Source organism: Scophthalmus maximus, chromosome 8 (assembly GCF_022379125.1).
Source record: "Scophthalmus maximus strain ysfricsl-2021 chromosome 8, ASM2237912v1, whole genome shotgun sequence".
In the NCBI taxonomy this organism is placed as follows: Eukaryota; Metazoa; Chordata; class Actinopteri; order Pleuronectiformes; family Scophthalmidae; genus Scophthalmus; species Scophthalmus maximus.
Genome location: NC_061522.1, coordinates 5,733,047 through 5,877,225, shown reverse-complemented (window position 1 = coordinate 5,877,225; position 144,179 = coordinate 5,733,047). Strand labels below are relative to the sequence as shown.

The following is a 144,179-nucleotide window of genomic DNA, read 5'->3' as shown; positions in this document are numbered from 1 at the left end:
CTATCGCAGGGCCACACACAGAGACGGACAACCATTCACTCTCACATTCACACCTACGGTCAATTTAGAGTCTCCAATGAACCTAACCCCATTCTGCATGTCTCTGGACTGTGGGAGGAAGCCGGATAACCCGGAGAGAACCCACGCATACACGGGGAGAAACATGCAAACTCCACACAGAAAGGCCCTGGTTGGTTTGAGCCGGGACTCGAACCCAGAACCTTCTTGCTCCCCGTGTATGCGTGGGTTCTCTCCAGGTTCTCCGGCTTCCTCCCACAGTCCAGAGACATGCAGAATGGGGTTAGGTTCATTGGAGACTCTAAATAGACCGTAGGTGTGAACGTGAGAGTGAATGGTTGTCCGTCTCTGTATGTGGCGACCTGTCCAGGGTGAACCCCGCCTCTCGCCCAATGTCAGCTGGGATTGGCTCCACCCCCCCCCCCCCCCCCCCCCCCCCCCCCCCGCGACCCTTAAGTGGATTAAGCGGTAGATGATGGATGGATGGATCCTTTGCGTGCTCCAGCCACCTCCGAGGATAGAGGGGGTCACATGTTTTTTTTCAGGGGGGTCAAGGAAAGGAAAGGAACCCCTGGACTGTGGGACACCGAGGACCCGTTTCACCAGTTGTGCGAAGTAAGCATTTCGGCATCTCCTGGTTGCCTTTGGAGGAACCTTTGAAATGGGACAGTCCTTGTCAACCTGTGATGTATTCCGTCTGGGAATTAAGCGTTATGGTGATCCGGCCTTTGAATTGGGACACAGCCTAAGCACATAAGGGAGGGAAAACTCCTGACTTTGCAGTCTCAAAGGAACCTGCCGCTCTTGACTGTGATTTAGCCCATTACCTGACTGCGAGGGCAATGAACATGAATTGATCTCTGCGCAATCATTTGGCACCGGCGGTGTCATGAGGGCTTAAGTGATTCTAAAGATACTTTTTCTTTCACTCGTCACCGGTGCGTTTTTTTTCTAATACTTGAAATGAGGCCAACGTTGAGGACATGGTGAGTTGTCGGTTTTTAATGCTGTGCCCTCATGTTCCCTTAACTGTCCTTCATGAACATTTGTAAACTGTGTGTTGTTAAAACTGTGCCTCTATTACACACACACACACACACACTTTGATTCTGAAAGCAATGTTTAGATTGTTACAGGACATTTATCATCCTGTTGGACTAGTTTAGTAGAAACAGTGAAATGTACCCTCTTATACCTCTATATATATTATATGCACAGGAGAAAAGAAAGCTACATGAGGTGTCTCAGTAATAATCAATTCGCCTACCTCAATCCCCCTCTACTTCTCTGGTTGTGGGTGTTGATTGGCACCGACGATGGGTCTGATCCAACGCTGCCTCCGGAACCCTGTAGGATCATGGGAAAAATATCAGCTAAGAAAGCCACATCAATAAAAACTGGCTTCATTTCATCATTATTATTATTTTTCATCTTCTTTTTGTTCCACTCCAGTCATGCATCCGTTTTGTTTTGCCTGATATTGATGTTGACCCCATTAACGGCATGTATGCAAGATCAGTTCCACACCATAAGGGGGATGACGGGATGAGAGATGAGTTAGTCTCCTCCTTTAACAGAGCATGGAGTCGTCCTTGCGTGCTACGGACGGAACTTGCTCATATGGGCTGCACATGAGCAGGTGTGCACATGGGCCCCGCTCGGAATGGATGTTTCTTTTAAATCTGTCTGGATTATGATCACGATGCCCACGTGTTGTGTGCAGGTTGCAGGTGTAGGTGGACGTGCAGTGGACCCGCCCACCGCTTCTCTCTCCCCGGGCTCCACCCGCTTCTCCCAAATATGGTCAATTATGGCTGGCACCTGCCTAAATGCCAAACTCCGCATTGTACCTCCGAACTCATGCTTTGTTGTTGCAGTATTGATCAGTATCAAGTAACCAAGGTAACAAGAACAACTATCCAGTGTAGTTCAGATGCACCGGACTGTTGAAAATATAGACCTTCTGATCTGAAGGTATCACCAAGCATTCAGTATTTACTTGGATTTTAGAAAACAGAAAACACTGACCACAATTTGACGCGTCAGTAATAGAGCTTGGTGTGAATCACAAAACTAATGACCACGGTAGTTTCAAGCGCCTGCTATCGCGCACGCTCACTCACTGCCACAGCTAATTGGGACATCTGAGCAGCCCGGAACCATCTTGAACGTAATTAGTAATATCTTTCGCTTTTTACCTGTGATGACAAGCCAAAAGAGTCAGTTAAGATGGAGCCTGCGTGGGCGCGCACGCCCGGGTCGGCGTTTTTTTCCGCGGCGGGCTAACGACATCGGCCGCAAATTGATTTTTAAATAAAACTCTAATTATCTCACAAAGTAAAAGTAGTATCGCGCTAATTAGGGCGCAGACATTTCACCTCAATCTATCTAAGACAGCCGCGTCGCGCTCCCCTCCGCGCCGTTCATCGGGAAAAAGAGAGTTCTTCACCGCAGACCGCGCACACGCCAGCGCCCTGTGCACGTGTCCCGCGCGGCATGTTTTCGAAATCTCAAAGTGATACAAAGGCCGATCAGGGCCAGGAACCAAACTGTGAGTGTTAATCTAGAAGCCGCCTGAGGCCCAGTTTCTGGCCGTGTCCTCTGATGAAATAATCCGGTGCTCACACACAGTGTTGCACACGCTCATATGAATAAAAATGATGATGCTCACTTAGTGTCAATGACTCCTACGCTAAGAGACTTATAATTTGATACCTGTCCTATCTCTCAGAGTCATTTTTCCTACCTAATCTCATTATCCGCGCGCGCATATTTACGGCGTCGAACTCCTAAATGTCACCGTCTCGCGGGGGAATTAAAGTGGGTTTAAACGTGTCGTCTGGGGGGTGAAATTGCTCGTCGCTGGGATTTTTTTTTCTCCCGCAGAACGTGTCCGCCGCCGCGCTTCCGTCAAAGGGACGTCACATTGACGTCATATTTGTTTCCAGATGAGGACTCTGCTGTGGTTTGAGATAACGAGGACAAAGAGATCCGCCATGCGATTCCCCGTCGCCTACTGTTGTTCCTGATAAGACAACGCCATTAGAATATGTCCCTCTGTGAAACTGGCCGGGGCCCATATATACTGTACAAACAGTATTTTTTTCCTCTTCTTCTTCTCATTGCAATTGACTTTGCTGGAGGAAATTGCTCATAAAATCAGCAAACACCATGAGTAAATGTTTGCCCTGTGATGGCATGTTATTATCGACACTGGTTGATGAAGTGACATGAAATATGAGCCGCGGTTCAAGGGTCCAGTGCATACGAGGGGGGGGGGGGGGGGGGGGGGCGGGGGGGCACTGAGGGAACCTTCCCTGAATGAAACAACCCGGACTAGATTCTGGGCCCGTCTTCTTGACAGGCCTCCAGGGTTTGACTTGACCACACAGGCCTCGCGTAAAGATTAGTTGTTGTTGTTGTTGGGGTTTTTTTTCAAAATCACATCTCTGCCTCTGAGCTAATTAGAACATGAATCCATAAATGAGGCAATAATAGGAGGCCCTGTAAGTTGAATGCCGGGTGGGAATCCGCACACGGACGCGGCTCGCATAAAACGCTACAGGGTGAACAACCAAAACAAAATAGGCGGTCGCATGAACGGGTCGGGCAAACAACGACTGAAGAGCGAAAGAAACCCGCTCCCCATACAGAGCACACTTCCGTTGGAACCACTTCACTGCGCCGCGGACGCGTACAGCCACAAAAGAGATATTGTCTGCTGAGGAGCATACGTGGACGCGTCCGTGCCATCGGGCTAAAATTAATATCCTTGTTTACATTTGCAAAGCTCCCATGTGGTGGTTTTTAATGGTCTTCATTAATTACACCGCCCTGCGTGGGACACGTGACAAACGAACCCTTGTCATTTCTCTCGCCTCCATTTTGTCTCCGTAGGTTGTTGGGTTTTTTTTTGCTCCTCGCGTATTCGCAACAGGTTCTCGTTGACATATGATGTATTGTCATACATGTTATACCTTGAGTTTCCGCGTTGTCTCAAACGTGAATCAGTTTGGAGCATTGTATCAGATTTGATGGGCACAACTGTTTCTTGCACGCCACCCAAATGAAATCGGTGATGTGCCAAAAACAGGAGACATGGGGGGGGGGGGACAATCCTGGTAATCATTATTTATTTTTCTTCTCATTTTCTTCTTGATTTGGGTTATTATTATCTGATGCAAACAAAAAAAATTCTTCTTATCCCTCTTGTATAATGGATTTTTTAGGATAGCCTCTTTAAAAAAAATTAAAAAACCCAAACCCTATTTTAATAAATAATTTTAATTTAAATCTTTAAAATAATCACGTCTAAAGAAGCATGAATCCACATTGAAATGTTTTTTCATCCAAGAACCGTTCATCTGTAGCATCGTACGTCCCCATCAACCAAAAGAAAAAGTGCTGTACCTATTAGTTGTAGTTCTTGCCCCAATGATTACATTTTACACTTCTTCTTGGTCACTCACCATATTCCACGTGCTTCCCCCCCCCCCCCCCCGGGGGGGGTTAAGAGGTCAGCAGCCAAACACTTCCTGCTTTTGATGTCATGGGTGATGTCACGGGCAATTCCAAGTGGGGCCGGGGTCATGGTGGGTTTGGATGTCATGCTGACAGGAATCATGTTGATGGTTTGTAGCAATTGTCTTTCCAAAAGTGGTGACGAATGTGGAGAGCGTGTTAAAGGCCGATCACGTTAACGGGCACAAGTGGAATCGTTTACTGGTTCTTTTTTACGAGGTGTGAGAAACGTGACATCACCCCCGAGTGAAATAATGGGTCAGCCTCAGGCGATCCTTCAGTAGATGGATGAGGCCTGTTTGAAGGTGTATTGAGTTGATAAGAATTTTAAAGCTCCCTCACTTTTGTCATTCACATAACAAGTCAGTGATTTAGTTGATTGCAGCACACCCGTGTGAAATTAATCTTTCGTTTATGACTTAGAAACTTATTTATGAACCCTAACCAATCACAAAACAACAAGAAACGCCGTCCTGCGCTGAAAGATCACGTTCAAGTACGTGTCCCCGTCCCGAGATGCTAACATTTTTCTTTTTTTTTTAGAACCAAAAATAAATTATTGTCGTTATTATAACGCCAATTGTAATGAGTACGAAATGGGCTTAGGGCGATTTGAGGCGCTGACAGACGTGTCACGTGTGGCCGCATTTTTTTGCCACATTTTCCTTTCCGCCGACATGTCAAGAAAACTGTAAACCTTTGTGAGGCCCGACTCCGAGGAGTTTGAGGGGAAGCGTGCGACAGATTCCCCGAGGGTTTGCAGTGGCGGCCAAAGAGTGCACAATGCTCGTAGTCTTTTTTTCTTCTTACGGCTGAAAGAAACCGGAAAGCCTCCGTCTACTCTATCCTTTATGTTCCCATTCCCTTTTGAATGATCGCCAAAGATCCGGGCGCCCTCTTCTTTCGCCGCGCCTTCCTCTCCCCTCACGTCCGTCTCTGTGCGTCCGAAGAGGTCCGCGTGTATCCCTCGTGTGCGGTCGGGCGGAGGCCGGAGGCGACGCCCATCTTCCGGGGCGACGGGGTAAGGTATAAGGAGATATTTTACACCGTGCCCGGGTGGCAGCGGCGATTCCTCTTTGGAGTCGGTCTCGGCGAGAGACGCGATGGGAGGACGGAGAGGCGTCACATCCAGCCATCTCTCGGCGAGGCTCGGGGCCGATCGCCGGCAAAAACAAAAAGGCCACTGGGCGAGAGGCGACGGGGCCCCCGCCTCTCTTTGCGGCGTGTCCATTTGCAGCGTCACACAGATGTACGGGTAACCGGGCGAGAAAGAGGTGACAAGGGTCAAACTAAAGTGTTTTATTTTACAATGGGTGAGCGCATGGCGGCTATTGTTTTCACCTTGTGAGTCAGTGTGTGATTGTCATCTTGGCTAAATGTGACCCGGGGGGGGGGGGGGGGGGGGGGGGGGTGAATCTACTGTCGCAGCGACCACCAGGTTTTTGAGTCCTTTGGCTGGTGTCTAGTATATTTTCTGTCTGCGCGGCACCGGAGCCGTTTTACATGAAACATGAATTTCGGAAGATGCTTTGGGACAAAAATTGCGTCCGGGACGTTTTAGTTTTTTTTCTCCCAAAGTTTGCGAACAGGCAACATCTTCGGCCGGATCACGGTTGAGCATGCAGGAGGCAGGCAGAGTTGCGGAAAAAAGAATTCCCGCTGTGGAACGCGAACGTTGCCGCCCGCGGCCGCGAAACCCTTTGGAGGGCTGTTGCTCACACGCGTCTTCGGGGGGCGAGCTGAGCCCGCGTGAGATCATTTGTCTCGCCGCGACTCCAGGCCAGCGAACGGACGTTGTTCAGGCGCGGCCGGTGAATTTCTCTCCCGCCAGCGATGGCATTCCTCACAGATCTTCCGTGTCGACGTTGACACAGATTGCGGAGGTTTAGCGAAAGCCGGCTCGGCCTTTTGTCGGAAGCTTTTGATCTACGGGCCTTTTTTTTTTCTCCCTTTCATGGAATGAAATCGTCGGCGGAAGACGCGACTAAATCAGTGCCATTGGTCATGTAACACCTGACTTTCCTCCTCCATTTCGTTTGTGCACCCTGAGCTATATATATATATAAAAAAAAAATATCTTTGCGCCCAGATTACAGTGTAACTCTGTTTGGAGGGGCCAGAGTAAATCCCTGGGATTTTTTTTTTAAACATTTGCTCATCGCCCAAACCCATTCGGTCGTTGCCCCGACCACACAGAGCTCTCGGGATTAAACGGATAGAGAAGGGGGGGGGCAGGGAGTCTGCCGGGAGCCGGCACTTTCGGCTCTTCGCTCCGAGCATGATGGTCAGCAGCTCTTATGTAAGCCAAGTGGATTTCAAATGCACAAGTCGAGCCGCCCTCTCTCCTCCGTGATGCACGGTGCCTTTGTCCGCGCTCCACCGGGAAGTAAACAAAGCAGTGTGATTTCCGTCGGCCGTGCTCCACTTTGGATAGAATGACACTGCTCGGGCAGATTTGTGGCAGAGCTGTCGCGGTTGAGCCGTCGCAAACATGACGAACAGGGCGGCGGGCCAAGTTGGGTGATTTAAGCGGTGCCCTCTGCCGAAGTACGAGGAACAATTCAAAAATACGCTCAGGTCATTTGGTACAATTGTGCTGATTTATTGATGATCAGTATTTTCTGGGATTGTAGCACCACGTACTGCAGAAGATATCATCAGCTTTTTTTTAATAGTATATAGCTTTTTTTTTTCAATTTTTTACTATATATTTCTGCTATATTTCTACCTCTTTCCTATAGCTTGACTCTTGCCGTTGCAAAGTGAATTTCCCCAGTGTGTGGGATTAATAAAGTCCCATCTCATCTCATCTCATATCAATGAGAGACCGAATGCTAGAAACACCAGCACAGGGCTGCAAAAAAAAAAAAAAAAAAAGAATTAGCATCAGCTTTGCTTATAATTTGCTAATAAAATATTTATATACTGTGGTATTTGTTTAAAATACTGATCACAGTTTATGAAAAAAAAACCACACCACGTGGATTTGAGGTGAATTACAGGCTAATTGAACAATGGGCCCTGTTTTACCATCATTCTTCTCAGTTAACTTCCAACTTGTTCCTTTGTAACATTGTAAAATTACTACTCGATCTGTCGGTTGGAAACATCCATGCCATGCCCACGTGCACTTTCACATCCACATCCAGTGGTTTTTTTCGATAATCTGGTTAAAATGCCAGTTTGTCAACGACCTTGGAAGTTTTCTAAAACTGGAACTCCACAATGCATTTACTGAACTCCAGAATCAACATGTGCAGGTGAGTAAACTGAACACGGGACCGGAGCGCATCCTCCATCAATATCAGATTTTTATTTTGCATATGAACAATTCCTGATATCCATGCATACAGTATAATGAGCTCACAAATTGGCAAAGATAGAGAGAGAGAGAGAAAGAGAGAGATTTCTTTCTTATGAAAATATATATTCCACCTAATGAAAGGGACAGTATTTCAGGGGATAATTATAATAATAATATTACAGCAGCAGCCCACATTGCTTGCGCTCAATTAGTGTTACAGTGTCACAAATGAGGTTATTAAAATCGTTTTTTTACTTCGTTTATAAACTTGTCGTTATATTTTCAACCATGTTTTGTAGAATTTTTTTCCCCATTGACCTTAAAACTCTGTCTTCATTTAACTGGAACCTGATATATTGTACTGTATATGTATATATATAGTTATGTATATATCTACATGACACTTCATACAAAATAAATACTTGTATAATGCATGATACATGTATATCATCACTGTAAACATGAAAACAAAACCAAAACATCATATACTGTATATTTACTGTACTACAGATACTGCAGAGTCAAACCAAAGTGCTTGGTAAAAGACAAAGATAATATGCACCCCTGGAGTTACTGTGATTGTTCAGAGGTCAGATAGCACCGTATGACAGTCCGTGAACAGCCCGGAGGACAGAAGCTGCTTGATAATTATTTTTGGTATTTTATCTCTCTCATCTTTTATTTATTTTAATTTTTTTTTAATTGTAAGTCACATCATATGTGTTTGTGTCCTCTCAGTGTTCCTCGAGTTCCCAGTCAGACGGAGTCCACCTTGACCTGGTTATTGTTGGTCATGAGTGGCGACGGTTTACTCTTGAGCCTCTCCACCGCGTCGTTCGAGCTCTCCTGTAAGAAGATGCGAGCCGTGCACACGGACACCACAATGCGCTTGTACTCTCGCCGGAAGTTCTGGTTCAGCACGCCGTACACGATGGCGTTAAGGCAGCTGTTGAAGTAGGCCATGAAGTAGCTGGCCACAAACAACCACTCGGGGATGAGGGGAATCACCACCTCCGGCTTGATCGCCACGGCCAGGCCGATGAAGTTGAGCGGCGCCCAGCAGACGGCGAAGAGCACAAACACCACGAACATGGTGACAAAGTTCCTGACGTCGTGCGGCGTCAGCTTGGGCCGATTGTCGGGTTTGACCCGCCGCCTCACCTGTATGACCAGAATCCAGATGCGCAGGTAGCAGTAGGTGACAATCATGATAGGTAAGATGAAGTGAAAGAAAACCACGGCGATGGTGTACGCCGAGCTGGCCGACTGCGCGAAGGTGCAGGAGTAAACTCGCGGGTCATACTGCAGCGAACCCACAAAGAGGTTGGGCACGATGGCCACCACAGTCAGGGCCCAGATCAGCATCACATAGCAGACAGAGTTCTTGTCACTGTACAGTTTATCATATTTGAGGCTGTGGCAGATGTAACAGTATCTGTTGATGGCAATGCCGGTGATGTTGAAGATGGAGCCGATGACGCTGACGCCCATGAGGAAGCCGCTGATTTGGCAGTGGACGTAACCCAGGTTCCAGCCATTGTGGAAGATGGAGGTGAGGACCAGCGGGTACGGGTAGATGGCCACCACGAGGTCCGCCACCGCCAGACTCACCACAAAGATGTTCCCTGCAGAAAGATAACACAGATGGGAGTCACTGACAAGCAAACGCAGAGCAATCTCGTCGTCCGAATGACTGAGAATGACCGAAATTTTGGATTTTCGATAATTACTGAACCAATGTTTTCTGGTATTTACTTTGTTACACCTGTCAAATTTCGACTAAGAGGACAAAACGTCAAAATCGCAGAACAAAAAACATATATATATATATATATACATTCTGTGTTTTAATCAAAATCAAAGTTCAAGGCTCTTCGTGTTCACACTGAACTGGCATTCGAAAAAAAGAAAAAAAAAAGAAAAAAAGAAAAATCAGCCAGCAGGAAGGACTCTCCCATCTGAGAATCCAAAATGCTTCATGGTAGGTTTTGGAAGAAAAAAAAAAATGGTCGGCAGCAATTCCAGTGCACATAATTTGTAAATATGCTAAAACATGCAAAAACCCCCCCAAAACACCAGCCAAGTACTTTGGAGACATCCATTTGTTTTTGTTGCTGCTTTGTTACATAAGCCACAGGAAAAAAAAGGGGGCCTCGAGGCTGGATGTTGAGAGGGGAATGCATCTGCACATTTTTCTGCTTGTGTGTAGAACATAAAAACAATTTCCGCTTGGTGAATTAATGTTTACATGCGTGAGTGCAATTTGCATTCAATCGTCACCTTTTGGTGGCGGTGAATAATGAAAGGGAGGGAGTCACTGTAACCGAATAGTGCGTTTTTTTCTAATTGCGGCAAGGAACTCGTGATTGTGCCTGTCGCGCGAATGCGATCTGCAGGGAGGCTCGGCAATCGATGGCACGCAAGTGTATTCTTTGTCGCCGAACTGGTGGAAACGTGTACACGTGGCACTGTTGGAGAACACGCTGACGGACTGTGATCTTCAGCCTCCGTCAAGTGAAATACATGACATGAACTTTGAGGAGACAAAAGAGCCAATGTCTCATTATGCTCCGTGCCTGAGGGTTAGGGGTTTTTTTTGTTACGGCCGAGTGGCCTTTCATTGGGATATTGAAGGATGCTAACACGCAGCCACGCGGCATTTGCACAGCTGTCACTTGTACAGTACATCAGTGGAATGTGTTGCGTGAACAGTACCAAGCTCCCATGTTACGAGTGCTAATGACAAGTCCGCATTCAGTTTTTCTCCCGTATGACAACACCCTGTCACGGGTGATGTGATGCATTGACTGCGTGTCGGCAGGGAACTAAGCACGTCGCAAATCTCCACAATCGCGAGAGGCGGATTGATTTCGCCGCTGACGTTTGGTCCGTCAATAACAGGCGACCACCCCCCCCATCCATCCACAACCTTCAGGCAGATCTGTCAGTCTCACCTGAGCGTTAGACGCACGCGACTGTTCAGCCCGTTCAGCCTCCTATGTGTCGTTAAACATACCGAGCCCTCGAACGCCAGGGATCACGTGCGGATATTAATTAAGTTGTCATTCAGCTGCCCTCTATAGGGAATTAAGTGCACCCGCTGTTGTCACACGATCCTGTGGCTGTTTCAGGGCTTTACTATATAGATGTGTGTGTGAGTGTGTGTGTGTGGGTATGTGGGATTATACTTCTATCTTTGTGAGGACTAAGGGGGTGAGGATATATGGGGCATTCGTCTTTTGTTCACCTGGGCACATTACAGGCGCCTACCAATTTTTACAGAAACAATCGTATGGGTGTGTGTGTGTGGGGGGGTGGGGGGGGTGGGGGTAGTATCGTGATGGCTTCATACTGCCACATGAGAACAAGTTCTTCACTGTACCAACCCTTTTAGAGGATTTCAAATCCAAACCACTCACGTTTTAACCACCCCACCCTTTCAAGGTCATGTTGTGAAAGGCCTACAGGCAGCTGGTTCTTTTAAGCTGTCTCGCATTCGCTGTCACTGTGACCAGGCTTGTGATTGACGCATCGCTCCAGAGTTTTCATTTGGCTCGAGGACAGATATGGCCTGGTGCTGTGTCCCTTTTTTTTTTCTTCTTTCAACCAATTCCTGTTAGGATTTAGGTGCAAATGAAGCCCGTCGGAGCATGTTGCCACTGTAGCTTCCGAGCTACTGATGCAATCAATGTCAATACTTTGAAAATGTATTTTTTTTGCAGTGAGGACATCTTTGGGTCTCTATCAGCACGAAGCATTTAGGAATACATTTTACACGGTGGAGTTTTCTCTGGCTTAGTCGGGCTGGAAGTGAAGCATCTTTAGCAGCCACACTGAGGTCTGTCCACAGATTTTCCAAAGGGATTAAAGACCAGGTTTTTACTGGGTCATACGAGGACCGTCACTTTCTTGTCCTGCAGCCGTTGCTGTGACACGGGAGGGGGCTGTGACTTGAAACGGAGCTTGTCGTAAGTGCAGTCGGGGAGACCGTTTTATTCTTAAATCTCTTGCTGCTTCGTGTTCATTGACTACTTTCATTTAATCATTTAAGCCCCACCTCTTCTTGGCTCCTCTCCATTCACAGATGTCCCCCCATTCTTTTGAATCAAATCAGGTAAAAAGGATTAAAACTTTCCATTTGCCATCTTCACTCACTAATCAGTGTGTTTTATTTACTCCCGTCAGCTCCTCCTGCACTTTTGTCTTGCAGCGCTGACCTCCCCTCCCTCCCTCCCCAGACATCAACATACGGCAACACTGGCCAAGCCAGAGGGCGCACCAATTATATGGTTATTCCCCGTAATTGGGCATTAGCCCAAATTAAGTCCAAGCCAAAACCTGATCTACATTTAATCAGTACGACCCTGAATTCACAGTCTCCTGCGACTGAGTTCGCCGAACATCCCCTCCTGTGGGAATACAGACTGCCCATAACATAAGGCTTCAACATTAGGCCGCATTTATTATTCCCTGTTCCCCGTTCGCTCTGTGCTGAAAAAGAGCACGAGACTGCTGCCACGTTCACGCTGTACAGCAGGGATGTTCTTAGACTAGTGCTGAGCCGAGAGTCACATTTTTTTTTAATCGTTTCTTTGGAGTCATGCTGGATTTCGAGCTGTGACGTCTCCCGGTATTTTTGACACGTTGCCCGGCGAGCGATGCGCTGAGTGCTGCCATTCAAAATGCGCCGCCTCAGCAGAACTTTCTGTCAGTGGTCCTTGGAAATGTTGTCACCTTTATGTCTGACGGCCAAACTGCACAGTTTGTAAGGACAGCTCCCTGTCATATCGAGACTGTAACTGATTTCATGGGTTTTCTTCACAGACATTTTAGTGCATTGTTGAACTACGGTCTATTTTCCTGTGAAACCCAAATAATCTCAAGTTGTTTTGTATCCTCCCCTGGATTTATACCACTTCAATCGTCCATCTCTGCATTTTTCTCACTGCATATGCCAGACTATCATTAATAATGCAATTCAGGAGCTGTATTGAAAAAAAAGAAGAATAAGAAAACTGCTCAGAACTTGAACTTTGAATCTTTAACCTACTGAATAAAACTGTCTTTGAGCTGGATTAGATTTAAAGATATTCTTCAAAGACGTCAACCTACAGACAGTCTGTGCCGACAGCCGTCTACCAACTGTTAGGCTCAGGAAATCTTATGATGCTTAAAAATGGTTCTGATGATAGTTGAAGAGCAGAAAGAGTGGGTGTTCGGTTTAACTCCAGATTGTGAGCGGTTGGTAGACTAGACAGAATCGTGTATACAGCAAAATCGGAGGATCCATGTGCACGTGCTGAAGGTTTGCAGCAGGTGGAGCACCTCTGAATAAGACGTCTTGGACTCTCCGGCCCCTTTGTCCTCGCTACACTAATGAACTAGGCATTTCATTACCCGCGGTCACAAGTCAGGTCCGACTGCATACCTTGTCGGGGGGAAGTTAGCGGGGTCAGAATGAATGTGCAGGGAAAAAAACATGTAAGCCTCTTGAGTGTGGCACCCTCCGGCATCACATGCTGCAGAATGTTCATTTTAATGTATGATAATGTGTGAGAAACCACCCCAGGAACATGAATTCATTTCAATATGTCAAGGGTATGTACATCTTTATTATAATTACATTCCATATACTGTGTAGTCAAACGCATTTCTCATACTATGAATTGAAATTACAAAGGGCTCCATTCTCACGGCGGCACGGCGGTTTTCCTGACCTTGAAATTTACTTTTTGGGATTTTCACACAGTGATTATACACTATGGAAGAGGTATACCACGGAGAGGTGGCACAAGACAAGGTGTTTATAGTTGCCAGAAATATGGGTCTTCTATACTGAAAACCCGATCCGTTTTTAAGTGCAACCACAGTTAGCTTTCAATTTGGCGGTTCCCCCAGTGGGTGGATGCAAAAGCTATGATGACAAGTTTAAATGGAAGGACACCTTGAGAGAACCCCAATGAAAAAAAGTTGAATGCATCAATCCCAATATCCTTCAGGCAACATGAAAGACTTTCCCTAAACTGATCGAATCTCCTCGACCATTACGAGGCAACAGCGGAGACGTGTTTTGTCTGTGACCTCTAATTTGGAAAGTGCCAAGCCGAAGTGCGGTGCCAGATCTAAATGCACAAATGCCCAGATCAAAAAAAAAATAAAAAAAATCTAAAAATGATAAAAGGGGTGGGGGGAAGCATTAAAACTATCCCCATGAACATAAATTCAACTTTCTCAAACACTTATTTGTGATGCTACATATCCTCAGACAATGTTACAGAGGGAAAATAAATCACCACACCCCTCCGACTTTAATTCCACCTTTGTTGGAACATTTTGCACAGAAACCTTGGATACATATTCAGTCACCAGGCCGCCATGACCTTGTACTTCGTGATGGTCTCGGCCACTGTGACTTAAAAACAGAGGCTGCGATGTATTTACCCCTCGGAAAAAAAAAAAAACTTCTCGTGGATTTTCTTTCATCATTAATGCGATGTGGCTGCCCATACATGATTCAGCAATCAGTAACTGTGCCAAAGATGAGCCCTTGATGAAAGGACTCATCTTTATGAAAGCATATGATGGGTTTAAATGTGTGTTTGTGTGTGTGTGTGTGTGTGTGTCAGAGTCTTGTGGATTTCACTCAAAATATCTCTCAAAAAAAAACTCCCCAAAACAAATCGGATTATCATGGCAATCCATCCGGCAGAAATAGGGTGGCAGCTCCCGGGTGTGCACACAGAAATGTGACAAAAGCACACACAAAACAACAACTGTGACGGTGGAACTTAACTTGAACTGTATTTATAATAATCCAAAGAGAAAGAGACACAGAGGCAGAAAAGAGAGGCAAAGGAAACCGGAGAGGAGTAACAACAGAATGAGAGAGAGAGAGTTGAAGGCAGCCCTGTGAAGAAGCAGAGTGATCATGTCCCTGGGTCACTATTGGATTTGCGGATATTGTGTTTATGAATGAAGCCAGCGACAGGCTCGGATGAGGAGACTCTAGGCCTGCTTAATCTCCTCACTTCTCTGACAGAACCTATTTCAAGATGAGTGCACAAACACACGGAACACACAGTACATCAAAAACAAAAACAGGGAAGGCAAAATCTATCAATAGCCTTCTTTAATACAGGATGGGTTTTTTTCTAGCTGTTGAAAGGACGGTGAAAAAGGGAGGAAGCACTTTTCGATATGGATTAAAGGCAGGAGTGGTTTATTCCTACCCCTGGTGTGCGAAGGAAAGGACGGATTTACAAACTGACCTTAAGTGCCCCCTCTCTGCGAGGGAAACAGAAACAGTAAAGTGGAGAGCAGCATTATGCACCGATAGCCTGATTCTAGTTCACGCCGAGCGCGAAGGCCGTTTTCAAAAAAGCAGCTGGCCCCGAGCAGCCTGCAGGATATTTAAATGTCACAATCAAGTGTTAATCACCACCGTTAACACTCACACAGGCAAACCCCCCCCACCCCCCTTCAGAATGACCGTGACGACACAGCATTTCTCTTTGTGGGCTGTAATTTAATGCAAGACTATTTGTCACTACCTTAGAAATGGATGTTATTCTTTAAATCCGTCACAGAAACTTCTCCCAGTGGACACGAGATTCCTTTGGAGATATTCTCCAAGTCAACACACACACCGGCCTTTATCCAGCTTTTTTTCCAAACAGTGGTGCATTTTCAGACATTTTGCCAAAGGCATAATGTCCAGATCTTGAGTCAAGACTTTTTAACCTCTGCTTCATGCAAGGAAAATAAACGAGCTTTTGTTCTGCTTGACACTGTTTTGGTGTGTTTCCTGCATTTCGAGGGAACTTTAACAACGTCACAGATCCAGGGAGGTCAATCAGAGAGCCAACCACTTACAAAAATAAAAAAAATAAGGTAAGCACGCTCAATCTCAAATTGCTGGGCTTCTTTCTTACAGCCACCGCTGCAATTTTGAGGATCATGTGTTGTGAAAATACCTGTCCGCCGCACTTACTTCCTCTGGTCAGGGAGCAGAGATGACAAAACACCACGGGTGGTGTCACACTGGATGTCAGCCAGGCCCCCACAGCTGGTGGCCTGACACAGCCTGACAGGACCAGTCACGTCTTCCAGATAAAGCCCCCTAGACAAGTTGTCCAATGTCATGTTGTCAATCTGATTACACAGGCTTCGTGTGTCATGAACTAGTGGCATAACAGGGTACGAAAAAAATGTACCCGTTAGGCCACGCGTGAAATTCAACAATATCCGCATCTCTAATGTCTCGTTTAAACACCAGTATTGTCATCTTTAGTCATAGATGCGCAAGGCTTTGTCTTTCCATCACACTTGACGGACATTGGGTCACTGTGTGTGTGTGTGTGGGGGGGGAGATACAGTGCTGCAGACCCCCTCAGGAGCTGTGTGTTGGGTGAACCATGTGGCCACAGCTCTAGCTGCTGGTGCTGCGACGATTTACAGTACTCCAGCTGCTCCCCAGTGAGCTGCACTCGGTGGTTCAGCTGCAGCGTCTGTTATAAACGCCAGAAAAAACTCGATATTGTCTATACAGTTCAATGCACAGAAAGCATATTCTTCCTTTTACCATTCAAGTGTAAACTAAAGGACATGAAGAAGTAGGACAACGCCAATCTGAGGCTGAGGGCAGTTTGAAAGACTGCTAGTAGAGTGCCTGTAAACACGTCAATGTCCTTCCTACATTATAGAGACAATTCAGGCTGCTGTTGGAGATTAATTTCTACAAAAAAACTGTAAATGTTGAATACTATACTGTGTTTTGTGAAGCTTAGTGTCACCAACCACAAAGGGCACACTTTCTGAACCAAACTGGAACATCCGAGTTCACAAGAACTTTACGAACACACACTGAGAATGCACACAACATTACAATCGCCAAAAATAAGGGCCAGAATTTCAGAATGAACTACTTTATTTCCTGAGTGAAAGTCTGCACGGCATGTTCAAACCCACTTCAGACAAATGGTCTGCTGAAAACAGATTTTGGACGTGGTCCCTTTTAACCCCCCTTCCATCCTGCCTCACTATTTCACAGGTGACTCCAGTCTGAGTAAGTGTCTGAAAGGCAGAGCCTGGCCGGGGGCTGATGGGTTGACCCAGATAGGGGGAGACAGACTTGAAGGTCAACCAGGACACATGGGATAAGTTTGAGTACAGTGTCATGGTGACCACTGCTTCGCTCTTTCTGTAACTCTCAAAACACCCACCCACATACAAAGCCCAAAACCCTGGGGGTGCTTCACCTATGTCCCAGTTGTAAGGCAGCAACAACAACAACAACAACAACAACAACAACAACAACAACAAAATTGATCATCTGCCTGATTGCCATGGTTATTGTTTTCCTAAATGTGTGCTTCAGCAGATTTGATCATCAACTCAACCCGGAACAGAAGACGGAACACAAACCACGTCTCTATCTTCATTTGCCGATATTGCTTCATTTCCCTAAGACAAAGTTCAAATCGGTAAGAAGGACAACAAAAGTCACACCAGTTACGCAAGAGCGTACACACATGCAGCACTGCAGACAGAGAGCTCTTGTATAGATGAAAAGAGGGACTGTCTGCGGATGGTCACAAGGAGGCTGTTCAAATGCCCAATTCCGCTCCTAGTTGTGCTCCAGCAGGTTCGCGGATGACAACGCTCAAGGCTTTTAGAAATTTACATGGCACCGAGGCATGATAGCTAAAATGATAAGCTGAAGTCTGACAGTCTAACGTTTGTGCCCACGGGACCTTAAATCCTGCAGTGAGTGTTTAAGAAATGAACCGACTAGTTAAGAAATGGAACAGCAACAAATGTGGTGTATGCCATAAAATGGTCTAGGCAAAATTCATATGCAAGCCTTTGTGAAAGAGGCAGTTCTCAGGGGTTGGTGACAAAAGCTGCATTTCCAACTCATGAACTTTCCCAAGGAAGTAGGAACCTTTGGAGTAACTGTGTGCTCCCCCCCCAGTGGCCAGGGTCTAAATGAAGTTCTGGGGAAATCATTTTACCCCCCCCCCCCCACTCAACGGGGGAACTCAACGAAAGTCACCGACCTTTGATTGAGCCTAATCTCACCACAGTGGAAACACAGGTGAACAATGGCCTGCCGGAAAACCATTAGTTCTTTGAAGAAAGATCCAGGGACAAAGAGGTCCAGGTGCCTTTGGTTGAGATGTGGCTAAAACGTTGAATGCATCGCGATTTGACTCTAATCCTTCTCTCCATTATCTGCCATTATAAAAGACGTGTCGGTACAACTGGAGGTGCCAGGACGCCTCCAAAGGCAAACAAGGTGAACAGAGCCCAGAAAAAGCTATTTGTACTTGTGACATCATCCCTATGCAAAGTCTGTGGGCGCAAGAGGGCTGGCTAAAAGGAGTGACAGTGATGCAGTTAGGTCAGATACAACGAAAGTAAACCCTGAGGCTAGAATGTTTTTGTTTTTTTAGCTTATGTGCTTGATGATCAATTTCCGTTCAAAGAAATGCGCTTCATCCTTTGCATTTGATATCCAGGTTATGTTTTACTCACAGGATTCGGTGGTAAACTGTCATTTCAATTCATTATTTTAGCATTTTAACACTTTTTTGGCTCTGACCTTACCATTTTAATCATTTGTTTTATAGTGTTTTTACTCTTCTCATTTGTAACATTTTACTTTTATATTTCTACCCTAATGTTGACTAATGTCCTCTTGGCCCCCTTTGCCTTCAATTCCTCATTTTTAACTCGCAAAGGACGTTGTAACTGTGTTTCGGTAGGTGCTACATGAATTACGTTTATTAACATTATAAACATGGATGTCTCCATCACACTGACAATCCTACAGTGATGGTGCTTGGACCTAAAGACAATTTGATTAAATACTATCAAATTTATTTAACAAAATGTAAATAATAATACCAATAATCAAATATTATAAAAATATTTTTAACAATAGATGAGGTCTCCTCCAAGCACTCATATATCTCACACACACACACACACACACACACACACACACACACACACACACACACACACACACACACACACACACACACACACACACACACACACACACACACACACACACACACACACACACACACACACACACACACACACACACACACACACACACACACACACACACACACACACACACACAGGTGCTTGGATTCCCATTTGCAATTACCAAGCAGCTTGATCCTGTCAGAATTGAATTGAGCCCATTTATGTCATTTAGGTCCCTGTAAAGCAAGTATTTAATGAGGAGTTATTGCCACCCGTTATGAAATTAGCACCCTCATCATGCTTCAAGGTCATCAAGGTTACTGTACAATAAGAACCGCAGCTTCAGTAAAATCCAGAATATTCCGGTTAAAAATTACAACTTTGAGAACTTTGAACACGCATACACATTCCGTCCTCTGGATTTCAATGGTTTTAACACATCTTAATTTAAATGCTGAACACGTCTTTGACTCTAGTGTTCACAGAAATAATAATCAAACCTTCAGTAGTATGCCAAATCAATACCATCTCCAAACCCCTTGATTTTCTTTCCAAATTTGCAAAAAAAAAATGGGGCTTGGCACCTCTTTGGTCGGGACGGAGGCCTCAAAGTATCTCGTTCGTGGGAGGTTCGTGAGGGAGGTTAGAACGGAGCGGGAGATTGACAAAAAGATTGGGGAAACATTGGGGAGAAGAGAAGGAAGGCAAAGCTCTCGATTCAACAGTGGAACTCAAAACTGGTCATGAGCTTTTGGCAGTGACTGAAGGAACGAGATTGCAGACACAAGCAGCTGAAAAGAGGCTCTGCCTTACAGATAGGGCAGAGAACGCTCCGCGGGGAGCTCGGAGTAGAGTCGCTTCTCTGTCACATTGAAAGGAGTCAGTTGAGGTGGTTCAGGCATTTGATTAGGATGCCTCCTAGGCGCCTCCCGTTGGAGGCATTCTGGGCACGTCCAATTGATAGGACGCCCCAGGGTAGACCCAAAACGTGCTGGGGAGATTACATATCTCATCTGGCCTGGGAAAGCCTCGGGATCCCCCAGGAGGAGATGGAAAATGTTGCTGGGGAGAGGGACATCTGGACTATTTTGTTTGACCTGCTGCCACCGCAATCTGAACCCGGATAAGCGTCAGAAAATGGATGTATGAATACAATATAATTTAGATACAGGAAATGCATTTTGTATACTAAAGAAATACAATTAATCACCATATGTATTTTTTTTTTTACTCATAATTGAAAATAAAATGTAATTTACATACAGTACAAGCAAAAGTAAATATTTATGCCTGGAGCTGAGGTTATTTTCAATTAACTATTAATATACTTTACGGTTGTGCAGGCAGTTTCATACATGGTGGGACTTAAAAGAGCTTATCACACACAGCACAGCTGATGCCGGGTGTGAATGTGTGTGTGTGTGTGTGTGTGTGTGTGTGTTTGAGTGCTATGTGTGTGCTATGAGTGCTGTTTGCTCCACTTTTTCATGACAGCTGCTACAACTTCAGGATCTTGTTTTGGTTGAAATATTTGCAGTGTCACTCTTGCCGATCCGCTAAACCCTTCGGGCCACTCCGGACATCATCGTCTATCTGGAAACCAGTTCACCTTCAACTCCCAGACCGCAGGTAGATGTGCACCTTGAACACACGTGTAAATGCAGTTGTGTTGTGAGTCAACATACAAATACCTAGGTGTATTTTATTAATAGCATATAATAACTGACGGTCTTGTGTTGACCTATTAGTGACATTGCCTCTGTTAATAGCTTTACTGGTTAGCATTCAGTGAGCTGTGCTAATGTTCACATTTAAATTTCAAGTGACAATTCCAATCCATAGTACATATAACTATTGTGATGGTTATTAAAATAATATGCAAGATGCAGGATCTTATGACAAGTTCTCCATGAAAAAAAGAGAGCAATGTTATGTAACTATCTTAAAACAAGCAAACCTTTGTATTTTTTGATATATTATGGCAGTTCCCAAGAAAATTGAGGTCAGACCAGAGCTTCAGCATCTGTTGAGCTTTATTATATATGATGAGTTTGTGCAGCAGTTATTTCCATCATCCTATCTGACCCCAATTGATCTGAAAGAGCTCACTGTAATCTCCTTATACCATAGCTGGGATTCTTTCTGCATTTTTTTTTTATGTCGTCTTTTCAAATTTGTGGGCTTTGAACAGATGAGCCGTATTTTATTGCTGTCGTTAAAGGGCTTATCTTACCACTTTATTATGAGTGTCACTAAGCATAAGCTTTGGACACATCCTCCAATTTCCTATTTACTGCATGTAGCAGCTCTGTTTCAAAGTCACATACCGAGCAGCCATAATGTCATACTCTCGCTAATCCCTATATTAAAAATCCAATATCGGTTTTTTTTTGCATCACCAGTATTTTCTACATTCATGTGTCTCTCAAACTCTCATCGCTTCCTGTGCAGCCTTTCCCATCATAATTATGATGACAAGATCAAAAGTTCATTTAAACACTGTGTGTGTGTGTGTGTGTGTGTGTGTGTGTGTGTGTGTGTAAAGAAGTTTTGACAACTTACAGTAAATACAAAGGGAAATAAGCATCATGTCTAAACACACAAAGCAGCTAGGAGACAGACATCAATCATCAACCCACGCTTGTCATGCAACCAGTCTCTGTTCCAGTCTGTGTCTCACACACACTCACAAACAGACGTAATATTCTGCAACAATGACACCGACAAGCTGGTGGCATATATATATATATTTATTTATTTTTCATTAAATTCCCAGTCTATTTTCCAGGCCTGGAACAAATGGACACTGATGTATCTGTGTTGAGCTCGTGTTCAATGTAGTTTGTAGTGTTACACCTGAAGGATTTGAGGAAATATGAAAACAAACCAAATTCAATCTTGCACGCATAACTAGAGCTGCAAATAACAAATATTTCCCAATATAACGTAGTCTCTCTAGAATTGTTTAGTCTTGAATCTTAACACTTCATTTGTCCGACCAATTTCAACACACAAATTCAACTCCACTGTTTTTGGTTCACTCTTACCAATCTCATCAACCTCATTTTTAGCCATTGACAAATTTTTTAACCACTACTACACAACATAACAGCATGCAGTCCTTCGCTCCTTGTCATTCCCCCTTAAAATATTCTACCTTTAACCCCAAACAACTAAAAGTTCACTCCCAAAACTAGTCACCGTTTAACGTAAATCCATTTCTAATGCTTGTTTTATCAGTCTAACCTCAACTCTAAAGAAGTGGGGATCGGGTAAAAATAAGCATTTTGCACAAATGTCCTCAGTCTGAACACTTAAATTGGTCCAAACAGACACACGCACGCACATGCGCGGTAACCTGGTCTAAAATTACGGCACAGGGTGGTAATTTGAACTCTTGACAGGATGATTCATTGTGGAATTAATGGACATGGGTGATGAATGAATGATCAGTTTCTTGATTTGGATCATTAAGGGTAGTGTGCGGCTGCTACGTTCGCCGATAAGTTTTTTTGGGAGGGCAGATCCGGTCGCCTATCGGGCCCGGCCCCGCTCTCTCCGGAACCATTTCGGAGGGGGGGGGGGGGGGGGGGGGGGGGCTGGGGGTTGCGTTGCCAACGGACGGGCGCGTCCGTCGGTACCTCCATCAACACATCACATTCCACCATTAGCTCTCAAAAGCACTAATCTATTTTAATGGCATGCACAGTCACCAAAGGTCAAAGCGTAACAATGGTACGGCTATTAATATAGGGAACACATTTTCCTGTTGTTGTCCAGCCCATTAAAATGTACCCAAAGGCTTGAATATCCTTGTCTTTCCTCCCATGGCTGAAGTCCCCGTTCTTGACATTAAAGCTCCATTAGGAGATATGACATGAACAATGAACCGCACTGCCACTGAACACTGTGTATAAGGTTGCGAGTGCTGCCCGCCACTGTAAAATCACACTATAAATCAACACAGATTTAATCAGATTTGAGTCCCAGTTATCTCGTCGTTTTGGTTATTGGGTTAGTGCGGCTGCATTCCAGCGGTTCTCCTGTCAGAGAGCTCGAGTAAACAGAAGACGGTGAATGCTGAGCTTTGATGTAAAGAGAAGCCACGGACAAGACTCCGATTAGATGAAATTATACTGTTGCTCTATGTCTGCAGTTGTCTTCGAACAGCATCATTTCAGGAACTGTGCTTTTTTTTTGTTCTGCTTGTGTTGTTGCCTCCGCCAAGGGGCTCATGCTTTCACCGCAGTTTGTCTGTCTCCCGGCAGGATTACTCAAAAACTACTTGTTCAATTTTGGAGCAGGTCCGGATAAACGGGCAGATCCAGATATTTTTGTATTTCACTTTCTCTCACATGCTGAAATAAGCCTCGGGGTGTGATGTGCTCTTCGAGCGTCCTTCTAGTTTTGAGAGTTTTTGAGGCAACTCAAACAGCAGGATCGAGTATCAGTGACAGAAGGGGCGATCTATGCAAATCTATTATGTGTTATTCTATATTTACCTGTACATGCACATGCTCCTGTGCCTCATACATTGGCAGTGCGCATGCATTTTTCATGAGGGAAGGCAAGTTATCTTGGGGGGAGCTGAAAACAAGCTGCATTTCCTTGTTACAGTTATTTTTGCAAAGTTATGAAAGTAATGTCTTAGTCTAGCTCGATGTGGCTTTACACATAAAAGGACGATCTCAGTCTCCTACACATAGTCAGGCACACAGCTTAGTAATCAAACACCGGTAATGGAGCTGTACTCTGTATCGGCCAACCCAAAGCCCAGGTATCAGTTTGTTTGTTTATTTGGATCCCCATTAGCTTGAGCATAAGCTAGAAGCTATTCTTCCTGGGTTCCTGCAGTTTGTTTTGTGATATTACAATTTACACAATGACATAAAATGAAATACACAAACATTAGACATTACATCACATTTACACAAACACTACACAAAATACAACTCAAAAAGTTAAAAAAATTACGGCTGACGCAATTAAACAGAAGCCAAAAAAATGGACATTACACTACTCCGAATCAATCTACATATGAAGAATAGGTGACAACAAAAAGCCCATTTAACCGACTTCCTACAAGAATTAATATTAAAGTGATTTTTTAAAAACTTTTGTTGTTTAATATTATTTCGGAGTAAGTTCCATTCATACATTGCTCTATATGTGAATGAACGTTTAATTGATTTGGTTTTTACTTTAGGTAAAATAATCTGTATCTGTGTATCTGCACTAAAGGATAATTTTTTGTACCAAGTAAAAGGTGTTTTTGATGTCCTGATATTCTGTAGAAAAAAAAAAGTGAATAGAGAAATCTATTTTTAACTTTAAACCAGGAGAGGCTTTCATGCATTTTACTGATATTTGACCTTCAGCCACATGAGAGAGCTACACGTGCAGCTTTATTCTGTATCAGTTGTAGTTTTTTAATTTGAAATTCTGGACCAAACCACAGAGCAGTGATCCATCGTTATTGGGACTTAAAAAGTTGGGTCGGTGCATTCCTATTCTCTGAACTAATAATGATGATACAAGGTGCAGTCTGCATAATATGATGGACAGAAAACAGGTGCATCTCAATATGTGAAACAACCATTCGGTCCACTAAATATCATCCCTTATTGTCTGTCTGTCTGTCTGTCTGTCTGTCTGTCTGTCTGTCTGTCTGTCTGTCTGTCTGTCTGTCTGTCTGTCTGTCTGTCTGTCTGTCTGTCTGTCTGTCTGTCTGTCTGTCTGTCTGTCTCTCACACACACACACACACACACACACACACACACACACACACACACACACACACACACACACACACACACACACACACACACACACACACACACACACACACACACACACACACACACACACACACACACACACACACACACACACACACAGAAAGCATGGGTTGCTCTGTGTAATATGTAATCTTACCTGAGCCATGTAACTGACCATTTTGATGTTACCAATGAAAATCTTCCTCTACTTTTACTTTAATCATTGAACAGCAACCAGATGGAAACAATCTTCTCGCTAAAATTAGAATTTGCAAGATAGTGGGTCAACTGTCGCAGCAGTCAGCAAACAGGGATTTAATTAATGTCCCAAAGCAGCATTGATATCGTTAAGATCCACTCACATTACCCCTTTTTATAACAGTCCAATATTTCCCATGGAATATATATTTATTTCTGTATAATACTACACGCCACTTTGGGTTTATTCTCATATTCCCAGAGAAACCAGGGCTTAGGTTAGGTCACTGAGCACTGAACAGCATGAGCATCAAACTTCCTACTGCATAATTTTCTATTGCTTTTGGATGGCACCCAAAGAACGCTGGAATGAACCCAGCCGATGTGTGAATGTGCCTGAATTTGTGACAAAATACACTCATTTAGACAATAATCACGGGGGGGGGGGGGGGGGGGGGGGGGGCATGTTTATGGGTCATTGAAGGAAAGCATACTGTGAAAGGGAAATCTCACACGCTAAGCTCCCACTCATTAGAGAGATGTGTAGGACTCAAACTGATTATTTTACAAACGTGGCCGGCCACGAAGAATGTGTCTTAATCTGCGGCTTGAGAATTACCGAAGCTGTGCCTCTGCTCAGTAAACTCGTCTTGGCCCTTAGCAAAGGGCTCCTAGGTCATAATCACTGTACGCTCATAGCTTTGCAGATGGTCACTGATACTCAAACTATGTCCACGATAACAACACTATATGACATCATTTTTACTTCATAAGGGACGTCTTGGTGATGTCTACCATGTGATCATGAATTTGTTTTCGATCTACATAAGCTCCAGGTTGTGTGTATTGTCCTATAAAATGCAGGGATGCATTTTTCATGCATGACGTGACATTCTGACTCTTTCGTGACGTCACAAATCTAATGAAATCATATGATGGAGATACAATGCTCTGATCAATACAAGCTTTAGACTGTCTCTATCATTTACAGAGATATCTTGGAAAATGTGTTTTTTTTTGTTTTTGTTGACCCATCACCTTGACCTTTGACTGATCAGCTCCAAAGGAAAAATCCCACCAAGTTTGACGGGAGTTGCTATTTGTATCGTGACCGCGGCGAAGAAGGAAAGGGCTTGGCAGAAAGTGAGCAAGGAAGAACACCAGCTTTACCCCCGAGTGAGCAGGGTGTGTGTGTGTGTGTGTGTGTGTGTGTGTGTGTGCGTGTGCGTGTGCGTGTGTGTGTGCGTGTTCAGAGGAGGTTTGTCAGTGAAAGTGGAAGAAAGAACTGGCGAATGTTCGCCGGTTGTGCTTATTCACGTCGTTCGTGAAACGTGAATGAGCACCAATGATCTTGCAAATGATATTTCTCTGTCGATTTGTCATTAGAAGTGTCTCCAGTCACGTTGCACAGGTTATGAAAGATGCTTTGAAGCAATATTTGTATAGTAGCGGTGGAGCAAATTATTAATTTATGAGGTCCCTATAAAATGCTCATGATTTCAACTCCAGAGTCAGCGGTGATGTACACGCCTCGGTTAATTTAACTTCAAAAAAGGAAAGCTTTCGAAGCTAAATATTGGGAAACAAACCCAAATCAGAGGTTGTTAAGGATATTGAATGTATGAATAATATTATACCAATTTTCCAGCATGAAAAAAAGAAAGACTTTAACTTTTTAAGGCGATGAGGCACGTTGCTCCTTACATCCCTATGATTTACAGGAACACAAACAAGACTGTGTACCTTACAGTTTGTGGCCTGATTCCCCTTCTCATAAACATCAGCACTGATTCAGTCTGTTCCACGGCGAAGCCGGCAGAGAACATTTCTAGCTACTGGCTATTGCATAACACAAAAAGTTTACAGAGGACTTCTGAGGAGACTCAGGATGAATCTCGTCTTGTGCGCACTGAAAGAAAAAATGTGCTTCTCCATGAAATACAGATTTTCATGGCCAGGCTGTTCTTTTTTCCCCCTGCGTCTCTGGATAAACAAAAACCCTTATGTTACTGTTTTGTCATCTGCTGAGATATATCCACGTGCTCCGTTTTCTGGCAGAGGTTTGCACGCCGCTTCCTCAATCCTGACAGCTGTACTCCAAAATTAGTTGGCATTATCAAACAAAAAGACCTGGCATGGTTTGAACGGCGTTGCTAAACTTCACACAGAGAAACCAGTCTTACCTCTGGATACTTTTTAGTACGGAGTGCCCTCCCTTCTCTTTTGTAGTGACTTAAAATGGTTATTTCTGTAACGGTGCAGTCATCTGGAGTGAGCGCGCAGGACAGTGCAGTGTACGAGTGATGAACCGCCGTGCTGGAGACGGAGGGTCCGACGAGGGCCGAATGGGACAGTGTTTCACACAGCTACATCAAATGGCATTCATGTGTCTGCCAAAATAATCATTGTTACATGCCAGTCAACTCAATCAGCCCTCTGGCTCATAAAGAGTGACTGCACAGTGAGTGCCGTTTGCGTATTAGTCCGCCGGCTGAACCGCACTCTTGCTTCTTTTTTTTTTTTTTTTTAGAGCCGTTGGTGATAAAACAACGAAAAAAGTGCAGGGAGGAGAAATTTGAAAGATAACGAGGTCGGTTTGCGTGTTTGTCTTTTTTATTTTCCATTCTGTCTGAGAAGGACTGACTGAGCCTGCATATTTTTTCTGTTATGAGTGCTGCTTCAACAGTCATCTAATCTGACGCGTTCACAGCTGGAAGCTGCTGAGTCCAGCCGCAGTCTTCCACTGTTGGACGCCCGGGTAGAAATGGTGGACTAAGTGCTTCATTCAAGGGCACCTTGAACGGTTCCCGCTCCCTCATTACGATTCTCCCCAGCTGGGATTCAAACCGACATCCTTCTGAACACCAGCCAGCGTCTGTAACCTCTGAGTTTTTGCTGCCAAGCCTGTGTGTGTGTGTGTGTGTGTGTGTGTGTGTGTGTGTGTGTGTGTGTGTGTGCGCGGTCGCACGTAATCAAATAGTTGCCGCTCTACAGTAGGAACTCTACAGTATGCATGTGTTCTGCATAGTTCCAGTTGGATGAGCATTAGGTTTTACTTGATCTCACTGCCCTAAGCTTTCCGTGTGCGTCATCCCCAGCTCCCATCAAGCAGAAAGATGTTTCACTGTATAATATTGTAAAAGATTAAAAATAGCACAGGGAAAGCATGGAAAGGGGAAGGGAGGGTAGCTGGAGCGGGTGGAATCTTAAATGGCTGCTAATATGCTCTCCTGTATGTTTATAAGTATTTATAGACGTTATATTTGTCCTTTTGAAGTTAAATCCTCCTCAATGTGCGTGAGACGGAGAGGAGGACGCAGACAGAATGGGAGCAGGTGAAAGGAAACACGGGGGGTCGTGACGGAGAGGAGCAAATGTCAGACGCCCGTTCTTGTTAAACTCGACCAGGTCGGACTGGTCATTGTTTGAACACTTATCAAAAATAACTGGCTTGAATCACTTTTGCCCACTTGGCCATTATGTAATCCGGAATCCACGGGGCTCGTGTGATAACCGCCTTTACTGCCCGACCGTCTTGACGCAAAGCACTATTGGCAGAATTCCTCTGCAGGTATGCGGTCTGACAACATAGCGTCCTCAGAGAACGGTGGGGGTGTTGGATCAGAGTGATAGAAACAGACAGGGTGTCATGGAATATGAAGCCTGGAAGGTCGAATTTAAGTGAAAAGGGGGAAGCGGAAAAAAAAAAAAATGAGCGTGCGTGTCTGAGGGTGAGTAAACTAGGGGAGGAGGAGGAGTAGTACAAAGAAGGTTCGGAGGCTGAGATGAAGCACAAACCTTGGTGAGAGGAACCGACGCGACGCGCAATGTGGAGCAGAGAGAAATGAGCAGAGAGGTGTTTACTCAGAGGAGAGAGAAAAAAACAACACGGCCTCTATTTCTTATCATATAGAGCAGATGCAAATCATGTTTAACGAAGGGATTACTGCAGGCGCCCTCCCGTGTACAGATAATCCTTCCATTCCTGAAATCATCTACAAACGGGGGGGGACCATGTCAAGTCAAATGAGCACTTGCTGGGGTCAACCTCTCCGTCTCAGGTGACCCTGGGAAGAGGCGTGAAGCCGGCGGGACAATGTGGCACCTGCCAAGCCTGAAATAGTCGGGTTGGCGTTGAGAGAAACGGGACCGTTTTTGGCGGCGCGCTTTTCCCATCATTGTCGCCAGTAATGTCACAAAAATATAAATCCAGTCGCCAGCGAAAAAAAAACAAAACCTGGAACCTGAAATGCCGATTCAGTGTCGTGCGTGACAGACCAATCCGCTGCCTCCTTTCACTCGGTCTCTATCTCCACCATCGCATCCCGTTGTGAACCTTTCCCCCCTTTGCCGAACGCGAAAGCGAACAAAGTTGGACAAAGTGGGCAACGCGAGCGGCGATGACGTCATGCGCACAATCCCAGCAGCGGAGCCACAGCCGCTCATAAATCTGCCATCTAATTAGATTGCGTGTGTGATCTAATGTTTGAGTTTTTTTTTTTAATCCTTATGAGAACCAGAGGGCCCCTCTGTAAGGAGGTAGAATCTGCGAGCCGGGGCTGTAATTAATGAAAATGCATGAAGTCGTTCGCATGCGTCGGGACGCACAGGAGCAGCCAAAAGAAGCAGTGCAATGCTGACTGTAAGTTATCAGGTGCCAAGCAGCCTCGGGGGGAAGGCCAGCAGTCGCTCCTTTTCCCCCCATTTTTTTTCTCTCCTTTCGTGTCCTGGCTGACAGACGGGGCATTAACTAATCTATAGCTGGGAGTTAAGTGCCTCATGAGTAAAAGACGGAGATCCTTATCCTCTCCCACTCAATGTTCATTTATTCAGCTCGGGCAAACTATGAATTAATTGCAAAGTCATGACCTGCTGGCTGTTGTGGCTCCCCAATTAGCCTGGTTTTCACCCACTGAGCCCTCCTCCTTGCAGTTCCTCTGCTGTTGAGCACTCCGCCGCACGTGCGCCGCCCCGACACTTGTCACTGCGATCACCGCGGAAAATAACAGAACTCGGTGAGCAGCTATGACTTCTGCGGCGTCACGAATCTGTGCGAGAGCAAGTCAGTCACGTGACGGCGGCGGCGGCGGCGGCGGCCTAATATGGGTAGTTTGTAGCTGCAGTGTTTGCATTACCCACTGTAATGCTTCTCCTTCAAAATTGTTATGATCCGTGGGATAATAAATTCCAAACTGTTATTTTTTACGATGTGGAACGGCACAATTACGCGACCGCTCCGAGGGTGCGTTTATTTTATCAGGCACACAATCTGGCAATGTCATGCCAGAAGACTTACAGTGGGCACATTGCTCTGCCTCTTATGTCAACCTCAGCTCTCTAACCTTGTGGCCCCTTCAGTTAATAAGGGGCCCCTTTAAAAAAAATAATAATTAAGCTTTGAGGCCAACTTGAACCCAAGCTAAATATTTGACCTCCGCTCTCGTCTTACGCGGTCTTGTTTGGGGGCGTGCCAGACTAGCTGCTCGCTGTGTCTTGAGCACTTTCTGAACCGTCAGCCGGACTAACTGACCAGGCGTTTTGGAAGCTTCGGTATCTGTGTTTTCTGTCGGGAAGGGGAGCTCCCTTTACCGCGGACTTGGTGCTATTTAACTTTGCAGACCTTTTACGTACACAACGAAAAGCCTGTATATAGCACACTAGAGAAAAGGGAAAACTGAAAAAGCACAATAGGTCTCCTTTAAGACCGCTTCCATACACGCTTGAAACGTGAAGTTACTGTGCTTTGTATAATAATGGTCTACGTGCATTAAGCTTCGTGACGTACTTCCGTTTCCCGCTGCCGTGTTTACTCACTACTTCATTCAGAGTTTTGCCGCGAGCTGTCCAAACCGGGACATTTTCAAAACAGATGAAAAAGAACTCGGAGCACTGCTGTGTCCCCCACTTTTTTCGGCGTCATCGAAATTTAAAGGCGTACTAAGTTTTCACGGGGTTTCCGACCTGAGAAGTACTAAGTAGAACCTGGAGATGACTGTGCAAGTAGCCCATTGCTTTCTGGTGTGGTTGTTCCTTGAAAAATGCTTCTATCACCTCGTCCACTGGAGGTTTTGGACACATTCATATTGGACTGAATTGAAACTACAGTACACGTGAGGTCACGCAACCCTGCCTGTACGTACACGTCTCAACATAATCAGTAAGTACCTCTCTATTTAACTAACTTCAGTTATCTTGTATAAGGATCTGAGTCCTGCCAAAAGCTCAGGGTTCTGAGTTGCAGTGACAACATATTCACTGCTGTGCCTAAACGCATCCCGTGTAGACACACACGCGGGGCGCTGCTGCAGTTGCCCTGCTAACACGCTGCCCATACTACGCCTCCTGTGCAGACAACAGATTCAGCCTCCCTGATTAATGGCCCCGCTCTTTACACTGAGTCGTAATAGGTTCCCGCTAAAGCAAACTGATCGTCCGACAGCAGCCGCTTCGCATGACAGGCTTCCAGCTGGCGCCGAATCAGCCGGAGCAGAAATCTCAATGGTTGAAAGGTTGAAGGAAAACTTTGCTCTTTCACATTCACAGCGCGCTTTGACCAGTACACTTGATTATCCATGCAATTATCCAATGAGGCTGCAGTAGAATCCAACACACTATGCAGATACAGATTGGAAGCTTAAGTTATATTAAATTAAATATTCACATCAGACGGAGGAATAAAGGAGATCTTGGCGTCTCTATTTCTGAAACTGCTGATCTCCTCCGACCTCTTTTCACACACAACAGCCTCTAGAGTTTGCTCAGAACGGTGTAAAAAACAAAAAACCTCCGCTGAGCTGCAGTTCTGTGGGCGGAATGGCCCTATTGATGAAGGGAGGGTCAGCGGAGAGGGGGTCAGGCTGGTTTGAGCTGACAGAAAGGCCACAGCTCACCACAGCCTTAACACCTGTGGTGAGCAGAAAAAGCAACATGAACAAAATGTCGAACCTCGAGGCAGAGGGGCGACGACGAAACAAGAACAAGTCAGGTTCCTGGCTCCTGTAAAGAACAGATATCTGAGGCTGCAGTCGACACCGAAACTTTGGCTGCTTGGGCGAGCGCGTCATAATTTGGCCTCGACAGCATGAAGCAATGGACCCAACCTGCCTTGTGTCGACAGTCCAGGCTGGCAATTTTGAGGAGAATTTTTTCTTGGCACAATCTGGGCTCCTTTTGGTGTTCCTATTAAAGTGTGTGTGTGTGTGTGTGTGTGTGTGTGTGTGTGTGTGTGTGTGTGTGTGTTGTGAAACTCTTCACAGTCTGCACAGTGAACGCAACAAACCAGAGGAATAACAAGCAAAGATCATTTTTGTGTGAAGAGGGACTATTACTTGCCCTATACAACACATTTCACCTACTTCATTTGATTATGATTCGGCAAATTTAGCCAAACAACATGAGAACAGTTAGGCTACATCCATACTGCTACATTTTTGTTTTAAAATCAGCGTTTTAAGACTAAAACGTTCCACTGCGACGTCAACCATTGGTCTGTGAGTTATGTATTTTGACTAGCGCCATCTTGCTTTTTTTATAACCAGACATAGGAGCGGGGGGATGGGTCTGACTGAGAGCTCGTCCACTGCGCGCCCACCTACACTTGCAACCAGGAACCAATTGGATGGTACCAGCTGTCAATCAAGCTCCAACACAGTGCTTCTATTTTACTCTAAACGAGACCACAATTTACAACATTAACGCCACGCTGTATTAAAGAAGGCTTGAAACATGGCGATTGAGACCATAAACTTCTCAGGAAAATGTTAACTGTCGTTAGAAATCATGTGAGAAGTAGAGTAATTTTCTCATAGACTTCTACACACGCTGACTTCTTTTTGCAACCAGTGGAGTCGCCCTCTGCTGGTGATTCCAGAGAATACAGGCTACAGGCGCTTCCGCATTGGCTTCATTTTTCCGACCCGTTGACTACGTCCATTTTTATATACAGTCTATGGTTTAAGGTCCGTATCAGAAGTAATCTCAGTTTATACTTACGACGGTGGAACTGTAACTGACCATAAAGCGCTTTTCAGACATAAAAAAGTCAGGAAAATTGGGTCCTGCTGTGTACTCTCACGTTTTCAAACTTCTCTGTTAAACTCCAGAGCAGCGCGGACAGCAGGCCTTGGCAGCAGTGAAGCGTTTTTAAACATTAAAACTCATCAGTGTGGATGTAGCCTTTAACTACTTTGGCACAGTTGGAAGTTATTCACAGCTTCTGTCCCAGACAGTTTTCTGGACCCGGTCCCCCGGACAGTGTCCCCAGCTCACAGGGGGGGGAAACTGCTTTTGTCTCTGTTGGTGAAACTGTAGAGAGTGTGAGCCAAAGGGGGCCCAGCCGGGTTCACAGCGAGGCAGCGTTGTCATCAGAGGTGGGAACACCACAACATGATACAGCCGCCCGATACTGATACTGCTGGCAGAGGATTCATTATTCAGCGTGGCGTGACACAATTTTCAAAGACACCTGTTTTTCTCAGTGTCACTAAACTGTACGTCTAGTCTTTACAATTAACGTTTTGGGTTTTTTTGAGGTGGTGTGAAGCCACGCCGGGAATTAACACAGTTTGAGCGAGCGAACGTTCAGGCGGGAAAAAGAGACGACACAGTGGAGGAAAGGAGAAAACGGATGGCATTGAACGTTCAGGTGAAGTGAATGGAAATAAAGAAGACTTGCTACCTTCTTTCAACAACTTTTGAACATAAATAGAGACCAGTATTCATTCCGACAGAACAAATTAAGCCCAAGAAACTTAATTGAATCTTTTGTTGATCCTTAGTTGTGCAACCTTGATGGAGAAATGTGAGGCCTAGATAAAGCCCCGGTCTAAAGGATTACAGTTTCTCAAAAAATGGCTTTCCTCGTGATGAAAATAAAACAGGATGCTGCGCAATCAACGTCTACTGTACAACATCCACAGAAGGGGGATTTCTTTTTCTTTTTTCCATACTTTATTGAGCGCCACAGTTCTGAGCTAATTTCCGTTTAGAATCTCTCGACAAAGCCAATGGATATTATTGTGAGAGCTGAGATGTTAATTTTAATGGAAGGCAAATGCCACTAAATTCCGCATTAATGCCATCAAAATATTCATTACACTGAGAGCAATATTACTGCGGCAGACACTGGACGTGTAATGAACGATCGCAAATGACATTCGTGCCGACACGCAGCCAAGTCACGCAACACTGGGAAAGGGATCAACTCGGTGTCACAGTCAAAGACAGACTGTGGAGCGCTTTGGTGGGTTTTGCAGCAGCCAAAAACTTGGGCGCACAGAAAAAGGTGTCGGTACACTATAGCTCGTCTTCTTCCTGACATTTCCCCGACTGCGAACGGTACAGTAGGCGAGTTGCTGTTTAAAAACGTCCGGTGCTTTCGAAACCCACAACGTTTCCTGCTTTGAGAACGAACAGGGCAAAGAAAAACGGGGACGAATAAGTGTTCGGACATTCTAAAGAGGGTCTGACTCTCGACTGCTCTCATTCACTTATTCGTGCTGACAACACACGAGTGGGAGAAAAAATAAAATGATTATATGCCAACGAAGACATCTGACATCCAACCAAGGTGTGTCGCTTCACCGGACAACAATGACAGATTGTCCACTTCTTTGCCAATCTGCTTAAAAATTTAAAAGATGTCGAATTGATTCATAGTCGTCTGCCAGGTACAAAAACAACATGGAGGAGAAGCTTAGAGTGAGCGATTCTGACAATTCCTTGTTAGGATCTTTTGTTGGGGCTTTTTTTTTTTCTTCCTTTCTTCGCTTTATCTCCAAGAAAACAGAGACACTGGAGTGGATTTATCGGCGCCGCGCTGAGTTCACAGCACTGACTCTGTACCCAGCCATGCAGCTCAAACTGCTCACCATGTGTTGCTGGCTTCATGCTCGTTCGATCACTGGCCATTTTGTGCACCGACGGACGCCTTGGCCGTGCAGCGACGGCAGAGCTGCTGCTGCTGCTGCCTGCCTGCCTGCAATATGCGACAGCGAACGCCTGCTGGGTTTTCCCACTGAGTATTTTTTCATCGCTCATTATTTAATTTATCCCCTTGCTGTTGGGACCGCTGTGCACTCCCTAACGACATCAATTTTGCGCATTCAAAGGTATATATATATGCCCTTTCTGTTCTACCGCAGAGGAGATTTGATCCAGTCAATAACAGGAAATTGAAAATGTGAAGGCTGACAAACCCCACTCCCGAATGTTTAGACTGGCGGTCGGTCCGAGTCGAATCATTGAAAATAACCCTCTCTGGCATCAGGTTCCCACAGATAAGGTCTAGAGGAAATGAACGGTTAACAGGCCGCCCCGCGCCATCAAAACTTTCCAACAGTGATGAAAGTGTGAATGGAAAGGGTTTTGTTTTTTTTACACCAAATCAATGTCTGCCAATTTGCGGACATAAAACATTGTAAGAGCCTCGAGTTGGGCACGTGCGTCTTCCGAAACCTTGGATGGAAAGTAGAGAATGGGGTTCGAAGACATGGATTTGAGTAAAGCACGTCATCGGCCGACGTCGACCTGATTAGGATTCATGGACAGTCACGGACACAATTGAGCTGAGGTTTCTTCTTCTTCCTCCCCTTCCCTTTTGATCATCAGATATTGGACTTCTCTTCAACATGCTCGATTGGACTTTGATGTGTCAAATAGAGAAAATTGAACTGTCCCATTGAAGTGGTCAAAAACATGGCTCATCCGATAGCTGGTAATGCACAAGCACATACAACGTCTGAGTGGAGATAATGGAAAGTTAACGGCTGCGCTTGATTAAATTTTCCTGCTGCGGCTGCATTATGTCCTCCTTACATGCAATTAGCCGTAATTAATGGAACGCCTTCAAAAACACGTGGCTCTCTAAATTTATCGCTCCTCTCGTCTCGTTCCATTGACGATTTAACATGCAACGCCGCGTTGTGCAAAGTCACACCGATGTATTTTGTCACTCTCAGGGACAAAACCTATTTCCAGATAGCTCGGTTAGCAACACTGGATGTCGCTTTCGTCAAACGCTGACTATCACAAAAACAGCGGCAGCGTGCAAAGCATCTCAGTGAGAGCAAAATCAGTTTCTCATCGTGCATCCTTTGGATAACACACTACTCCCCCTCGCAGGGAGCTCTGCCGCTCGCCGTCCGCATGACGGAAATCTATTCTGACCCCCGACATTTCTTGTTGCGCTGAGTGAAACGGTAATGTCAGGTGTGTATTTAACAAATCAGCCCGCCGCAGCCTCCCCGAACGATGACAGCCGGGATAAGTGTAGCTGCCAGTTAGGGTTGTGCGGACCTGAGCGTGACAGAAGCCTCCTGGGTTTTCTCGGCAAAGCGCTTCTCTCCGGTCCCCGTCCGCTATTAAATCATGAGCGGGTTTTACCACCTTCGCTCGAGCAAGATAAACACTTGGCTTCGTCAGTCTTGTCCAAACTCAGGGGAGGGGGTTCACAATTTAATCCAACGGCCCATATCCCTAATGAAATTCACTGTCAAAGAAACCACACACACACACAGACACACACACTGCAGGGGGTTGATGAATTAAATAAACAACAACGACAGAAAACGAAGAAAAAAACAGTGTCTGGCCCCATTCATGTCAAATAATCAGTTCCTGTACTGCAATGTGTTTGTGCGCGCGCGCACACACACACACACACACACACACACACACACACACACACACACACACACACACACACACACACACACACACACACACACACACACACACACACACACACACACACACACACACACACACACACACACACACACACACACGTGTGGCACAAGTGCTGTTGTTATCATCATTATTAGATCATATCTCCAGGCTGGAGTATAGCATCGACAAGAGGAAAAGCCTGGGAAGCATCAGCGTGAGCAGGGCGGGCGCCGGGGCTTTCCCTGTGGCTTCGGCCTGTGTCAATAATTACTATAGTGTCCCTCTTCAGCTCCGCTCTCGTCTGGAGCCGTGTCACCGCTGCTCCGTGGACTCGGTGTGGGTCGGTGAAATTATATCCGCCTCACGGAGCGGCTTGGAAATAGCTATTGACAAGGTCGATCTACAACGGTCCATTACAGTAAAAGCCCCGGTGTGACGATGAAGCTTTGACAATAACCTTGTAGATAAAAAGAAAATATATTTGTGTTCCTGTAAATATATTATACAATAAAGAAGGGGGGAAAAAAACCAAAAAAAAAACAAGTGTGTAAGCTTAATGGGAGATGTGTTGACAAGGTTGTATTATATCAGGAGAACTTCCTTCTTCTTTTTTTTAGTGCTGGGGTTTAAGATTACAACACAAAAATATTTTTTTTCCCAAAAACCTATGCAAAAGAAGGCGTTCCCATGGAAACGCTCATTATTTCATAAAAAGTGTTTCAACAAACACACTAACACACATGTGGTTGTTGTCACTTAAAATTTCAAAAAAACAAACATTCGACACTACCGAGTTTTTGTTTTGTTGTTGTTTTTCCCGCACTTTTTTTCGTTTGTTTCCGGACTTTTTCGACACGTCCGGTCCGTCCACTCGACCCGACCCGACCCGACTCGACTCACCTGCGTTCCGGAGCTTCTTGTTCCGGTAGACGGAGAAGATGACCAGCAGGTTGCCCAGGATGTCGACGACGATGGTGAAGATGAGGAAGCAGCCCAGAGTCGTGGTGACCCACGGCGGGCGGCTCAGGACGGCGGCGGCGTCGGCGTCGGCGTCGGGGTCTGGCGCGGAGCTGCTGTTCAGGTGAGACCCATTTATCACCATTGTACACAGTCGCGGAACTTTTCTTTGCCCCTCCACGGAGCCGAATTCAACTACCCCACCTACACACACACACACACACACGCGCGCACACCCGAGTCCCCGGGCGTCCTCCTCCTCCTCCTGCTAACCACTGGTTGTGGGAGACGCCGGTGGTGGGACACTACTACCACAGCCTCCCGCCGCTTTCATCTTCATCTTCTCCCCACCACGTGCGCGCGCGCGCTCGCTTCTCACCATCCTCATCCTCCTCCTCCTCCTACTCCTACTTCTTCTTCTTCTTCTTCTTCGCGTCTCCAGGCAGCTGCCGCGGCTCCGGCTCCACTCGTGTCGCCTCGCCGGTGTCACTTCTGCACCCGTGTGCCATTCACTTTGTCGGCGCGCGTGCGCGTGACACGGACGCCTGCAACTTCCAACCTTTCGCGGCATGTGACCAATTAAAATCTATGCATGTGACCGAGAGGAGGGAGAAACACTGCCACCTGGTGGCCGCGAGGAGGAAGAGGAGGAGGGGGGCAAAAAGCACCTGTCCCACTTCTTCTTCTTCTTCTTCTTCTTCTTCTTCTTCTTCTTCTTCTTCTTCTTTTTCTTTTCTCCCTCTCTCCATTTACCAGGCGCGTGCTCATCCATGGCTCCTGCGATGCTTTATTTCAGCCCATTCATTCAATTAAATTTTTTTTTTCTGATTCATTCGTACTTTGTCTGTTTCAGGATCTTGTTGTCCCATCTTGTTTTTACTGTTCGGTCTTTAAATGAATCCAGAAAAATCCACAACTTCTCCGTCACGTTGCCATTTTTGAAAATGCTTTTTTTCCCCCTGAAGTTTGATGCAGCGAGACATTTATTCTCTATATGAAAGTCCATATTTACTCTGCCACAACTGAAGACTATTATATAATACAGTGTGATGCTACTAAATTACAGGTTATGTACAACTATTTATTCTTATAAAACAATGGCTTTGTGTGTGAGCATCCCTGACAGTGGATAATGGAGTTTCTATACAGCGCGTGAATATCCATTATGTTATTGTTCATATTGTTGGTTATTGATGTTCACAATAAATGGGTCACCCCCCCCCCCGCCCCCCCCCCCCACAAACACTCACACGCACTCGCACACATGTACAGTACGCTCCCACGCAGCCTTTTCATGAGCTGTTTTGGAAAAAATTACAGTTTGTCATAATAAGAGTTTGTCATAATGAAACCTTCTGGGTTGAAGTTTTTATTTTTCGTCTGCAAATTTGAGGATCCCTGAAGATAATTAGATATTTAGCAAAAGACGACAGACTGTCAGTCATTCTGTCAGATCCCATTCCCCCGTTATGATACGCACACACATCTGAGGCAGTAAGTAGACTGTTGTTCAAAATAATCTGTTTAAACTCGATTCATCGTTAAAAAGTAACTTTTTCAAGAGAAAATGTTCAACTGTGGAGATTTCCCACTTTTATAATCACTGAATGTCTGACTTAAACAATAATAAATAAATTGAGAAGATAATCACCAGATTAACTGATATTAACTGGTACCACAGGGTCCTCAACTCTTTAAGCTTGTGACTGTGTGAAATGAAGCAGTGGCTTCTTAAAAAGTTTGCGTATGGCTGTGGATCATTACCAAGGGAGGCAATAAAGTGATAGTTTGAATATCTTTTTTAGATGAATGAATAGGGGAAACTCTACAGTGTGGTCATGACGCGAGAGTCGACGAACGACACGGATTCAAGAAGCTTATTTCAATAAAGTCCGTCACCCTACAGCTGATCATGTTAGGATGTCGTCGAGACGGACATGCAACTTCTTGAAAAAAAAGAAAAGCTCCCGCTTTTTTGGTTTTAACTAAATCAAACCTAGAAATAAACAAAGAGCACTCAGGGCGCAGTCCTCCGCCACGGCTGAGCAATCGTCCTCGCACTGGTGCAGAATCCTTCCGATATTTAATCTCTTGTCACCCTGCCCAAAACAAATCAAGAAACAACTGTTTTTTCCACAACAATCACATAAGTTTTAGCATTTTTTTTACAACCATCCCTGATTGGTCAGTCAAGCTGTATCCACGCTCCAATGCATATACCGTGCTTTATTGTCTTATTTTCTCTGAATGAGACCACAATTTAGCCACTGATGAAGCCCTGGTTGTGTTCTGCTCTTGTCTTTTCTCTCCCCTGCATAACGTTATGTCACGACTCAATGTCCCAAGATTATGAGTCATAATAATCCACGTGCTTGCCTTTGGAACTGCCTCCATTTCATGGCCTTTTGTCTCCATAAAGGGCCATATCATTTAAAAAATGCGAGCGGCTCATAATTATAATGTATCCGCAACACGATCATTACCACAACTACCCCCTCCCCCCCCCATTCATCTCTCGATTTTACATTTTAGGTTTGTCTGTTCATCACACCGGACTCTGCCGCTATCAGACGGTGGTCTGCAAACTCACTAATCTGTGGCGTATTCAACATCACAAGCCTAAAGGATGCGGAAAGGCTCGATTTTCAATAATTACAGTTGGTGAGACAGTGCAGCACACATACTGCGAGGGGGGGGTCTGAATCCTTCCGCGTCGTCGAATCATTTTCCTGCTTCGCTGATAAAAGAATCTGAGGCAGCATCGGCAGAACAAGTGGAGCATTATGAGCCACTTCATCTGAGCCGCAAATCATCTCCTTATCAACCACCTGTAATTCAACAGTTGAACAACAGTGGAGTATTGATTTTTCTCCTTCTTTTTCACAAATTAACAAAATATGAGGATTTGACAGGATATGATATAAGTGAATGACTGGATTTTTCTCATTTACTGAGCAATCATTCACTTACTAACACAAACACAAATAATAATGATGATAATAATAACCGAACAAAGGCTTTGTCATAGTTCAAAACCCACCCACCACATCGAGGTGCAGGTCGAGAGGGAACACAAGGCCAGACAAGCAACACGATTATTTAAGAGCGCAAACATAACTAACATCAGACACTTGAACCTTGATTTTAGGATTTATGCTTCATTGTTCCATCACAAAAGAACAACTTGAAAAGTCTGATCGGATAAACGATCACAAAAACAGCAACTTTCTTTTGTTCTGCCTGAACTGTTGGTGTTTTTATATGTTAAAAATGTCTTTGCATAAACTTAAATAGTCAAGTATTTTCTATCAGAAACTGGCATCAAACAAGTCTCAAATAAACCAAGTGAGTTTTTTAAACATTGTTATTCACTTTATTACAAAAATTGAGAATCGCAAGTTTTTTGTCAGCCCATATATTTTTTTAAACAATGGATTTTATGATAATTGATCAAACATATTAACCTGACTTCAAAAGATCAGCATTTGATATTGACGACACTGAGCTTTTCAAAAGTATTTCTTTCAGCAACAACGATTCCACTTGACTCCCACCCAAAATATTTGACTCCCGTACATCATCGTCTGAGGCTTCGATTGTTTCTCCTGTTCGATCCTCTGTTTTACCTCCCGTGGCTTTTTTTAATCACCCGGAGCAGTGCGACTTTAATCTAATGGATGATTGAAGCGTTTTTATATGAATCAGCCAGTTTCAGTGGCGAAAGGGGCGGAAAGCAGAGAACCGTGTAGCCCGGCCCCGAGACAAGCAATAAAACAGGCATCTGAGAGAGAGGGAGACATGTCTGCGGGCGGGTACGGCGTTTTCGTTTGGACTCTCATGCTTCTAGGAGAAAGCACACTGTCGCTACGAGGGTCCACTTTTATTAAAATGGTCTTAAAGGGCAGCGCGGATAATGCTCTGGCACAGGACGCTCCTGCGAACACTCGCTTTGTGCCACATTTGAAAGAGGGACCGCAGAAGCACATTTTGTTCAAATTCAAAGTGAATTTAAGTGACGGAAAATACGTTTATCTGCTTAAGAAATATCTTCAAAGGTGCTTCTTCCCTTTTATTTGCAAAGCGTTAATAAATAAAAAAAAGAGGGGTACAATTAAAAGGAGGGAGAGACAGAGAGAGTGGGAGGGAAGATGCACAGTGTGGTTTCATCATATCAAACAGAGAAACGGGTTATGAGTTTTGTGAGGGATGAACGGGGGAAGGGGGGGGTGTTATGTGTGTGTGGGGGGGAAAGGACGGGAGGTTGCCAACAGGACCCCCCCCAAACACACACACACACGCACACACTCCTGCTCACGTCTCTCAGCGGAATGAAGGAGAGGAGACAGAAGTAATGTAATGAGTGGGGCCTCGACGCAGCCCCGGCATGTCTCTGCCGCTTCACCGCTCATCACTACATCCCACAGAGAAACAAGAGTGTTTGCTTTTATCTGCTGTTGCACCACCCCCCCCCCCCCCCCCCCCCCCCCCCCCACCCACCCGCCCACCTCCCCCCATCCTCCTCCTCCTCCTCCTCCTCCTCCTCCTCCACCACCAGTGGGCTGGTTGCTATGACGACAGTGGAGCTCCACCCAGGAAAAGAGATGTGAATGTTGGGAGAAAGAGGATTATTGGGGTCAGTGGTCTCTCTGCGTGTGTGTGTGTGTGTGTGTGTGTGTGTGTGTGTGTGTGTGTGTGTGTGTGTGTGTGTGTGTGTGTGTGTGTGTGTGTGTGTGTGTGTGTGTGTGTGTGTGTGTGTGTGTGTGTGTGAGACTCTCTTTCGCGCACACGCGCACACATGTTTTCTCACAGCTTGTGATCGTGCACAAACACATTGCAGTACAGGAACTGATTATTTGACATGAATGGGGCCAGACACACTGTTTTTTTCTTCTTCTTCTGTCGTTGTTGTTTATTTAATTCATCAACCCCCGCAGAGTTAAACTAAAGCGTTCACGTGTCAACGATCACTAACATTCTAAAATACTGTGTGTTTTATTGATGTGCCCTCAAGTGTTTGTGGTTATTATTCAAAAATATTTGAGTTATCTCTTTTTTCTCACATTCTAGTCTGTGAGTTCCCTTATAAAACGCTTCACAAGTGATTTGCCATTTCACTTCCATAAAGGTTAAAGCTTAAGGGATTAAATTAAATATATAAATACAAGTCTGTCATCATTATTAATATGGCCAGAGTCCAATGTACTGCCTGTGTACTATACTCTGTGTCTCTGTTTTCATGTTTGTAAGATCATGTTTGTAAGATGTGCCAACAGCAAATGATTGATGAAGAACTAATCTTCCTGTCAAACGCTCTACACTCACTTTCTGCACGGACAATTTGTTTCCCAGTGCATGAATCACATGCATATAAAACAAATTGAACTTTTTTTTTCTCCTCCTTCTTCTTACAGACGTGGCTTTTTGGCTTCAAGGGTCAAACAGAGACTGTTAAACATGGAGGGCAGAGCTGCGTTGGGGGGGGGGGGGGGGGGGGGGGGGGGATCATGCAGAGTTTATAATCTCTGTGGAAGTCCAGCCGGAAGCGTGGACTGAGTTTAATCACGTGATGAAACTGCACATCTTCTGGCTGGGTCGTTCCGCTGCGTCGGCTCAGTCCTGCTCTCCCCTTCAGCTTTCATGAGCTGCCATTTGCAGCCATCTTGTGGTCGTCATGTTGTACTATGTCACAGGGGTTTGTATGGTTGGACGTAGGGGCTGGGCGATATGGCTGAAAACTGTATCGCGATATAAGTGTTTCATATCTGTCGATATCGATAATTATTGATAAATTGTATGACCTAAGAAAAACAAACACGGGCCAACGAGATGGCGCAACCAAACGTGATACTGTTACATGATTGGCTATGAGGCGTGTCACTCCATACGTTGCTAGGTACCAGAGGAAAAGTGCCGGCGTATATATCCGCCGGCGTATCTATACTCTTTGCTCCGTTTTCTTCCAACGAGGAAAAAAAATTGAGGTGGGTCGATGTTAATAACAGCCCTGAGTCTCTCTTTATAGATGAGACGTTTCTGGGTCTGACGAGGCGGCGGCGGCCAATTTCTCATGAATGACTGGGCAGATTTTCAAGCCCGGGAGGTCGATCTTTCTTCTTCCGCTTCTTCCCCTCTTCTTCTTCTTCTTCTTTTCCCCCACTTAGACATTCAGTAACTGTGTAGACTTATTTAAACAACACGTTATAGCTTCTAGTTAATCACATCCTTCCGCCCCCTCTGCATTTCTCTTCAGACCCTTGTGTTTGATTTGATTTAGACGATTGAGGTGCTATTTTAATATTTGCATATTGTCAGGGGGACCGCAGGCTCGAAGTTCTGTGCACACATCGAATCATAGCTCGACACGCGTTTGATGAAAAAGAAAAAGTAACCCTGCCGACAAAAGATTTACACACTGACTGTTTGAAACTTTCGGCGAAGAAAGAAAGTCCAAGTTTTGAAATATGGGCAACATTTTTATCTTGCCAATGTGGCTATTTGGTTCCGGGGGTCAAACAGAGGTAGACATGCAGGGTTTGTATTCACTGTGCGGGTTTTTCATACCGACAGATCTGTGAATTGGCTGATTCGTGTCTCTTCATCCAAGTTGTAATGATCTGATGAAACTGCACTTCTCTCTCTCTCTCTGGATTCTTCTCCGCTGTTTTGTGTTTTTTGGCTGCGGTACAACCATCCCTCTCCCTGTTCTTCCTCTCGGCTCATTGAGCTGCCGCACGGCGCCATCATGTGGTCGTCCCGTTGCACTGCAGCCTCCCAGCCTCAAAGCTAATATAACCACGGGGCCCTTGAAGCAGAACACCCCTCTCCTCTTCCCACACACACAAACTGCACTCGCGATTCCATAATATGAATAATGCATTAGTAGGAATAGAAAAAGCCTTAACTTATTCAATGGAAAAACACCTGGTGCCGTTGCCAGAGTTAATTGGAACCATCGAGCATGACATTAGGCGGCACATGAGCGGTCGCAGTTAGCGGCGGTTCCATCATCACCCCCCCCCCCACTCCTCTGCTACGACCCTCCATATTATAACTCAGAGACACGAGCGCTGTTTCTGGGGAAATGCCTCTTTTTTTTACTGTGCTGAGGAAGACTTGTCCACTCACCACCTCTCTGAGACTAATGGGTTTCTGCAAAGAGCCTCCTCTCAGGGTGAGAAATGTTCGGAGGATAGAGGCGTAGGTGGAGTCTGGAGTCTCACAGCACAGGAATGTATTCGTCTGCACTTTGAGGACTGACGTCAAAAGGGGGGGGGGGGGGGGGGGGCCAGAGGAATGAATGGGCATATTTAATGAAGGATTCATACACTGTAACTTCTAAAAACTTTATCAAAATGATGAATTATCATCTTATGGGGCGGCTACGTGCCAAAAATAATCCTCGAGCCGGACCAGTTGCCAATAGCACATGGCCGTTTGTGGATATTGCCAAGTTTCCAGTCTTCACATGTAAAAATCTTCTCACCTCACGATGGGAAGCAAAGTGAACAACCATGTTTCTAGAGCTGCAACTGTTAATCGATTGATCGATTAGTAACGATTATTAAATTATTCGCCAAGTAGTTTTTATGGGATAAAGTCACAATTCTCTGATTTCAGCTTCTTAAATGTGAATATTTTCTGGTTTCTTCGCTCCTCTGTGACAGTAAACTAAATATCTTTGCTAAGTGTAACTAAACAAAACATCATCTTGGAGTCTCGGGAAACGCGATCGAGATTTTTCACCATTTTATGAACCAAACAACTAATCGAATAATCGAGAGAATAAAATAATGGTTAGTTGCAGCCCTACATGTTTCCCAAAATGTGGAATTGTTCCCTTTAACAATTTGAACCGCATTATCCGTCAATCCATCCATTATCTACACCGCTTATCCTTTGTGCCGACATAAAGACGCTTGTCTTTGGACTGCGGGAGGACGCCGGAGTAGACGCAGAGGGAACACGTATAAACTCCGTGCTAACCACTGTACCACCCCGCCTCTCTGTCTGAAATCTGTGTCGCTTCACAACTGACGTCTCTAACTGCGGGCTGATGTCTCATCGTAACGAAAAGAGCGTTCCGTCTCTCTCTCTCTCTCTCGATGAAAACATATCGGCTCTGCAGTCGTAAAAATGTTACAACGGTTTCTTCCACCAGCAGGAAAACAAGAAAGTCTTGCAGCTCTTATCTTATTAATTTAACTCCTGTATGTGAACAGTTTGAACAGAGGAGTGCACTCACACTCACGTGCCTGCAGTGAATGAAAGCCTTAGTACAGCCCCGCGGTACAGTTCGTCACCGGCGCCGCGCACAGTAGTCCGTCTCATTATGGCTCATTAGGAGGAGGTTGAGGAGAGATGCGTCCTGACATCTGTCGGCAGATTGAGGGTGACTCTCAATGTCCCGCGTGGGGGTCAAAAGGTCGTTCGTCCCCGACGGAGCCCAGGAGGAGGAACGGCCCGTCCTGCGTGGAGCCACGACCACCGGGGCCCCGGGCGTAACGTCGGTTCATCGGCCTCTTGTGAGACGACGGCGGCGGCGGTTCATGGACACAAGCGACCGCAAGGGAGGTGATGTGAAAGTGTCCGACTTTCGCGGAGGCGAAATCGGTTTCTACTCGATAGTGTCCTTTCTTCGGGGGGTTTCCATGTTCCCCTTAAGTACTGAGGCTTCACGCCCGTTTAGTCGCGTAATGTGACACGACCACCGCGATTGTAGAGTCCGGGAACTTGGGAGTGAGGAAGAGTTTTGGCTGTAGGCGCTAAAACGCTATGGAGCGTTGCTGTAACTGCGGCTCTAAGAGAAGACATGTTTGACTCGGGAGCGGCGACGTGTGGATAAAGGAACACGGGGCTGAGTGCCCTCCGTTGTTTTTAATATTGAACGCATCGAATGCGACGCTGAACTTTCGTGGGCCCTTCGCAACACACGTGCCAAGTGTGAAGCCGATGAGATGAGCGGTTCTTGAGATATTTGAACAGTTTATAGTTAGATGATATGTTAAGTGAGTAAAATATTAAAACTAAATTTCACATGCAGTTTACTGGAGCACTGTTCAAGTCAGTCTGCCATTCATTTTCTCATATAGTCTATAAAACATCTGATTATGATCTATAAATGCGTTTATGACTATATCAGTTGGACCCAGATCAAAGTTGAGAGAATGAAAAACCTGTTAAAAAGTTTGCAAAATTGCAAAAACGTTCAGACCGTCCAGGGTCGTGTTCCCCCCCCGTCCTCCAGCTTCCTCCCACATTCCATGTGAGTGAACATAGATGACGGATGGATGTTCAGGACAAACAATACACTTCACCTTTCTTCTATCCATAAACAGAGCTTGGGAAATAAAGTGCACGCGAAGACAGCGGACGTATTTTTTTTTTAGGAATAATTTATTGCCAGTAGGAAAGCGTGAGCTCGTGGCAGTATTCAATAAAAACCTTAACAAGACCATAGCGTTTGCTCACACACACACGGACACCTGAAAAAGTCACGTGTCCATGGATAAGTCTGCAACTATAAATATATTGGGTCCCGTTTTCTTGGTGGAAAAATAAAGAAGGTTCCGAAGTCAAAATGTACAAACAAACATGAAAAATAAAAACAACATCAACAACAACAACACGAGAATATGCAGTCGTTCACTGAAGACCCTTTTTTTGAAATGAGCAGGAGATGATACACTTGACGGGTACACCGCGTGCGGGGGAAAGCCACGCTCTTCTCTCTCTTTTTTTCCAACATTTCTTTTTTCTCTTCTAGTGAATGTTAAGCACAGTAAGGCTGATAATGTCACACCATTTAACTCTTCTTTTGTTTTTTCTCGAAAATAAAAGCATAGAATATCTACAAAACCTAGTAAACTTTGAAATCAAAACTGTACACTGAAATTTACATTGAATATGAGGACTTGTATAAAAAACATCTTGCTTGGTTTTATTTATGGAAACAGAAAGATTTTGCGGTGAAATATTCTTTTCTTTTTTTCTCTTTTTTCATGATGATTTTTTTTTTTCCTGTTGTACATTGAAATGTGTTGATTCTTCGGACGATCGACTTCCTGTGTGAGATGACGGCTACTTAAAGCGAAAGCACCGCCGGACAAAGAGGGGGTGGGGGGGGGGGGGGGAATGGTCGGGCTGAGCAAGACGCGAAAAGACGCTGCAGAGTTTCTTCTGCAGCTTCTCCGGGTTTTCTCAGCCGACTGGCGGCCAATCTCAACGACGCACTGTGTTGTCACTCAATTCACTGTGTGTGTGCATACGTGTGTGTGTGTGTTGTGTGAAGTCAGTGTGTGGGTGGTGTGTGTGTGTGTGTGTGTGTGTGTGTGAGGGGGGGGGGGGCTGACATTAGGTGTAAGCTGTGGGTTCAGGCACTTTTGTTTGGATCCAGTGTCAGACTTCAGTGTGCTGTTGGGAGTCCAGCGCCGGGATGGCCAGCCGCTCAAAGTGGCCCTCGTCGCCGCTTTCGTAGTCGCTGATCATCGCCTCGGACTCCTCGCAGCACGCCGACATGTCCGAGCAGGAGGCTGTGGACGTGTACAGGGACAGGGACATGTTGTCCAGAGCCGACGAGTCAAAGTCCAGACCGCAGCCCAGAGCGTAGCCGCCTCGGTAGCCGCCGGTGCCCAAGGTGGAGGCAGGCGTGGTGTTGGCCGAGGTGGAGGTGGCCCCCTGGCCCTCGGCGTCGCCCCCGTCGCCCGGGTAGGAGTGCTGCGGCAGGTACTGGTTGAGGCTGTAGAGCTGGGGCATGGCCGGGCGCTGGCGGACCCCGCCCGAGCCGCCTGTGCCAGACGGGTCCAAGTCTCTGCCCGGGGGCCGCAGCGTGTCGCAGCGGTCGGCGAACTCCGGCAGGGGCGGCGGCGGCAGGTCGTCGTTGGCGTGGAAGTCCTCCGGCGGCGGGGGGAAGTCGCTCTCAATGTCGAAGCCGCCGGGATAGTAGTCGGTGTCGATGGCACTCTGGTCGCTGTACAGAGGGGCGGGCGCCTCCACAACCTCATACTGTGGAAACTCCTGGATTCCAGGAAGTTGAACACTTGGCATCCAATCAGACGTGTCCCAGTGGTATCCTGTCAGGGAACGAAGAGCAAGCGTCAGTGTCCGGTACCAACCAACGCATCACACCCGGTTATTAACGCTCATGTTAATGTTAAAATCCCACACCATGCAACAGGAACACAACAGGTACAACGTCACACCAAACACAAAGACTTCATTAATACACAACTGACTTCACACCACTTTGTGAGAGCAACTGCACACATTCACAAACTTTAAGACAGTGTTGGGTTGGGGGGGGGGAAACTATTCTGAATTCAATTGCCTTGATGCATTCCTTCAGTTATTTCTCGGAAATACGAACTATGTCGGAAATATGTGTACGTGTAATGACTAATGCTGAACTCAGGGATGTGACCAATTCTAAATAAGTTGGCGGCGACGCGCTGACCCCGTCCCCACAGCGATGTCACGGGTCTCCTGTCGTGGGAGTTTATTTTTCTTACATTTTTCAAACGGGCATGCTTCCATCGAGAGGTGTGGGTGACTCAGGGGCTGGGCGATTAAACAATAACAATAATTACAGCGACATAATTTTTATCAATAGCAATATTCTAAAAGTTCAATATGTACCTATATATTGCGTATGCAAGCTCAGTGAGGAGTTATATGACATTCTTCAACAGGCCTCCATTTTTAGAAAAAAATACTGAAGATTAAACAAAACCGGTTGATCAAACAGTAAATTTCGGGGGTCTGGAGTCTTTTGAAGATACTTACTGCAGTTACACACAAGACACACGAACGACTGAGGATAACTCCAGTTAGTTACCGAGAACCTTTTTAATCACACAACACTCGGATTAACATTTTTTTCCTCTGCTGTTGTCACCACATCAAAGCCATGCATGGGAATGTTGTTTTTTTTTTTTGGGGGGGGGGGGGGATAAATAATCTGACGGAGGAGAGCCGGGGACACCTCATGAGACCCACCGGTGCAGAAAGAGCTCAGTGTCACAGCGGCTTTTTGTCTCTGCGAGGGGGTTTACCTCGCTCCTCATTACGCTCTGAGGTTAGTGGTTAGGAGTTAAGAGGGGTGGGGGGGTCGGGGTCACGGGTAACACCAGAGTACAGCAGGCAAACAAAGACGAAGGGGAGAGAGAGAGAGAGAGAGAGAGAGAGAGAGAAATAAAAAAGAGAGTCACCTCTTGGGTTCTTGAGATCATGAGCCAGAAAAGACTCTTTATGTGAGGCGAGGAGGAGGAGAAAGAACAAGTCACGTTAGAAGCTGAGAGGAAGGACCACTCGGCTGAGAACACAAAATGAAATGAGGACGATGAACACGCTGAAAGACAAAATGGTGATGGTGGTGATGAGGAGGAGGAGGAGGAGGAGGAGGAGGAGGGACGGATTCGTTTCCTGAACAGCTTTGCCATTTTCTTAAACAAGACGCCTCGAGTCGCGTAAATCGGAGGCCGGCGGAGATCAATGCGGGCGACACTTCTGCGCCCGTTTAATTGAAATTAGCGTTTTGTACGTGTTTAATTAGCAGCTCGGTTATTAAACAAAAAAGAGAGGCCTGGGCGGAGGCTCGTCAGTGTAAGATAATGGCAGCGCTTACAACCCCACACCAAATACAAAACGAGAGGCAGACGGGAAAAAAAGTAAAAAAAAAAATGAGTGAGTACCTTCTCCTCCCACCGTGTCAACGGCAGAGTTGACATGGTGGATCACTGTCACTACGGAGGCTTGTGAGGGGTGAGGGGAGGGGGGGGGAGAGAGCTCACATTAATACGAATGATTTCCTAATGAATACGACGACAAACACACATGGAGAGGGTGGCACGGCGGACGGGGGAGTTGCCGACACAAGCGACACTTCCCACAAACGTCGCCGTCCGTGTTGCCGGACACTTTTCAATTTCTGAGTCTGAATGTTGGGATGGGGGGGGGGGTTCATGGCTGGGCGCGAAACAATGGTGGAAGGCGACACAGTGAGTGTGCGGGGGGAAGGGGGGAGTCTGGTTTTGTTCGTGCGAGGTAACACAACAACAACAACAACAACAACAACATACTGAATGCTACTGGGCGCCATCGGCAGTACAGATGGAAGAATCAGTGAAATTCCCTGGAGACATGGACGCATTCACAAACCCCGAACACAGATCAAAAGCCTCCGTGTGTGTGTGTGTGTGTGTGTGTGTGTGTGTGATGACTTATGAGCAGCACGATCCTCATCGTGACGATGACGACACACTGGGTAAATAAGTATGACATGAGGAGGAGCTGGCAGAACACGTGACATGTACCTTGGTGTTCGCTTTAAACGTCCGTTTGTGGCTTTGTTTTGAAGAAAAAGAAACGGAAAGACAAAACAAAAAGGAAAAAGATAAAAAGAAAAGACATGCTTGTGAATAAAATGAAAATAAATCAACGAGAACGCGGTGGTGACGCGCGGGACGCTCAGACACAACGGCACCGCTGTATGAGCAAGTCATCGAACTCCTGATGACGCACGGGTTGGAATGAGACGAGCTCAATGGAAGACGGTATCGGAATGATTAAAAATGGAAGAAAACAAAATATATATATATATATATATAAAATATATATAAACCCAGGAGAATTACACAGTACAAGTTGTTGTGATTGCTTCCGTCTGTACCGTTCGTGACTAAAGGACTTACAGGCTGGACCTCCCCTATCTTAAAACCTTGTTCTGGACCTGTGGACTGATTTGATCCATATGGGAGCTGATGCCCCGCAGCAAAGAGAGAGAAGAAGAAGAACAAGAGGAAGAAGATTGTGACCGCCCAGAGCAAACACTTTGGGGCCTGAGCATGCAGAGAAAGAGTCAACACTGCTGGTCAACACAATAACTCATCCCAACTGACAAAAGTGACATTTTTTTTTCATACATGTACGACTTGTGTCAAATCAAACGACTGTGTGTCTGGACACAGTAGATGCTGGACGGCAGCTTTACCGTTGTCGTCGCAGGACTCGGACTGGAAGGAGCTGAGGGACTGGACCTCGGACATGCTGCCCCTGGTGTTGTAGGGGTGACACGCGCTCTCCTCCACGGGCTTCTTGGTCAGGCAGGGATCCAGGTCCACCACTTTGGCTAGTGGAGGGAAGCACAGGACAGTTTGAGTGTAAAGCTACTGATTATAGTTGATTATAGGGTTTTAACAAGTCTGTGTAAATGTATGTGATGAACTGGGCCTCGTAGCAACGCAGAGAGTGGGGCAGAGAGCAACGGACGCAAAACCACCATGGATGTTCTTCAGTTGGGGATTAACTCGGGCAACACCACTTTATTTTAATTTTCCTGCAGGTTTCCTGGAGGGAGCTGCATGATTTTGATTCAAAATTCTGTTATTTCAGTTATTTAAAATAAACTTGAGTTTGTTGTGTGGAGTTTATGAGCAGTTGTTTACCTCCAGAGGAATGTACCTCAAAGATCTGCCCCTTTTAAAACCAAGTAAATATTCACTCATTATTTATTTAACGTCCATACAGTGTGTATATGCTGTTTGCCTGGAGAAAACATTTTAACTAAATAACTGTAACTGGACACGTACCAATTTAATACCTACATCGGCCTTCTCCAAAAAGATCATAAGAGAAAATGATTACCCAGAATTGCATTAATTATTATCACAACCCCATTCCACAGAAAGTCATGACTTTAAATCATCCTCTATTCGGGGGCAGGTTTACATTAATAATATGTGCACCAACATTAAAAGAACATACTACCAACGGAGGTAAATGCAAATAATGTCATTGCAGGAGAAATAAGAAAAAAAAAAAAACACGCTTTAATAAAGCTGCGGCCTCACAGAAGCAAACTTACTGTCGTAGTCATAATCCCAGTTGGGCTTCTGGATGGAGTCGCTGTCGGAGACCGAGTTGGAGGGCGGGGGCGGGGGGAGATTGGGCGCCACGCTGCAGACGGCCACGGTCTTGCGGTGGCCGTGCACAGAGTCGGGGTTGAAGGTGCTGAACTCCGGGTGCTCCGGGATGGCCGAGCCCTCGAACGAGTTCCTGTCCAGGTTGTTGCGCGAGTCGCTCGGAATGCTGGGCGTGTAGGAGATGGGCCGCACGGGCACCTGGGGCGGGATGTCGGAGTAGATGTTCTTGTTGAGCTTGGCGTCAAAGTACGGCCTCTGCAGGAAGGAGTGGGGCACGCCGGAGCCCCCGAGGCGCTTGTCGTCGCCGCCGCCGCCCTTCGACCTGCGGCGGCACGCCCTCTTGCGGACGATGATGAAGAGGAGGACCAGGATGAAGATGCTGGAGACAAACACCACGATGCCGATCACCTCCTCCAGGCCGATGTTCCACGAGGTGGAGACGAACTCGTTGCGCACCTCGGCGCGCAGCTCGCACGTCGGCCCGCTGAAGCCCAGCGAGCAGTTGCACTTGTAGGAGCCGTACGTGTTCTGGCAGAGGCCGCTGTTGGCGCAGGGGTTCTTGATGCACTCGTCGACGTCGCTCAGACACCTGCACAAGACACGGGATGGCATACTGTCTTTTTACAAACTCATCTTTCCAGACTGATCAGATTGGAAAATATTAAATCAACACGATTGGTGAGTTCGAGAATTTGAATTTAAAAGTCAGACAAACCTGTCCCCCTGGAAACCTGCGTCGCACTCGCACACGGGACCATCCAGACTGTCGATACACTTCCCACTGTTCTTACAGGGGTTGTCTCTGCAGTACGGCCCCAACTGGCACCTGATTTCAAAGACGAGGTCACGTCAGAGAAAGAAGCACCACTGCTGAGACGTGAAAGACTCAGGCAGCGAATTTGTTAAAATTCCAAATGCAGGTTTTATTTTGATGCAGGAAAGACTGTTGTGAAAGTTTATCGGTAAGACGGTGAGTGTAAACATTTTAAATTAGAGGCATTGAAGTGCGTCAGACATCGTCAACTGCTGGTCGGGTTTGGACTAAAAATCGGATCATTACTAAACAATAAATATCACTATTCAGTATCAAAACAATTTAATCTTTCCTCATTGCGTCGTCTTTGTGACAAACGTCCTTCAATGTTGCACGTTTTGTGGATATTTGTGGTTCACCTTTTTTTTCTATTTACACCTGCGACCAAAGAGATAAAAAGTTGTCCTACCTCTGTCCTGAGTACTGCCCTCGGCACTGGCAGTAGAAGTCGCCGGCCCGGGGGACGCAGGTGCCTCCGTACAGGCAGGGGTTGGAGGCACAGGGGCTCATGCCGATCTCACAGTGGGTGCCCACGAAAGAGGCAGCGCACTTGCAGAAGTAGCCTGTGGGGTCGGAGAAAAGCAAAGAGCGGAGCGGAGCAACGTGTCCCGTTTCAGAAAAAAAAACTAGAACAAAAGTTCTCACAGCCGCTGTGGCCGCGTTCGTCTGTCTGAACAAGTGAAAGGTCGGCGACACACTGAGGTCACGGCAAGAAAATTAAAAGAATACTGGCACCTTCACTTTCATGGCTCGCCTGGTAAACGTGCATAATTTAACATTTTCTTAGCATAAACGTCAACAACACAGCTTGTATGTGCTCGTTACTACTTTTTGGACTTGACTGTAATTAATCTGATGGCTCTGAAACTCAACACAGAACTGGAGATACTGGAAACAAAACAGCAAGGAGAAAAACACACTGTAAATCAACAGCTGAAAAGCCTGATGCACCTCTTCAAATATGGCAAATGTGAGAATTTATGCTCCTGGTTGCGAGCAACAGAAAAGACGCTGTGACTGATTTACGGCTGCCACTAATGATTATTTTCATAATCGATTAATCTGTCGATTATTTTCTCGATTAATCGATTAGTTGTTTTATGAGATGATGTTTGGTTTCGTCCACACACCAAAGATGTGAGGAGAGGAACCAGACAATCTTCATATTTAAGAAGCTGAAATCAGAGAATTTTGACTCATTTTCTTCATAAAAACTACTTGAACCGATTATCAAAACAGTTTGCGATTAATTGAGTAATGGATTAACTGTTGTAGCTCGAGACTGATTTGCAGGCGGCTGTAGACGCTCAAATCAATAATTCAGGGTTGAAAACTCCTTGACCTCCTCCAGAATTATGAAACTGTGCATGTGCTGAACAAAAGGAGAACTGGAAATTCAAATAGAGCAGCGCCGACGCAAGTATCTGAGTGGGCGTGAAAATGAGCTCGAGCGGGACATTGTGTACCTCCGTTAGGCAGCGAGATGCAGCTCCCGCCGTTGGTGCAGGGGTTGCTGGAGCAACTCTCGGCGGGCGCGAGTGCGCAGCCCGGCGCCACGTCCACGATGTCCTCCAGCACGGCGTGGGCCCGGTGGGCTTTGGTGTTGAGCGGCAGCTCCTGGCCGTTGAGGGCCATGGCCTCCATGCAGCCGCGGAGCCCGTTGGTGACGGGCAGGCTGCGTCCGTGGCGGGAGGAGGAGGAGGAGGACGAGGAGGCGAGCTGCCGCACGTGGCCGCCGAAGTAGATGCTGTTGTCGAGGTTGAGGGTGCGCAGGGTGCCCGGCGCCGTGCCCGAGGCGGCGTGCACCCGGTCCAGCACCAGCTTGGCGTAGTTGCCGTCCACCTCCAGCGAGACGGTGTGCCACTCGCCGTCGTTGACCTGCGCGCTGTGGACCGACACCAGGCCGGGGCCGCTGCCGCAGTCGAACTTGTACTGCAGGCGGCCGTTCACGATCTGTTTTAGAGACATGGTATACAGATATGTAAGAGTTGATTCAAACTCCACAAGATAAAATGATGGTGATGGTGGAGAAATTCTGATCAAACGATGAAGTTAATGTCAGAAATGATAAATCACTCCCTCTCCGAGGGGGCAGCGGTTTTTTATTTTTTATGTAATAACAATACCCCAATATAACTTCTGTTCACACGTGTAAAATTAACGTACCACGCTGTGGATATATTGAAGCCTTACATGGACGTCTGATGGACAACACAACATTTCAGTTTTCAGTTCTGGCCGCGCAGACTGCCGTGCCAGACAAGACTCTGAAAGGAATGTGTGGAAAACTGCTCTCTGCTTCCCTCCCAGTACGGAAATAGCTCGTGTGTGTGTGTGTGTTTTCGTCAACCCACCACCACCACCACCGCATTCCCATAGTCCCTCATGTGAGGAGCTCTTTTTAAAAGTGGCTTTTTGAACCCGTCAGTAATAGTTGGGCTGCTGCACACGAGGATCGAGGGAGGAGGGGGGGGGGGGGGGGGGGGAGTCGCCTGTGTTTGTTAAGCCCTGCTGATATGGAAACGCTGGGTGGTCAGTCGCTCTATACTATTATGATAGGCAAGGTTATGGTGTCGGTGATAAATGTATGGTTATGACAGATACACCCGCCCACACACAAACATTTACCTCCAGGATGCTGTAGTCCGTCCCTTTGGCGTACATGACGGTGGCGTGGCTGGAGAAGGTCCGGAGCCTCAGGGACAGTTTCATCAGCTCCTTGTTCTCGTTCTCCATCAGATGGTATTTCACGTAGCCGCTGCCGCTGAACGTCAGTGAGTGGCCATCTGATAGGAAGCGACGGGAGGTTCATTTGAGATAAGCGAGGACAAAGATACAGAGAGAGAGAGAGAGAGAGACGCAGATAAGAGAGGTGCGAGCGGTCTTACCGGAGCATTTGCCCTTTTTGCCTTCCGGACACACACAGCTGTACACGGTGGCTCTGGGGTCGGCCACACACTCCATGCCCTCGGGGCAGGGGCTGTTCTCGCACAGGTTGTTCAGCACAGGACAGCTGCCGCCTACGAACCAGAGCAGACCCGGTGGTCAGAATGCGAGACGGCGCGCGCGAAAAAGACAAACGCGTACGCTGGTGTGATCGGTTTACCGTCACACTGGCAGGTCGCGGTCCTCTGGTGCCGCGGCGTGACGAAGCTGAGGCGCGCCGTGCTGTAGGTGGACATGGCCGCCCTGTCCAGGGAGACGAGCTCGTCGCAGAAGGGCAGCGGGCAGTCCAGCCCGGCGCACAGCTTCTGCACCACCCGGACGATCCGGACGCCCGTCATCTCCTCGATGACGGCGGCGGAGGAGTTCAGCTTGCGGAAGACGACCTGTGGAGGAGACGGACAAAAACCGAGAGGCGGCGGCGACGTCGATGACTGATTAATTGGCTGAAGTCGTTTGTAAAGCAAACATGCCAAACAATCACGGAGGAGCTGAAACAATCCACCAAGGCACAAGCCCATTTGGATTTAAAAGGGGGTGGGAGATGGCAACATATGCGCGTATCTCCACGTGACGTCTGTGTGCTTCTCTCGTTTTACACAATGTCGTCTTCTTTTGTCGTCCTACTCATCAAACCCATCAAAACATGTTTAGAGCCGAAACCATCAGCCGACCGCTCAACTATTTGAGTGGATGAATTAGATTGAAGCAGTTGATCAATTAGTAATCGATTACTAAATCACTAAACTATTTTGATCATCGATAACTCGATTCAAGTAGTGTTCAGGGGTGGAAAAGTCCAAAATCTAGGAATTCAGCTTCTTAAATGTGAATATCCTCTCGTCTCGTCGCTCCTCTGTGAAATATCTTTTGTTTTTGGACAATACAGAACATCATCCTGGGGTTTCGGTAAACACGATCGACATTTTTCACAATTTTATGACATTTTATGGACCAAACAACTAATCGGATTGATCAAGAAAATAATGGAAAGATGAATCGAAAATGAAAATAATCGTTAGTTGCAGCCCTAGGATGAATTATAATACAGATGTTCCGTAAATCGTTTCGGTGATTCTGTTTTAAACAGTCTGTCGTTCGAGCTTTCCAGACGTGAAGACTTTCTTTCGTGTTTTACTCAAAATCATGTTAATAAAATCTGCCTCAACATACTGTAGAATGGAAACAGCAACAAATAAACATTCAAGCTCATTCCGGTCGCTCTCACCTCCTGAGACTGATAGGGGCTGCCAGACCTCTCCAGCGTCAGCAGCACATCCAGGTCGCCTTGCTCCGAGGGCTGCAGGCTCACCAGCTGCACCTCGCTCCTCCTCACCCCGGCGATGTTCCGCAGCGCCCGCTGGAAGTTGCGCCAGTAGTCCCCGATGAACTCCTCGGGGGCGATGTTGGCGAAGCGCACGGCGACGGAGTTGTCCAGCGCCTGGCGGGCCGCCTGCCGGACGTGCACGGTGACGTCAGCGGCCGTGGTGAAGCGCCCGTCGGTCACCGTCACGTTGAGGGGGTAGTGGCCCACGTCGAGCGGCCGCAGGGCGATCACTTTGCCGTCGGAGGCGGAGACCGAGAACAGGGCGCCGCCCTCGTCCGCGGAGGCGGCGGCGGCGGGAGGCGAGGAGGGGGCGAGGCTGTAGGTGAGCGTGTCGTAGACGTCCTGGTCCGTGGCGTGGATCTTGCCCAGGACGCCTCCGGCGTATTCGTCGCCGGCGGTGGAGATGAAAATGTCCAGGGGAAGAATGGCAGGAGGGTAAACGCTCTCCTCGATAATGCGAACGCTGACGAAGGCGGTGGAAAGGAGCGGCGGTTTGCCGCTGTCCGACACCTAAGAGAAGAAAAAAAAGGGGCCACTTTAATATTTATAATTGCTTTTTTCCAACAGCAGAGGGCAGTCAAGCTCTCTCCCCCCCCCTGCTGACATCCCGGAGTCGACGGCTCGTCCAACATCTACAGATCACGCACTTTAACTTTCACACTGTCACATGTGCCAGAAAAAAAGTATGAGTCTGCATCACACTTACGTCCCATATCCCATCTGCTCATTTCAGTTTTTATCTCCAAGACGACACGTCAACACCCAGCGACGACTCAAAGCAAATGGGTTTTATTTTAGCTTCTAGTATGAAGCTGTTGTTTTTTAGCCTTTTTTCTGTGCACTTTTATGTTTAGAACATATAATTAGAGGGACGAAAGGATGGATACGCAGAAACAGAGGAAAGAAAGGGAGTAAGAGACGGCGAGTCAGTGGGGAAGACTCCGAGAGGGAGAAGAGGGAGAAGACAAATAGATCGGGGCTCGACAGTTAAATCAATGCGACCTCTCCACTCGCGCTTTCTGCTCGCCGCCGTGACTCACCTGTGCTTGAAGTAGGTAGTGTTCTTTACTCTTCCTGCTCAGCGCCCCCGCAGCGACCAGAGCTCCCTGCTGATCGATGTGGAACGCGTCGCCCTCGTTCCCGTCCACGATGGCGAAGGTGAAGGGCGGGCCGTTGTGGGACGCGTCGCGGTCGGTTACGGTGAGCTGAAGCACACTCGTGCCTTTCGGCCGGTGCTCCTGTGGGATGCGAGAGGGGGGGAGGAGAGAGAGTTGAACGTCTGCGGGTGGTTTGTCATGACGATGTTCGCTTCCGTGGTGTTTAACTATGAAATGTTATAAATTTGCAACCCACATAACTGGAGGAGGGAGATGGAATAGTCTTCAAATATCTGCCAGGACTTGTAATTTTTATAAAATCTTTAGCTCTAAGTTTTCACTTATCCTATGAAATATCTCAAGGTCGGACTAAATTGATTGGCACAAAATCTTGCACTTGGACTTTTTCCTCTGGCACCAACAAGAGGTCGATATATACGGGTTTAGAGCAGTGATTCTCAACTGGTGGGTCGCGACCCAAAAGTGGGTCGCAGGGCCATTTTGAGTGGGTTGCGGATTTATGCCTGGGGAAAAAAATTATAATTTTACAAGACAACAAAAAAAAACCCCCATCATAATTGATACGAGCCACAAAAATCTACGGAATAACATTAACGTTTTTTTTGTTTTTTTTAATGCGCCGCTATTATTTTGAAGGACACATTTCCCAGCGAGTGGGCATGCGTCAGAGTAACGCGCGCATCTCAAGCATTTGCAAAACATGGCTAAACGCAAATATGATTATATTAATATGATTGACTACGGATTTTGTGGCGAGTATTCCTTTTTCTGAAATTTGGGTCGCGGCTTCATGTCCAGGGCAGAAGGTGGTGGGGGGTCTTGAGGCCGGACCAGATGTCTCCACAGCCACATACTCATGCTCTTGTCTAGCGGATCGACTCCATTTCAACTAAAATCCGGATGCGATCTTTTTGACTTTGCCTTTTGCCGTCACTACAAAATCCCGCCTCTGTCGACTAGCAGCTTCCGTAATTGAGCCCCTTCAAACGGTTTGGGTTCAGTTAAAGAGGAGTTAATGTTCCCCTGCCGGTATGTTGGTGTTGTGCCAGTTGTCCTCGTCCAGCAGCCGGCCCCACCGGCGCGGTGGCCAGGCCTCTGATGAGATACAGGTGAAAGGGACCATATGTCAGTTTCGCAGTTGAGAGTCTTGTTGTTTTCTCCTGTCTCGGCATGAATGGGCTTCAGATCTGTCCCTTCTGTCGATTTATACCAAGTCATCCCTCTCCTGATATCCCTGCTGGTGTGTACAGTTTGCGTGGGATTCGTTTGTACCCACGTTTGTTCGTTCCTTGTTTTTCCGGTTCGGTGCGATTTTGCGCTTCACCTTGATCCGCGGCTCCAACGTGTTAAATGAAGCCAGTGTGTGGACTTTCTCCGGGGGCCAAGCGATGTTTCATTCTGCAGTGTTTGAGCTGTCTGCAACACGCACTGTGCCCCACCCCCACACTGTGTCTCTTAAATTACTTTTTCTCTTAAATCGACTCGAAAATTGGAAATGAATCCCCCCCCCCCTCGGACTTTTGCAGTCATTCCTTTTTTTGGATGTCCCAAACAGGGATACAGATGCGTCTCCCTCCTTCTCATCCTTTCACATATTTCCCTTCAACTCCACTCAGCCATCCACCGTCAGCATCAACTGTTCCCATAAACCCTCCATCTGCATTCGTATGCATTGGATGCAGCCTGTGTCTTTTCAACCCCCCTCGCCCTTCTCCTTACCTCTGTTTTCGCTCCTTCCTCCCACTCGCTTCTTGACATTCTGGTCGCACACTCTCCCATTATGCCTCCTTGTTAATCCCTCTCTCTCTCTCTCTCTGTGTCCACTCCAATCCCGCCCCTGCACCTCCCCCCTCGCTCTTTCTTCCTTCCCGTCTCATACCTCATTCTCACCCTCTCCGCACAGACACGCCCCCAACCCTCCGCTCACCTGGATGATGAGGCTGTAGTTGGCCTGGGAGAAAAGGGGCGGGTTGTCGTTGACGTCCGAGATGTCGATGTTGATCATGGCGCTGCTGGAAAGAGGGAGCGCCCCGTTGTCTGAGGCCACCACCGTCAGAGTGTACCCTGAAGTCTGGGAGAAAGAGACGGGGGGGGGTCAGGACACGCGGGCAAAAGCTGCTTTTGCGAGCGATAAGTGCAGCGGCGGTCGGTAAACAAGCACTTCCTATCAGGGCCCGACTTGACTCCGACTGGATTCTGCACAGACTGCAATCAGTTCCTCGGGTGGATTTAAGTCAGAGTGTACGGTCAGCGTTGCATCTGCGGGTTTTCTCTTACTCGCTCTCGGTCCAGCTGGCGAGCGACTCTGAGCTCTCCCCGGAGCGGGTCGATGGTGAAGGGGCTGCCTTGGTTTCCCTCCACGATGGAGAACCGCACGTGGTCGTAGGAGGGTCCGTCGAGGTCCTCGGCCATCACCTTTGGAATCGATCAAAAAACAATAATCAATCAACAAACCTTTGCTGTCGAGGGGCTTCGATTGACAATTTCCCACCTCTGCAGATAGGCCTTATGTTAGAAATTCAAACGTACAGATACCCAGATCAGATGGTTCTGATCTGGGGATTTTGCCGGCGAGTTGTTAGTGAGAGGAACATGTAGCGCGCACTGGGCTTTAGCTGACTTAGTTCGTAAATACAGTTAACGCCTCCTCTGATTCCCAGAGGTAAGTTATGACGAAGCCATATGGAAAACCTCACCATGCAAGTTGACGGGGCCGATTCCTTGGGTGCGTGGCATACGGAACACCCGTATCATTGGCGCACTGCACTTTCAAGGTGGTAGACAGTCAGACGCGGCGTCGGCTGTTTATTTCCCTCATGGTATATCTCGTTTCATATAAAAAAAGCACGCCATGTTGACGAAATCCTAAGCCCCACCAACCGTCGCATATTGAAAGGAATCCTTCGGGAAATCAGTGAGGATTCCCATGTATGAGAGAATGAGAGGTATCACATTTTATGAAAATGTCGGCGGAATGGTACATTGGACGGCAGATAAAGTGCCATACGAAGAGGGTTTTTTTTTTTATTATTATGGGAAAGTAGGAGAGGTTGGAATAGATGGAGTGAAAATTTGAACATGCAAAAAGGTGGAAAGTGTCTAATTTCTGAATCGGGGCCTAACGAGTCGAACGTCTTTTAATTAAACCGTTTGGGCGCGCGTGTCAGATCACGCAGGAGAACAGCGGGCGCAGGGAGCATGAAGAGCATCGCTGCTAATGTCGCCGTGCCACCAGATGGTGATTTGCCACAGGTGCAGATATGTGATAAAGTGTGTCCTGGTAAATGAACAACAGAGTGAAAAGGTGAACAAACAGACAGATTGAGTTGGGGGGGGGGGGGGGGGGGTTAAGAGACAAAGAGATTTAAAATGTCTCCCAACCCTGAATGCAGTTTTATCACAATTACGGGCTATCTTCCCCACGACGAGCTCTCGCCGGAACGTGACCACGACGTCCCGAAGGGCGGCGCGCGCCGGTACGCTTACCGCCATCACGGTCTTCCCCAGCTCCGTGTCCTCGCTGACGACGGCCGTGTAGACGTCCTGGCTGAAGACGGGCCGGTTGTCGTTGACGTCGGTCAGGTTAATGTTCACGGTGGCCATGTCGCTGAGCGGCGGCGAGCCGCCGTCTGTGGCCTCGATGGTGATGTAGTATTCGTGGGAGACCTCGTAGTCGAGCGGCTCGATCACAAAGACGTCGCCTGGGGACGGAGAGGCGGGAGGACGTCAGGGAGGGGGGAGGGAGTGTGTGTATGTGTGTGTGTGTGTGTGTGTGTGTGTGTGTGTGTGCGCACGCTGGTGTCATAATTACAGGAAGTCTTACTTCAGTATCAGCACTTTGTCCATGAGTTTATCACATTCATACAACATGGGGTCTGTACGTCTACACAGGAACATTTTCAGCTGAAAGGAAAATTCCATATCCCTCATCGACCCTCATTTGAAATACAAAAGATGAGCTCTGTTCTGCTGCTCTAATTTTGCATCACAGTTTGCAGCGAGACACCAGAACGGTGAAATAATCCCAGTTCCCGTCTGAAACAGAACGGGGTTCATCTCTTGATAATTCAGGCGACTGTCAGTGAGGGTCCAGTTTTTATTTGCGGTTGTTGTTTTCTTTAAAGTCTCAACGCGGACTGCTCACTGACACTGGCCTTTTAATCCCCATTGGCCGTTTGGCACGATGCCATGATCTGTGTTGAGACGGGAATGCAGGCTGTAGACTCAACAACAGCGCGACTGGTGTGGAGATGCAACTCTAGATATTCCACTGCATTTTTAAAGCTCCGTGGCGATGACGGAAGAGCAGAATTTGTTAACTCCACAGAGCTCATTTTAAATTCATTTGGTACTGTGCGATGCTCTTTTTTCTCGCTCTCTGTGAATCTTTCGGAGATTTCCCTGGGTCACTCTCACACGGGCTCACTCGGACATTCTCGCAATGCGGCGCCTCTGGGAAACGTCTGGACTTGGGTGCATGTCTGAAAGCGACCTCACTATTACAAGCACACTGTGTCGTAATCTATTTCCCGCCACCACGTACCAGTATGCGGGTCCACGCTGAACATGCCGTGCTCGTTTCCGCTGATGATGCCGTAGGAGATCTCCCCGGTGGCCTCCGCGTCGCGGCTGGCCGCCTGCACCCGGAGCACCTGCGTGCCCGCGGCCACGTCCTCGGACACGGTGGCCGTGTACTCGCGGTGCTCGAACACCGGCGGGTTGTCGTTGATGTCCAGGACGGAGATCACCACGTGGCACAGCGACGAGAGGCGCGGCGAGCCCTGGTCGCTGGCGCGGGCCCGCAGCTCGTGCACCAGCTGCACCTCGCGGTCCAGGGGACGCTCCAGGATGATCACGCCCGAGCTCTCGTCGATGGAGAAGTAACCGTCGGCGGAATCGACCAGTGAGTAGTGGATGTCGCTATTGAGACCTGGAAGGAAATTTTTAAATTTTTAAAAAAAACAGAACAACATGAATCTTTTCATTTCATTTTGGCAAATGTTCCTATGAGTGATGGTGTGATACCTCTCGGGGTGTCTGGACTCTCCCCTTGTTTAACCCACCGCCCACATCCAAGCAATTAAGCTGGCGGATGAAATGTTATCATCACCAATAAGACTGATCGCCGCATCAACAGAAACACTCCTTTAAGTACGGGGCGTAAACGAGCATATTGATTCTCATATTGATGTATCGATTCTTGACTTCTACCCTTTTATTCTCATCCCAAAACATCCGTCTTTCACACACCGCCCGCTTATAAACGGGAGGCGTAAAAGTCTAATCCCTGCCGTCCTCATAACTCATGTCCTCCCACCGGCAGGGCGCTCGCAGCAACGAGGCAGAGACGGATCGCAATAATAATCATAATGCCTTTCTGCAGGTGGCACCCATTTGAAATGCGCCACAATATTTCCATTTGTCAGGTAAGTCGTCCGTCCCCCCTCCCTCCGTGGCTCTCACTATCGTGCCGGAGAGAGGCGACTGGCGGCAGCTCTTCTTCTATGGCCTTCCCGTCACTTTAATCTGCTTTGATCATCCTTTAACAGACTTGAGTTTAATTATGATTGGCTATGTTGCTTTCTACACATAAATTCATAACTGCATGCTCATTTAAGTCCCCACGCCTGGAACATTTAATATTAAAGTGGAGCTGGGATGGTTATTTGATTGACAGAAGATTGAATATATTTGGGTTTTGCTGTTAAACATTAAGATGGGCTTTTTGTTATTGTTGTTTTCTAAACAAAATGAACGTGATAATCAAGATCGTTATCAGGAGATTAATCAATATAAAGATTTTCTTTTGGTTGCAGCTCAAAGACAGTGTTGTACAGAAATTCAAATGTGCCAGCTAGAGCTGCAACAGTTGATCGATTAGTCATCGACTACTAAATTAATCGCCAACTATTTTGATAATCGATTGACAAGTAGTTTTAAGGAAAGACTTCAATTCTCAGATTTCAGCCATTTAAATGTGAATATGTTCCGGTTTCTTTGCTTCTCTGAGACGGTGGACTAAATATCTTATGTGGGCGGACAAAACTAAACATCATCTTTGAGTTTTGGGGAAACACGATCGACATTTTTGAAAAAAATTTGGACCAAACAACTTGACGATTGATCGAGAAAGTAATCGACAGATTAATCGATTATGAAAATAATCGTGAGTTGCCGCCCTGGTGCCAACTTCAATCTTATCTTTGGGGCAACACTGGCAGGTTTCAATTTGTGGACGGCTGGTGCGTCTAAGACTTGTTCCAATAGTTGTGGAGGGAAGATTGTCGTGCACTAAAGTAGACGCAGGCAGTAAAATGATTAAATTCCTCTACAACGGAGCGACACGAAAAAAAATCATATGGAGACGGGCGGTGCAGAGGGCAAAGGGAGACACTCGGATGCGCGAGGAGCGATAAGGGCCAAAAGCACAATCAAAGAAGGAATGTGCGCTCGCATAACTTTCGTTTATCACAGATCAAGGGCAACGGTCTGGGTCTGTCTGGTTCATAACTGTTCCACACCGATGAAGCGCTGCTGCTGCTCAGACGCGGCAGCAGGCTGAACCGAGGAGCGGCGGTGTGGCCGAGCATCAGAGGCGTCTCGCAGCCAATGTGGCAACGCGGCTACCGCTGCCAAAGAATGAGTCAAATATCAATGGAAGATAAAGCAACTATTTTTCTCCCAGGAGGAGGGGTTGCGTCGGGCTTTGCATGCTGACGGTGGGGCTTGCGCGACGGTGTGCGCGGGGGCCCGGGGGCGAACTGGGTCAAAGCCGCGACGCCTATTTCTTTTCTCGTACCCTCTCTGTCTGGGACGTGGCCAAATGGAGTTCAGAAGAAGCAGCGTGACTACACTGACACACAGCGACAAGAAAATAAAAACAGATCCCTCAATGTGCGTGACATGAATACTGACCGAACCCCCATTTGTGCTTTCACTCAGAGTAACTCGAAATAATTATTGCTCCTGGCTAAACTGCGGGGAGCACCTTTTTTTTTTTCTTCTCCGCCCTTCCTCCGGGTCTCCTTCTCCTTGATATTCAAAATGTGAATTTTGCCAGCAAAGCTTCGGGGAAGAAATGTCTTAATACCGGCACTTTCCTTCTTTTTTTTACCATTTAATGCTTCTCTCTCGATTTTAATTCTGGCATCCCCTTTCATTCTGTCAAGCTGTGGGTAGAATGAGAGGGCATCAATTCTCAAATGACCTAAATGACTAAGATGACCTGCTCCACTAAACTAAAGGTGTTATCTGGAGCGGCAGGTTCAATGGCTCGCCGGTTAAAGTCTCCAGGAGTTGAAGAGAATTTATTAAAACGGCAGAATTGGAAGTTCTCAGTCTTATCCACGTGTTTAAAAGAAAAAGAAAAAAACACTCTGGTCGGCTGGACGACGCTCGGCGGAAGGCCGGGGACGCCCGAGACGGATACGAGGCCCCCTGGCTTTGCGCCGGGCGAGTAGGAAATTTGCACTCGCCCCTTTTGAGAATTCAGCTCGAGGAGAGAAGAATTTCATTAGAGTGTAATGGAGCTTTTAATTTGAGGGGTTTATCATTCATGAAATTCCACATTTGTTATCCCTCCCTGGTGCCACTTAGTATAATGCATAATGGAAATATAATAACCTGCGCAATGTAAGTCAGCGCTGAGCCCAGATGCATATGCATGGTGTATATACCATGATGCGAATGAACCCTGTTTGAAAGATTCCTTAAATATGTAAGTACAGGCTACTTTATTGTGACTTTTTAATTGCATTTTGAGCATATTGACTCATAATTAACTCTCCAAACGGATTAGCAGAATCTACAACTGGATTTGGGAACAGATTCACCTCAGAGTCCACAAGGTCTCTAAAGTTCATCTAAATTTTACTTCAGGGGGAAAAAAAATATGATATTTTAAAATTTCAATGACCACATCGTGATGATTTAATAACGAGGACATCGTTTTTACCAAACTGCACGTCTTTGCATTCACTTTCTAAAATCCTTTTTAGAAATAATGAGCGAATTCTTGTGTGCGATTCCAAGGCAAGGGTTTTTTCTTGTTGAGCAAAATGTTTCATTCTTAATTGTTCAAAACGTTCTATTTATTTATATGCCCGTCATAACCCAAGCCTTGGAGCCTTCTCCACATGTCGAATCGGTTTGAAACCAAAGTCACAAGAGCCGATGCCGACTGTGAGAAATGTGGCACGTTTAACAACCCCCTTTTTTTCCTTTTTTTTACAGGGTTGGCGTTTTTTAAAACGCGCCAGCTGCGAACTCGGAAATTGAGCCGAAAAAACAAAGTCACGGAGCGAACTTCAGCTGAATTAGGTCGTTAGCTACAGTCGTTAAAGTCCGGTAGTGACAGTGGGACACGGAAAAACAAAAGCCTCCTCTTTCTCCGTCACTCCCTGAAATCAAACTGTGTCAATGTGCCGCGAGAAGAACATAGACCCATGTTACACAAAGTAATACTGTGAATACTGAGATTTGAATTTGCTCACCGGTGTCGATATCGCTCGCCTGCAGTTTCGCCACGTACGTGCCCGCCTCTGTGTTCTCGAACACCGTGACGGCGTAGGGGTCGGCCGAGAACTGCGGCGGGTTGTCGTTGACGTCCTCCACGGCGATGTGGACGTCGGCCTCACAGTACCGCCCGCCTCCGTCGACCGCCCGCACTTTGAACCGGTGCTCGTCTCGCTCCTCTCGGTCCAGGGGCCGCGACGTCTTCAGCTCCCCTGCAGGCCGACAGAACAGAGCGGGGGTATTGTACGAAACACACAGAGACATGCACACGCATATCTGGGGATCAGAGGGATGCCATCTGACATTAGAAAATAAATAAATCCGAAAGCCGCTCACTTTCCAAACAAATATTGAATCTGCGTAAGAAATGAATCAAGAGACCGAGTTTGGGTTTAAGAGAGCGAACCGCGGACACGCTGAAGCACTGTAGCCCTCGTGTCTCCTTTCTACTAACCAAGTGGCAAGCGTCTAAACAACTAATGGCTTTCAAGAGAGAGCGAAGAGGGACATAAATAAGTAATTGAAGCACAACAGGAGAGAGAGGGAGAGAGAGAGAGAGAGAGAGAGAGAGAGAGAGAGAGAGAAGCCAAAGACAGAAAAGGCTCATGAAGGAAAAACATCAGCGCCTGGCAGCTACGATCGTCTTGGAAGTGAGGCAGCCAACTTCACCACAGCCGCGCTGGAAGAAGTCCCGAGCCTCTTGGCGGTCCTCGTCTGCAATAATCCCACTAGTCTGCACTGGGGGAAAATTACAGCCCTCCGAGTAAAAGTAGCCCTGCTGCTAGAAACTCAGCGTTGATGGTCAAATAATGGCAAATCACGGCCGAACCTGAGCCGTTACTTGGGGATTTTTATGCAACGGCAGACGTGGTGTGTAGCTGTTTATATTCACGGGCTTGAGTTTGTTTTGTCCTTTTTAATGATTTCTACTTTGCATGTATTTTTGCATTGTTTTTCTTTCCTTCTTTTTCTTCTTCTTTCTCTCTCTCCGTTCCCAGGATGCTGGCTGCGGTGTCTGATTTAGAAAGGTCTCCCAGAAGAAATTATGTGCGGGGCCAAAAAGTATAGCGGCCATAAATTCAATTTAAGTGTAACTCTGTAATATTATTACGAGTGCCACCATGGGCCTTTCAGTGGGCCCGCGGGGGGGAATGTTCTTCAGCTCCTCAAGAGATGAATAAGTAAATAACAACTGGGCAAAAAGAAAAACCACATTGCCTCCTTCATGGCTGATAATGATTGAATGAATGAACAATAAAAAAACTAACATTTTTCCAAGTCCTAAATCGGACGCATGGCTTCGGGAAGCGAGCAAAGTGTTTCAGATCATGGTCTTTCATTGGCCGCAGAGCATCACACTGAACTGCGACAACGCACCTGTGTCGGAGTCGACGGCGAACAATTCCGACCCGTCTCCCTGGAGCTCGTACGAGATCTGGGCGTTGGAGCGGATGTCTGCGTCGGTGGCAGAAACCTGCAAGATGAGCCTGCCAGCGGCCGAGTCCTCCGGGACGCTCTCGCTGTACAGAGACTGAGAGGGGCACGGGTGCAGGGAGGAGGAGAGCGGAAGAGGGGAAGAAAATTCGAGGGATGAACAAGGCACGGGAGCTGAAATCGACTGCCGGGATCGCGACACGGGCGGGAGGAGAGTGGCTACCTTTTCGCACGCGGGGCTGTTGTCGTTGGCATCCAGCACCTTGACCTCCACGACGGCTTTGGCGGTGAAGACGCCGTCACTGGCAGTGATGTCGAGGAGATAATTGTCCCTCTCTTCGCGGTCCAGGGGCTTCCGGACGGCGACCTTCCACTCGTTCTGAGCGTGCTCGATGGAAAATTGGCCAAGTGGGTCCCCTCCTAGTTTTTCGGCGTTGGAAAAGATAGCACCACTTTAGAATGATCAACAACTCGGGAGGCGAGGAATAACCAGCCCGAGCCATTGAACACACACACACACAAGGATAAGGCTGTGACGTCAATTTTAAACTCCGTTCCTCTAAATATTGATTTATATTCCCTGAAATAATCATTTCAGTGCTCGGCACTGCACGAAAACTGCAAATCCTCACTTTTGAATCAAATGTTTTGTACACTAGGCAACCCCTTCAAACCAGAAGCAGGCCGAATGCTGAGAAACGTAAATGAACAAATAAACAGCGCCGCTTTTCTGATTCCTCTTCATATTTCCAAAACTTGGCATAGTTATTCACACTTGCTAATGAGCACCAGAGGAAGGAATATTTCCCCCCGCCTATTTCAAAGCATTATTCAGATAATTATACATTTCTGTATTATGATGACCTAAATATTTGCCTGGAGCTCGGGCAGATCAGGCAATAACTCCTAACAGATAATAAGCTGTGTAATGTTTCAAAGATGAGATATTATCATCATATTAAGTAGCATAAACGGATAATCCCCCACACCCCGAGCTCTGTTTATGAAAATCAGTTACACAAAAGGGAGTTGGGGGGGAAATTCTCCGGGCTTACTAATTATCTCTCTTGCGAAAACAATAAAATGCCCACCTGTGATGAAGTAGTTCACGTGTTTATTGATGTCCTCGGAATCGTCATCCGTGGTGCTGAGGATGGCAATCACCCCGCTGGGGGGGTCATCTTCGCTCACGGTGCCTTTGTAGATCTCCGCGGTGAAGCGGGGCGCGTTGTCGTTCACGTCGGCGACCGTCACCTCCACGCTGGCGCCGGTGGTGTGTTGGACCTTGTCCCCCTGGTCCGTGGCCAGGACGGCGACCGTGTACTTGTTCGTGTCCTCGCGGTCCAGCTCTTTCAAGGTGGTCACCCATCCGGTTTCACCGTTGACGGCAAACAGCTCGGGGATCTCCTGCGAGTTCTGCTTGGGGTCGAGGCTGTACACGACGTGGCCGTTGGTTCCAGAGTCTTGGTCGGTGGCTTTGACCTGGATGACTCGAGTCCCGCTCGGAAGGTTTTCCACGACGACGGCCTCGTACGGGTCCGACTCGAAGGCGGGCTTGTTGTCGTTCAGGTCCTTCACTTGGATGTTTATGGTCACGGACGCGACGATCTCGTAGGTCTCGTGTCTGGTCTGGGCGAGCAACGTGAGCTGGTACCACTTGGTGGTCTCGTGGTCGAGGCTCTTCTGAAGTTTCAAGGCGCCGCTGTCTCTGTCCACAACAAACACCTCGTCTCCGTTGCTCTCGGGAGTGTTTCCCTTCAAGAGGCTGTAGACGACCGGTTGCTCACCCTCTGCCTGAATCACATCTATTTCTGTGCCAATGGGAAGGTCTTCGGCAATGGTGTAACGGTAATGCGGCTCGGCGAATTTGGGAATCGGGGTCTCCGGCGCGACAATCCTGATGTAAACCTGCACCACTGAGTGTTTGGAGGGATTCCCCGTGTCCTTTGCCCTCACAAAGAACGCATAGAATTCACTTTCGAGCCCAATGAGACTCTCTTTGGTGACAATGACCCCGGAGGTCGGGTGGATTTCAAAGTTCTCCTCCACGTTTTCGACATCTGCCTCGATTGAATACTGAATGTCAGCATTGCTTCCCTCATCCATGTCTGAGGCAGCGATTTTAACCACAGAGGTTCCCCTCGGGACATCCGACGCAATGGTGGCTTTGTACTCAGCTGCTCTGAATTGGGGGGCATTGTCATTGACGTCCGTGAGAATGACATTGACGATGCAAAAACCAACTTTTCCGCCGCCGTCTTTAGCAATGAGAGAAATGGGAATAACCTTCTCCACGGCGTTCTCGCGATCGAGGCTCTCCAGGGTGAAAATTTCGCCATTGTCGTTGACAGAGAACTTGTCTTTTGCGACGTCGTTGACAATCTGGTATGTTATCAGCCCATAGATGCCTTCGTCGTCGTCAGTCGCCTTCGCCTCTGCGACCAACGTGCCAGCCGGTGAGTTTTCAACAAGCTCTACCACGTAGTCCACCTGGGGGAAGGTGGGGTTGTTTAAGTTGGCGCCGATAATTGTGACCACGACGAGGCATGAGCTTCTGAACACGCCGTCGGACACGGACACGTTGAGTTTGTAGAGAGGCTGCATGTGTGGCCTGCGGTGGTTGGAAATGATGACGGTGCCCGTGTGCTTGTCAATGGCGAAGTTCTGCTCTTCGTTTCCAGATATAATCGAGAATTCCAAATTATTTGCGTCTGAACTGTCGGCGTCCGATGCCTGGACCTGGGCGATGAAGTGTCCCCGCGGGGCCAATTCGCTGATCGCAGTTTTGTACGCGTGCTCTGTAAATGCCGGAGCGTTGTCATTGAGGTCAGTGACATCTATCGTCGCGGTGACGTCGCTGGAAAGGGCTGGAACGCCTCCGTCCACCACGCGGACTCTCAACTTGTGCTGCCGGATCTCCTCGTGATCAAGTATTTGAGCGACGGAGATTATTCCCGTGTCACGATCGACGGTGAACAACTCTGAGCTCTTCCCCTTTTCCTCGACCAGCAGGAAGAACACTTCCCGGTTGTTCCCAGTATCGGCATCTTTGGCGTCGACTTGCAAAACCGATGTGCCGATGACGGAGGCCTCGGAAATATTGGCATAGTAGGCCTTTGAGAGGAACACGGGGGCATTGTCGTTCACGTCCTCCAGTATGACGTCGACAAACACGTCCGACTGTGCTCCGGTCAGAGAGTCAGTGGCTCTCACATTTAACTTATAAGCAGGATGTGTCTCAAAGTCCAAAGGCTGAATCACATGAATAACACCTGTGTTGAAATCAATGGAGAACTGTTTGAAAGGATCTCCTTCGGAGATGGTGTACACAATACGAGGGCTCTCTGAATCATTGGCCTGCACGTGGAGCACGGGCGTGTGTAACGGAATGTTTTCGGGGATCTCAATGCTGTAAAAGGGCTTCTCAAATATAGGCATCGCTTTGTTCACCACCGTTATCGGCACGTCTACTTCGGCCGAGAGCGCCGTCCCTCCGTTATCTTTCGCCATGACGGCGATGACGAAGTCTTTGTTGAGTGACTCCCTGTCGAATTTGCTTTTGAGGGAAATCTCCCCCGAGGGGCTGATTTGAAAGTGCCCCTGATGCTCCTTCAGGTAGTAACTGATTTCCGCATTCGCGCCCACGTCCTTGTCCACTGCCGTGACCTGTCGGATGACCTGGCCTACCTCTGCGTCCATCTGAACCAGGGCGTGGTAGGGAAGGTTCACGAACATAGGTTTGTTGTCATTCACGTCCTCCACCGTCACGGTCACCACAACGTGGGCCGCGTCCTCAGATTTGTCCTCTCTGGTGACCTCGACGATGATATTAAACGTGTCCTGTGCCTCGCGATCAAACGGAATCCCAGTGGTTGAGATGACTCCGGATGTGCGGCTGATTTCGAACCTGCTGTCGGGGTTTAAAATCTTGAAGAACAAAGGCTCGTTCAGCTGGTTCCCGACGACGGCGATGACCGCTAGTGATTTCCTCTCAGGCGAGTTCTCTTGAACGTAGGCCCTGTAGGAGTCCCTGGTGAACTTCAGCTTGCTCTCCTTGTTTTCTTTCACATTTATCTTCACTGCAGTGACGGCGGCAAATCTACCATCCGACACCCTGACCTTTAATTCATATCGGCTCCTCAACTGCGTGACATTCTGAATGGAGATTGTGCCCGTGGTCGGATCGATCTTAAATTTATCACCAATATTACCCTCAGAGATGGAGAAGAGGAGTTTGGAGTTCGGCCCAGAGTCGGAGTCTGAAGCGTTGATTTTAATGACTTCCACCCCTTTGTATGTCGGCACTATGACAGTAGTCTCATACAGCTCTTGACTAAAAACTGGCGAACAGTCATTAACATCAATTACTTCAACGGTCACGTTGGCTGCTGTCTCAGCAAACAGGCGTGGCATTCCTAGATCATGGACCTGCACTGTGAAGCGGAAAACACTCTTCTGTTCATAATCCAAAGCTGCCGTGATCCTGATGGCGCCGGTGCTCGAGTCAATTGCAAAATAGTTGTGCGCAAAGGGTTCGACGATTTCATAGATGAGCATGGCATTCTGGTCGCCATCAGCGTCAGAGGCGCGGATGACGAAGGGAGTGTTTTCATGGGTGAGAACGACGCTGTTGACGGGAGCGGACTCGCTGATTAAACCTTTGAACTCCCTCTGGAGGAAGATGGGAGCGTTGTCATTTTCGTCCTTCAAGTGAATCTGAAGCGTCGCGTTGCTGCCAACTCCAGCCATGTTGGTGCCCTGTACGATGAGCCTGTACTGAGAGGTGGTCTCGTAATCTAGAGCTCCCTGGGTCACAACCACCCCAGAGTTTGGATTGATGTCAAATGCGTCGCCGATGTTGCCGCCTTTTATTTGATAGAAGACAGACGACTGGCTGACGGCCGTGACCAAGCTCACAAAACTTCCCGGGTGGGCGGATTCGCTGACTTCTGCGGAGAACTCCTTTTCGGTGAATCTGGGAGCGGCGTTGTCAGAAACTGTCACCACGATGTGTACGGTGGCTGTAGTCGACAGTGGAGGTGCTCCGTTATCGGACGCCTTGACGGTGAGTTCAAACTGGTTTTTGCTGCGCCGGTCGAGCTCCTTGGCCACGGTGACCGTCCCCAGAACAGGGTCGATGGCGAATGAGTTTGCAACATTTCCTGCAAGACAGAGAAGACAAAGGAATCCTTTTTATGTGGCTCAACTCAAGATCAAATGCATCATGACCCTTGTTGGCAAGTACTGCCATACAAAAAAGAAAAAAAAATGTTTTTAATCAGCATTTGAAACAACATCATCGTTACAGTGCTAACTTCAATTTTAAGCCCCTCAAAGCAAACTACCGTTCATTTAGAATAAATCATCTAACCTCTTTCAAATATGCATGTGTTCAAACAAGAAGCTAATCAGCACATGTTTCTTGTTCTCATATAACTGCTTACTGTAGCAGAAAACCACTGTGGGAATGTCTAAAGGGGGGAGATCCGCTCACCTCCCACACAAGAACTTCAAAACAAAGTCTTCAATATTCTAGTTTTTGTTAAGTATTCCATTCATGATCAAGATACAGTGGGCAGCCGGACTCGACATGACTCATACATTTTTTACCAGCCGATTCAATTTGCATTATTCAACAAGGAAAGCTTTCTGCTGTGAGGGGAATACGGGAGGGGGGGGGGGCAGTGGCTCAACAGTGTCACAGCGACTTTGTGGATGTTTACCTGATTCGATGCTGTAGACGATCTCCGCGTTGTGGCCCTTGTCTTTGTCGATAGCCGTGACCTGAAGCACGGCCGAGCCCACGGCGGCCGATTCAAACACGCGGCCCGAGTACGGTGTTCCAATAAACCAGGGCGCGTTGTCGTTGGAGTCATCCACATTGACAATGACACGCACCAGGTTCCTCTTCACTGGGATGTCCTGGTCTCGGACCTGCCGGAGGGAAATTTAGAATGGGGGGCAGGGGGAGGGAGGGAGGAAGAATAGAAGGAAAATCAGGAAAATGCGTTAGAGCCCCGAAGGGATAATTATTTCCAGAGTGAACAAACATCATAATACAACAAAGGATTCATATTTTGAGAGCCACAGAAACGTACTTGATTTCATGGATGGTGACTATTGTGAAACTGTCGTCTGTTCATTGATTGTTCACGTACCATGACAGTGAGGATGTGATAATGCATCGTCTCGTGGTCCAGTCGCTCTGCGGTGTAGAGGGTCCCCGATCCCGGGTCCAGTCGGAACTTCCTCAGGCTCACTGGATCGGTGCTGCTCAGCAGCGTGAAGGTCAGCTTGTTCTTCTCGTCTCTGTCCGCGGCGCTGATCTGCATGACCTCGCTCCCCGCCGGTTTGTCTTCGGGGACGTTCACCACGTACATCTGCTGGGTGAACTGCGGCCGGTGGTTGTTGGTGTCGATGACGCGGATGAGCACCTAGAGGAAGAACAGGTACAGAAGAGGAGAGGATGCTTTAGGTACGAGGATTACGAGGAGAACGGGGTGGATACATTTGGTAAAATAAAGCTTTCACAGGTTAATATTGATCATTTGTTTCATGAAAAAAAGCCTGAAGATGGTAAATATACAGCAGTGAAGTTTAACTTAAAGGGTTATGGTTAGGTTTACATGTGCAAACACATGAATTACACAATCAAACAACCCAATAATTACCTGAATACTAGTAGGAATTTAAAATATACTTTACAAATATTCCAGTAAATTGTTTAAAGTATGATAACTTGAGGACATGCTTCAAAAAAACTAAGCTCCTTTTCTTTCTTATTTTCAGTCTCTCACTCCCCGAAGTTCGTCTGCACGCACACATTATTCATTTTCAAAACCCTTCTCCTGCACTCGTGTGGTTGTGCAGATATTGACGAGTTCAGTACACAGAATGCGATGCTTTAACTGAACGACCACTTGATGTTGCCAACAGTTGAAAAAAGAAATCAATGCCGATTAACCACAGTGCATCTAAGCAAAGGCACATCGGGAGTTCACGTGTCGTGAGCCAAATAGCGGAGTTGTTGGCTGTGGAAACTTTGGAGTTTGTTTAGGTATGTGTTCACACAACAAACTACTCAAACTGTAATCCATGACACGACAAGTGCGTCACACGTTTGTGCGTCTTTGCTTTGGGCAGCACAAAAAAAAAGTGCAGCTCACACACACACACACACACACACACACACACACAACACACAACACACACGCACACGCACACGCACACGCACACACACACACACACACACACACACACACACACACACACACACACACACACACGCGCGAACTTGAACATCCCCAAACTGTAAAATTCCACTGGGAGCATGTTTTATCAACACCAGCCACTCGTCTACTGGACTTCCGACAGAGGATTATGGAGAGCTGCTGGAATGCCATCTCTGCTTCCCAGGGCCAGCGAGGGGGCTTCTGCCGTTGCCAAACATGGGGAACAAAGGGATCAGCCCAGATTAGACACCTGCATACCAGACACCAGGGGGTGATGTCCCGCAAGGAGACGGCCACGGCCGAGCTGTTTGGTGCGGGACGAGTGAAGGGGGCCGTGGGTCACGGACGCTCCCAACCGGTTACCAGCGCCACAGCCAACCAGGATTTTGTCAGATCTCCGGTCAACACAACTGCCTGCACATTATTATTTTTGTTGTTGCCATAATACGGTTTGTTGAGCACTTGCGAGCCTACATCAGAGACAAATATAGACTCAAAGCGACAGCACTGATAACATGTGCAATCTGCTGTGTGCTGCGATGTTGGCAACGCCGCTGAGGCTCACAGATGTCTTCTTGCAGGGGGAGCGCTGGTGCCGCGTGCGGCCTGTCAGCGCCGCGAACTGGCTGTTTGCCGCGCGCGGCAAGTCGCGTGTCCCGCGCCCGCTAATCAGGACGTGCGATGTACGATACATACGCTCTCTCAAATGAGACATTCACCCTGAGAAGAAGAAGAGAAGAAGAAAAAAACGATCCCTGCTGTATCGCCGTCCGCGTTTTCTTTGTTGATTTTTTTTTTTTTTTGCACACACAGATGCACACGCGTGCACCCAGACATGCGTATGCAGACAACGCGTCTCGTGAGTAGCGGGGTCAAGGGGGCTGGGGGTTGATAGAGCTGCTGAGAGGCACCTGGTAAACAGTATCCACGTCTATTCGTAATATACTATTTCATATGGGTTACAAAGCGCACACAAGGCCCCCACGTGCACACAAACTTGCCTTTCCCTTTGCAGGGAAGCTCCACAACACTTCGAAAGGAACCTTGTCCCTAAACATCACAAAGCACACGACACAGCCCGACAAGCAGAGAGGTTTCCGGTGAAGAAGACAACTCTTTGTATAAGGCTTCCTCTGGGAACGGCGGCGAGGAGCAAGATTGGGACTGAGACGCACAGACGTGACAGATGGAGATTACTTAAGAATGAAATGGTGAGACACCAAAGAAAGCTGAACGGGAAATGGTCAAATTCAGCAAACACAGGCTGTGGGTGAAAATGGAAGTATTTGTATTATTCACAAATGAAAAAATGTGGCTGAGAATAAAATGCAAGAAGATAGAGTCTGCTACCATTATTTTCATTATCAATTAATCTGTCGAGTATGAGTTGTTTGGTCCATAAAGCGTCATATTCACAGTCACATTCACCCAAACCCCAAGATATTTAGTTGACTGTCACGGAGGAGCAAAGAAACCAGAAAAATATTCACATTTCATAAGCTGAAATCGTCAAATTTTGCCCCTTTTTTTTTTTATGAAAACTACTTGAACCGATTAATCGATCATCACAATAGTTGGCGATTCGTTTGGTAGTCCATTGATCGGCCAACTGGTTCGGCTCTAAAAGAGTCCATGAAGTCCAGGAGGGGGAAAGATACAACACAATAGTCACCTTTGATCCCCAAGGAGAGAAAAACACGCGAGCGACCGAGGTGAACTTCTGAGTGAGACATAAAGAGAGTCTTTGTGACGAGGGCACGAGATAACGGGAGAGAAAACAGGAGACCAGGAACAGATTGTGCACGGGACAGCTTGAAGTGCTTCTGAGCGGCCAAGGGAGGATGTCGTATAGGTGGAGATGGGGGGGGGGGGCGGCGTCTGGGCCTGCATGATGAGGCTGCCTTCTTGGCGCGGTTCCTAGCTATGAGGTGCCCCGGCAGGAATGCGCCGGCGCCCCTTGTCTCCATCAGCTGATCCTTCCGAGACGCCTTCGCCAGGGCCACAATGGTCGAATGGAAAAGCTCAGAACAGACCGGCCGACTGTTTCCCCAACCCAGACCTCCCACGGAACTGGGTCCCGCAGCCTGATATCACCACCGGAGTCCCAGGAAGGCCGGATTTAAAAGGACCAGAGTGTTGGACTTATGAGGCTCTATTGGCAACAACAACAAAAAATAAAAAAAATGGAAAGCAATGTGTTTTTCTTGCCAGTTTAGAATGAGCCTTTCATATCTGCATGAGGGAAGTGGGTCCTCTTTCATTTCCATGCTGCAGTAGCCCAGAAGAGGGAGGGGAGGGGGGAGCGGGGTATTCACTCCATCTGCAACCTGCAAGCTCGCCTCTAGATGTCACTGTAGCGGCTTTCGGACATGCACTGCAATCAGGACAAATTTACATTAACATTTTCCCGGAAGGGCTTGCATGAGAGAACGCAAATGTTACTCGGGATCATTTTTTCTTCTCCCGCCGGACTGCGGGAAAAAACTTCGAGAAAGCGTGAGAATGCAGCAGGACAATGTGCTGCCCGGTGCCACCCCTCGCCTGAATGTTTGGGAAATTGTCCTTGCTGCTGTCGGACAGTCTCCTGCGGCAAAGAGGTCACCCGCCTAATTCCTGCTAATCAATTCAGATGTTTTTCTTTCACCGCAATTAGAAAATTAAAGATATTAAAAAGTAGGAAAAAGAAAACCAGCTCGAGAGAGAGGTCAAATAGAGCGGCAACTTCTGGACGGCGACAGAGGCTCTTGTGTGCCGTCCCGAGCGGGGACACACGGGAGCTCTCCTTGTCCTCCTGTGCCGAAGCGTAGGAGAGGAAGCCTCGCCTGCCAAGTGGCAGGTTCTGGGCACTGGCACCGGAGCGCTCGAGCGCGTTCCCAAAACAGGATTTACACGGCCCACTGCCCACAGAGGTCCGGCGCTCTTGTTTGCACTTTATTCCACCCAAATATAATCATCGTTGTCATCATCATCATTGTCGTCGTCATCATCCCTGCGCGCCTGGCAGATACACGTGGAGATATCAGACAGCCGGAGGGAGGGAGGGAGTAATCAGAAAGACAGACAAAGAGAAGAGGAAATAGGCGAGCGTGTCGGGCATCAAAGGAACAGACGGGTCCATCTTTGAGCTCTTCGCGAGGCGCCGTGCAGGCGTGTGACCGGGGAGATCTAGTTCGCAGCGCGACTCTGTAGGACACACACACGCGCACACGCGGTCCCAAGAGGCAGCAGATCCACGCTGAATAATGCACGATTCACATTGGACATTCCCTCTTTGTCGTCGCCATGGTGCACGGAGGAGCGTGTGTCGTGGTCACAACGCTCTCGGGTGGAGAAGTTGCCTTGAACAGCAAAAGAAAAAGAGCCAAGTCGGTACATTTCCTTGCGGTTTAAAACAAACCTCTTCCGAACCTCCGCCCCGGCGAGTTACATACCAATGTGACACGTGTTTCACGTCGCAGCGAGTGGTTGTGTTTACACTTTGTTAACCCCCCCCCCCGCGCGCGCGCTAACAGAGCGCATGCTGACAATGCCGGACTATGTTATCGCATAAACAATTCGGTGGCCAAAGCACTCAGACGGCTTTCCTGAAACAACTGTACTCTGTATCCCGGGTCCTCGGGACAGTTGGGGTTTTTCCGGAGCCGACCCACTGGTGGCCGTACGCGGGGCACCAACAATTGCAGGTAATGTGAATGTAAGCGTTAATGTGGGTTTTGTGTTTCTCGTGGAAAAATAATCTGCGATAACAATCACTTCTTCAGCGATGTGCTCATTGCTGGCCAACAAAATGAAGGTAATTGCTATAAACTCCGCGAGGTCCCAGTCGGGCTCTCGGCGTATCCCGGCCAGCTGGCCTACATCACTAGATGTGGTTTATGGAGCATACAAATTCAGTAAATCCCTTCCCCTGACAGAAAACAGCTGACCCACAGTGGTCAGCTGGGTATATAATATCTCACACTCGAGCACCCCCCTCTGTAAGAGAGCCCATCAGTCGCAGCACTAATAATAAATACAAAAAAGGATGTGCACGGTGGAGGTCTGCGAGCCACGAGGAAGGACTCGGCGGTTGTGAGCGACGAGCCCAGTCGCTCTTTGACCTGCTTCTTGTGTGAAAACTCAAGGTTCTACTGTGCGGCGGCGACCCGTCGATCGCACAGCTGAGCTTCCTCTTGCGGTCACAGTTGTCGTCGTTGTCTCATCCTCTGGGAATCCGCAATAAACAATTTGCGGGAACGGTAAAGTTCGAAGGCCGAAAAAATCCACCGGATAATCTCGGTACCTTCGCGGTGAAGGTTGAGTTCCTGCTCGGGTACCGAGGTTATCCGGTTCTATCGCAGGCTGCGAAACAACTCGCGCACCGATGTCCGCACATTTCCCTGAACTTTTTGTGTGTGAGAACTGAAATGTCCAACTCAAACTTTTCCTGAGTCAAAATTTTTTGTTTGTCAACAGGATTGTGAAAATAGTACTAAGCCGATTTGCCTCAACTATTCAATATTGGACCCAGGAATTTTTTCTTTGATCACTTTTACCAAAATGAACATTGTGAGTGAGCCAACCACGACCTACTATCTCACAAACTTGTGTCTGGTGTATTTCAACCTTTAAAACTGGGATATGGAAGAATAATCATTTAGCAGCCGGAATTTCAGGGGGTCAGGGGGTCTGGGCCCCCCATGGACGCTCACCAGATGAACTTACTGACGATCCACAGAAGTAGGAAATTAAGAAAAACTCAATTCTGCCAAATTGTAATATTTTCATATTTATATTTCATCATTCTCAGCGCCCTAGTGAAATGTCCAAGTGAGCCCGTGGGAGAATACAGCAGGAAAGCTCACGGCCGGCGAGTTGCCGGAACATTCAGGTGAAATGTTTTTGTGAACCCATCCGACTCGGACGGTCTCCTGCAGCTCTTCTTCGTATGTCAACGGCCTAACTACAGTTTCATGTCTGAGAACAGCTTAGATCCAATGTCAAGACATCCCTGCATGTGATAACAATTCCAGATGTTTGTCCCTGGAGCGGCCTGCCATGCCAGCCGAGTCATGCAGAAAGCAAACAAACTAAAACTTGTAGTAGTACTTGTGAATTCATTTGGAAAAATCCATTAGGTGATTTAATTTTTATATATATATATATAAATAAATAAGCACTTAATGAAATCGTTGCCTTTAACGTGAGAGGGCTGCTCGTACAGCAGCTCCCACTGAGAATCAAGCCCCACCGATAATTAACCTTTGAATGTGATTAATTTGAGTGAAAATGTCACTGCGTGCTGTACCGCTGAGAGGCTTTTGAAATTGTCTCTTTCCGCGGCCTGGGGAGGACAGAGAGAGAGAGAGAGAGAGAGAGAGAGAGAGTGGGAAAATCGTGGCGGAAAAAAAAAGCAGGTACGCTGCGGTCGTTTTTTAAGGTTCTGCACTAAACTGAAGTACTCGCTGCTTCTGCGGATGAGCTGCGGAAAGAAAGACGCCAGCGCAGGCGGCGGCTTCATCCGAGGCTCAGTGGAGCACAGCAGCCAGATGATGAAAGGCTTTATTCATACAGAGCGACAACAAATAGATTCCTTTCCCCGGCGACAGTTCTCTGAAGCCCCCCCCCCCTTTCGAGGACAAAGGACGGAACATTTTCAACGGCCCTCATGGCCGATATGACCCGAAAACTACCGCGCGCGAATGTTTCGAAAATCCACCCGGACAGGGCGTGAACGTGTTGACGGGAGCTGGGGGGCTTTTAAAAAAGGCAGTTGGGCTTTGGATTCAAAATATATATGCACATGGGATTCATTTTGAGGATTAAATGCATTTTTGGTAGGTATGATATCATATTTGAATGAAGAGAAAAACAGAAACTTCCTGTCAATAAATGGGATTTGCATAAATCCCACTTAATACGTATTCATTGTCGATGGCCTTGTCCAGGCCATCGGGGGCCCATGTGTCTTTTGGATCCATAATCTCTCTGCCTTCTGGGGTTTTTTTTAGAAGGTTTTTAGAAGTAGCTTTCTAATCTTCATCAAAACGGCTCACAAAAGGGGATCATATGGTTTACAGGACTCAAAGCTTTCTGCTGCATTCGGGTTACGGTCGATCTGTCGCACAGTTGACTTCCGTTTGTCCGTTCAGAAAAGACGGACAGAAAATCCGTTCCCCTCTCGGAGAAAGAAACAAAGGAAGAGGAGGCTCGCAGGTTCAGCGAGAGACACACAGCGGCGGAGGGAGGAGCGGAGGGAGCTCAAGAATGCACACTTGAAAAAAAAAAAAAAGGAAAAGAAAAGAGAAAAAAAGACAGACTGGCTAGACGGCACCATCATCAAAGCGGCCTCGCATCAGGAATGAGACAATGGAAGATTCCTGGAGCTCAACGCTGAACGGAGATGGGGGAGAACGGACGAGGTGGAACTCTAACTAATTTATCTTAGTTTGAAAATTAAAAAAAAAATGAAAAATTCTTTCTTTCTTCAGTGTATATACTAATCTGTTTTTTGTGTTTTTTAGAAACCTCTTTCATGTCTGGAACAATCTATAGCCAGGACGTGAGCTAAGCATGAAGCGTAAAAAAAGACCAACACCTGTACAGGCTGGTTGTTGCCTGTAAGGTTGCCCGGCAACCGGAGGCCACTCCAGGAAGTCACCGCACCGCGCCCCAAAAACCCCTAGCACATAACTTGTAACTTTTATACTTTAGAATTGAACAGGTGAAATAAACATGATGATCGAATGGTTGATTTCACCACATTGGGAGCAAAAGCTAGGCTAGCCGTTTCCGCCCGTTTCCGGTCGTTATGCTAAGCTAAACTAGCTGGTCGTAGCCTTCGGGGGTCTTCTCATCAAACTCTCGCAGAGAAAGCAAACAAACATATTTTCCAAAATACAAAACTACATTTTTTCAATCAAAATTAGCCGTCTCCCTATCTGGTTGATTTAAACGTGGCGATAAAACAGCAACATTTTTTGGGGGTAAAACACGCCGTAAAATCACAACCCACAGGCAGCACCAGACAAAGGCACTGTCACTGTCATACCATATGCCATATTATTGCATTATCTATTTCTTTATTTCAAGAGTTTATTTTATAGTTAGAAGTCAGGTCATGTAAGAGTGTAATGACACTCAGACCTAGACGGGGGCCATTTCTCTTGGCCGGTCGAGAGCAATGATGGCTTCGCAAACGTAAATACATCCCGGCGACACTACGGCAGTCTGGACACCGCTTCACTCGTTACTCTTCCATCCCCCCCCCCCCCCCCCCGCCCCCGCCCCCGCCCCGGATATTTTCCTCACACGGAGGAAAACAGAGCCATGGCAACTGCCTCATCAGCTTCCAACCGCTTCATTAGCGTTTCAATTACCTGAGTGCTGACAGTTCGTGTCCCGTCCGTGGCTTCCACCGTCAGGTTGTAATTTGATTTCTGCTCGGCGTCCAGGGGCCGCGCCACAATCAGGGTGCCGCTGGCCTTGCCCACGTCAAAGCGGCTGTCATAATTACCACCTGCGGGGGGGGGGGGAAATTGTGTTCAAACAACAGGGAAGGACAAAAGATTAGTGACAATTTTTGGCGTTTAGTTGCGAGTAACCAAGCCATCTTCATGTGTACAGCACCTTTCACATACATACGGCGGAGAATTAGGGCATAAGAGAAAAATTAAGAAGAAAGTCGAAATGTGGAGGATAAAGTTGAAACACTACTCGGAGAATCAAGTCCAAAGTTGGGACCCGGAAGCACTTTTCAGCAGCACCAGACAACAGGATGTTGATGTTTTGCTGGCTGCCAACCGAGTTGTAAAAGTTGCGATATTATTATTGACAGCTGAATCTGGAACGACGGGTGTTTGCACATGAACGTCAACGTGTGTCCCGACACGATAACGTTCTATTGCAAAAAAACAACCCTTACTGAAGTTTGAGAGGCGCGCGGTTACCGGAGCTAGCGTAGCTCCGCTAACGAACTGGTACCACAACACGGTCGATTAGGGCTATTTCGGAATTTCATCTCGATTTTTCACGACATTTCCACTTTATTCTCGACTTTTCCACTTTATTTTCAACATTTCCACTTTACTCTCGACATATCGACTTCAGTCTCGTCATTTCCACTTTAATCTCGACATTTCCAATACGTTCTCAAAATGCCAAATGAATTTAAAATATCTTGCCCCTCATTGTTATTTTTCTCGTGCCTGGCCCTTAATACTCTTCCGTAAGTCACAAAGTACATCACAAGGATAAAATAAAACAATGCCCTTGTGAAGCAAGTTGCGCGCATGTACCAGGCAAGGTTACTAAACAGCAGTGCTGAGGTGGACACACACAAACATCTATTTGTCTGCTGTGCTGACGTTTTAGATAATAATGAACACATACATTCATGTTGATGTCAACTATCATCATAGATTTGCTCTTTATATAAAAATGATACACACATAATAGCTATTTACACAATTAACCCTAACAGCAACAGGGTGTGTACATAAATGCAAGGAGGTGAATGCATAACAACATAATGTACACTGTATGACGTTATTCTAAACTCGAAAAGATAAAACATACGAGAGAGAGAGAGAGAGAGAGAGAGAGAGAGAGGATGTAAAACAGAGCTGTGATTCACACAAGGTAAGGAGAGGAGGATTTTCCTGGGCACTCAAGAATCAGGTTAATCTGAATCAGGTCACGGGGCTTTACAGGGGGAACAATGTCGCACAACAATGGTGACACAACATCAATGCGGGTGACACGACACCATTCGACCACGGCCAACACAAGGCAGCGCCGACAGACACACAGTGGGTGGATCTCTTAATACGGCGCAGCACTATTAGGAGATCCCAGCAGCTACCTTCTGCTGTACAGTTGTGGTCACAAGCCATCTGAAGGATGTAAAACATCTCAGTATCCTCTATGCCGTCTTTCCAACAATCCGACCAAACAGAACATTCCAGAGAAAGGGGGAAAGCGGTAGCGGAGCGCAGGGCGGAGACAAGAGAAGAAAAAGAGAGCGCGTCAGTCAAGACATTGATTAGGGGGGAAGGACGGGCTGGGGCGAGGGGAGAAGAGGCAAGCACTTATTTTGTTTTTCGTCAATTCAAGTCAATTCAAGTCTCCTCATGCACATTTCGCCTAGAACGACTAAAAGAACACATTCACTGTCACCACTGCTTTGCACTGGCAAGCTGGGATAATATTTCACTGTGTTTGACCTATTGATCCACGATACAATTCGGTCTAAATCTCAACCACACAGGCAAACTTAATGCAGAAGTAGGAACATTTTCAGACCGGTCAGTAAAACAGAGCTTGTAGTGTCTTCATTTTATTTGTGTTTAGCAAAATTAAGAACTTGAGGTTGCCAAAAAAAAAAAACCTACGTAAGACTAAGACTTAATAAATGTAAATACATTCAACCACATGATTTTAGCTGCTCCTCTATTAATCTAGTTAGGTTTAGCTGAATATATGTTTTTTTTCCCGCAGTCAAGATTCAATTTATCTTAAGTCTAATTTATTTATGTTAAAACAAGAAACTCAATTACAGAGAAGTTGATTAATCACAATGGATACTTTCTTAAATACAGATTACTGCTAGGGGAAAAACAGAAATTAAATTTGGTTTAAGGTTTATTTTAGGCTAGCATTGGCTTTCTTGCAAGCTTAAACTTTATATGTTGTTATTAGAAAAAAAGCAAAGTCATACACTTACATTATTATAATTTTTAAAGCAAAGTTTAACTTTGGGCCTTGTAAGGTAGCAAAATGACATAGGAGTAAACTGACTGCTCACTGCAATGACAAACAATTTTAATTCTTATTATCCGATAATACACATTTGTCGTCTAAATTATTGTTCGATTTGTTCCCATATTTCCCAGCCATGTCACACACAAACGCTATGTTAGTCCTCCAGTGTGAGAGGTTTCTCTACCTGAAAAAGCGTCTCTATTATGACACAGAGCATTTCTTCAGTCCGCATGCACACACACACACACACACAGGGACAAGGGGCGCGTGCGACGGAGGCAGTACCTGTGATTTCGAACCACACGGGAACATCCGAGGACTCTGTGGCGACGACGCCCACCATGTGCGCCACGGGGTCGCTTTCCATCACCGAGAAGGTGAAGGGGGACTCCTCGAAGAGCAGGGGGGCCGCGTCGGCCGGCACCTCCGGTTTGGGAATCCACTCGATGTGCAGGCGACAAGTGGAGGATTTCTGAGGACGTCCGTTATCGACGGCTTTAATCTGAGAGAGAGAGAGGGGCAGAGAATGTTACACTAGCCGATCCTCTGCCTGGAGTCAACTCGGGTGCTTAGTTATGCAGTTTGATGGTTAATGCTCGCAGATAACATACGGCCGTGGACCCCATTAAAGTTTAAACTCAGAGGAGGCGTGAACAGGAGCGCTGATTTGTGGCACAACTCCACAGAACGGCTCGTGTTCCAAATCGTAAAAAGGCATTTCCGTCCCCTGAGCCGTCCACATGGCAAGAAAGAGCCCAGGATAACAAAACAGCTTTTGTGCGCCGTTCCTTTGTGATTCCGTCTTTTGTCAGGACGTCCATTACTGTATACTGCGGTGAGCAGGGTCTTCCAGCAGCACTCGGTTTACAACTTTCAGAGACACCCACCCGGATGAAACCGCTTCAGGCATCACCCGCTAAAATGTATCGCGACAGTTGTCTCTGGCGACTGAAATAACCTGTAGCCCGGAGGTATGTTCTTTGCTTCGGTGCGTCACAGGACGAAGGTTGACGCGGATTTTCACGCAACCCCACGCGGTCCACCCGACCGGTGGGGTTGCAGTTCACGTTCATGTCTTTCCGTCTGTGGTATGCAATGTGTGCAGAGAAAACGCTGAGCAAATTTGAGAAAAGTTACGGAGCGAGTGCCAAAGTTGTCTCTTGACGACTGAAGGTACTACACCAACGGAGTCATGGCAACTGAAAACACAAAACAAAAGCAGACACAAATCTTTGAAATTCAATTTTGGTTCAACACTGTTGGCCTGTGTTTTGGAACATGAGGAAACCTGTTTGAGCAAATTTTCTTGTGGACCAAGTAGCGTTTGGTCTCCCGTACGCAGATGTTCTTACTGCATTTTAAACCCAAACACAGGACACACAGGGGGTCGGAATGTGGGAGGACGGGGGAGAGCCAGGTGTTGTAAAGTTTTACTGCTCAGTGAGAGACTATCGCGCCGAGGTCATTACACTTACTGTAAGAATGTCGTATTCTCCCGCAGAGGAGAACTTCTTGGACGACACCACGCCGGTCTTGGGCTCGATGAAGAACTTGCCATGTTCGTCTCCCTCCTCGATGCTGTAGGAGATCTCGGCGTTGGGCCCGTCGTCGCGGTCCGACGCGATGACCCGGTAGACCGGGTCCCTCCTCATGGCCCGCTCCTTCTCGGGCCTCTCCCGCTCGGGAAGCCGGATCTTGTAGATCTTCTCCAGGAACAGCGGGCGGTTGTCGTTCTCGTCGAGGACCTGGACGATGACGCGCACGGTGGTGGATTTGGCGGGAACGCCGTGGTCGGTGATGGTGACCTGAGGGGGGAAAGAATGAAGGCGTCAGACCAAGCGAGGACAGAGCTACTTTACTATCACTGAACATTACATAAAACCACCGTGGGAATCTGTAAAGATCAAGAATCTCCATCCTTCCAAAGCTTAAAATGAATCAAGCCACCAGAGAGAGATCCAATTTTTAATTAGCTGCACCTCTTCGTCCTGTTCTCAGCAGCTGTGTCAAACTTGCAAAAAAAAGGGCCTGTGTGCACTCTGCTAATAAACATCAAAACTTTCTGCCCTCGACTGAAGGATGCTTTTATCCCAGAAGGCCTCAGTATGAAAGGACAGTGTCGCGCAACTGCATCATTAACGGAGCCTCACTTTCAGTCTTGACATCACATGTGACCGGTGGCTTGCTGCCGCTGCCGCCGCTCTTTCAATTTGCACCACGATTAACACGCCGCCGCGACTTTGGACTTTTTTTCAGCGCACGGTTTGAAGAGTTTAGTCAAAAGCACGGAGCCGCACGCTGACCCAAACAAACACCGTCTTCAGATGGTTCCGTGGGAGGCTGCGCGTCCGAGCCGCGCCGCAGTCAAAAAAAAAACATCTGCTAATTGCTTCACTCAGACACAGGCAGCAGTTCGGAGCCATGCACACCATTCGGTGCCATAGTTTCAATTACTGAAATAATGTGCCATTGTTTCTCCTCGCAGTGTCTGCAGCTGCCCGCGCTGTTCGCATGAGCAGAAGTCATTAGACGGGATGACGAGGGACCACGAACGTGGTGGAAGTGTCTCTCGGGAGAGAGTGCGTCCGTGCCCCGTCCTGTGCTCCGCAATGAGGATTTTCCGCTGGTTTCTGATGAGTTTCTCGGCCTCGTATAGGCAGATACACAGCCTGATATCACTTATTATAGACAATACGCTGGAAAAAGAACTGAAGTACTTAAAAAAAAAAAAAAGTCAAATAACTTGGCCGCCATGCCTGTGTGTGTGTGTGTGTGTGTGTGTGTGTGTGTGCGCGCGCTACAGCTATGCAGCTATCTGTAACCATATGCCTCTTTTGGACCACTTTTCATCAAATGCCATCCATCCATCGTCTACCGCTTTATCCATGTAAGGGTCACGGGGGGGGGGGGGGGGGGGGGGGGGGGGGGGTCGCCAGCCTATCGCAGGGCCACATACAGAGACGGACAAACATTCACCCTCACATTCACACCTACGGTCAATTCAGAGTCTCCAACGAACCGAACCTCATTCTGCATGTCTCTGGACTGTGGGAGGAAGCCGGAGAACCCGGAGAGAACCCACGCACACACGGGGAGAACATGCAAACTCCACACAGAAAGGCCCTGGTTGGTTTGCACCGGGACTCGAACCCAGAACCTTCTCACCACCGCGCCGCCCTCATCAAATGCCTTTGTTTGATAATCGGGCAGACTGCACAAAAGGCAGAGACGAGTTTGACGAGAGGGATTGTGTCTCGGCGCAGCACTGCTGAGGAACGGAGACCAGCGTCACTGCTTGCGGAACCTTTTGGCTTCATCCGACCGACCATATGCGAGTAGTGTTGGTTTTAATGCATTCGGCGTTAATTGAAATAAACTGGGAATCGGGATAAACTGTGCATGATTTTTAACGAGTAGGCGGCCATGAAAGTTCAAATGGCCCTTTTGTTTATTGTGCGCTTGCTGTAATATTGGGGGGATTTAACTAAAGCTGAAGTTCCACACCAGCTGTTTAAATAATGCTCAACTTATGTAGCACCGTTCAATGTGCAGTAATTACAAACAGAAACACCGCATTGCATCCTCATGAGAACATTGTGTTTTCAAATGCACACCACTGGTTTTTGATCCACCGTCAGTCCTCGCAGTTCTTCAGCTGGGATGGAAAGTCAAGCAAAGGGATGCCTGAAGGGGCCTTTTAGTTCCTCCAGTAGTTTACCTCCTGTCGCTGCACTGGGTGCAGCGACAGGCTCCAGACAACAGATGTGAACAGATCCTTCACCTCCGCTTTTTCCATCGAGTCCACAGCATGTGCCGACATGTCCCACTTTTGCTATTTACGCACCCCCCTGTCCTCCCCTCCCCTCCTTCCTGGGACGGAGGCCTCTCATCCTGCCGCTAGAGCCCACACGGACCACCAGCCTTTTCTCAAAACTCCCCCACAGCCCCTCTCTCTCTCTCTCTCTCGCTCTCGCTCTCTCTCTCTCTCTATCACAGGCACACGACGACTACCAACCCCCCACCCGTTTCATCATGAAAGCCGAAGCCCCCCCCCCTCCACCTCCTCTTGGCATTTGGTGCAAACAATGCTGACACAGCCCCCCACCCTAATTGCAATCCACATGTTCCACATGGCCCCACATGTTTTGTTGCTTCTTCTGCAACGAGCTCGTAGAACAAAAACTTCCTGACGCGACCTGGGACTGGGATTTGGTTTGCTCTGCCACGCGCGCCCACGTACGTATTCTCTCGGAGTCATGATTACAAGCTTTAATCAGCGGCGCCGAGGAAACGCCGAGGTGTTGGGGGGTCTCAACTGTAGGGGTTGGGGGGCCTGTGCTGTTTTATGAACGAGGAGCCCAATAAAGCACTTCCTGTTTGGATTCCCCGACAACCAGTGACCAAAAAAACACAAACACTTCTCAAGTTGCCATAGTTACACATCTCTCTCGAGGCTGCGTTCGCTCCAGCCACTTTTCTACCTATTTAGGTTGAATGTTAATTAACTTCAATGATCCTCCAGCTCTTAAATACAATACAAACAAATGTGCGAGAGAAACTTTTTAAGTAGTTATTATTTTTCCTGGAAAATTGCATTTCTTTGTGCACTTGAATTACAGTGTCCGATTAATCATTGTAAGCCTCAGTAACAGACACTACATAGGAAAGCCGGTGTATTAGCGCGGGGAGAATAGGGGGTGTTGGATTTGGCGTGACATTAAAGTGTAACAAGGTTCGAGCGGAGTGCTTAATGTGGTTATTTTAAAGTCTGTCTGGAGGCCTTTTTGTCAAATGAGACAAATGAACAACATTCATGAGCGGCGCTGAGGTGGGAGTGTTTCTTTTCTCTCCAAGACTTTGCATCAGACGCTAATTCCGAGCCAGTAATTCAACAGCTTTCGGCCACATGTCGGAGGTAGCAATTCTACGTCTGCAGCAAACCACGAGATGGGGGGGGGGTGCGCCTTCGGGGGTTTGCATGGGAACCTTTTTCTGACCCTGACATCCAATAGTCAAACTAAGACAAAGATTTGATTGTGTTTTGGTTTTGGTTTTTTTTGCTTTTTCTTACAGATTTGTTTCATTCATCAGCTATATATTTCCCTCCGGGAATCTAGTCTTCCCTTATTCCCCCGCTTTCTTCCCTATGATTTACCCGCAGCCCTGTGATTAAATTAAAGCGGAGCGACGCACAATCACAGGACGAAACACAACACGACGCCCGGCACCATATGCACCGCTGTTGCACGTCGCCCGGCGTTCGCTGAACTGGGCAAACTCTAACGGCGACTAAGAGTCGTCCGACCCGCTCCCCGTCGGCACCGGAAACACAATTAAAACACCTATTATCCGCCGGGAGTTCTGCGGCGAGCGGGCGGGGGAGGGGGGGGGCTGTGCACAGCCGAGCTCAATTAAAGCCCACAAGTTTAGACATTGACCCTGTTGGTTTGACAGCAGTTTCCTGTCCCAGCTTGCTCCGTCCCCGAGACGGAACAGTGGGACAGAACAAAGGCGCAGTCTTCCACCTCTCCCTCCGACCTCATCCGGAAATCACTACAGGTAGAAATTATTTTCCGTTGGCAACGTTTGGCACTCTGCCACAGCGAAAAAAAGGGAAGGAAAAAAAAGTTCAGAGACAAGAGAAATCAGAAAACGCTAAAAGTTGACCTTTAGGGCGTCTGATAAAGAAAGAATCCCATGAAACCATCTTGATCTGGAAGTCGACCAAACATATTGAGCTCACCTCAAGAATGTGCTCGTCCTGCTGTTCTCGGTCCAGTTTCCTTGACGTAGTTGTAACCAGACCTGTGGGAGACAAACAATAAAATTAACTGTTACGGACATAATATTAATCATATGCAGCAAAAAAAAAAAAACGTGTCACTTAGTTTTGCATCGCTTTGCTTTATATCGGGATAAAAATTAAACTATCTCTGAAAATGATACAACAGCCAATCAGGGCCATTGTGGGTAAAAAAAAAAAAAAAAAAAAAAGGGTTCCAGCGGAGGGGTGAGGAAAAGAAGAAAGCCCACACAGACACACACAGAAACAATGTGTGCTTTTCACAAAACTCCTCCCACTCACTGTTGGGTGACATAAAGAGAGCTCGGCTGGTTATCTCATCAGTCACCCATGAGTTAAGGCCGCGCAGCTGGGGGAGAGCCGTCCCCGCGGGGCCCCCCCCCGCTCCCGGTCAATCTCGCTGCCAGACGAGACCACCGCGTGAAATATCACAACGGTCTGCAAATAGTGGCCAAACGGCGACGACACTCTGCTTTCGGTTCCTCCGGCAAGCTGACTAAATAGACGGCCAGTCGGAAATCCCCCGCAGTCCCGAGCGCGTTTTGAAACAGATTCGCTGAAAAGGAAACTCCGAAAAGCTCCTGCTGATTTGCTTTAGTGTTTCAATGGGTCTTTTTTGAGCTCTGTCCCTCATCTACTGTAGTGTTGGATGTCGGGTGTAATCAATCACACAGAGAGGACTTTGATACGCCATGGCTTAAAAAAAACCCCCACTAAAAATGAAAACGACCCGAGTTCCTTGGCTTATCTCAATCAAAGTCACAAACAAGGGACGGGGAGGATAGTGCCTCAGAGCGACGTACACGACACGCAGCGTTCCTGTTCTCACTCCCGGCGTAATTGCGACTTTGCGGAGACACTGAGTGTAGACACGCCAGCTCCGACCGCACCGGAGCAGACTGCTCGCCACACTGCGCCTGATTAGCATTAGGCAAAAGGATTTCCGAAACCCACACCGATCAATGGCACACATGCCTGCAACAGGAATAGCAGGCCACAACTTACAGGGCCTGAAATAGCCCTCCCCTCCCTCAGCACTGCAATTGCGGCATACAAGTGAGCCACTTAGCGCTCTGCCTCACTTTTTTATCATCTCCTACCGAGGCTTTATTTAATCTTCACAGTGAGCTGCCTAGATAAAGGTCCACTAATATTTGACATAGAAAATGAAAGAAGGACCAAGCATTTCCTGAACGCTTCCCGCCTTGTTTTGCCCAACAAGGTTGCTTACTGATGGGCAACGAATCAAATGTTAAAGGAGACACGTTATGCTCATTTTCAGGTTCTTAATTTAAATTTGCGTTATGACTTGAAAAGGTTTACATGCACCAATGTACAGAAAAATAATCCAGTTTCCTCGTTCGGTCCATTCTCGTGCAGCTCCTGTTTTTAAGCTCTGTCTCAAACGCTTGGTTTGAGCGCCTGTCTCTTTAAAGCCCCTCCCTCCCAATGCAGCCCAGTCGGCTCTGATTGGTCAACCGCTTGCAGTGCATGTAGGAAGTGTCTTTTGCCTTTTCATGATATCATGATGTTATTATAAGGAAAAAGGGAAAAACTGAGCAAGTGTAATATGTCTCCTTTAATTTAGGTTTGTTCCTCAGTGATATTTCATGTAACACAAAGGGAAAACTCGCCACATCTAATCACTTAGTAGAAAAAGGTGTTTCTACACTTACAACTAATCAAACTTATTAAATTTACACGACCTACAGGAGTTGCTCTTTTGCCACGTTCCACACGGCGTCTGCTAAAAAAGTTAGCGGGGGCGGGGGCGTGGGCGACATGAGCGAGCGAGCTGGAGATTATCACCATCAAAGCTAATAGTTCTGCTGTGTCACATTATTATAGCGCACACTGACTAATTATTCATGCGCTTTAGCAAAGGCTGGAGCTGATGGATGATAATGTACTTAAGCTCCCCAGTGCGTTAGGTAACTCTCCTCGCTGAACATGCATAATAGAGCAGAATACAGATGACAACATTAACCGGATGGAGCCTCGATCTCCGATTTATAATTCCTCTGAAAATCAGCTGCGAGTTCAAAGCTGAGTGTCATAAAAAAGGCTTGCACTGTAAACTGTAAACTATCTGTACAGCAGAGGAATAGCATGGCGCCAAATGGCCTCCATCCCAATCCCACTGTGGAGAACAGAAATGTGGTTTTTAGTCCTGCTTTGTATGGAGAGTCATTTTTTTCACAAACATCATTTCCACCTTGATGCTGCAACAACGCCGGAGGATGAGTTAATGACATGGGACAGGACAATTCTGTTGGCCTTATGTTTCTGGGCACGCATGCTTCTTCACTATATTTGGTTTGGAGTGTAATTTTTCAATAAATTAGCAACGTCACATCCAGTTGTAAGTAGGGGTGGGAAATGTTTTGTGGGCTGAAGCTCAAAAACCGAGAAGTTGTGGTCCCTATTTCAACGTGGTTTACCTTGCCGAGACTGAAACAAGGAAAGAAAGAGGAAACGGCTGATGTTCTCAGCAGGCCTCCGGACGAGATCAGACTCAGATTTCGTGAACTATCCCTGCTGAAATTTCAGCGTCACGAGCGATACAAGATGTTTGGTAAGGACTCCCTTCCAGATACAGTTGTGCCCTTGGCGGGCTGCTGACCTTCTCTCACGCCAGGGTGGCGACGATTCCCGCCAACGCGTGTATTTCTCGAATGCAGCAAACAATCCCGTCATTTAAAGAATTGAATCCTTCAGTTTGTCTCCGGTTCCCGTTTGCAGGCACAGAAAGTGTTTCTCCAGTGGCGTACTGAGTAGTCCTATAGGCTGTCCCTAATCAGTACTTTCATCATCAATTCATGTTCTTATATATTATTTTTCCGAAAGCGTGATATGACGTCTTCAAATCCAATCACAAATCAATGTACGACTAAATAAGACAAAGAAAAGCATCACCTCTTACATTAGGTGTGTTTTGCATTCATCTCTAATAAAATGACTCTAAACAATCAAAGTAGTTGGCGATTAAACTGAGCGATCTAATCTCTAATTATTTCAGCGAAAGCTGTTGTCAGACATGAAGTCAAATTGGGTTTTTTGTTTTTTTGGTCAAGTTTGCTTCTCAAATATGAGGTCCGATGATCAGATGCGTTCACACAACAGCAGGAATTGTATTTTCCTGCCGTATTCTCACATGGGCTCACTCGCAGAACAACTTCTGGTAATTTTACTAGAGGACTAGCGGGGAGAATTCTGCACAACATTCGCATTGCAGGAAAATGTCCAGACGTCGGCGCGTGTCAGAGAACTGCTTAAATGGTGCGAGGCATGCACACATGGTGAAACTGGACCACGAGCTCAATTTTAGTCCTCTCGCATCTTGAATATTTGAAGCGTTTTTAGAATCTGAAGCATGAAACAAACACCTTCTCGAAGATGCAGAGACTTCCGAGGTGAGACTCACACATGACACTGAAATGGAAAGAACTATGTTGCGCCGACTGGACGAGTGGAAGTTATTTTGATGCACGAGACATGTGGATTGAACTGCCTTTGTTTGCCTCTGTTCCATTTCGGTCCCGACGTGCTGCCAGAGCTCCGACCACAGGACTTTCCTCCTCCCACCCCAGTGTCCAAGCGTTGACGAAACTTTCAGAGAAGCAACTTGCGCCCCCCCCCCCCCCCCCCCCCCCCCCCCCAAAAAAAACAATCTGAATTTGCAAAAACTCAAATCTATTCAAACCCTTCATGCGAGGCTACATGCTCGCCAGGAACAGTCCTTTTATGGCATTACTGTCCAGGTCGATGAAGGTGCATAACTCAGTGTCTCTACCCAAAGGTTAAGTTACTGTAAAATGATTGGTTGGTGAGCCAGAGCTCACCAATGAAGTCGGCACTTTTAGCCCACAGCTTTTGTCTCTCACACACACACACACACACACACACACACACACACACACACACACACACACACACACACACACACACACACACACACACACACACACACACACACACACACACACACACACACACACACACACACACACACACACACACACACACACACACACACACACAGAAGCCATCCTTAGGCGTGGGCTGAGCTGGGCCAACAGTAATTATAGCCATGCTGTTTTGAGAGGGGGAGAAAAACAACAGCAGAGCAGCAGTGGCACTCTCAAGCATGTCCTTGAGCGCTGCAACCGCTGCTCCAAAATGGAGGCCGGGGGGGGGGGGGGGGGGGGGGGGGGGGGGGGGGGGAGTTCAAGAGTCCAGGACATTGTTGGGCTTATTCATACCCGAGCACTGCTCCGGAGTGGCGCGCACACATTTAACGTGACACACATTGAGCCGTGTGACTCCCAGACAACCGGGGGAATGCACCGGGTGTCCGTCGTGGTTTGACTTGCCGTGCAATTTTGGAGTTCCTTTTCAAGAAAAAACAACATAGTTTTAAAATTGGGCATTTTTTCTCTTGAGTGAGGAAAATGTGCAACATTTCTTATACTGCAGCCACATGTTCAACCCCCAAACAACCATGGCGATATTCTATTCTCCGCTGCTCCAGACTAAAACGACGCGGCGAGCGTTAACCGTTTCCGCCGCCCGCGGTGCCGCCGACGCTGACACGCGCAAACTTGCGGGACTCCGACATCCAAAGGCCTGTGGGAGTTTAAGCGGGGATTGCCACTTCAAAGTCCCTGCCTTCGAAACAAGAGCCTCCGGAAACGCTGCCCAACACGAGCCATTGGCTGTTCCCTTTTACTCAGAGGGAGTCGAGCCGTGCTCGGGACAGTGTGGCCCAATGAATATCCCGTTCTACCCAAGAATGTCAAATGCGACAAAGAGATGCCATATAAGCCGAGGCAAACACATTCAAACGCACTTAAGATCTTTGTTTACATTGGGTTTGAGATATCTCAGCACCTCACAGCTGCGAGGCTTATTTGTGATCTGAAAAGACACCGACGTCATGGAAGAGCTGGGGCTATGGGGGATTCAGGGTCCCAAGTGCTTGTGAAAGTAAGTGCTGTGTAAATGGATGGGCTGTTAGGGAAGCAGCTGAGGTGCAATGATGCCCTACTGGTAGTTTTGGCCAGTGAAAATATGTATCTGGGGAGGCATTTATGAAAGCGCGGCATTACAGAGATATCAAAACATGTTGGGAGCGCTGCTCCTCAGTGTGTAGTCGAAGGCGCTATTACATGAGCGGGAGTCTGTTTTAATGATGGTTTTTTTTTTGTTCTCCCTCTTAGAACTTGGGCGATTTCAGACTGGCAGTTTGGCGTCTGTCAAATTCGCAGATACGTGAAACCAAAGTCCTGTTGTCGTGCCCCGTCTCACGAACAAATCTGCAAAGCCAATTAGACTGTTCGCCGCCTGCCAATCAAATGCTCTCCGATGAGAGTTAAAATGATCTGAGAGGGGGGGTGGGGGGGGGGGGGGGGGGGGGGGGGGGGGGGGGGTAATGACAGAGTACTGGGAAGGCAGATAATTAATACAAAACTCGCATTAAAAGACTCTTCATGAATTATTTTTGTTTGGTAATTAAGTCTTTCAGCAAATGTTGGTTTTTTTCTTTCTTGGATCAACGTTGTGGATAGAGATTTCGTCTGTTAGAAAGGCCTGGGCGGTGACAACGGCATTGAAAACTGGTGACTTGGACAGCTTCACGTTCCCTTTCAGTAGCTACATGAAATGATGCTCGAAAAAAATGCTCGGGGGGTGGGGGGGGGGGAACTGAAAATAAGAAACAAGGCTGTGTGACCGACTAACGGTGGCATGTTCACGTCTAGAGCTGCAACAGTCCATAAATCGAGAAAATAATCGACAGATTAATCAATTGTGAAAATAAATCGCTCGTTTCAGCCCAATTCACGTCTCACCCATTGGTTTTGCCAACTGCCTTTTTGAGGCCTCTAGTTTGGCAATACGACCAGAGCCGTCTTAGTCCAGTGCGCGCTCACCTACGCCTATAACCATGCACCCATTGGAAGGGACGAGCTGTCAATCACGCTGTGACCAAATGAACTAGGGGACTAAAGCCAACGACCTACTTAGGACGACGCTGAACCACATCCACCACATACAAGTGCTCCCTTCCAAGTTTGGACGTAGAGTAGTTTATTGTACATACTTACTAGTACTTCTACATCCAAAGTGCTAACTTGGTGTGGTTCACTTCAGCAAGAAGAGAACATCCTATTCACATTTTGATGTACACCAACAAGAACCTGGTTCGCTGAACCGATTAGGGAGCGTCGGAGCACTTCCACGCCAACTCTCGCGAGGGAAATTAAAAATGAAAGCACCGCACGCACAGTGCGTTCATTGTGCAAAACACGTTTCATCTGCTCGGCTGTCTGTAGCGCACGTGGGCCTTGGTTCACCTCACTCAACCCCCTCGCGACCGTCCGTGACAGCGAGGCCGCCGCATCTCCCGGGCGCGGACAGACGAGTCAATACAGCCGCCTTGTCCGCAGTTTGTGTAAACACGGCCCTTTACAAACCACGACCAGAAAAACCAACCGGTCCAAAGGGCTTCATTGAAAGGTGTCCCCTGATCTGCGTTGTTGAAACCGACCGTTGTCGCGCTTCACGTATCACTTCCGTCCTCCTCGACTGTTAGGGCCGTGAGGTCGGTCGCCTGGCACTGAATGGTTTTGCATTTCCACATGAATCTGTCCACCTTCACTCCGCGCTGAAATGACCTCCTGTGAAGTGTTGAAGTGTGAATATATCGCTGACGGCATCTTCCTGTTGGGGGGGAATGTCGGGCAAAGTTTGACGGGTCAATTTTCTTCGATTCGATGTTGGCACACCCGCGGGCGACAGGACGCGAGGCGCGACGCGAGGCCGTCGGAAGAGAAAGCGAGGGTGAATGTCCCACGCTGAAGAAGAGATCATGCCACAAGGGGTCCCAGGTCGGAACAATCCAAGCCAACCAGGCCCACGCGCCCATATGTAGTTTTTTTTAAGAGGACAAAGGGCAATTTTTCATTTCCACGTTTTCCTCTCACAATCGTTTTGGTTTTGTTTTTTCTTGAGAGCTGCGACAATTGTTCAGCCCCCGAATCACCGGAAACATCAAGTGGCTGTTGGAAGTATCCATTTCCTATCTCACTTCCCCCGACAGTCGTTGGGGTTTCCGCAGATAACACCAGTGTGTGAGTGTTTTTCTGTCTTTAACAGGAAAAGGATAAGTTGCCATGAGCGCCGCGAGAAGGGGATGATTCACAGCTGCGGACCCCAGGGGCTGTTTCCCCCCTGTACCTTCTAATTTAACCTCGGCACGACAAAAGCACATGGGGGGGAAAAAAAAAAAGAAACCTGTCGAAGGTATGAGCGATCGCCAAAGCGTGGCATTCCTTCTCCATTACCGACGGTGAGCCTGTGGCTACGGGCTGCGGAAGAAAAAAATAGGATGGGCTGAAATTGTCCGGTACGCTGTAAAAAGAATTAAAGTTGGGTGTATCGTTCTTCCGTCGGGTTTAACCGCTGGAATGAGAGCTGCCATTACGGGGCGAACACAATCAGGTCCAGACAGCCGTATCCTGTCAAAGGCAGGCTCTCGTCCGTTGCAACGAGGCCGCCGTCTGGTGACGAATACCGATAGGCATCATTATTACAGGGTGGAGTCTTCGACGGGCTTGAGGTGTTCCGAGCACAAATCTCCCGTGTCAGGTCGACCTGGACTAATGATGATTTGCTCTCAAAAAATTATTTAAAAGTCAACAGACAACACTGGGGACATTGTAGGAGCTTTATTAAGCGTTAATACTAAGTATAGAACAGGTATGGGGGGGGGGGGTGCAGCAGGAAGTAGATTCACGAGCATTCAGTGAGATAAGATGGGTCATAGATCGTGGTCTCGACGTGATCTTTGCTCCGGCTCAATCCTCGGCCAATAAATTAAAAAAAAACTTCCTGTGAGTGTGTGTGCGAGCGCGTGTGTGTGTGTGTGTGTGTGTGTGTGTGTGTGTGTGTGTGTGTGTGATACTACATGGTTCTGCTTAGTTTCCCCTTTCCCAACACATGCATGCTCTGGCGTAAGAGCGCTGTGCAAAGTCCACTAAGCCATAGCACAGAGAGAGAGAGAGAGAGAGAGAGAGAGAGATTCACTGGGTAATGAACACAGCTCTCTCTCTCTCTCTCTCTCTCTCTCTCTCTCAACAGAAAAAGGTGGGTAACTCATGAACGCGCTCAGAGGGACGAACGGCTACTTTGCAAAGAGAGACTATAAAACTAGACAGCGAGCGCGCCGGCCGCCTCTGGAGCCGCACGTGCGGACAAAACCCCATGCTTCTCTGAATTCACACCGTAAGAAATAGACGACCCCTTTGATTATCACCGCGGCGCAAAACCCAAGGGGACATTTTACACGGCACAGCGGCGCATCCGTCTCGTGTCCTGCTGTGACCTGTTGACGCCTGGAACAACTGTGCGCGCGCGCGCGCGCGCGCGCGCGCGCGTGCGTGTGTGTGTGTGTGTGTGTGTGTGTGTGTGTGTGTGTGTGTGTGTGTGTGTGTGTGTGTGTGTGTGTGTGCGGGCGGGCCGAGTGCTGTGCCACCCAGCAACTGAGCGCTGGTTCCCCTTTTTTAAAATGTCTTGAATAGCAATATCCATATCCGCTGATTAACAACACATAATTCACGCGGCACAGGGTTTCACCTCACACCGCTCGACCCTTCACAAACCAAGGTTTTGCCAAGCCGTTGCCGTTGCCGTGCCGAGGTCTCTGGCACCGGCCCTCGTCTGCGAGAGGTTCTCCGGGAGCGAGGCGAGCTGGCCTTGCACTTTAATGACAAACTCTAAAGTGGGAACAGCCAAAACAGCGGAGGCTTGTTTACTTGGCCGAAATAATGGAGGCCTGAGTCTTTCATCCTGGGCTTCGCAGAGCGAGGGGGGAAAATAAAAAAAAAAACCCCAGCGCCACCCAAGGCGTCGGAGCAGAGCCTCCGTGGGTGTTGGAACCTTGACGGGCGACTTGGAAAGCAGCACGAGGCCGGAGCCCGCGACGGAGGCCTGACTCCTCGGCTCGGAACACACGCCTACCGGGCTCCAGAGGAACCCGCACGCAAAACACAGGCCTCGGCGTCCCTTTTTTTTTTCCCTTTTCCCACCCCTGTGCGGAGCTTTGTAGGGACGCCAAGACGGGGCCCCCGATGCTTCCAGTGCAATTTTAGAACGTGTAATTACAGAGACTCGCATGTTGTAAATTTAAACATTTCTCAAAAAACCTGCAATATGCGGGCGGGCGGGCGTCGCATTGAGTTGATAAACGTGCGGCGATATCAGGCCTGTTTTGCTCTCGGGGTGACGTCGGCGAAATATCATTTGTAATAATTCCTAATCCTTTAGCTATGAACGTTGCTGCCTTTTTTTAACTGGCCGTCTTCATGAAATCGCGTTTTTTCTCTTGTACTCAGCTCCGCTTAGCGTCGCCACCCCCCCCCCCCCCCCAACCCACCCACTTCTCTACCTCCATTTGCTGCCACAATCTTCAAAACAAAGAGGAAAAAGGACAAAGAGAAAGAGAACAAAAAAAAAACAACAAAGCATCGGAGCAGTGATTTAATGAAGTTTTCTTTGTCCAAACCACTCTGTCGTACCTGACACGAGGGGCTCTGGTGTCCCACTGATAAAACTTTGAACATGCTTTGATATGCATGGATGAGTCTTCTTCGTCCTCGTGCTTCAGTGTCCTCTGTGCTATCAGCTTTTTTTTTTCTTCCTTTTTTTTTGCCCCCCCCCCAGGCAGCTCTTCTGACGTGGATTGAAAAAAATCAAAAAGAACTAACGTTAAGATACAGCCATTTCTACTGTAAAGAGCCTCCGCCCACAAAACGGACGCGACCATAGGGCTCCGCAACTGCTCGGATGCTGAATAAGTGATGCGTACTTGTAAGCTTATCATGGGCATTCATGACGGGATATTGCATGAAGAATTCATCAGAGTAGAAGGCCATGTATGAGGAGGTATATGAACGAACACACACACACACACACACACACACACACACACACACACACACACACACACACACACACACACACACACACACACACACACACACACACACACACACACACACACACACACACACACACACACACACACACACACACACACACACACACACACACACACGACCGCTTTGTAAGAAGATGAATAATACATTTCCCAGCACTTTCCGTTTTCAGCGTCCCACACTGGCTATCAGCACATGTAAGACGATCTCCCCGCGCGCACAGACAAAACGCTGACGACCTTTCCCCTTTTTTCTTCATCACGTATTTCTTTTCTTCTTCCTCTTCTTCTTCTTCTTTTGCCTGTGCATCGGGGAGAGCCCGAATTTTCACTCGCAGGCTTGTGCGGGGAGGCGCTGCTACACGGTGACTTCCTTATTTGGTCAGAAAATTTCACATTGCCACTTCCAACAAAAATAACTCGGCAGTTTGTTGATGTGACTACCTTGGGAAACAGGACCACACACGTCAGCGAGGACAAATTGGAGCAACTGCTCCACTACACATGCCTCGTTTGGGTTTTAATGAGCACTTGCATTTGAAGCAGTAGGAGACCTACTGTGCGTTTCAGCGAGGTGAGAAGGAGAAAACAAATTCAGCCATTGGCACTTGAAAAGAGCCGGATGCAGAGTTTGGAGATCTCTCCTCTCGCTCCTGTGATCGATGACACTCGACATGGAAGTCGCTTCAATTCACACCAACTCATAACGTTGATTAATTTCATAATTTCGCACGGAGAACATTTAATAGCTCTTGTGCGACAAACTGTGGATGCAGAATGTAACAAGGGATAAATCTGTGCATTAACAAGGCAGCGCCGTCTTAACCTGGAGCTTTGCTTTGCAAGTCTTCTTTTCTTTTTTTTTCTCTCTCTCTCTCCTTCCTGCTGTTCAACTAAACATAGCCTGCTCCGGCAACTTTAAAAGAACCCAATGAAATATTAATCATCACACCATCTCCAGAGTACGCATAAGAGAGCACACTTTAGAGTGTAAGAGTGGGGGAAAAAAACAAACCCCTGTAGGCTCAACCCACTCCTGTGCCGGGTTAAAATATGTTCACACCGCTCTTCCGCCTCACAAGAACGGAAGCGCGGAGCCCGGCAGAAGCCCGCCACCTTGTCAGCCGTACGCTACAGCACATCTCGAAACCTCAATGTCTACAAGTACAATCTAATTGGGTTTTGGCCACATTTAGACATTTTTTGGGGATCCGGGATTTCAGGCTAAACTTGTTCCATCCCTAGGGATCCGTACTTTGACGCATGCGAGTTATGACTGCGGCGATATGCAAGACTGCCAAACAAGCTGTTCATTGGTAGTATCACTTATGGATAGATGTACTGTACGCCGAAAAGAGGCCGCCTTTGGAATCCGAGCCCTGTGGGCAGGTTTTCGCCGCGGCAGTTGACAGCTTCTTTCTCAGGCCAGTAGCCATATTTCAAGTTTGGCATTTGTCCAGGAACACAACACGAGCGACTCAGAGCGAGGACTGCCTGCCCGTCTGTCTCTGAGGACGCGATTTACAGCGGGGCACAAATTGCAGCGCGCGTTTTGCGCGCCAGTCTTACCCGTCTTGGTGTTAATGGCGAAGAAGCCCTGGGGGTTGCCGCTCGTGATCCTGTAGGTGAGCTTGTCGCCGGCCTTGTCGTCCGGGTCGACGGCGCTGATCTTGATGATGGACACGTCTTTGGGGGAGCTCTCCATGACGGACGGGTAGTAGACGGGCTCCGAGGTCTGCGGCGCGTTGTCGTTGACGTCCTGCACCTGGACGTAGACCTCCACGAAGGCGGACAGCGGCGCCACGCCGCGGTCCATGGCGTAGACGGTGAGCCAGTAGTGGGGCGTCGTCTCGTGGTCCAGCAGCTCCTGTGTCCGGATAACACCTTGAGGGGTGAGAAGGGAGAGAAACTCTTGAGTCTGCATAATGTCAGGGGACATTTGGAAGTGCAACACAAGCGTGAATTAACAGCTGCCGCTGAACAACCCGCCCCCCCGCCCCCCGTCGGGTCCGGTCGACGACACCTCCACTGAAACATGCCAAGGCTGTATATTGACAACAGCCAGTCAGTGCTCCGCTGTTTACATTCACTGGCGGGGAAGGGTTTTGGTTTTTTAACTGCCATGTGGGGGCTGTAGCCTTCAGCTGAGGCAACAAAGAGCTCCCAGGAGCTTGAGAGTCCTATAAGTTGACAGTGGTTAAATGGAAGAGTGGAACGATGGGTAGATTCTGCAAATTGGAAGAACTTTGAGGACACGTGTGGAGTCTAGATCTGTATGCACGGACGATAAACACCCAGTACTCAGTACGGTGCGTGTGGGGGAAGTGCGAGTGCGTTTCAGTTTTGGGGGGAGAGGACGCGAGCGCATGAACAGACACTAACAATGAAGTCAGAACCAGACAGTGCTCCTAGAGACGAGTCGTGGTTTTCCTGACAGGTTCGAGGTGAAAGGGAACAGTCTCAACTAACGCAACTAACGACTGAGAGCGTTTTCACTCGCTCGCGTCGATTCCCGTCAACCGTTCCCTCTGCTCTTCTTCGTCGTGGGTTGCTAAGAGTTCCGAACGGCGAATTTGCGTCTTTCCATATGACTGCCAAGCAAAATCACCGATTTGGGAAAATCGATTCCCCTCGGAGGGACGTGAACGCCGTGACGCACCGGCTCCCCTCGATTGGCTATTCTCTCAAAATAAACTGGGCGACGCTAAGCGGACTCAGGACACGGTTGTGCTGATGATGCGGCAACAGAGCATTATTTGGATAACTTGCACGTGTGAGGTCCCTTTATTTTCACAAGCGCAGTGGGTCGGGCTGCGGAGGGGGCAACATAAACGCACCAGCATCTTCCAGACAACGGAGACAGACCAACTTTACACTTCCCACAGAAGACATGCAGACATGTCTCGGGAGGATAAAGCACTGGGGTAAATAAAAATAAAAAATTGGTTATTAGCACTCTGGATAATGCAAATCAGGAAAAACCCCGGGCCTGTCCTACTTTTAATACGAGTCTGTTGTTTAAAAAAAAAGAGGCCATTTTCATGCCCGTCTAATTTCCGACACCTGGATAACTTTGATAACCGCAGAGGGAATTATAAAGTCACATTTGGCTATATCATTAACTGAAACTAACAGAGGTAAATGACGGTGTACGCACACCCATATCATTACCAGGTAATATGGGAGTAGTCCCGTTTGACTCACCGCCGGCTGCCAGATAAGGAGACGCCACAGAGCCATATACAGCGCATTAAGGACACACGTCCAAGGTTTTTCGAAATGGTTTACATAGACTATCTCGCCGCTGCTGCCTGTGTCCACACACTGTAACTCGGTGGACTGCGATGGCGTGTAACTGAGAGCAGTCCAACCCCTCTTGCCTCTTCCGGTAATATAAGAGATAACGCGCAAAATGACTTGTCACAAAAAAAATCTCAAATTCAACACAGGAGGGGAGATCGGGGGGGGGGGGGGGGCTACGGCTAATTTATTCTCTCGCCCCGCTTCACACCCTGGGATTCTCTCTCTTGTCATCAGTCATCACTACAGCTCTCTCAGCTTGGCTTGAGGCGCGTAATAAGAAAGGTAGTCGGGCGAGGGGAGAGGAGAGGTAGATCCCCCGTGATTCCTGTGGCAAACAAAAAAACAATATAAGTTGATATAACGAGAATGCAAATTGGGACGACTTTGCAAACTAAACGGCATGAAGCCCGACCAAACAGAGAGAGAGAGAGAGAGAGAGAGAGAGAGAGAGCGAGCGACACAACCAAACATTTGGAGATTGCCATAAAAATGAGATTAACAGAGTTGACGGGATAATTTGATGGGAATAATTTAGGAACCAAATAACACTGCGATGACTAATTTATGAGCGCAGTGAAGCTGACAACTTGCTGTGGATAATAAAATAAAAAAAAACCGCCGCTGGAGGAAAAAGGTGCAGGAAATTGCGAAGGTTGGGCCCCCCGATAAGAAATGCAAATGACTGTGTGCGGGCGTCCCGGGTAGAACCACCGACGGATGAGGGAATGAGTGTTCCACACACCCACAGAGAGGGAACTAGTGGGGAAGGGGGACATCGCGTGGCAGAGAGTGACAAGCAATGAGGTACTGACACTTTCTCCAACATTTTAATGAGGGACATTGTGGGACACGAGTTTCTGCAAATGTTGCACCAAATTGGCCGCGAGTGAGACAAAAAAAACCTGTTTTTTCTCGCAGTTACCATCGTCATGTCCGGCCTCCTGCATGCTCTACCAAAAGAACACAGCTTTCGTGATTTTGCCCAGCCGAGCAGCGCCTCTTTCGCCGGGGTCGTGCTTCTATGCTCACGGTTCTCCGCCTCGTCTTTACCGGCGCACAGAGGAGATGGCTTGATATTTCGTCGCTGCATAAAGTGGCGACGACAACTACGGCTGCGAGCAGGAGCGCTCACATCCGCGCATTTGCCTTTTTCAAACTGAGCCCAAATCTCAATGCCAACTCGCACACGTCCCAGGTTGTTTTTTTTTTTTGTTCATGCGTACCGATGAAAAAGGACTCGGAGACACACAGGTTTGACCTTAAAGAATGTAAAAATGAAAAGCTGTCTGCCCTGGCCTTTGGGTGAACAGCTGCAAACAAAAGCATATGAAAGCTGAATCTGAAGAATTTACCTGCCACACCCATCCCCATATACCTTGCCTGCGCAGTAAGGCAGAAGCAAAACCTGCCCTGAGGCCACAAAAAAAAACCAGACTGTGCAACAGCCTCTGCCAGATTTTCTTTCCGCCACCCCACCCTCCCCCCCACCTCTGCTCTTTTCTTTTCCCCTCTGGCTTTGTTCTTCAAAGTTACTTGAGCACACTGGCAGTGAGGTGGAATCTTGAGCTTTCAATGGAGCAGCAGGTATTTTACGTACATGCAAGTGGGCCCAAATCGGCGTCCCGTGCAGACGCACGACGAGTGCTTTGTGCAAGAACCCAATTTGCCCCCGTCTGAAGGGGGTGAAATTCGGTTGGGGAAAAGCCGTTGGAAATGTCCAGCGCGTGTCACGACATGTCCAGGGAAGCAAACTGGGATGGCTAAATATAGAATTTGCTGTCCGCACAAAAATCAAGACCCGTTTTCACATTGCGTCAACTTGACGCTCAACTTCACCCAACTGAAATTTTACTCAAATGTCCTTGTTCCCTCTCCGGCTGCAAAGTTGGGGCTTGCTTTGAACTACCTCTGTTAATTCCGCTCACCCCTACCCCACATTCCTCAGCCTTCTCCGGCCTCCAGCTCACATGCTTGCATAAACTTTCTCAGTGCCCCCCCACCACCTCTCTCTTTCCACAGCCCTGGCAGAATGCTTCAAATTCCACCACCACGCTGTCGGGCCCAGTGTAATAGAAAAAGTCCTGAACTGAGGACTTACTCAGCGACTCAAAGCTGCAGTGTGTAATATTTAGAATAACTTGTTTACAGAAATTGAATATATTGTCCATAACTATGTGTTCAAATATGTATAATCACCTGAAATGTTTTTTTCGTCAACTTTGAACCAGTTAAATATAGTTACGTGAGGTGGACCCGACCTCCGTGCGAGTCGCCATGTCTGCTACGTCGTATTAAATGCGGTTGTTGCACAAAACGGTCCAGAATACCTTGATTTGCATTGAATATACAGCGCTGCCGGAAACCGTAAATGGAATCGACGGGGACATAAAGTGTCCCCGTCGGGTGCTCAATTGGTTGCGGTTTGCCACTTTACCACCAGATGCCGCCAGTAAATTACAAAAATTACACACTAGGGCTTTAATTCACAAAGTAAGTCCAAATATTCTTTTGTTCTTAAATTCTAAAGATACTATATTTTTTTCTCATTTGAGAGCAATACATGTTAGGTTGCACCAACTAAATGTTTCTTTAGTAATGAGTTTTAAATCAGACGTATGGAAACTTTCGATCCGTCCAATCACAACCAATGAACTATGTAAACAGGAAGTCACTGCTGCATCACTAGCTAGCATGAATTTAAAAGATTAAATTTATTTAAGTTGACGTTAATAAATGTAGATATTTTATTTATCCCTGCAAAAATTGAGAAATATTTGTTTCAGAATTTACAGTATTTATTCAGTTTAGCATGAATGGAAGACATTTCACTATGCTTACAAGGATTTGGTAAAACATCATTAGCAAGTATTGTTATTTGAGAAGTGTTTTAATCTCTTATTTTTGTCAAATGTATTTCAAAATGTTTCCAGATTCCATCATTATTGAAGAGAATTGCATCGTGTCAGATCAGACGTGGCAACCGAACTCCATATTTTATTCCACATTTGATATAAACGGCTTAACCACTAGCAAGCTAACATTGGGTTTGTCAGTAAATTCAGTCAGCCATGCTATATATGAGGGAAGTGTTCGGAGACACAGTGATTTTTGACATGACAGATTATTGCAGCAGCCCAGCTCCATAGCAGGACGCTCCTGTGTAGGAGGGCCCCTCCAGTCTCCTTTCATTTCATTTTCTCCTGTTGCTGCGAGCCACATAATTGTACTTTTGTACACCAACATCATCCTACAACAGACTGTTTGGAGCATGGATGCCTTGTACTTGTATGAGATGTAAAGGAAAGCCCACTTACTGCCTTCAAATGGGTTTTTATATGAAACAATGAGAATGAAATTGCCATACCCAGCAACACATTAACTAACCCATTAAAACCGGAATCACACATCTCTCTCTCTTTAAGACCGGGTGCCACATCTGTTTGCGTGTCCCTTGAGAGCTGGATGTTGTCTGATGCTGTGGTTTTCACAAGAGACAGGATTAAATACATCCTCATATGTGGAAATGCAAAAAATATATATATATATATTTTTTTGCCCAGAGAGACATATTCGCCACGGGCCAGGAGTTAAATTGACCTGACTGACATAGCGACACGATACAGGGTCATAAAACCCTTTATATTCACGTAAAATGTCAACATAAATACACATCTTTTGTTGCGTTTCATATCTGCTAACATAAAAACAGACACTGATGACTGAGAAAGGCTCAAATCAGCAAACCGATAAATCAGTCGGGCTCCAAACAATAAATAATTGAACTGAAATTGTTGACAGATGTGCTGTCATTTTCTGCCATATCCACTATTCCAGGCAACGGCAATGATTTACAATGAAAAGAACTAAAGGTTTAAGCTTTCAAATAGTTTTTTATTTCATGTTTCTGCTTCAGAGGTTGAGAAACTGGTTCAAGTGAACATCAAGTTCTTTAAAAAAGAGGTCGGGGTTAAGGAGGTTGGCTTCAGAATGCTTTTTTTACAGCCTCAGGTCAGAGATATTATAATCCTATTATGTTACGCATTCATCCTTCCAGGTGTCCCTTCCCACATTTGGTAGCTGCAACTGTATTTTCAGCCCTGGACAATGGGTTTATCATCTTCATCTTTGTGTAATGTGATAGTTTAACCTTTATTTAGAAAACATGCTCCTGCGCTGCCAATACACTTCATGTTTGCAAAATGTGTGATATGCTGCAAAATACCCTTTTGCCCCGTTTATGCGATATGCATTTGGCAAAACCTGGGTTGACTTATGTGGTTGGTAGGTTGGGTTCGATTTGGGCTTAGTGAAGCCAGATAAAAAAAAAATATATAATAACCTGGGTCTCCTGAACTTGCTTCCTAGTACAGGCTAATCCTGTGCATGAGCAGATTTATTTAAAAAAAAAAAATCACTGTTGCCCTCCGACTCTCCCACCGTTCCTGTATTTTTGTCTGAAGGGCACACTGGTCATAACGCATTAGGATAAGTCTCGGAGATAATCATAAAGATGATACAGTATCACACCAAAAAAGTCATGTCTACCTCATCTCCTTCAATATCCTGGACAAACAATTACAGCCTATTGAGCCGGTGAGCCATTTCCACTTCATGCATCACTGTGCACGCCGTATACAGTCATTACTGGGAGAAAAATGGCTGTCAACTGCTGGCTTAAGGGAAAATGGTACTTAAGGCAGCCTCCGTCATTTCAGCAGCCTAACGGTGGAGCACTGATGCTCTGTATATCAGTGTAATCCCCTTTTCTTTTTTTTGTTTATTTGCTTGTTTCATAGTGGGATATAAAACAGGTTCACCGGCAGTGCTGATAATGAATTCAGAATTTCTTTGGTTATAATGGGGAAAAACTCGCACCCGAGGAAAACATGAAAACTCATTTATTTGTGTGCAAGTGAGCACTGGAGAGAAACTGAAAAAAACTCTTTTGATGCCGTTGTTACACGTCTGCGATGCATGACTGAATGGGGTCCTTTTCCACATCAAAAAAAGAAAAGAAAAAGAAGTTGCCTGTTAATTCCAGTCGAGATGGCTTTTGGGACTTGACGCTGACGATACAAAGCGTCCATTGTTATCGGGAACAGTATGTGTTATTTCAGAGGCCTTTGAATAGGCCTCGCAGCACCACTCCTTGATTCAATATCACAATATTTAGAGGCAGTTACTATTCCTCCCAGTCCTGAAGTACTGATAACAATGGAGGAGACACAGTGCCCACGTTCATTTCTGTACACCAACGGGACAGCTGCACATTTACAGCTATATATCTACGCTGTTATCTTTATAATAGCATTGTATCCCATAACCAGTGCTGGCCTAAAGAGGATGTCGACCCTCAACTGACACCACACAATTTCTCCGGGGGCCCTAATAATGTGAGGGAACATATACTGTATACATTATGTATCAATCCGGTGCGCAGGACATGACCCCCCGCTCGCTTCCCACCAGTGAAGCTTAATGCATTAATACAGACCAATTCTATCTTGAATAGTCATAACAAAACAACAACATCAATCCAATAACTTCAAAAATGGTGGATTTTAAAGAAAATTGTTTGGTATTGTTGGGAACCGGCAACAATTTAATTATCTTAGCATAACACACACACCACATTAGTGACAAATAACGAATATACAACACACTCAGCTAAGAATATTTTTGCATCACTATTAAAACCGGCATCAGAGAGAGTGAGAGACACAGATTGGAAAATGTATAATCTGCGATTGCCATCCACGGCACATCAACACAAGGAGGAAAAAGTATTAATCTAATTCATGAACGCATGACATGAATTAACGCACAATGAGGCCCGTCCTCGGCACCAGGCTGCCTCAGGTTTCTTAAAAAAGGTTTAATGGACTGAGAGACCAACATACTTTTAACTAGGGAAAGTGTGTTTTTCATTTAGCAACCTACAATCAACTCTGTCCCGCTGCACATTCCTGGTCCCGTCTCCACAGTAACAGCGCTCAAGCAAAGACTATTTGGCATCACGTGCCACTTTGCAGCCCCACTTTTATCTCAAAACGTATAGACGGAACAGGAAAAATCGGGGCCAGCGAGGCGGCAGTTTCTCGGCCGTCGCAAAGAACCCAAAAGACTTAACAGAAGCATGCGTTGTTTAATTACTGGTCAGAGTCTAACAGGAGACTTGCGGGAAAAGGAGTGACGGACGCAGTTTGTGTGGACATTTTTTTTTTTTTTTTAAACGAGCCGACGGGACTTTTGTCGTTTTGCATCAAACCAGCTTGAATTTTCCTTTCACAAAGAACACTTTGGCGGCACAGGCTGCAAAACAGCTTCCAGCAAAAGGGCAATGCATACATTATCCGACAAGAAAAGGGCAGCGCATACATTGCACAATCAGCATCCGTGTCTCATCTCGACTGAACGCACTCTGCACTGGTCGCGCTGTGTAGCGGATAATTACGCTTGAAACTCAGACACAACTTGCCTCGAACAGTTGTGTATACAGTGTGTGTGTGTGTCTGGCTCCATGACATCGGAGCGAATCAATACACAGCACACGGGTAGAATAAGATTTTCCCCATTTGAAATAGTAAATATCAATATGTGTATCACCCAATGGTGATATTGTGTGGAGCTGTCACAAGTTAATCATTGCATGGGAAACACTAGTTATTATTTCCCTGCGACCTACATTCACTCATGGATTGAGGGATATGGCCTAACGTTTGAATAATGTTCCTGTATGTACACATATAAGGAAATGAGTTATGTTAATATGGAAATATACTGTAGGTATCAAACATGGCAGCATTCCACCTTTACTCTACTTGGAAACCTCAAGCGATCCTTCCCTGACCCTTGACCCCATTCAACAAAGTTGCCCTCTTTTTCAAAAAGTTCCTTTTCTCTTGTACAAAAGCAAACCCGAGGACTTAACAGTCCCAAATCCCTCAGTTCACACTCGAGGCATTTTCCACGTAGCATCATTTGATCCTGTAGCATGAGATGAAGTTTATTCAGAGAGTGCTGAGAAAGGGCCTCCCGCGGAGAAGGCTCTTTCCCTCCGACGCTCCCATTCTCTCAACTTACAAATGTCTAACTGTGCTTTTGATTGATTAAGGCTCGGCTTCCTGATTTGCACAACCTCTCTTAGTCATTGCAGACAGGATGGTTACTCACTGGCAATAAAAAACAAAGAACTGTTTTCCTGATATAATTTGTGTCAGTTCTGGCGTCAGACAAAGGCGGAGAGAGGCTACTTGCTCGGGCTCATCGTGATGAGCGTTGTTCTACTGCAGCTCTGTTCTGACTTGCAGCGGAAGCTGATGTTCGTGTGTTCTACATCTGAACACGTCGGCAACTTCAAGTGCGTCGTTATAATCCTCACGACTTGTATTCACCGCTGACCCACATGCCGAATGCGGCGCTCTTTTGCAGAGCTGCAACAGTTAATCGGTTAGTAATCGACTACTGAATTAATCGCCAACTATTGTTGATAATAAGTCATTATAAAAAAATAGAAATTGGCTTAAGTCGTGAAAATCCACATCAGTTGAGCTTCACGACCCCGACATGTAAAACACCTGTTGCCAGCCACTTATGGCATACAAGCCCTCACAAGTAAAAGTTATGCTTCCTCCCCAGAACAAAATGGCGGCGAAACAATGGTTCACTCTCTTTGTTTCTGCTGAAACTCGAAGTTGGATGATATGTTAAAAGCATTTATGAGAAAACCTAGTCTAGTATATCGAGGTTCAGTGTCCATTGCTCAGAGCCTTTGTGGTGGTTATCTTTGGAAAGTCGTGTGACTATTAACAAATGATCAGGCTGCGGAGAGGAATGGTGTATCTGGTCTACAGCATGGGCAGGGGCCCCAGAGAAGAGTCCCGATAAGAGTAAGTTTAAATTAAGATGGCGCTGAGCCAGTGGCCACCGAGCTTTTAATAACAAAGAGAATGTCTGGGCAAACAGTTGCCATGGACCCAACTAAGCAGTCTGACAGAGGAGGAGCCATATCTGGAGAAAGGAGACGTGGCTCGCATTAAAATCGCTTCTTTGTCTTCAAATTGATGTAAATGACAACGACTAAAACAAAAATCACGGACGCCACTTTTAAATCCGCTCGGACTTGTTTGTGTCCGCGCACGGCTTGGCAGTTAAGCGCGGCCTGCTCTAAAATACATTATCTGCACAGATTTGCTAGAAACGCCTTCTCCACGGGAATCAGTCACCGTCTTCCCTGCATCGGCGAGCGCAGAGAACATTGCTCTCCAACACTTTGTTGCACACAAAGTGGTGGTGGCGGTGTTGCGACCGCCACTATGAGGGGAATAGCTGAACCAATAGAGATTTATATTGTGGCGACGGAACGAGAGGGACACTAGATTGAGACAAACACATGTGCGAGGGGTTTGAGATTACATGCGTTACAAGTCAAACAGGAAAGGACTCGAGCAGCCTTTGACTCCTTCCCACTCGGAAAGTGAAGGTGCATCGCGGCTCCTGGCCCTTTTCCTTACGCCACTTTTTCATTAGTTTTTTTTCCAATTTTAAACCATTTCAAAACATTCTGGTTAAGATTCACTACATGCAGCTGCAGCGCCGGGTATACGGCGGGGTGTGCACCCGTGCTTATGTTTTCCTTCTAGAGGCATAATATTTTAAATGGCATATGGTCGCCTGACTAACCACACCCTGCATCCAGTGAAATCATAGGAGTGGCACTACCACCTTGGCTGCATTTAGCTGTCTACTGACCTCAGATGTAATCTATAATAGCAGGTCCCAACCGAGGACAATCCCATCATTGCACCTCCTGATAATCACTTAATATTAGGCCCTCTGGGATTAAGTAGAAGATCAAACTAGAGTCCCGGAACCTGCACCCTACACAGGAGTGAGACGTGTAGACCAGTTGCTGGCCTGCGGTCCATCCACAATCTGCGCCAATAGTTGTAAAATAAACTTCCACTGCATTCCATTGAATAGGAAAGTGTTGACAACTAAGCACTTGAAAACTCTTAACATGGAAGCCGTCACAGTCGCGTCTTCCAAGCTTTTAAATCCCAGCATCTCCGTTCGTAAAAACAAATCGGATGCACACGATCACTGTGACACGAACGCCTCACAGCTGACACGCAGCCATGGAGGACCGGATCCGTCATGAAGCCTCATCTCCTCGAGCTAGATTTACCACGCAAAGGAAAGCGGGCTATTTCCCAACAGGTTCGCGGAGGTAATTTCCTGTCAACTTACTAAATAATTCACATTAAACTAAAATATATATATTTATATTTATATATATATAAGAGTCAAAGTCAGCAGCAGACTATGAAACTGCATTTCAAACTTTTTTTTTTTTTATCTACTTAAGAACCTTTGAGATGACACGGGCCGAGAGAAAACCATGTATTATGCATTAAGCCTCACTGCCTCATTTAGACATTAAACATGTATAGTGCAGAGAGAATTTTAATTTCAAATAAGGGAGAAAAAAAATAAATCACATTAAGCCGTCTGAGAATGTGGTTACCAAGTTACCACAAAAAAAAAAAAAAAAGACGAGGGCAGCGAGCCAGGGTCCGAAAAACACCCAAATCAGGTGATTGCTGGGTTTTTGGGGGTTGGAACTCCTGAAATTCCGGTCTGATTATTTTGGACTAATTTGAGTCAGCTGTTCGAATCATCTGGGGCAGCTGAGCAATTATTAACAGATTTTCGACCGGATAATTAAGGAGCTCACAGGCAAGTCCTTGCCGTCGGTACCATGTTACAAATATTCTGTTATAAAAGCCATGTGTTAAAAAACGCCATTAGAGTATTGTGTCCTTGGGTCAAACAGATTTGACCAATTTTCTATCTACACAGCGAGAGCTTGACTGGGGAGAAGAGGAGGAGGAGGAAGAGGAGGAGGAGGTGCAATCACTCCCTCAATCTTCTGAGGGCCCACAACAGTTGCTCAGGAATGTCCACAGGTCTGAGAGACAGCTGGTGCATCTGTTCCTGCCGTCAATTCTCCCAAAGAAGAAAAAATGACTGGAATCAGGAACCTTCTCCGACTCCTGGAACACTCCGTTAGCTCATTGTTCCACAGCATGACATGACTAAATAAACCCTGGCTGCACAGAACTTTCCTTACGCAAACTATTTTCAAGCTGATGCAAACCCGGCTCAGAAAATTAACACGAGCTCACGCAGCTCTAAGGTGACACTGAGAAAAAGGGACTCACCAGTTTCCTCATCGATGGTAAATATCCCCAGGCCAGAGCCGTCTCGTATGGAGTATCGGATCTCTCCGTCTCGTCCCCCGTCTTCATCCTCGGCCCTCACGGTCATCACCGAAGTGCCGACCAGCGCATCCTCTTTTATAAATCCCTTTTCCACAAAAGACCGGAAGAAAGGCCTGTACAGATTCTCGTTCACGTCCACCACGTCCACCTCAATGAAGCAGGTTGATGACAAGGATATGGGCTTCCCTTTGTCTTTGGCCTTGGCCGTCAGGTTGTACACCTGTTTTGTCTCGTAATCTAGGCTTTGAACAATCCGCACAGCGCCGCTGAGTTTGTCCACGTCAAAATTCCCGTCTCCGTTATCGATAAGGCTGTACCGTACCTGGCTGGAAGGTCCAACGTCGGGGTCATGAGCCTCCAGCCACATAATTATAGTACCGATGGGAAGGTCTTCCCTCACCTTCACGTGGTAATTAGGGGGGACAAATTTAGGTGGATTATCATTCACATCTTCCAAGGTGATCTTTAGTGGCACAGTAGACACTAGCTGCGGCTCATTCGCCGCCTGGTCACGCGCCGCGATCTTCAAGGTAAAAACTGGACGGAGCTCCCGGTCCAGCGGCTTCGTCACAGTCACCACGCCGGTGTCTTCGTTAATGGCAAATTGATCTGTGCCTCCCACGATTGAATACTTGACAACTCCGTTAACTTCTTGATCCTTGTCTGTCGAATCCACCTGGATAATTTCTGTCCCGACAGGTGTGCTCTCGCTTATTTCGACGGAATAGGAATCTTGCAAAAACTGAGGGCTATTGTCGTTGGCGTCGAGGATCTTAACATCCAAGAGGCGTGACGTGGACTTCTGTGGTATGCCGAGGTCGTACACTGTAATGTTGAGGGTATAATGGTCTGTTGTTTCCCTGTCGAGAGGAGAATACACCAACAGCCACCCAGTTTCCATATCTACTATGAAGCGGCTCTCTGTGTCTCCTCCTGAGATCACATAAACCAATTTGCCGTTGAAGCCGCTATCTGAATCTGTGGCACTTAAATGGACAATCCGGGCCCCGACAGGGAGATCTTCTTTAACATCAATAGCACTGGGGAACAAGTCTGCAAACTGAGGAGTGTACCGATTGACCGAGTGAACGTCCATGAAGTTATCATCCGGCTCGGTTTGCATGTGGACTTTGCTGCCCTGCAGGAGCTTTTCAGCCAACATGGTGGCGACACCAGTCTCCACGCACTTCAACTGGACGGGCTTGCGTGCGGTGATCACAGTTATGTTCATGAACATTGGCAGGGTGTCGTGTTCGCCGTCCGTTGCGATGATTTGTAAACTGTGGAAGGACACTTTAGCTGCCTCGCCCTCGCTCAGCGTCTGCTTCAGTGAAAGCATGCCGGAGCTTGGGTTCAGTTCGAACAGATCAAGATCATTACCGGCTTTAATTTTGTACCGTACAAGCTGCAGCTCATCGGCGTCGATGGCCGACGCCGTTGTTATCTGCTCTCCCACGCCGTGGTCTCTCGGCACGGTCACTTCACAGTCTACGTTTTCAAACAGGGGCTTATTGTCATTCATGTTATTCAATGTGATTTTGACTGATGCCTCCACCTCTCTCCGGAAAGGGGATCCCCAATCTGACGCCCTGACTTTGAGATTGTAAATCCGGGGCATGAGCTCATAATCGAGGACCTCCGAGGTGCTGATGACACCAGAGAAGTAGTCGATGACGAATGGTTGAGGGCTCGGATTGGTGATGCTGTAGGTCACATAGCCGTTCTCGCCTTTGTCTAGATCAGTGGCTTTAACAGTTACCACACTGGTCCCTGTGGGTAAATTCTCATCCACAATGGCATCGTATGACGTCTGCTGAAACTCAGGCGAGTTGTTGTTGACATCAATCACGTCCACGATCACTTTTGTGGCCGCTTTTTTGTCACTGGTGATCACTTCTAGCTCAAACTGGGCGGCAACGTCAGCATTGATCGGTCCAGCTGTGCTGATCAAGCCGGTATCTGGATTGATAGTGAACCTGCTCTTGTCAGATTTGTGTCTAAAAGCATACTTTAGCTGTGGATACTTTGGCACGGCTGTTACCATAGTGACAGGTGTACGGAGAGGGGCAAACTCGCTCAGATTGACTCGGTAAAGTGCCATCTCAAATACGGGAGGACCCACTTTGAACTGTGCAGAAGTGACGTGCACCAGTTTGGCAGATGAAAATTGAGGGGGGCTGCCTTTGTCCTTTGCCTGTAAAGTTAGATTGTATCCAAACGGCTGGCTGTCCCAATCAACGTCTTTGACTGCTTTTATTTTGTACTCTTTGCTCCCGGGGCTGCTCCTCACAGCCTTGAACTGCTGAAGGGGATCACCAGCAACAATACTCAATGATGCGATCTCTCCATTTGGTCCCTGGTCATTGTCCTCCACAGTGACAATGGCATAGGTTGGGTCGCGGTCTGTATCAGAGGGGGCCAGAGTCACCGCAGTGATTACAGGTGCATGCTCATTGGCCTGCTCCACCCTCACCGTCAGCTTGGCCATGCTGCTGAAGCCACTGCTGCCGTACAGCTTCATCCCCCTGTCCACTGCGAGGATCTCCAACTCGTACAGCTTGGTCTCAGAGTGGTCTAGCTTGCCGGTGAGCGTCACCACGCCACTCGTTGGGTGAACCGCAAACATGTCCGTCCACACTCGGAAGCTATAGTAGTATTCTCCATTCGTACCGATGTCGGCGTCGGTCGCCGTGACCTTGGCCACACTCGTGCGTATGGCCGTGTTCTCCGGCAGAGAGATGCTGTAGGATGTCGGTGAGAAGAGGGGCCTCAGATCGTTGGTGTCCAGTACCTGCACCTTGACGCTGGTGCGACACTCCAGATTGGTGCTCCTCTCTGAGGCTTTAACGGTCAGCATGTAGTGGTCTTTAACCTCCCTGTTCAGGATGGCAGTGCTGCCTCCTTTGGTCCTTATTCGCAAAAAACTGAAATCTCCCAGCAGGTAGTCCTCGGCCTTGAATAAGTTCTCATTGTCTCCAGAGATGATTTTGTACCGTATCTCCCAGGCCGGGTCCGCGATGAAGATCCCCATCTTGGCGTGACTCTCCAAGTAGGTCTTAGCAGCAGAGTTCTCGTATATGGTGGCGTTGTAAACGGAGTGGGTGAATTGCACGGGGGCAGCCCTCACCATCCTCGGGTTCCCTGCGCAGCCACAGAGCAGCTGCAGGAGCAGCACGAGCAGTGAAACCAAGCGCTTCCCCATTATCGTACCGTGATCGTCACAGAACCACCTTGGGGGAAAAAACAGAAAAATTTCAAATGTTAATATTGCAACACAAAAAAAACCTAAGATGTCACTTTGAATAACATTCGGAAAGCACATCACCGGCATCCAATCAGTTTTTCTAATACACGTCCTCCTTGTGCGGTGGTAAGATTTTACACTGCATAAATATTGCACACAGTTCTACATTGTGCACGATCCCATGCACATTCTAAATGTCACGACAAGTGTCGGCCGGGCTGATAAATGGCTAACTAGGCTCCGTGTGGGAAGAAAAGACGAGGCGGAGGAGTCAACGTCAGGTGACTGAGATGACTTACATCTCATCACCGCTCCCGTGGCTGCACAACGCCATATGGCAACTGTGTGCATTTCACGGCAGCGGAGCCTCGTTTGTCCAAACATCAGCTTAATGAGCTCGGAGACAGAAGCGGCATTAAGAAAACACAATCATCTTTAATTTCCCTATTGAGGCAAAGAGAAAAAAAAATCAATTTTTCAAAAGTATGAGCGCACCTTCTGGGGGCTTCCTATTCTCTTCCCATGGAAATACAACAAGGATTTTGAAAAATGTTTAAAAAGGTTAATTTGCACCTAAGCAGCAGCAACTATGCAACACACAGCAACTCGCGACCACACACTGGACTTCACTGCCAGTTTACACGCACGGAGAGAAAATCTGCAGGGTTCAAAATCAAACGCACTCTCTTTGCAATCTCATTGAGCCACAATCACTGTCCAACCCGGCTGGGGGAAGATGGACCGAGGAACTGCCTTTAAAATGTAAGATTAATTGACAACGACTTGAGGTCATTGTGTGTGTGTGTGTGTGTGTGTGCATGTGGTTGTGTGTGTGTGTGTGCGTGGTTGTGTGCGTGTGCGTGCGTGTGGTTGTGTGTGGTTGTGTGTGAGTGCGGTTGTGTGTGTGTGTATGTGTGTGATTGTGTGCGGTTGTGTGTGCGTGTGCGGTTGTGTGTGTGTGTCTGCGTGTGCGTTTGCGGTTGTGTGTGTGTGTGTGGTTTTGTGTGTGCAGTTGTGTGTGTGTGTGTGTGTGGTTTTGTGTGTGCGGTTGTGTGTGTGTGTGTGTGTGCGGTTGTGTGTGTGTGTGTGTGCGTGCGTGCGCGTGCGGTTGTGTGTGTGTGTGTGTGTGTGTGTGTGGTTGAGTGTGTCTGTGTGTCCCTACTAAGGCAAATAAAAGCAGCACATTGCTGTGTATAATAACATTTTAAGAAACATTATTTACTTTAGGCGTGTCAAAATGCACGGGGGGGGGGGTCGTTATCAGATGCTTTAAGTGCGGTTAATAAATAACAGAGTCGTCGAGCTCCGATCACCTAAAGAAATCTGAAAGTATCGCCTGCAGGTACAATGGAGCCATCTGCTCGTGGAGCGAGCTTTGTGGGGGGAAAAAGAAAAAAGAAAAATCAAAACTATGACTAAAACTCGTGGCTTATTTTCACACACACACACGACAAAAACTAAAAATACTTCTCATGCGCTCACTTCAACCGCTGACTCGTTTTAAGAAGAAGAAGAAAGAAAAAAGAAGAAGAGGAAAAAAAACCTTTGAAAGAAGTTTGGTGCCTTGGGAAACTGTTCCGTTCCCGACCCCCTCCCCCAACTGGAGCCATTCAGCCTCCACCAGACGAGGCAGCCGTTTGCTTTAACAAAACACAAGATAAAACACTGCGCGCAAAAAAAAAAAACCCACACTAACCGTCCGACCGGCGAACTGCGAAATGTCAAACACCGCGTGCGTGATTTTGAAAATAAGAAGGAGGAGGAGAAGGAACGGGTTTCTTGTTCCGAGGCTGAACTTTCTTCAGAGAGGCGGCTTGGTTTCTTTTCTGCCACAAAAAAAGCACGACCGTAACTTTCTCTTCGCCTTTCCACAGAGATGCCGAAAGCTTTACCGGTGCCAAAGTGTGCGCGTAATGCCCAAGACAAACCGATTCCACGTACCTCTCCCGGTGTCCGCCTCATAGGATTCGGAGGTTTCGCAGGTAGTTTATTATAGAGTCCAAATCTCGGCATGGTAGTGGGACATGGGCTCCTCTCCTCTCCGCTGCTCCAGCTACAACCACCACCACCACCACCGGGCAGAGAGGCAGTCGCTCCCTCTCCCTCTCCCTCTCTCTCTCCCACACTGGAGCTGCCCGGTATCTCTCCGCGCTGCATGCGCACGCCCGGATCTACTTACCGGCTGGCAGCGTGGATAACCCCCCTTCTCTCCCCTTCTCTCCCCTTCTCTCTCCCCCCATCTCTCCTCCGCTCGGAGCCCGGGACCCTGCTTTGATTTATGCAAGCTAAATGATATATAATATGATCCATGCAAAATATTCTGGATAATCCCCCCCCCCCATTCGGATTAATCTTCATCGATTAACCACCACCTACATATATGGTATAGCCTCAGGGAACCCTGCTTATCACTATTAGTTTTATAATATTAATAATAATAATAATAATAATAATATGGACGTGATGTCACAGAGATTTTGTTACTATAACTTCACATCACATCTCGTACAGGGAAATTGATGATGGCTACTCCAGATTTTTTTTTTTTGTGGGGGGGGGATGTTGCACAAGATGTAGGCTATATACTTTTATTGTTTGTGATTGCTATTTCAGCTTCATGCATCTGATTCATCTTTACAATCATCCCAATTAAAAATAGCGTGACATATCCTTATAAGAGCAAACAAACCTTGTCCTGCCCAAATGGGACTATATCTCCTTAATCCAACATCCACCTCTCCAGCTGCAGCATTGAACCACTTACTACGTGCTGCCATCAGGTCATTTTGTGAGGGCAAAAAAAGTTGTTCAGTGTGTGTGACCTCCACCCACAACAAACACGTACTGACATATTTTCAATTTGACAACAATTTATGCTTTTAAACGACCCCGTGAATCCACATCACACACAATTTTGTCGTCTGCGTAACAAAAAAAAAGGTGGATTAACTTTTGAATTGCAAATCAAATCGCAGGTCAAAGGGCACCGCACTGATGATGATGATACTGAATAGGCTAATAAAGTAATAATACTTGCAAATGAGTTCCTCGCGCATGTTGTTGTGGCATTTTAGCAGCAATACTTCTCCTTTCATTGTTCTCACTAATGGTATTTATGTTTTTGTTTTTTATAAGAGCCTGGATTTGGCTGGAAACAGAGTAGCCAGGAGATCTGTATTTTTTGGCTTTGGAACAGGGTGACTGATGACGGTAGATACAGTCGCCATGAAGGTGTTGATGCCCCCACACACACGCACCCGCGCGCACACACACACACACACACACACACACACACGGAGACACACAGAGCCATCCAAAGCTGCACTTCCTTCCCTCGTGCAGGCTCCTCCTCAGGAGTGTGGCTGCTGTGCGATTGATGGCGCTGTCTCACTGCTCTTTCCCGGACTGCAGTGATCCAGCTGCTGGCGCCTGCACAATACAGCCCCGCGCTTGCTTGCTTGCTTGCATGCAGCAGCAGCAGCTCGACGACTTGTCAACTTGTACCGTCCGCTCCTCCTGTCCGTCCGAGCCCTGCGTGTGACCGCGCTAAGCGTGTGCGTAATTTGCGCATTTTTGGCACAGCAAGTCCGCTCACTTTTTTTTTCTTTTCTTGGCACGCATCCTCAAAATGATGCTTTGACTTGAGCATAAAGTTTCAAGAGTTATTTTTTAACCTCGTTTACAAAACAAATCAGGGCGCCCTTTTTTTTCTTCTTTTTTTTCACTCACCAGACCAGCTGGGTGATCGCCGCCGCTCCAAACTTCCCTTTCACATAAATCTGGGCGATCTTTGGCCAACGCCGTCTGCGCGCATCTTCCGTCGGCTCCGTCACTTTGCTCCTCTCAGGTCCCACCGATGCGTCTTGTGCCGCGATCCGCTCAGAGCCTCGGAGCCATCATCACGCATGGTGGCCACGGTCCGGTTTCGCCTCGCTCCTCTCCTCCAGAACCGCTCAGGTGGAGTTGCATGCTGCTGCTGCTGCTGCCTTCAGGTGAAATCGGAAATATCGCAGTCCTCATAGGAGCGCGCAAGAAGTAAAAAGAAAAAAGAATACTGAGGAAATGGCAGAGTCGTGATTTGCCAGTGCACAGCTCTCCTCTCCCCGGTCTGAGAAGCGATGTTGAGGGGGCGGAGTGAGAGGAAGTCACAGCAACAACTGATGGGAGAAAGTGATGTCTTTGATTTTTCAGCTTGTAGGATTTTGGATTTTCTGCCTGTCTTATTATTTGTCACTCAGATCAATCTCGCAGAGAACACAAGGTGACATATTATGCAAACTTTTTCAGCGTTTGCGCACATAAATGTGTGTATCTGTGGAGGCTGCCAGCCCCCTAACTGTGAAAAAAGACCACCCTGTTTGTGAGCTGGCTAAACCCGACAGCCTGGCTCTGAACAACTGGTTCAGATTTCTCTCCCACTGTGATGTCACAGTTGGACTCTTTTGGGGGTAACCCCGCCTGCAATCTGACAATCTCCACTCTCCACTCTGAGTATGGGGCATGACATTTCCTTCACATTTACAAATCAGTTGCCCAATCACAACAGACCGGCCCAGCTGGCCAATCAGAGCAGACTGGGGGTTTTTTATCGGGAGGGGGAGGGGCTAAATGAAATCCAGGCGTTTTAGAGAGGGGGTGAAAAGAAGAGCTGCAGGAATGGGCAGTATGAGAACACTGATGCCTTTTCTGAACATTAGCGCATGTAAACCCTGAAGCGGTAACAAAAATTTAAAGTATGAACCTGAATATGAGCATAATATGTCACCTTTAATAAGAATGTGAATTGGTGACAACACCTGATGTTTCGCACAATCAGAATATACCTATTTGATGCATGAATTTTTAAACAAACAACAGTTGTTAAACATTCATCTTTTAAATAAAAAAAAGAAAAAATTCTACATTTAAACCCCACCCCCACAAAATGAATCTGAAAAGCCACAACGTTTGAAAGTAGGAGCACATCAGATGTCCTTGAAGGCAAACAGGATCTGACACATTCAGGCTTTGACGCCATGGAGTCTTCTCTCATTCCTTGCATGCACAAGCGCAGTGTGGGTCCTGCAGTCGGGCTGTGTATATTCTGTCAAAATATACATGTATATATATGAGAGCAACCAACACAAAGCATTCAGTACATTAATTATTTTTCTCACACCCTTTGAAAAGAACACCAACTACTTTCAATAGTGACCGTTTGCCCTTGAACACCGGAGAAGCAAATATCTTCCTCCAGCTACACGAACATGTGGTTAACAACTAAACTTGACACCGCACTGTGAGTTGGCTGCCAAAAAATGCCACAGCAGAGGGGGGGTCGGGGGGGGAGCCGGCGGTCCAGCGTGAGAATCTCTGCCTAATGTCCATTCAGCACGGGCTCATTAAAGTCACATTTGCCCACAGGCTGAGTAAACGAACGAGACCTATGGGCTTGGTGTGTGTGTGTGTGTGTGTGTGTGTGTGTGTGTGTGTGTGTGTGTGTGTGTGTGTGTGTGTGTGTGTGTGTGTGTGTGTGTGAGTTGTAGCAGCGGAGGTGAGCCAGTACTCTTATCGGTTCTTTTTTCCTTTTTAGTTGAATAAAATTAGAATAGAATGGAATGGATAAATGTTTTCTTTCCCCTATACTCTTACTCAGTACGTTGTTGAACACTGAACAGCACTATTTTTCTTTTAAACAAATTACTTCTATTAGGTAAGTGGGACTGACATAAAGCCCAGCTTCTATATGTCTCCAATGTTAAAAAAAAGAGAGAGAGAGAGTGTGTGTGTGTGTGTGTGTGTGTGTGTGTGTGTGTGTGTGTGTGTGTAGGAGGGAGGGTGAGAAAGATTGAGCTTGTGTGTCAGGGAGCCAGTGTGTAGTGTTTCATCTCTCTGTCCTCTCCTGCTCTCCCTTCTCTCTTGCCCTCAGTTTTGTCTTAGACAATGTTCGGTATCTGGAACAGCTTCTTTCTTTTTTTCTCTCTCCCCCTCTCTCCCCCTCTCTCTCTTTGCTTCTCCTCTGATCTGCCTGTAAAGCTTTAATTGAATTCAGGTCAGGTGATGCCGTGGGCCGGTTCCACCGCTTTGATCTCACCAAGTGTTTGCAGCCCTGGCCGCTGGGGGTCAGGTCCTCGCGCGCTACAGACCCTATGGATGTGTAGTGTTTGCATTGGCGAACTCGTCTGGCCCCTTGATAAATAGTTAGGTCAACTGGACAGACAGAATTGAATACAAACTTGAATTCAGGAGGCACTAAAATGCAGTAAAACATGACTTAAATGGGAATTATACACATAAGCACATGCAAACCCATGCAAAGACGGTTAGCTGTATGTCGCGGAGGCTTTGAGAGGAACCGCCACACTCACATCCCAAGTCCGGCATGGCACAAATTTGGCATAAGACAACACTGAAATTTGGAATTTTAGTGTTGTCTTGTTACGTAGGTACTAGCTGTCAATCACACCGTATCCACGCCCCCATGCACACAGTGCCTTATCGTCGCATTTAACTCTCAACGGGCCAACGATTTTGAAAACGAAGACTTGAACCTAGAGACCATAAACCCCTCAGGAAAATGTTTACTGACATTATAAACCAAGCGAGAAGTCGAAAAAACGGACTGTTTGCAACCAGCAGAGTCGCCCTCTGCTGGTCATTCGTGAGAATACAGGTTTCAGGCACTTCCGCGTTCACTTCTTTCACTCAGTTGACAGGGCAGTAAGATTATCTTGCTGATGGGACTATCCACCTAAAGGAGGTGGTTCCCAAAGGCTGGCTGTCTGACATTAGCCAAAGGTAATAGGACTACATCTCGGAACGGGTTACTTTTGCTCAGAGTTGGAGGGTGTGTGGACGCTGCAGCTTCAAGGTGAATAGAGAACTTGAAAAGGGCTGCTGTTGTTGGTCAGCGAATACGGGCCGGGTGCTTGCAAACCACAACCTCTTGTTTTCAATTTTTACAAGTATTGCGAAAATGTGTGTGGATGTAGAAGATTTAGAGGGTTTTTGGTTTAATGAAAGTCAAGTAATGAGTAACATAACTAATAACTCTTGATGTTGAGTATTTAGTGTATTAATGTAATTGGATTTTCAACGGCTAACATGATGAGGGGTTCGATCCTGCCGGGACCTTTCTGTGTGGCGTTTGAATCTTCTCCCTCCCTGCGCCTGTGAGGGGTTCTTCCCCACAATTCAAAGACGTGAATCTAATGGGACGGAACATGTGATGATTAATTGACGACATTTTCAAGTGACTCGCCTGGCACTGCTGAGGAGGAACATTTTCCACCGAGGAGACTTTTGGTCTGAGACTCATTTTCTTCTCTGCGGCGTGACAGCTCGCTGACGACTGACCCATCAGCATCTGCGTATTGTGCCACACTGGTGTGTGTATGTGTGTGTGTGTGAAGGCGGCGCAATTCAGTGTTCAGTCTAGATGCCTCCTCGTGATAGAGCGCTGCATATTTTCTCCCATGTCACACACGGCAGGCTCAATTTCCTCTCAAAAATCATACTAATCCGGTACAGGTTGTCCCCATGTTGTTGAGAGATGTTCGTAACAGGCATGGACCGGCATGCTGAGTGAGGTTACTTCCCTTTTCCCCCCTCCCCGTGACTAATGTCTTAAGCTGAACGTTCCCCCTGCAACTCGAAACTGGATAGAGATCTGGAAAAGATACAGATGATTTGTGGTGCGCCTGCAGCATTGGCGCACCCAGGTATCTGTTTCTCCCGCCACCCAATCGGTGTAGAGTCTGATTCCTGAAGCGGCGCTTAACTGTAAGGGAGATTAGAATAATTCAATATCTACGCCGCTGAAGTGTCCTGAAACAAAGACACTGACCCTCTCTGCGCCGGTGTTACTGTTCATAAGGGACGCCTCTTTGTGCAAAAAGAGAGAATACATTATTTGCAAAATATCACACTGCGCACACACACACAAAAAGACGTTGGGCTTTATACTAGGCAATATTTTGTCAGCAACGTTACTGACACTATTTTGGTACGTTTGGTTTTTTTTTTAGAATATAACACAAGAAATCTATGGGAAACAATGATAAGCATTTGACATTTTCCCTGCAGCTGGAGACAAACTGCTGTGCTCTTCTGCTGCCTCAAGCAAAGCAGGAGATTATCTCAGCAAAGCCCCTTGCTTGCAGGAGCTTCCGCACTCCCCCCCCCTCCCCAACCACCCCCAAAAAAAATGACACAAGAAAAGACTGCACTACCTCCGGAGCAACCTGTTAGGAGAGTTAACATGACTCCATTATTTATCCGTGTTTCTCCAAGAGAGCACGCCAGTGAAAAGTAAAATGTGCAGAAGAGATTAGGGGCACTTTCTCTCCGCATGCAAAGCTATCATGAAAACTTACCGTGTCCTCGGGGAAACCAGTACCCTATGTTTGACTCTGACTGCGCTGCAATTCCGAGCTCTTTGTTGTTCACTGGTTTCGTCCCCGAAGACGTCCCCGGGTGGATCGCAGAAGTGCATTCACCATGTGCTGTGAACCGGCGGTCCACCTTTGAACAAGGTCCACCTAGTGATCCCAAGAACGGGGCAATGGCGGCGCCAATGATGATGATGATGATTTTCTTTTTGTTTAATGAAGCCATGAAATCACATCCAGGCTGCAGCCTCTGTTCCATTAGCTTCTGCGAAACCACTTAACATTTATTTAATCTGTGTTTGTGTAAAAAAAAATTGAATCATACCCTTCGATTTCTTTGAATATTCTACAACAAAATTTGCCAACCACTACAGCCCTTAATGTTCAAGGCTGAAACCCTATTAGCCTCTTAAAAACTACAGCTTCCATTAACTCAAATGGCGAGCTACCACAGCGAGGGTCCTCATGTCATCGGGTCTTGTTTTTTCCCCATATTCATACAGAGACTTTGAAGTGTAAACTTAACTAGTGAGCGTTTCGAATTGCTATTGACCTCTGGACGGAGCCTGCCCGTTTTCCAATGTCTCCAGTCTCTATGCTATCGGCTGAAGCTGCTTTCGGAATCAGACGAGCGCTCCAATCCGGACCTTCTCCTGAACTTCTCCGGAAGGGACGTTATGTGAGAACGCGAATGTTACCGGACATCCCTCCGGTTAAATTTCAGGAGAATGTCCGAGTGATCCCGTGTGAGAAATACAGCAGGAACATCTCCGGAAAAGGTCACAGTGTGTGGGCGCACACAAAATCGCGTCCTTCCTCCTGCATGCTCCGCACAGAATGTTCTGGAAACGTTTTTCCTGCTGTCGTGCACGCGCCTGACTCGGGCCATATCCTGCTGCGCTCGTCATGTGTGTGTGGTGGAATTTTGTCTGTCCTCCCCCGAGAAACTCTTGAGACGAGTCCTCTCAGGCACCGAGCAGGGTCATCGTCGCGGGGAGATGACGACATTACTCTAAGTACGCTACATGGACCGGGAAGAGACAGATTGTCTTGGGGCGCCGTACACCGACCCCCTTGTGGATCTGTGTAAACGAACCAGACATCCACGGTTTCCGTCTCCCTGATTCATCATCCACTCCATCAATTAGTCCATCGCAGTGTGAACAAGGCCTCTGGAGTGGGTCACGGGGCAACTCACGACTGCCATTTTCTGGCGTTCATGAACGAAAACAGCTTCAGGACAACGGCGTCTGACTGTGGCTACACGTTTAATGAAAACATGGGATCACTTTCCCAATGCTAACTATTGGCTTCCCAAGAGGTCAAACTATTCCATTAAGCTTATCTTAACGTATTTTCATTGGTCTTGCTTCATCGAGTGGCTCAGACTCATTGGAACAACTTTGTTTCTTTTTTCTTTGCTCAGAGTGAAAATCACCCCCCGCTCCTCTCCTCCGCGGAGTCCGGACTCCGAAGGGCTTGTTTGATTGGCGGCCGCTGGAGTAGGTGGCTCGGGGAGATGATATCTTTGAGGTGTTCCAGACGCATCGGGACTCTCTCTCACCGTAGGCACCGCGGCCCCGCGCGGCGTCTCCGCCCGCACAAAGCTGGATTGAAGCAGAATAAATTGTTGTGATATAGGATGAAGTGATTTAATCGGCTCGTACGGACGGGCTCTGTCGTCACCCGTCAGCAGGTCGTCAACACACGGCGTTTGGGTGAAATGTTTCCGAGGCGGATCTCGGTCGGCTTTGTGAGTGGCCAGCTCTTCGATGTGATGCGATGCATATGAAGGCAGCGGGGGATAAACGACTAACTGAACACAACACCGACTGATATTTTTGATGTACTGTCACCCCCCCCCCCCCTTTGCTGAATCCTAATCCCACAGAAATTGTGTCGGGATTATACACAAAAGGCACATTTTGGACATGGATTTGCATGGACGGATTAGCAAAGCCTTGTAATGGAGGCGCGTGTTTGCAGGGAGACCTCCATCTTTTTTTTCTGTTGTTGCACATTAACATTATGATGCGGCGCTCCGCTTCATGTTAACACATTATTACTCATCTCCCATCCCCGGGAGCCCGGGTGATTTCTCATTGCTGGTTAAAGTTGTGAAATTTGTATGTATCAGCAAGAAACAGAAGCCCCAGTCAGAAATATATATTCGGCTTCACAAGGACAGTTTTACATCGTCAACAATCCACTCAAAACAACACGACACCCGAATGCTGCGTGTTCATTTACAGCTCAGGGCTTTGAGACAGTGATACGGAGGATTGGGAGTGTGCTTTGAACCCCTGAGGATGATGTTGCCTTTCACTGTCACCCAGCCCACATTTCTCCCCCCGAACAAACCGGTGCTTAGAAAACAGAGAATTGCAAATAAGAACGAAAACATTAAGAACCTCACAGCGTATTCATTCCGGCTCCGCGAGACACGGCCCCAGTCTTCTTTGTGCAAAAAAAACCAAAACGAGCTGATCACAGTCCTTTTGGCATCCATGTATATATTTACTGACACATTTGCTTATCTAATAGGAGCCATATCGCGTCTCAGATTTAGACAGCTTAGGGAAATGCCCCAAGGCCCCTCACGCTGCTTCCTAATCCTCAGATCTGGGGGATGTCAGATCACTCCCGCGAGTGAATAAAAGGAAATTAAAAAGGACCAGAAGTTTCCCCTCGTTCTCTCTCCCTCCCTGCTTTGTGTGCAAAACATGAGAGCGTTTGTGTGACTAAGTGCGAGAATTATGTGCGTGCATCCCTGGCGGAGGATTGGCGCTCGGTCCTCGCCTGCAGACGATATTTTGTGTGATCACATCTGCAGCAAACAGACGAGCAGGCCGCGTTCCAACCGTGTCCCCTTCCACAGGAGGTTCAAATTTTAACTCGTGTAATTGTTGGTGTCGCGTTGCCGGAATCTGTGGATCGCCGGTTCGTTGTCACGGGCAACCCAAAAAACGATGGCTCGCGTCAACGCTGAATTAACCACTGCCCTGGACAGCACTTGTCCAGTCATAACTTAACTCGGCAAGGCAGGCCTGTCGAGCTCTGGAATGCTTCACGTGCTAAGCTACCGTGCACGAGGCTCAGCGAGCGAGACGCTCCAAACATTTTTGAGGGATGACTTACTTTTCCCAACCAGCAAATGCCCCAGCGAGCACACTGCTTACATCTAACCCAGCATTACTTCCATGGAGCAGATCACGGTATTGTTTTGTTCCCGCGGAACTAACTGCTCACGTTCGAGGGACATGAAAGATGTATTCTCACGGCACATTATGTGCATGCAACTGACACAGAGTTCTGCCTCCTCTCCGCACAAACTCCCAGCGGGAAGTGCTTCTGTGGCAAATAATCTGCCCTCAGGACACGCTGAGCGAGGGCTGCTGCGCTGGTGGCCCTAATAGTGTTAACATTAGGCAATATGTTCCTCTCTGTGAGTGTGTGTGTGTGTGCCTGTGTGTGTGTGCCTGTGTGTGTGTAATGCTCTTGTGCTCTCGAATGTGTAAAACTTTATAGAAATGAGCTGGCTGGAAGATGTCGAGTTTTAACCGGCGTGCATTTGCGTGCGTTCAAAGCTCCTCTGCGAGTCTCGGGGCTGGAAATCAGTGCCAGGACACAGATGCAAATCAGTGGAGCAGCAGGTGGAGTGGCATTCATCAATGTTTGATGGGCTTCCGTCTCTCTAAGTGCCAATCTGGTGAACTCACAACAGCACGGAGAGAGGCGCGAGAGGCAAAATACGCACAGGCGAAGAGCACCGCAAGGGGGTCATTAACCTGTCGCGTTTCCGTCTAAGTACAAAATATATGATAAAAAGAAACAATAATTAATGATAATCTTCAACAGTGAAAGCTCTTTCTTTTGTCTGCCAATCAGTTAAATGTAATGGGCTGGAATGTGCCGGCCGTGCAGTGCTAAGGGTTATTCCTGATACATCAGTTTCCACCCACGCGAGTGCAACTTTGGTGAGCTGGATTTAGACAACAATACGATACGATACGGTACGATATGATACGGTACGATATGATATGATACGGTACGATACGATATGCTACGGTACGGTACGATGCGAACGATACGATATGAAACAGTACGATACGATGCGATAGATACGATATGATATATGATACGATACGATACGATATGAAACAGTACGGTACGATGCGATAGATACGATATAATATATGATATGATACGACACGACACGATACGTACGATACAATATAATACGATATGATATGATGATACGATACAATACGATACCATATGATACAGTACGGCACGATAAGATACAATATGGTACAGTACGATACATACAATATGATACCATACCATAAAGGGTTACCCTCTGCAGAGAAAATACAGCAGGACAGAAGGTACCTCTGAATGCCCACTGCAAAATTGTTCTATCCATGATTTTTTTTTATCACTTTGCTTTGTCTTTCTTTCATGTTTCATCGTGAGGCACTTTGTGGCATAAAAAGGTGCTTAATTATGCTTCTGAGCTCCTGATCCAAAAAGATAAAAAAAAAAACAAGACTAGGACAGGGAGATGATAGATTGTTGTTTTCGTGGAACTACCCAACTCACGGCGTTGAACTTCCAGATTCCTGACTAAATTAACAATGCGAGCCTGCATGACCTGATCAATACGAGGGCATTATAGACTTAAAAACCATCACATTAGGACTGCTGAAAGTACATCCATCGCCTGCTGGCAGCGTTCCCTCGGACTGCAGTTATTAGCTATTTAGCAGACATTAGACGTGCCCTTGTTAGCTAATGACCTGCCGCACGCAATCTACTGCTGACTCAGCACAGATGTCCGGCCCGAGCCAAGCTTGCACTGTACATAATAATACAACAATGGGTATGAAATGACAATAAACTCACATCACTGAAAAAAACAAAATAACGGAGCTAATTCAATCAAATGCCATTGTCGGCGTCGGCACTCGCAAAGCTGGAAAGTTCACTGTCTGTTTGGGTTTTTTTTGCCTATCTAATAACAATCACCTCACAAGTGCGTGACCTTTCCTGAGAAGGGGGATCAATACGGCGTGCCATGACGCTGCAAACAAACCGCTGTTTACTTTACCTTAGCGTATCTTTCACTCATTTAAAAAGGTCAACAGACTTTGTGATACCGAGAGGGCGAGAACCCTGCCCTTTCTCCCTCGGATTGATCGGCGGAGCTCCTGCAAAAAAAAAAAAAAAAAAAAATGGAATGCACTCGCTCCTGCTCTCCGTCTTTTCCGCGTGTCATTGTCGTTGTATGCATGTCCGTGGATGAGAGCGCTCAGCTTTTTTTGGTGCAGTTTGCATATTTCGTAACACACTCCTCTAAGAGTCGGGTCAAAACAAGTGTTTGGTCTACGGGCAGGTTTTTTCGCCTTCCCTTTGAAGGTCTAGTGAACGCTTCTTGTAGCCCGGGCCCCACTTTGGGGTTTGTGTGCAAAACACTACAGGGGTAGTTTGTTAGGGGGGGGGGGTGGCAACAGCGGCGGCTTTTGAAGCTCGGGAAGAATGAAGGCTGAGGATTAGGGTGTTCAAACATTGCTGTCCTGTGCAAGCCTCGATATGACTGCACCTGGGAACAGACTGTTCCGTGCAGCGGCGGATTCCCAGGAGCGGTGGCAAAACAGTCTCATGGTCGGAGAAATGAGCACAAAGCCTGATATGTACACACATATGACCCTTCCTCACCACTAAAGTCTTGCTTATGTAACCATATCATGAAATACAGGCAGAATTTACTATGACGGCATCCATCGCATGCGTGCTGTTCGGTAAGCTCTCTCTCCTGCAACATGTGGTTTCTTGCCAGGAGCGGGTGGTGGCGATGGTCGCTTGCCAAGAGCTCAACCCTAGTTGCGTTTTACTAGACAAGAGATTACAGTATGCACCCCCCCCGAGCAGACTGCACGCTACAGCGACTATCAGAAAGTGACGAGAAGGGCCAACTAGGCCGGGGCTATCTGGTTTAGAATGCTAAAGACGCGAAGAAGTGACGGAAATATAACCAAAACAAGAGTTGACATTGACGTAGATGGAGACAGCTCTCAGCGAGTAAGGGTTTGATGCTGAACTCAACAACGTTGCAGCCATAGAGTTGTAAGTAAAGAGCTTTGAATGCTAACTGTAGGTATGTAGCCATGGGAGAAAGAAGAAGAAAACTTAGAGCAACGCTGCAAGCAACTTTTTAAGCGTCAAGGTTTTGTAGAAATTCTGCGAGAACGCAAGCTCGAGCCGAGCATCTGTCACCCCGACCTCTGCAGCTTTACTCTCTGCCGCTCTGTTTCAGTGTCAAATTGCCTTTCTCAAGGTGCAATCGCCGATATGTAATCCTGTTGGGAGGGGGAAAATGCAATTCCCTCATGTTTCCTGCACAGGGGGAGGTTAGCGTTTGTTCATTTCATGACACTGCCACAGACCACGGCTGGTCTTTGTGATGTCGACAAGGACCGATATCAGAGAGAATTCAGCAAGTTGAAATGGGCTTTGTTACACGTAGCCCTAATTGAAGGAACTGTTTATCAAAGACATGTAATAGTGACTTATTTTACTTAATACTCCACAGGAAAAATAAAGTACAGTAGTTGTTACTTTATTTCAATACCCAGTTCAACTCTTTCAAAAATGCAATGAAACAACCATTCCACCTTTTCCACTTATATCCTCAGGCATATCGTATCTCTAAACTCCTCCTGTTTCTTTAATATCTTACACGTACAAATTGCTTGTGCAGATCTTTAGTTATTCAGACAACTAAAGATGTTTTGCATGAACTGCATTGTGGCATTGTCAGAATTTCTTTGACATAAACAGCTCAGTCACAGTGGTTGGTGTTTATAAAACTATCTTTTAGTCCAAACGTTCCTGGTCAAACTTTGGGTGTTAACGAAGAAATGTAAAACAATTTTCCTTTCTTCATAAACAGAAAATAACAGCAGAAAAAGAAAGAAGAAAAATATACATTTTTGTCTTAGAGCTACACGCTTTAAATGAAATTTTGCCCTGTGAGACAAGTGATCAGATATTCATATATAGTAAATCGGAGAGAATTCCAACTGAGAGGGAAAATGACTAACATAAGTACAATTGACATACTGCTGGGACTAATCTGAGGGAAAGCTTTCATCCACTATTTTAAGCTCGCAGCATGTTTCAGGTGAATAAATGCAAGAGGGGAAAACCGGACTGAATTTTCACACGGCCCATTAGTGTAGTCTTTCAGTTTTCCGCCAGAAACGATTCCCTCTTGTTCAAAAATTTCCTTTTAGCAATTTCCTGATTCACATTCCTGCATTAGAAACACACAGCACACAGGCCGCACGCAGTCATATGCCGATTTTGATACACAAACGCACGAGCTGGCGGAGCCGACTGAGTGCTCCCATCAGAGTCAATAAGGCTGCATGTTTACTGTGAGAATAATTGATGAAGTGCTGTTGCACTTGCGGATCCCACAGTTTGATATGGTGCTCGGTAATGCTGCCTGCATCAAAATGCTGTTACAGTCAACTCCCTGCAGAGCAAGTCTGCTTTGTGTTTCTGTTAACACAACACAACACCGACCCCCCCCCCCTACCTTTTCTTGCTGGCTGGAAATAACAAGGGGAATATTCCCTCGCTTGTCTTATTTTCTTGATATATATCCCCTGCTCTTTCACAGACAGGAAAATGTCAATAGGAGAATATTGAACCGGATAACAGACTATGACAGTGTTGCTTTAGTGAGGTGTCGGTGACAGTACAGAGGATTGCTCCTGAAAGTGGAAAATCCAATCAGGCCGTGACTCTCCCTGGAGCTAAAGGCCCCGCAGACTACAGAACGATTCATTCAAATTCTTTGATCAGACCGAGTTATCTCCCAGCTCCTCTGGGAATGGAGACAAACTGAGGAGATCCGGACCCTGGGGAGAGGGGGGGGGGGACAAAAAGTCGTCTTTATACTCACACAGTGAGGAGCAAATGTAAAGTAGTGCAGCACCGAGTCACTGCAGTTATGCATTATGAAATTGTCAGGATTAACCAATGGGTTTCTGTTTCATCCTCATTATGTGTATGTTCTCAGTGTTCTAAAAGAAATAAGATTGTCAAAATAATGTGTGCATCTTTTCTGCAAAATGATCAGCACAGGAGTTAAAATATTGATGAAGACTAATATGACTATTTTATCAAAAGCAGGAAAGAAGCCATGAATATTGCAGGGCCCTGGCGAAGTTGGGGAAATTGAAGTGCATATTTCATCCTGTCATTTCGCCACAGCAGCGACATCATGCAGCAAACTGGGCGAGTGACAGGAGAGCCTTTAGGACGCGGCTTATACTGGAGAATCAGAAATACATTAGATGGGGCCAAAAGCATTTCACATGGCTGCAGGGGTGACCCGCGTCGTTATTATCATCGTCATCATTCATTTAGTTCCACGCGGAAAATTGCCCCTGGCCAGTGAGACATGCAGTCCACTCTTCAACCTTTTAAACATTTCTGGAATGTTCATGTCCTTAGTATTTTTTCATTGTGTGACCGGCCGGGACTCAGGGCGTCACGGCGTGTCATTAAAGGATCACGAGCACACGAGCGAGGCTTGCAGGTGCACAGGCAGACACACACAGAAAAAGAAAATGCATTTACGTTCATACATTTATTCATTTCGCAGATGCTGATGTTGTTGCCTACAAGTCAAGGGGAGGGCAACACTTCTGCAGTGACATCTGGGCATTATGCTTGGCCATGTGTTATTTTGTTGCTTTATTGAGGTTCCTTTTTAAAAAAAAAAACAAACATATTCAGATGCACAAGCACAGGCGATCGACCGCGACCGCCTTGATGGCAATTTAATGAAATGCATTTTTTTTTTTTTTTTAATTGATTGAAAAATGTTAAAGATTAAGATGTTGAGGTCACTGCAGGTGATGGGAACTGCCATTAAATAGAGGTTGCACATTTGAAAAGGGGGTCTATAAGAGAGTGAACATTTGCGGTCAGGCCATAGCGTCATTTAGACAAAAGCTGCCAACATTAACAATCCATTACGTGCATGCGTCATCTCCCGTGTCTCACTTGTGGGTAATTTGAGACCAGCATAGCTGTGGCAGACTCCACAGCTAACAATATAAACTCAACTGTACAGAGAAGAATGACAGAATCACCCTGCTCTGTTTCCCCCGCTACCTGTTCTCTTTCCCTTTTCTTCTCGCCCAATGCACCTTCGCAACCTGAGCCAAATTGCGTCAACTCAACAAGCCTCATGCAGCATGAGGTTTTTTTGTAGTTTTGCATGTTCTGTATCTAATTCCTGTCTTGCTGTGACTAGTATCACCCGCCTCTCAGACAATACCTTGTCTGCTTATATTTCTTCTGTCCGTTCTGTTGGTTAAATCTGGAATCTGGAAGACTCACTATTGGAAGATTCACCTGCTCTTTACCCCAAAACAGAATAAATACACTGTATGGCCATTTGTGAAAAAAAAGTCAGCCCGCCCCCTATTGAGAGAAATAATATTATCTCCCTACTGTTCTTTCAGTAATATACTGTAGTAGTACCCACTGAGCGAGTATAGCAATGTAAATCTGGACACACTTTACATCAGTTACATGCTTTTTACGCAAGCTCTAAAACTGCATTTCCTTGTCAAGATTTATCAAGATCCGCTAAATGGTGTCTGGGCTTTATCTACGCAGTAAAAAAAAAAAAAAGAGAGGCTCCAATTCAACCATATCACTGATAACAATCTGAAATTACAACATTCTATTTCCGCAAGACATTTCCACGAGACAAGACAAATTGGTGCCGTTTGCTTGCTGTACAAAATTGCCACAATGCAATTACATTGTCACCAACAACTTATATATTTCCCATGTATTGACTGCGTCTGGGAACAAAAGGCGCTCACTTCCCCTTTCCCTCCGACTCGTTTATTCTTAAGATGGCGCTTCCACCGTAAATCTTTGTCAGGCTTTTATTTTTTTTATCGATCCATTAAGGTGCTAAGTGGAATTCTGGTGCTGGGACCATTTTAAGGGGGTGGAAGGAGACAAATTAACTGAATCGATTCCATGAAATATAATTTGGCATTCATCTTTGGACGCCATAGTTCAATATCAGCAATATTCAGCGTCTTCCAGTTTTATCATCTTGGTGGTCTGAGAGTGACCTTGTAGGGTGGACACTTTAAGACCACCATGATGATGATCAAGTTTGATAAACTGCAGCTGTTGTAATTCTTCGTACAACGCAGACAAGTGTGATTCAAATATTTTTTTTTGGACAATCGCACCTGAGAGCTATGGTTTTTGGTTGCTTAGATAGTTGGCTCTCCTCTCCATATGGTTGCCTGTCTTTGCTTCATTAGCCTGCTGTTTGCTTTGGCTGGGCAGATAGGTCAATATATCAGTTTGTGGAAAACAGCTGCCTGCTGCTGCTGCTGCTGCTGCTGCTGCTGCAAATGGATGTGGAGAACACTGTGACCCAAGCACAAGGATAAAGTAAAACAGTTATTATGACAAAAAAAAAAAGAGAGAGAGAACATTGTGCATTTGTTGATTTGTGTCCCCTGGTGGCCATTGCACTCTAAGCAGCCAATCAGCTGGCTAATGCTCTAAGCAGGAATTTTTTTTAATGATGAAAGAAATTGCTCCTCCCGCCACTGCACTTAGTCCATTAGGCTCCCACTTCTGCTAAACGGACATGCCCTCCAGTCGAGGCGGTAGACCACCCAATCTGGCCCCTGTTGAATTTATGACAGCCCCCCCCCCCCGAACTTCCGAGCAGTCGTACCCTGAGGTGACAGGCATGTCACCATTATTTACCCTCACGCCACCACCCGCAGAATCAGCAACTGGCTCAAAGGTCAGCAGGCCGTGTCTGTCTGCGCCGCGGCCGCCAGACGCTCGCTCTTTTCTCAGCCCGCCTGCGCCTCACGGACACGCCGGGGAAATCTGATACCCCCCACAGCTGCGGCAGCGATACCAGAATCAACAAGTACAGATCCTGTGCAGTCCCACGGCACGTTTGTGGCAATGACAAGTTACATGTAATAATTAACTAATCTCTCTAATGTGATCTCTGGATCCCTCAATCGGCTGCTTTCATCCGTCCTTTGGAGAATGCAGTGATATCAGCTCACTTGGCTCATTGGTTAACATTAACAACTGAACCATTAGCAAACATACTGTATGACATATAGAGAGGCACTGCTTTGTGCAACAGTGCACTGTATTAAATATAATAGATGATGTCTGCTAATCATAATAACATTAAAAGGGTTATTAGTAATAAAAAACACAATATTATACATAGTATTTAACATGACATAAAGTAAATAAAGACATAAATGTGCCCCATTTCATTAGTATGGGTTTTATGTTTTAAACCTCTCCTCTGAATGGAGATTGTCCACTCAAAGCTTATTATTAGCTTTATTTAGTCCTTCCAAAATCAAAAACACAAAAGCAAATACAAGGACTGTGTCAAAAATGATGTCTTCTTCAATCCAAGCTGCAGATCGTAGCATGCCCAGCTAACTATCTTAGCCTACATTGTTGACCTAATGTCCAAACTACATACTTTTTCTGTGGTTACACTTAATATTTCTGAAAAGCCTCACTCGGGACAGTATCATTTAATGGTCAATATTTGGTGCTTACAATACAAGAACAAGGCTGCATCTTGGTGAGGAGGCATACTCTATGTAGCATTGGCCTTAAGCTGTTTTTTCGGACACGAACATTGGTATTTTCTCGTGTTTGACCTTTCACGTATGAGGACCACAGCGGGGGAGTCCGATGCGTTCACACCAACAGGAACATTTTTCTTGAACATTGTGTGCGCACCTGGGTAGAGCTAATAGACCATTCAGAAAGTAGTGCTTTTCGTTTACAGCCATCAACAAGCCCACACCAACATACTGTAGAACATTCCTGAGATTTTTTTTCTGCTGTATTCTCACATGGGTTCACTCTGGACAGAAATTTTACCACGCGGCCGGCGGGAAACGTTGCGGAAAATGTCCTGGCAAATGTCCACTGGCAAATTAATGGACTGTATTCATAAAGTGCTTTTTTAGTCTTGTAGACCACTCAAAGCACAGCACAACTCGCATTCACACACATTCGTCCAGCGCTGCTATTTACCACATTCATACGGTGCCGGAAGAATTGCCAGAGGCAATTTAGGGTTAAGTGTCTTGTCCAAGGACACATCGAGCATTGCGGACTGGGGGAAGCTGGGATGGAACTGTCGACCTTCGGGTTGGCGGACGACCGAATCTACCCTACTGTATATTGTAGCCCTGTGGCCATTGTAGCCCTGTGGCTACGGTATATGCATGTAACCATGACCCTTGTTTTAAAACGGCAGTCAGAGGCAACATAAATGCACCGAGTTAACATTGATTAGGTAGCTAGAAACAGATAGTAGTCATTTCAGTTGGTAATAATCAACTAGAAATGGAAAGCAGTGGTTGAAAATTACACTACAATTGTAAACTGTTAATGCTACGCAACCGAACGCTGCACAGACGGTGCTCAGCCAATGGTCAATGTCGGACAAATAAATAAAACTTTTTAATGCTGCGTCTGTATAAAGTCTCCACAAATATGCTGAGTTTCCTTTTTCTGAGAGCCAAATAGTGGGAACACAATGAACATGCATAATATACCATCATTCATCCAGACTAACACCTACGCTCGCCCCGTCAACCCTCTTTGTGCGTTAAGTCATAAAATGTCTCATTAACACATTTCCCAGTGTTTGCATCTGTGTGGTATGGGGTTTAGATTTTCCTCCTCCTTGTTTATGGAAATGAGAGCTCACGTGAAATTGGGTTTGAGAGATAGGAGGAGATGAGGAGGGATCATGGCAGAGTGCTGCTCAAGCAGACAGATAAACTAAAGATAGTGTTGAGCTTCTCACAAAATCCACAAGTCAGCGACGCTGACACCTTACAGAAAAAAAAATATAGACTAAAAAAAGAATTTAGATACAGAAAACGTCAGCTTATCTCTCGCGGAGAATGATATTTGCTTTCCTAAATAAGGTTACATTCTGCTCACATCCAGCGTACACAAGTCCAGGGGGGGGGGGACCATAAGACAGCTGTTCAGTATTTATGTGTGATGTCTGTGTTTAATGTGTGTGTGTGGCCCAGTCATAGGCTGGTCATGCTTCGTGTGTCTGCGATGCTAAAAGCCAGATGAAAGAAAATCAAGAATTGGCCATTTGGCAACTCCCACGTAAAAAACTGTATTGCACTACAGGGCAGTGATGCTACACCCCAGTGTGCTTGACTACAGCTGTTACTGCACTGCTCATGTTGACAGCAAGTATGTGATCACTGTCATTCTATCAACACGGACAGGCTAACTTCTTTCCTGATTCCACACCTGGCCTTCATTTCACAAATTTTTTCGACATGTGCTCATTTTGCTGTAATTTAGCATTGCTAAGGTAACATTGCTTCACTCACTATCCCGGGTGTTGTTTGTGTTAGCATGATGTTACATTTCACATCAAAGCATACGTAAGGTACCTTCATTTATATTCATTAAGTTACTGGTTTGGAAATTGTTTAATTGTCTGTTTCTCTGTCCATACTCACAATTGTTTGTTCCTTTGTTCAGAGCCACCATGCAGGTACATTGGGTGAGAGAGGCTCCGCCCAGAATTTCCCGGTTTTTATGGTGTTGGTGATGTCATCGCCGACATCACGGGTCAAACCAACTGGTGGGGGTCTTTTTAGTCAAAATGTTCAGTTTGATAGTTTATTGTTTGTTAGTAAAAATCTGTTGGGATGCGAGACCTTTCGGAGAGTGATCATGTTCTCAAGATATAATTCATTTCTGTGATAAGAAAAAAAAAATCAGTATGTGGTTGCAATTCACATTCGAAAGTAACCTAGAAAATCACAGGACACTTGTGCAAAGACCAAAATCAACAATTTAATAGTAACCTAAGCTGAGGAGGGTCCCCCCCCCCTCTTTTTCAGTGTGTTGATTTGTTTGTTGGCTTATTTGTCAGCAGGATTACTCAAAAACTACAAAACCAATTTCCACCAAACTTGGTGGAGGAATGGGGCCTGGGCCTGCAGGCCCATTCAATTTTGGTGCAGTTTGCGCAATTTTGGTGATCAAGGTGTAGAGCCAGATTTTTTTTCCCCCACTTCTTTTAACTATTATTTATGCCAGACCACTTCCTTTTATATTTCTACATTCAGAACAAGACAATCATGTGTAGGATTGTTCGGCCTTGATAACTGCTATTCTAGTTGAAAATAGTATCAACATTTTTTGGACTCTCATGGCCATCAGCCCAAAGCCCATTAGTCGCAGGTGGGCTTTAGGCCAATGTATTGTGTTTTCACAAAATTTTGTTGCCAATACGAAAATAATGAAATATTGCCAGCCATGTCCCTTAACCTCCAAAGTGGATTTAAGTGGAAGAGTCTGATTTAAAGACTCAGACAGTTCTTGGCATTAAGAAACTGGAGATAGTTCAATTATAGCAGTTATTTCATTAAAAAAAGGAAACTCCAGAAACATGTTAAACAGTCAAACAGATTATTTTCAGTACTTCAGACAGTGGAAATCACAAGAAAACCAAGTATCAACGTTTAAAAAAATATGAGTATGTGATCCTAATAAATATGCAGTAAACCATGGTGCTGGTTGTGGAATCATAATGTGCGCATGAATAATGTGTGAGCTGACTTTAGACAATTTGGAAATACACATGTAGCTTGATGTCTAAGTCAAACCCAGAAGTGACCAGCTGCCTTACCACATTCAGAATCATTAGTTGTTATTATTGGGGTTACAACAAATTACATATTTATAGCTTTGAAAACAAATACTACGGCCAAAAAAAAAACCGCGAAAGGCAAAGTTATTGCTTTTGAAACAGCTGCTTTTGCTAACATTGCTGAAAAGGATCCAATTTTATTTTGTGTATAATGAGTTGAAATCTGTTATACAGTCCTTTGCCTTAAATACATAACACATGCACTGCACAAAAAAAAAAATAATAATACTGGGAGCAGTTGTGGCAGATAGCAGCTGGCAGGGCTTGTTGGCATGTGTGTGCAGCAATATGGAGTGCGAAAAACAATGGGAGGGCATTTTTGGTGACCTCTCTGCATCTGCACCCCCACTGGACCATTAAACACACAGCAGCCACGCTGCACTGGTAAGTGTGACACATTAGACAAAAACACACGGGGGTACACTTTTTCATTCACCGAAAGAAAATCGAGTCTCCAAAATAATTGGGTTTGAACAACTGTAACGTGAAATCTGGAGGTTTTATATTCGAGAAAGTCCTCTCATATGCACGTGGTGTGTGTTTGTGTTGCTCTTTGTGGTGAGACACACCATCCTCAGAGACTCCTCTTCATCCTGCCTGGGAGCTTAGTTAGCTGCATAATCTCTTGTTTGCCCCTGAACAAGAGACAGGAGGTTTGTTAAGATACAGCGATTTTCATGGGACAGCAACCACTCACACGTAGAAGTGGCATTGCATCCTCATTGTTTTCTACATGACTCGGTTTCATTAAGTCACTGTAATTGATGCCCATCTCTCACAGAGACGAAGATGATTACTGCAGCAAGTCATCCTTGCATCTGTCCTTCTATCAAACCATTAATCATTCATCCAATTATTCATCCAGCCACCCATGCACCTGTCAGTGCAACTAGCCGTCCATCCATCCATCCATTCAATGCATCCGTCCCTTTGTCTTTCAAACAGTTTGATGTAACGAGGCGGAAAAAGGCAGATGACTCTGTTCTCCATCAACACCACTGATGCCACACCGTCATAAATACGTTATCTGTAAATGTCACATCTGTATTCCAGCCAGATTAACTGAGCCATTTACATTTCTGTCCTCCACAATTAGGACAAGCTCACGTTTGACCGATTTGGTCAGGGGAGTGTCATTACCCAGAGACCTGTCGCACCCTTCACTCTCGGATTGGCGTGAGGCACCAAATGCAAATACATATACATGTACTTATGTGTAGACATTATGTACTCACATATCTAGAGGGCAGGTGCCTGCGCTTTGTTTCATTTTGAACTATGTATCTGAGCTGACCAATGTGACGTGGTGTACCCCAGGGCTCACTCTATGTGCCTCTTTTATTTACCATTGACATGATTACATTGTGCAGTTACATCACCACATATATTTTTCCACAAGGCAAATAAACAAACTAAAGAGCCCATGTGCCAAAATCTTCTTAAATACACAACTATTTCTGTTTCTGAACTCTCTGTTTTTTCTGTCTACCACTTATAAAACGAGAATCAGATATTTCATATCCAGGTTTAACTTTAGAGAATGTATTTATTTCCAACAAGCTGAACAACTGTAGCTGTATTTTTTTTTGTCATTCGTTCAGACAGCTTCTACAAGGATCCTAACAAAAACAAAGTAAGTGAAACACATCACTATTGATTTTTTTGTTGTCTTTTAGATTGTTCTCTAACTTCACGTGCTTGGTACCATATTCGATGTTTTAAATTACCCCTTTGCAGATGTGCTGTATGCATAAGCTTGCCTCACCTCGCCTTTTCATACCTAGATGCATTTGACTGATTGTATCCTGACATTGGCATAACGTCATTCATGTGTTTATTTTCTTCAACTGCTCATTCCTGTGCAGGGTCATGGAGGTGGGCAGGCAAAGGGCAGAACATGAGGAAATCGTGCAAAGAATTTTGATGTATTGTGTACATGATAAACATCTAGGTTTTTTTTTAATGTTTTCTTGAGCTCACCAGCTCCCTTTGTCAATTTTTATATTCTGTGTTTCATTAAGTTTTCAAATGCTTCTAAATGAATGTGGAAGCCTATTTAGTTTTTTACTCTGACCATTTTTAGTTTTTTTAAATATGAATTATTATCATTGAGATACATGCCTCTCAGAAATTACATGAAGATTCATTTATTCCTGAGAAACGGAACCTCATAATATCATCTGTTTTACAGTTGAAACATGCCGTTTCTTCTCACGTCTCTGTAAATGTTGTTACAAGTATCTTCCGTGGAAAAGGACAAGATTCTATAGTTTTATTTTTGTTTGGCTAGGCAGTAGAATCTGCATGGTTGTAATACAATACGGGCTCTGCGGTCGCAGGCGTGCAGCCACCAGTACTGTGGGGGAAGAATCTATTTCCTTGCCGCTGCCTGCTTGTAGGGACAGATTTGTGGTTAACAACATCTGAGCAGAATCACAGAGCAGCATGCTGTTCCACCTGCCAAGGGACCGTCAGCCATATACACTGCAGCGCTGCAGATAGATGGGCAGGAATAGGAAAACACACACTCATATTCAAACAGCATAGGATTTCTTTGAAAACAAACAATACAAGGAAATGGAGAATGGGTTTGAAAGGTCTTTTATAAAGTGCCCACACATTCTGTTGACCCCGAAACAATAAAAGCAAGACTGTAAAATAATAATTCACAACCCTTCTGATCAAATCAGTGAGCTACAATAGACCGTCACAAAGGGAAGATCACACACGGCTTCATGTACTGTCTGAAATAAACTGCCAGTCCTCCACTGTGGTCTGAATTCGCTGCGCCTGTGCTCAAAACAAAGGCTTGTTTCTCCTCTGGAATAATGAAGTCTCCATCTGCAGGGAAGGACTGTGTGTATTATGTAGCCTACCCAGCTG

The 144,179-nt window shown here is 46.7% G+C and overlaps 2 protein-coding genes across 8 annotated transcripts; both read right to left on the bottom strand.

Annotated features, from left to right (window-relative positions):
• Window positions 1-7,832: 7,832 nt before the first annotated feature.
• Window positions 7,833-38,031, bottom strand: mtnr1aa (melatonin receptor 1A a). The gene is made up of 2 exons (XM_035638328.2): window positions 37,388-38,031; window positions 7,833-9,468 (listed from the first exon to the last, which is right to left on the bottom strand). Exons 1-2 carry the CDS (start codon window positions 37,587-37,589, stop codon window positions 8,600-8,602), a joined length of 1,071 nt encoding a protein of 356 aa, XP_035494221.2. The 5' UTR covers window positions 37,590-38,031; the 3' UTR covers window positions 7,833-8,599.
• An 8,785-nt stretch (window positions 38,032-46,816) lies between these two features.
• Window positions 46,817-122,204, bottom strand: fat1a (FAT atypical cadherin 1a). Of its 7 annotated transcripts, none has more exons than XM_047333677.1 (31): window positions 121,839-122,204; window positions 114,806-118,095; window positions 102,849-103,163; window positions 91,226-91,287; window positions 86,958-87,287; window positions 85,768-85,984; window positions 84,584-84,652; window positions 83,100-83,239; window positions 74,668-74,943; window positions 74,233-74,443; window positions 69,601-73,671; window positions 68,733-68,929; window positions 68,453-68,606; window positions 67,054-67,287; window positions 63,105-63,491; window positions 62,048-62,262; window positions 60,839-60,976; window positions 60,489-60,632; window positions 58,484-58,681; window positions 57,345-57,953; window positions 56,280-56,502; window positions 56,062-56,193; window positions 55,802-55,959; window positions 54,640-55,126; window positions 53,583-53,736; window positions 53,075-53,185; window positions 52,302-52,948; window positions 51,429-51,566; window positions 50,131-50,190; window positions 49,648-49,683; window positions 46,817-48,513 (listed from the first exon to the last, which is right to left on the bottom strand). In XM_047333677.1, exons 2-31 carry the CDS (start codon window positions 118,065-118,067, stop codon window positions 47,840-47,842), a joined length of 14,049 nt encoding a protein of 4,682 aa, XP_047189633.1. In that variant the 5' UTR covers window positions 118,068-118,095; window positions 121,839-122,204; the 3' UTR covers window positions 46,817-47,839. The 7 variants fall into 7 exon arrangements, 6 of the variants coding, with proteins under 6 accessions (XP_047189633.1, XP_035492349.2, XP_047189634.1 ...); XM_035636456.2 differs by lacking the exon at window positions 121,839-122,204 and adding an exon at window positions 120,051-120,216; XR_007031308.1 differs by lacking the exons at window positions 50,131-50,190; window positions 121,839-122,204 and adding exons at window positions 51,130-51,195; window positions 120,051-120,218 and having other exon boundaries at window positions 48,414-48,513.
• Window positions 122,205-144,179: the final 21,975 nt, after the last annotated feature.

Bases quoted from the DNA above. Each gene is read 5' to 3' on its own strand.
- mtnr1aa (XM_035638328.2), bottom strand. From the start codon at position 37,589: ATGGTGATAAATGGGTCTCACCTGAACAGCAGCTCCGCGCCAGACCCC. The intron at 9,469-37,387 runs GTGAGTCGAGTC...ATCTTTCTGCAG, and splicing joins CAAGAAGCTCCGGAACGCAG to GGAACATCTTTGTGGTGAGT.
- fat1a (XM_047333677.1), bottom strand. From the start codon at position 118,067: ATGGGGAAGCGCTTGGTTTCACTGCTCGTGCTGCTCCTGCAGCTGCTC. The intron at 74,444-74,667 runs GTACGTGAACAA...TCCCTCCGGCAG, and splicing joins ATCACATCCTCACTGTCATG to GTCCGAGACCAGGACATCCC. The intron at 68,607-68,732 runs GTAGCCACTCTC...TGCCCCTCTCAG, and splicing joins ACAGCCCCGCGTGCGAAAAG to TCTCTGTACAGCGAGAGCGT.